The sequence below is a fragment of the Scyliorhinus torazame genome, chromosome 28 (assembly GCF_047496885.1).
Source record: "Scyliorhinus torazame isolate Kashiwa2021f chromosome 28, sScyTor2.1, whole genome shotgun sequence".
NCBI classification, from domain to species: domain Eukaryota; kingdom Metazoa; phylum Chordata; class Chondrichthyes; order Carcharhiniformes; family Scyliorhinidae; genus Scyliorhinus; species Scyliorhinus torazame.
This window is the reverse complement of record NC_092734.1, coordinates 32302722-32446900: the sequence shown is the minus strand read 5'-3', so window position 1 is coordinate 32446900 and position 144179 is coordinate 32302722. Positions and strand designations below refer to the sequence as shown.

The 144179-nt window shown below is 48.9% G+C and overlaps 2 protein-coding genes, 1 long non-coding RNA gene and 1 pseudogene across 3 annotated transcripts in view; 1 reads left to right on the top strand and 3 right to left on the bottom strand.

Moving 5' to 3' along the window:
• Positions 1-30020: 30020 nt before the first annotated feature.
• On the bottom strand, positions 30021-30121 carry LOC140403702 (U6 spliceosomal RNA; annotated as a pseudogene).
• A 7924-nt stretch (positions 30122-38045) lies between these two features.
• On the top strand, positions 38046-58214 carry sncga (synuclein, gamma a). The gene is made up of 5 exons (XM_072491828.1): positions 38046-38388; positions 42989-43030; positions 43116-43243; positions 52836-52934; positions 57729-58214. Exons 1-5 carry the CDS (start codon positions 38268-38270, stop codon positions 57738-57740), a joined length of 402 nt encoding a protein of 133 aa, XP_072347929.1. The 5' UTR covers positions 38046-38267; the 3' UTR covers positions 57741-58214.
• A 9730-nt stretch (positions 58215-67944) lies between these two features.
• LOC140403470 (uncharacterized) lies at positions 67945-78623 on the bottom strand. Its single transcript, XR_011938332.1, has 3 exons — positions 78464-78623; positions 72208-72270; positions 67945-68142 (listed from the first exon to the last, which is right to left on the bottom strand). It is a non-coding gene; the product is annotated as an uncharacterized lncRNA (long non-coding RNA).
• Positions 78624-139158: 60535 nt separating this feature from the next.
• LOC140403667 (glutamate dehydrogenase 1, mitochondrial) overlaps positions 139159-144179 on the bottom strand; it is a 75718-nt gene continuing 70697 nt past the window's right edge. The window contains exon 10 of the mRNA XM_072491827.1: positions 139159-141684. Within this exon, the coding sequence (XP_072347928.1) occupies positions 141565-141684 (120 nt within the window). The 3' untranslated portion in view covers positions 139159-141564. The remainder of the gene's footprint in view (positions 141685-144179) is intronic.

Below are 144179 nucleotides of genomic sequence, written 5' to 3'. Positions count from 1 at the left end.
TTTAATAAAGCTACTGATTGCTGAAACGGTGTCAGTATCGTGATCATAAAAGATGCCAGCTGATTGTAAAAACCCTGTTTGTTCATTAAAGTCCTTCATGAAATGCTTTGTGGGAGATTGCCTAGCCAGATAACACATGCAGTGTATAGCTCTTTACACAATCTCAGGACAATGCAAGGTGTTTTCCAGCCAATGCAGTACAATTTGAAGCATCATCACCCTTTTAACAAAGGGAAATATTCCAGGCAATTTGCACACGATAAGATTTCACATAGAGCCACGGCAAGGTAATCTTTCAGTGAACTTGGTTCAGGGTTGAATTTTGGCAATGGCGCTTCTAAAGGTGCACCATTGCCGTATCAATGTATTAAAAGTCTTGGGGTGGGGTGGAGCAGTGGTTAGCACTGCTGCCTCACGGCGCGAGGTTCCAGGTTCGATCCCGGCCCCAGGGTCACTGTCCGTGTGGAGTTTGCACATTCTCCCCGTGTCTGCGTGGGTTTCGCCCCCACAACCCAAAGATGTGCAGGGTAGGTGGATTGGCCACGCTAAATTGCCCCTTAATTGGGAAAAAAACATTGGTTACTCTAACTTTATTTTTTTTAAAGGCTTGGGGTGAATTTCTCAAGGAGACCTCCCACTTCATCACAACTTCAGTGGTAGAGCCATGGTAACCCTCAGGATGGCACAGTGGTTAGCACTGCTGCCTCACAGCATCAGGGACTAGGGTTCATCGATCATGGATCATAGAATTTACAGTGCCGAAGGAGGCCATTCAGCCCATCGAGTCTGCACCGGCCCTTGGAAAAGCACCCCACATAAGCCCACACCTCCACCCTATCTCCGTAACCCAGTAACCCTACCTATCCTTTTTGGACACTGACGGCAATTTATCGTGGCCAATCCACCAAACCTGCACATCCTTGGACTGTGGGAGGAAACCGGAGCACCCGGAGAAAACCCACGCAGACACGGGGAGAACGTGCAGACTCCGCACAGACAGTGACCCAAGCCGGAAATCGAACCTGGGACCCTGGAGCTGTGAAGCAACTGTGCTACCCACTGTGCTACCGTGCCGCCCATGGGTTCAATTCCGGCCTCGGGTGACTGTCTGTGTGGAGTTTCCACATCCTCCCCGTGTCTGCGTGGGTTTCCTCCGGGAGCTCCAGTTTCCTCCCACAGTCCAAAGAAGTGCAGGTTAGGTGGATTGGGCGTGATAAATTGTCCCTTAGTGTCCAAAAATGTGCAGGTTAGGTCGGGTTACGGGGATAGGGCGGGAGAGTGGGCCTAAGGAGGGTGCTCTTTCAGAGGGGCGGTGTAGACTTGATGGGCCGAATGACCTCCTTCTGCACTGTAGGGATTCTATGGCAAAGTGGTAGGCAAAGTAATGGAAAGGGTACTGAAGGATAGGATTTCTGAGCATCTGGAAAGACACTGCTTGATTAGGGATAGTCAGCACGGATTTGTGAGGGGTAGGTCTTGCCTTACAAATCTTATTGAATTCTTTGAGGAGGTGACCAAGCATGTGGATGAAGGTAAAGCAGTGGATGTAGTGTACATGGATTTTAGTAAGGCATTTGATAAAGTTCCCCATGGTAGGCTTCTGCACAAAGTAAGGAGGCATGGGATAGTGGGAAATTTGGCCAGTTGGATAACGAACTGGCTAACCGATAGAAGTCAGAGAGTGGTGGTGGATGGCAAATATTCAGCCTGGATCCCAGTTACCAGTGGTGTACCGCAGGGATCAGTTCTGGGTCCTCTGCTGTTTGTGATTTTCATTAATGACTTGGATGAGGGAGTTGAAGGGTGGGTCAGTAAATTTGCAGACGATACGAAGATTGGTGGAGTTGTGGATAGTAAGGAGGGCTGTTGTCGGCTGCAAAGAGACATAGATAGGATGCAGAGCTGGGCTGAGAAGTGGCAGATGGAGTTTAACCCTGAAAAGTGTGAGGTTGTCCATTTTGGAAGGACAAATATGAATGCGGAATACAGGGTTAACGGTAGAGTTCTTGGCATTGTGGAGGAGCAGAGAGACCTTGGGGTCTATGTTCATACATCTTTGAAAGTTGCCATTCAAGTGGATAGAGCTGTGAAGAAGGCCTATGGTGTGCTCGCGTTCATTAACAGAGGGATTGAATTTAAGAGCCATGAGGTAATGATGCAGCTGTACAAAACCTTGGTAAGGCCACATTTGGAGTACTGTGTACAGTTCTGGTCGCCTCATTTTAGGAAGGATGTGGAAGCTCTGGAAAAGGTGCAAAGAAGATTTACCAGGATGTTGCCTGGAATGGAGAGTAGGTCTTACGAGGAAAGGTTGAGGGTGCGAGGCCTTTTCTCATTAGAGCGGAGAAGGATGAGGGGCGACTTGATAGAGGTTTATAAGATGATCAGGGGAATAGATAGAGTAGACAGTCAGAGACTTTTTCCCCAGGTGGAACGCACCATTACAAGGGGACATAAATTTAAGGTGAAAGGTGGAAGATATAGGAGGGATATCAGAGGTAGGTTCTTTACCCAGAGAGTAGTGGGGGCATGGAATGCACTGCCTGTGGAAGTAGTTGAGTCGGAAACATTAGGGACCTTCAAGCAGCTGTTGGATAGGTACATGGATTACGGGAAAATGATATAGTGTAGATTTATTTGTTCTTAAGGGCAGCACGGTAGCATTGTGGATAGCACAATTGCTTCACAGCTCCAGGGTCCCGGGTTCGATTCCGGCTTGGGTCATTGTCTGTGCGGAGTCTGCATGTCCTCCCCGTGTCTGCGTGGGTTTCCTCCGGGTGCTCCGGTTTCCTCCCACAGTCCAAAGATGTGCGGGTTAGGTGAATTGGCCAATGATAAATTGCCCTTAATGTCCAAATTGCCCTTGGTGTTGGGTGGAGGTGTTGAGTTTGGGTAGGGTGCTCTTTCCAAGAGCTGGTGCAGACTCAAGGGGCCGAATGGCCTCCTTCTGCACTGTAAATTCAATGATAATCTATGATTAATCTAGGACAAAGGTTCGGCACAACATCGTGGGCCGAAGGGCCTGTTCTGTGCTGTATTTTCTATGTTCTATGTTCTATGTTATGGTTAAGTAGGCATAAACAGCAGATGATCCACAGAACTCCTGTCATATTTCAACCCCCCCCCCCTCTGTCTCCCTACACGGCCCATCGACAGAAGCTAAATTTCCTGGTCTCACATTTTCTCCTGCTTCTTTTTCCATTAGAAAATTCCAAGTTCACTTCAACAAAGGGACCCGGCTGCCCTTACAGGTAATAATTGCCCTTCGAAGAGGGTTAGAAAACCCCTCTGATGTACAAACAAACTTTCATTTCCAGAAACAAACACACCATAAACTTTCAGAAAACTTGTCAAAAACTAAAGATGGCACAGGGTCGAATGAAAAGTACCCAGATCCTGAGAACAGGCTTTTAAAAACTGCGCCATTACTGGAGGCAGCCAAATTGATCACTTTAGCAATGCGCTGAAAGGCTTGTCGATATCGAGAGTGTCGCTGGCCCAAACGTTGGCAGGAAAATCAAGCAATCTCCTGGTGGAAAAATGCCCAAACTGGCCGTTGCCAAGACAACCGTCTGGCGTCCAGGCAAGTGCACGACATGCTGGATACATGTCGTGATCCAAAAACTAGCATCTGATCATTGGCACATTTCTGAAATTAATAAGGCTTACATCATCAAACTGTACACCAGCTTAGCGATCAAAAGTCTCAATTTGAATGTACTATTGGGATGATTCATGAATTTTGAGTTAAGTTAAAATGTCTTTAACTGCCAAATACTGCGATACAAATTTAAGAAAGAACTTTTAAAAATAAATTTAGAGGACCCAATTCATGTTTTCCCCAATTAAGGGGCAATTCAGCGTTGACAATCTACCTACCCTGTATATCTTTGGGTCTGTGGGGGTGAGACCCATGCAGACACGGGGAGAATGTGCAAAAGCCACACGGACAGAACCCGGGTCCTCAGCATCGTAGGCAACAGTGCTAACCACCGCACCACTGCGCCGTCCAAATTTAAGAAAGAACATGTGAAGTTATAGTGAGGACCCATTTGGGCTCCAGCAAGTCTAGCTAAACAGTAGGAGAAAAAGCTGAAGCTATAAGCCCATTGGCCAGAAGAATGGTCTTAGGACAGGAGAACCTAGTGGCGTGGTGTGACCACAACAATCTCTCCCTCAACGTCAGCAAAACTAAAGAGCTGGTCATTGACGTCAGGAAGAAAAGTATCGTACACACCCCTGTCTGCATCAACGGTGCCGAGGTGGAGATGGTTGACAGCTTAGAATTTCTAGGGGTTGCACAGAACCAACAATCTGTCCTGGTCCACCCACATCAACGCTACGACCAAGGAAGCACAACAGCGCCTATACTTCCTCAGGAAGTTCAGCATGTCCACATTGACTCTTACCAATTTTTACAGTTGCACCATAGAAAGTATCCTATCGGGCTGCATCACAGCCTGGTATGGCAACTGCTCGGCCCAAGACCGTAAGAAACTACAGAGAGCGTGAACACATCCCAGTCCATCACCCGAACCCGCCTCCCATCCATTGACTCTGTCTGCACCTCCCGCAGCCTTGGGAACGCAGGCAGCATAATCAAAGACCCCTCCCACCCGGGTTACTCACTCTTCCAACCTCTCCAATCGAGCAGGAGATACAAAAGTACTAACGAACACGCACTAACAGATGCAAAAACAGCTTCTTCCCCGCTGTTAACAGACTCCTGAATAACCCTCTTATGGACTGAACTGATCTCTTCAAACATCTTCTCTACTGTGTAGTACTGCACTCTGTATGCTTCACCCAATGTCTATGTCCATGTATTTACATTGTGTATTTATGTATTCCTATGTTTTTTTCATGTATGGAACAATCTGGACTGTATGCAGAACAATACTTTTCACTGTACCTTGGTACACGTGACAATAAATTAAATCAATGAATCAATCAGCTAAAAATTAAGTTTAAGTTGTTGGGGAGAAGCAGGGAAAGCTCTTCCCAGTGGTCAGGCGTTTCAAATTAGAAGTGATTAGTTGTGTTTGATTCAGGCACACGTACTTGGACTAAATGCTGCAAAGCTACTTGCTAAAAGGGTATAAAAATAGGGGCACATCACTGAGGCCTTTGTACTTGCCAAGGGCTAGCATTTGACAGAAGACAATTTCGGGGGGGGGGGGGGGGGGGGGGGGGGGGGGGGGCATTTGTCGGAAGAGCGAGTTAGCAGAAGGGTACCATCTTCGAAGTTAACATGTATTTGGGCGTTGCCAGTCAGTGGCCGTTTGTCACAGGCTGAGAGATTGCCATAGCCACAGCATTCAACAAGGGGATACCTTTTCTACCGAGAGGTGCGAAAACAAGGCTAGATTCCGCTCATCAGAACGTAAGATACATCAGTATGACTGCAGCAACTATTACAGAATTTCACTTCTTTCAATGCCGTGAAGACGTGAGTCCTCATGAATACTTACCTGAAAATGTTCATGGCTCTGGTCCTAATGTGGCTTCAGAGGAAATTCGCAGTAATTCGCTTTTATAACTCAACAAATTCAATTTAGGATCCACAGAATCCTTACAGTGCAGAAGGAGGCCATTCAGCCCATGGAGTCTGCACTGACCCTCCAAAGGAGCACCCCACCTAGGCCCATCCCTTTGCCCTATCCCCCGTAACCCCAGCTAACCCGCACATCCTTGGACGACTCAGGTGCAATTTATCATGGCCAATCCACCTAACCAGCACATCTTTGGACTGTGGGAGGAAACCGGAGCACCCGGAGGAAACCCACGCAGACACGGGGAGAACGTGCAGACGCCGCACAGACAGTGACCCAAGGTCGGAATTAAACCGGGTCCTTGGCGCTGTGAGGCAGCAGCGCTAACCACTGCGTCCGAAGGTTAGGTGGGGTTACGGGGTTAGGATGGGGGAGTGGAGCTGGGGTAGGGTGCTCTTTCAGAGGGTCGGTGCAGACTCGATGGGTTGAATGGCCTTCTGTACTGTCGGGATTCTCTGATTCTAAGGAAGAAATAAGATGTAACCATAGAGCAAAGGGTGAACTAAGTTATAGTGATGTTACTCAGTGGGAGATGATGTGTGAATAGTGTGAACATGTTAGTGTTATATTGCCTTTCTAAATAGTCAGCGTGCAAATAAATGTTTTTTGAACAAAGATCATTGCCTCTGCGAGATCTCTTCGAGAACAAGAAGTTACTGAATTCTAAGACAAACCCATGATTACTGAATAACTATCATGGACGCATTTATTACCAGTCACACTAATTGCTGTACTTATTGTAACTGCCTTGGCTATTACCACTTATTGCGTTTCTTCAAATGAGAATGATTAAACAGTCAAGAAATGCTCAGGCAGCACTGTCTAAGTTTGAAGAATGAATGCAGCACCTGTTAAATTGGGCGTCGTCAAGCATCCATTCACTTCAACAGATCATGGGTATTTCATCAAACTGCGGTTCCTGCTCATCTTCACAATCCAATTAACAACGTCCTTCTGTAGCACAGTGGTTAGCACTGTTGCTTCACAGCGCCAGGGACCCAGGTTCGATTCCCAGCTTGTGTCACTGTCTGTGCGGAGTCTGCACGTTCTCCCCGTGTCTGCGTGGGTTTCCTCCGGGTGCTCCGGTTTCCTCCCACAAGTCCCGAAAGACGTGCTTGTGTGATAATTTGGACATTCTGAATTCTCCCTCTGTGTACCCGAACAGGCGCCGGAGTTTGGCGACCAGGGGATTTTCACAGTAACTTCATTGCAGTGTTAATGTAAGCCTACTTGTGACAATAAAGATTATTATTATCAATCTTTGATACCTCCACCGTCTTTCTTTATTCATTGACAACGTTGACCCCCATATACATCAGAAAAGATACTGATCAAAAGCTGGCCGATACTGCAAAGTGACCCCTTCTGGATAATGTATTTGTGGATGAAAGTGACAAACTGATGTGGAATTTCACACTTGAAGAGGTGTCAAGGCCCACTTCAAATAGAGGCGCGTGAAAGAAATGCATAAGAAATTAGATTTAGATTTATTGTCACGTGTACTGAGGTACAGTGAAAAGTATTGTCCTGCGTACAGTCCAGACAGATCGTTCCATACATGAAAAACACAGGACATACGATATATACACAATGTAAATAGCTTATCAGCAGATACCTGGTCAACAGACCACATTTTCAGCTGATACCTGTTCAGGTTTCAGACGCCCGATCGTAACTGCTCTTCTGATTCGAGGATAGAATCACTGTAGCAGCCCCACCACGATGACTACATTTTTGCCCGTTCTTGTCGGTAGCTCAGGCAGTGGAGAAACGGTGTGAGGCCCGCCCTGCCTGGGGGCCCCCCGTTGGTCAAACACGCTCGGGTAGGGGAGATACGGCATTGGTAGCCGTCCTACCCGGGGACTCCATCCAGATCTTACCCGTCGCGGCCCATACGCACCTCATTCGACCCTTTCCTTTCAAAACAGTTTTATTTATTTAGGCAACCTTTAGGTTGCTGTCATATGCTATTTACATCCTGGAACATTTGGATGCTAACTCAGCGCTGGTCATGATTGGGAAGTGTGCCGTGTCCTAAAATTTGGTTTGTAAAAAAAATGAGGGAGTCACACATAGTGACCAATTATAAGGGAATAATTGGCCCCGCAGGACAGACACACTAACATACCGGATATTATACCAAGGTAGTTACAGGTACTATGCTTGTTTTACAGAACTCCAAAAGCTCCAGGACCGGAGAAAACAGAGAACACAAAGAAAGAAAAAGAAAGAGGACAGCCATGAGGACTCTTTTCATCGTGCTCAACATTTACATTTTTTTGGTGGATATTTGGTTGCGCGTGAACACGAACCCCATGATTTCAAACCCCCCTGTCGTTAATGTTTCACTGCCCCGCAGTACCGAGGGCCCAGTCACCAGCCACGCTGCATTATCCTGGTGTGCCAAGTTCATAACCTGGTACTCCCTGTCCTACGTGATCGAAGCACTGTTAGCGTTGGCGATACTCTGCTGTGTAGTGCAGACTATGCGCCTCCGAAAATGGCGAAGGAGAGTCTACCGTGCTCGAACCCTGGTATATCGGATCCGATCCCCTATATTCGGTTATGACCAGACCCCAGACCCCCGCGATTGATAACTAAATAATAAAGAGCATTCACTTGCGTTATTACTGTAAATAAAGAGATGTACAAAACTTTTCATGAACAAAAAAAAAAGTATGATCCTGAGCTTGACTGCCAAGCCAGGAAAGAGTATATTAAATGTTGTGATTGTTGTTGTATGTTTTAGGAAGATAGGATAATGCAATGTTTAGTGAGTATAGTGTATTAAGGTAAAATGATAGGTTCCTAGTTTAAATTTTAATGCATGTCCCTGCCTGACATAGCGCCCTCAGAATTTTTAGGTAAAATTTTGTGCATAGCTAGGGTCAGAGCAGTGGCCATGTAGGAGGTGACCTACCCGGTCAGGGAATGGAAGAAACAAATTTATGTGATCCTTCACGCTTCGCGTTAGGATCACAAGGAGGGTATGTAGCCACGTAAAATGGCTGCTTCCTGATTATATTGGTCAAACCCCAATCCAAAATGGCGAACGGCAGAGGCTGATGGGAAAATCAGCCAACAGGACTCAAACGGACGGCTGCAGGTAAAACAGTGTATTCGCCTCTGGGGGAAGCCAGGCAGATCAAATCATGCAGCCATTAACATCACAATAATCTAGCCACCTGCATAGTAAACAGCCATCCCCGGGAACAATTGCTATACATTAACATTTGTAAAGCTACTCCAGATCTCTCGGCACCAAGAGAGGCGAACACAAAGAAAGGTGGGCAACTGAACCAGGGTCAAGGTCCACCCCGAGAGGCGGGAAGACCGTAGAGAACTCTAAGAGTAAGGGGCCAAGTTCAGATCGGCCCTTCTCTTCCTGCTCGCAACCTTCGCAAGAACCTTCGACAAAGAAACTGTAAGTTTGACTCCAGCGATCGCTACCCGATAGACACTCGACCTTCATCAGTCTTTGAATCCCGCGGGCTCAGGACCAATTCAAAAGACCATTTGTTTCCCATACCTGGTGGGCCATTCCTAAAGTTAAGTATTGGCCTGTTAGCTGTAGGTATTAGTCTAGAAGTAGCATTATTGTATAAGTATTAATTGCTGTATATAATAAATGACCGTTGATTTAATTCTTACTAAGTGGTGTGCTGCATTATTAATCATAACTTGAACTTGAACCACATGGCGGTATCAGAAAGATACCTGGCGACTCGTGAGCAAAGGTGACAGAATTAGAGCTAATAAAACTAAGGCTAATAAGAGCAACAATAGACATCTGGTGAAGCATACAGAGTGTAGTGCAAACAAAAGTAGAGACGGTGCATGGAGAGATCAGTTCAGTCCATAAGAGGATCATTCAGGAGTCTGGTAACAGCGGGGAAGAAGCTGCTTTTGTGTCTGTTAGTGCGTGTTCTCAGACTTTTGTATCTTCTGTCCGATGGAAGAGAGAATAACCCAGGTGGGAAGGGTCTTTGATGATGCTGCCCGCTTTCCCCAGGCAGCGGGAGGTGTAGATGGAGTCAATGGATGGGAGGAGGGTTCGTGTGATGGACTGGGCGGTGTTAACGACTCTCTGTAGTTTCTTTCAGTCCTGGGCCGAGCAGTTGCCATCCCAGGCTGTGATGCAGCCAGATAGGATGCTTTCTATGGTGCATCTGTAAAAATTGGTGAGTCAATGTGGACATGCCGAATTTCCTTAGTTTCCTGAGGAAGTATAGGCGCTGTTGTGCTTTCTTGGTGGTAGCGTCGACGTGGGTGGACCAGGACAGATTTTTCATGTGTACACCTAGGCATATGAAGCTATCAAACATCTTCAACTCGGCCCCATTGACGCTGACAGGGGTGTGTACAACACTTTGCTTCCTGACATCAATGGCCAGCTCTTTAGTTTTGCTGACATTGAGGGAGAGACTGTTGTCATTACACCACTCCACTAGGTTCTCTATCTCCCTCCTGTACTCTGACTCATCATTGTTTGAGATCCGACCCACTACGGTCATATCATCAGCAAACTTGTAGATGGAGTTGAATCTGAATTTTGTCAACAGTCGTGTGTGTACAGGGAGTAGAGTAGGGGACTAAATGCACAGCCTTGCGGGGCCCCGGTATTGAGGACTATTGTGGAGGAGCTGTTATTGTTTATTCTTACTGATTGTGGTCTGTGGGTCAGGAACTCGAGGTTCCAGTTGCAGAGGGAGGAGCCAGGTCTTAGGTTTTGGAGCTTTAATATGAGCTTGGCTGGGATTATGGTGTTGAAGACGGAGCTGTAGTCCATGAATAGGAGTCTGACGTAGGAGTCATTGTTGTTGAGATGCTCTAGGGATGCGTGTAGGGCCAGGGAGGACTGGTTGAGGTGGTATGTGAATTTCAGTGGATCAAGGCATTCTGGATGTATGAAGTTGATGCGTCTCATTACCAACCTCTCCAAGCACTTCATAATGATAGATGTCAAGGCCACTGGACGTTAGTCATTGAGGCACGTTGCCTGGTTCTTATTTGGCGCCGACATGATGGTGAAGATGTTGAAGATGTCTGCGGACACACCCGCTATTTCGTCCACGCATGATCTGAGTGCACGACCAGGGACTCCGACAGGACCCTTTGCTTTCCATGGGTTCACTTTCAAGAAGGCCGATCTGACTTCTGAGTCTGTGACGGTAGATATGGGTGTGTCTGAGGGTGTCAGGGCAGTTGACAACGGTTTGTTGGCTTCCTGCTCGCAACGAAATTCGTACCTAGATTTCTTGTGCAGGTCAGGGTCGCCTGTCTTGAAAGCCTCAGACCTGGCCTTCAGTAGGGAGTGGGTCTCTCGGTTAAACAATGGTTTCCGGTTGGGGAACGCACGTAATACCTTCTTTGGTCCGCACCATTCTACGCAATTACTGATGAAGTCTGTGACGGTGGTGGCATATTCGTCTCGGCTGGCCGCCGAGTTCTTGAATATGCCCTTTCTAATCAAAGAAAGAGTACGTTTATTAGTCACCCGAGAAAAAATAATAAGACACAACACACATTCACACAGATCAGATAAGAAAGATGAGTCCAAAATAACGGTTACAAAGAATATGCAAATGGGTCCTTGGTTTGTTTGTGAGGCATAGATGGTGGAATGTTGCGGCCGTCAAGTTAGGTGACTTCTGTTTGTCTGTGCAGGGGTGACTTAGCAGATTGGTGTTTCTTCTTGCACCTGGTTCATAACCCTGCAGCTTACAGCACTTAAGGTGGCGATCCAGGCACTTTTTAAAAGAGTTTAGGGTCTCTGCCTCCACCCACCAACTCGGGCAGTGAATTCCAGACTCCCACCGCCCTCTGGGTAAAAAAGTTCTTCCTCACATCTGCCTTCCACCTTCTGTCTCTTATCTTGAATCTATGTCCCCTGGTTCGAGAATTCTCCTCCAAGGGAGCAATTTTATCCTGTCCACCTCATAATCTTCCCCTCATAATTTTGGACACCTCAATTAAGTCACCCCCAGTCTTTGTCCCAAGGAAAATAACCCCGACCTCTCCAATCTCTCCTCGCAGCTACACATTTTACCAGCCCTGGCAGCATTCTTGTAAACCTCCTCTGCACTCTCTCCAGAGCAATACCGTCCTTCCTGTAATGTGGTGACAAGAACTGCGCACAGTACTCCAGTTGTGACCTCACCAGTGTTTTATACAATTCCAACATTAATCATCACTTTTATATTCTATATTCTGCCAATGGAGGAGTGCATTCCATCTGCTTTCTTTACAATCTTGTCTACTTGAACTGCTGCCTTTAGGTACCTGTGTACCTGTACGCCAAGATCTCTCACTTCATCTACCCCTCTTAGTATATTCCCAGTTATTTTGTACTCTCCATAACTGTTTGGCCTCCCTAAATGCATGACCTTACACTTCGATCATAGATCATAGAATTTACAGTGCAGAAGGAGGCCACTTCTCTGTGTTAAATTCCACCTGCCACTTTATCGCCCACACAACCAGCCCACCTATATCATTTTGGAGATGATTTCTATCCTCTAAACTGTCCACCACTCAGCCAATCTTTGTGTCGTCTGCAAATTTCCCAATTGTGCTCCTCACATTCACGTCTAAACCATTAATATGTAACACAAACAGTAAGGGTCCTAACACCGAGCCCTATGGAACACCATTTGAAACAACTTTCCAATTGCAAGGGCAGCCATCGACCATTACTTTTTGTTTCCTGTTACTAAGCCAACTTTTTATCCAGTTTGCCACATTGCCCTGTATCCCATGGACTTTTACTTCCTTGACCAATCTGCCATGGGGGACTTTGTCAAACACCTTGTTAAAATCCATGTACCCCACATCCACTGCACTACCTTCATCGTCACTTCCTCAAAGAATTCAATCAAATTTGTGCTGCGAGATCTTCCTTTAACAAATCCATGCTGACTATCCTTGACTAGTTCATGCCTTTCGATGTGACAGTTAATCCTGTCTCTCAGGATTGATTCTGTTAATTTGCCCACCACTGGCGTAAGACTAACTGGCCTATAATTGTTTGGCATTTCCCTTTTTAAACAATGGAACCACATTTACATTTCTCCAGTCTTTCGGTACCTCCCCTGTGTCTAGTGAGGATTGGAAAATCATCTTCAGAGCATCTGCTATCTCCTCCCTGACCTCCTTCAGTATCCTCAGAAACAACCAATCGGGGCCTGGCGACTTATCCACTTTCAAGGATTCCAACCCTTTGAATAGTTCCTCTCTCTTTATGATTATTCCACCCAGTATCTCACAGTGTTCCTCCTGGACGAGTATATCTGCACCTTCCATTTCCTTTGTAAACACGGAGTCAAAATATAATTTAAAACCCTTCCCACAGCCTCTCCATCTACCACAAGTTGAAATGAAATGGAAATCGCTTATTGTCACAAGTAGGCTTCAAATGAAGTTACTGTGAAAAGCCCCTAGTCGCCACATTCCGGCTGGTACGGGAATTGAACCCGTGCTGCTGGCCTGACTTGGTCTGCTTTCAAAGCCAGCTCTTTAGCCCGAAGCTAAACCAGCCCCAGTGCCCCTCTTCATCCCTGATAGGTCCCACTTTTTTCTTAACTAACCTTTCACCATTAATATATTGGTACAACAAGGCAGCACGGTGACACAGTGGGTTAGCCCTGCTGCCTCACGGCGCCGAGGTCCCAGGTTCGATCCCGGCTCTGGGTCACTGTCCGTGTGGAGTTTGCACATTCTCCCCGTGTCTCCGTGAGTTTCGCCCCCACAACCCAAAGATGTGCAGGGTAGGTGGATTGGCCACACTAAATTGCCCCTTAATTGGGTACTCTAAATTTAAAAAAATATATATATCGTAAAATAGCTTTGGATTTTCTTTAACTTTACTCACTAATCTTTTTTCATGCCCTTTCTTTGATTTCCTTATTTCCTTTTTGACTTCGTCCCTGCCCTATTCGTCTAGGTTATCTGCAGTGCTGAGTTCTTGTGCCTATTGTACGCTTTCTTTTTCTGTTTGATCTGCCCCTGAATTCCTCCAGACAACCGGGGGGGTCTAGATTTGTCAGTACCACGCTTATTCTTGGACACGGTGGTGGTGAGATGCCTTCTTGAACCGCTGCAGTCACTGAATTGTAGGTACACCCACAGTGCTGTTAGGGAGGGAGTTCCAAGATTTTGACCCAGCGACAGTGAAGGAACGGCCGATATATTTCCAAGTCAGGGTGGTGAGCGACTTGGTGGGGGATCCTGCTGCTCTTGTCCCTCTAGATGGTAGTGGGTTGTGGGTTTGGAAGGTGCTGCCTAAGGAACCTTGGTGAGTTACTGCAGTGCATCTTGTAGATGGTACATGATGCACGATCAATAACTCCAGAGGGAGATTGGAGACAATTGAAGGCTTTAATACGCTAGATGTTTCCCCCAGCAGCGCAGGTACAGAAGAAAGCTGCTGGGCGGCACGGGCTCTTATACCCTGCCTTGCAGGGCGGAGCTAACATACAGGCTTAACCAATGGGAACAAGTACATTCTCCACCAATGGAATTCCGGCATTACCAGGTACCGTAATCCTTCTAACACAGACTACCACATTCACCCCCTGTTAAAAAAGAGTCCGGCGGGGGTGGTGGCTTCGTATTACAACGTGGTAAAGTGGTAGAAGTTACAGTTATGAAGGTACCGTAATACCTCTGTACAGCGTTTTGCCTCATTACATCTTAACTATTTACAACAGTAATGTACATTTCAAAATGAAGCAATTAGTCGATCGGGGGCCCTGGTCGTCCTCTGCGATCGCCGTAGCTTTGGTGGTGATGTCGGTGGAGGTTCAGGCGCCTGTGACTCCGGGAGCGTGGTTTCGGCTTCTGTGGCAGCTTTATCACCCCTAGACGTGGCTGGCGGAATGGCCGACTGGCCTGGGAAGGGGGCAGCTGTGGGGTGCGCCGGTGAGCAGGGCCTAGACGGGGCCGGTGGAAGAACCGATCCACCTGGGAAGGGGGCGGCTGTAAGGTACACCGGTGGGAGGTAGGGTGGGACTGGTGGCGGGGGTGTGTGTGGGGATCCAGCGGGCGCCAGGTCCCGTAGGGAGACCGTATCCTGTCAGCCGTTGGGGTACGCCACGTAGGCGTACTGAGGGTTAGCATGGAGGAGATGGACCCTCTCGACCAATGGGTCCGATTTGCGCGCCCGCACGTGTTTTCGGAGCAGGATGGGTCCGGGAACTGCCAGCCAGGTCGGGAGCAAGGTCCCAGAGGAGGACTTCCTGGGGAAGACAAGGAGACGGTCGTGAGGTGTTTGGTTGGTTGTGGTACAAAGCAGTGACCGGATGGAGAGGAGGGCATCCGGGAGGACTTCCTGCCAGCGGGAGACTGAGATTCCTGGACCGCAGGGCCAGTAGGACGGTCTTCCAGACCGTTCCGTTCTCCCTCTCTACCTGTCTGTTTCCCCGGGGGTTGTAACTGGTCGTCCTGCTCGAGGCAATGCCCCTGCTGAGCAGGAATTGACGCAGTTCGTCGCTCATAAAGGAGGACTCCCTATCATTGTGTATGTAGGTGGGGGAAACCGAACAGCGTAAAGATACTATGGAGGGCTTTTATGACGGTGGTTGCGGTCATGTCGGGGCAGGGGATGGCGAATGGGAACCGGGAGTACTCGACAATCACGTTCAGGAAGTAAGTGTTGCGGTCGGTGGAGGGGGCCCTTGAAATCCATACTGAGGCGTTCAAAGGGACGGGATGCCTTTATTAGGTGCGCCTTCTCTGGCCTGTAGAAGTGCGGCTTGCACTCCGCGCAGATTTGGCTAATCCTGGTGACTGTCCTGACCTCCTCGATGGAGTAGGGCAGGTTGCGGGTCTTGATGAAATGGAAAAATCGAGTGACCCCCGGGTGGCAGAGGTCCTCGTGGAGGGCTCGGAGGTGGTCCACTTGTGCGTTGGCACATGTGCCGCGCGACAGGGCATCAGGAGGCTCGTTTAGCTTCCCGGGACGATACAAGATCTAATAGTTGTAGGTGGAGAGTTCGATCCTCCACCGTAAGATCTTGTCGTTTTTATCTTGTCCCGCTGTACACTATCGAACATGAAAGCAACCGACCGTTGGTCAGTGAGGAGAGTGAATCTCCTGTCGGCCAGGTAATGCCTCCAATGTCGTACAACTTCTACTATGGCCTGGGCCTCCTTTTCGACTGAGGAGTAGCGGATTTCGGAAGCGTGGAGGGTGCGTGAGAAGAAGGCCACGGGTCTGCCCGCTTGGTTGAGGGTGGCCGCCAGAGCTACGTCAGATGCGTCGCTCTCGACCTGGAAAGAGAGGGATTCGTCGATGGCGCGCATCGTGGCCTTTGCAATGTCTGCTTTGATGCGGCTGAAGGCCTGGCGGGCCTCTATCGACAGGGGAAAAACTGTGGATTGGATCAGTGGACGGGCCTTGTCCGCATAGTTGGGGACCCACTGGGCATAGTAGGAAAAAAAACCTAGGCAGCGTTTCAGGGCCTTGGAGCAGTGCGGGAGGGGGAACTTCATAAGGGGGCGCATGCGTTCAGGATCAGGGCCTATAACTCCATTACGCACTACGTAGCCGAGGATGGCTAGGCGGTCGGTGCTGAACACGCATTTATCCTTGTTATACGTGAGGTTTAATTTTTGCGGTCTGGAGGAATTTTCGGAGGTTGGTGTCGTGGTCCTGCTGGTCGTGGCCACAGATGGTGACATTATCGAGGTACGGGAATGTGGCCCGTAAACCGTACCGGTCAACTATTCGGTCCATCTTCGTTGGAAGACCGAGACCCCGTTAGTGACACCGAAGGGAACCCTTAAGAAGTGGTAGAGCTGCCCATCTGCTTCGAAAGCAGTGTATTTGCGGTCACTAGTGCGGAGGGGTAGCTGGTGGTAGGCGGACTTGAGATCCACCGTGGAAAGGACCTTGTAATGCGTGATCCTGTTGACCAGGTCGGATATGCGGGGGAGAGGGTACGCGTCAAGCTGCATAAACCTGTTGATGGTTTGACTGTAGTGATGACCATCCTATGCTTCTCCCCGGTCTTAACAACCACTACTTGAGCTCTCCAGGGGCTGTTGCTAGCCTCAATGACACCTTCCCTCAGTAATCACTGGACCTCTGACCTAATAAAGATCCGGTCCTGGGCACTGTACTGTCTGCTCCTGGTGGCGACGGGTTTGCAATCTGGGGTGAGGTTCGCAAACAGGGAAGGCGGGTCGACCCTGAGGGTCGCGAGGCTGCAGAAAGTGAGGGGGGGATATAGGGCCACCGAATTTGAAAGTTAGACTTTGGAGGTTGCACTGAAAATCCAACCCTAGGAGTGCGGCCGCGCAGAGGTGGGGAAGGACGTAGAGTCGGTAGTTTTTGAACTCCCTTCCCTGGACCGTGAGGTTAGCTACACAAAACCCCTTTATCGCTACTGAGTGAGATCCGGAGGCCAGGGAGATTTTTTGATTAACGGGATGGACGGGGAGAGAACAGCGTCTTACCGTGTCGTGCTCCCAGAGTCGATTAGGCAGGACGTTTCATGCCCATTGATAAGCACCATCGTCGTAGCAGTCGAGAGTGTTCGGGGCCGAGACTGGTCCAGGGTCACCTAGGCTAATCGTGGCAGCGGTTGGATGTTCTCTTCGGGCGGTTTGTGGTCTTCCGAACTGGGGTCCTGAGAGTCCATCCAAGATGGCGGTGCCCGCTGGTCGCACATGGCTGGGGGTGCACAAAATGGCGGCACCCATCCATCGCACGTGGCGTCCGCAGGACAAGATGGCGGCGCCCGGACGCCACACGTGGCCCTGGAGGAGGAAGATGGCGGCGCCCGCTTGCTGCACGGGGTCCATGGAGAGGGCTGTGGTGGCGGTCCGTATTCGCCACCGGAGACCGCAGCGACCGCCCAGGCCTGGCATACCACCACGAAGTGGCCCTTTTTGCCGTTCATCCTTGCAGGTGGATGAACGGGCCGGACAGCGCTGTTGGGGGTGCTTGGCTTGCCCGCAAAAATAACAGCGGGGCCCCCTGGGATTGCCAGGCCGTCTCGCAGCACAAGCTTGTGGGGGGGTTGGGAGATGCCTCGGTGTCGGCCGCTGGGGGGTTCCACGCTGCCCAGGGGTCTGCCGCGCGGTCAGTGACGTAAGCGCGGGTGTTTCGGGAGGCCATATCCAGGGAGCCGGCAGGGGCCTGTGCCTCCTTGAGGCCTAGTGTCTCTTTCTCCAGCAATCGCTGGCGGATTTGGGAGGACAGCGTACCTGCAACGAAAGTGTCCCGAATCAAAAGTTCTGTGTGGTCGTTTGCTGAAACTTGCGGGCAGCTGCAGTTTCTCCCCAACACCAGGAGCGCACGGTAGAATTCTTCCAGGGATTCCCCAGGGATTTGTCGCCTCATCGCTAGTAGATGTCGGGCGTAGACCTGGTTTACAGGGCGAATATAATGTCCTTTCAGCAGCTCCAGTGCAGCATCGAAATCGTCCGCGTCCTCGATGAGGGTGTAGATTTCTGGGCTCACCCTCGAGTGCAGAATTTGCAGTTTCTGTTCTCCCGTGGGTGTGTTTTCGGCCGTCCTGAGATATCCGTTGAGGTTGCCGCTGAGTTTGCCACATGGGGGCTGAGTTGCAGACACTCCCACTTGATTCGGAGCTCCATTCTTTAAAAACTAGCGTATTAAATTGATGCACGCTAAATAACTCCAGAAGCGAGATTGGAGACAACTGAAGGCTTTAATACGCTAGATGTTTCCCCCAGCAGCGCGGGTACAGAAGAAAGCTGCTGGGGTGGCACGGGCTCTTATACCCCGCCTTGCAGGACGGAGCTAACATACAGGCTTAACCAATGGGAACAAGTACATTCTCCACCAATGGTATTCCGGCATTACCAGGTACCGTAATCCTTCTAACACAGACTACCACAGTACACACGGCTGTTACTGTTCGTCAGTGGTGGAGGGTTTGAATGTTTGTGGAAGCAGATTCTTAGCCTTTGATCTGCTCTGGTAGCCATGGTATTAATATAAGTCCATGTCAGTTTCTGATCAATGGTAACCCCCAGGATGTAGATTGTGGGGGATTTAGTGATGGTAATGCTATTGAATGGCAAGGGAAATGGTTAGATCCTCCCTTGTAGGGGATGGTCATTACCTGGCACTTGTGTGTGGTGAATGTAACTTGCTACTTGTCAGCCCGAGCCTGGATATTGTCCAGGTCTTGCTGCATTTGGACATGGACTGCTTCATTATCTGAGGAGTCGTGAATGGTGCTGAACATGGTGCAGTCATCTGCAAACATCCCCACTCTTACGATGGAAGGGAGGTCATTGATCAAGCAGCTCAGATGGTTGGGCCTCGGACACTATCCTGAGTGTAATTAAATTACACTCTGCCGAGTGTAACTGACCTCCTGACCCCCCCCAAAGCCTGTCCACCAAGGCACAAGTCAGGAGAGTGATGGAATACTCTCCACTTACCTGGATGAAAGCAGCTCAGACAAAGAAGCTTGACACCATCCAGGACAAACCAGCCGCTTGATCGGCAACCCATCCAACATCTTCTTCATTCACTCCCTGCACCATCGGCATACCGTGAGTACCATCTGCAAGAAGCAGCAGAGCAACTCATCAAGCCTTGTTCGAGAGTACCTTCCAAACCCACAACCTCTACCACCCAGAAGCATAAGGGCAGTCGGTGGATGGGGAACCCACCAAGCCACACACCATCCTGACTTGGAAATATATCCTCTTCTTTCACTGTAACTGGATCAAAATCCTGAAGCTCCCTTTCGAACTTCACTGGGGTGTACCTACACCTCAGGGACTGCAGTGCTTCAAGAAGGCAGCTCACCACCACCTTCGCAAGGGCAATTAGGGATGGGCAATAAAAGCTGGCCTAGCCTGCGAAGCCCTCATCTCATTCAATAATTTTTTATTAAATTGAGTCAGTTGTGTCATTATCTTTGACTGAGACATTTTGGAACATTCTCACATATTATTTCTCCAGGAGACGATAGAAGATGAATGTTGTATTGTGAGACACCTTGCTCAAATGAAGCAAGGTTAGTGCATATAAACAGTGGTCGGGACTCTGGAACTAACTCACCATGGAGGGTGTGAGCAGATTGCGGGATTCAACCAACCTCTTCCAATCCCCGTTATGGTACAGGTTCGCTTCTTATGCGTTATTTACAGTTTGTGTGATTCTGTGTATCGATTACATTGAAAGGGCCAACATCAAATGGAGTTCCTTAACTGCACACGTTCAAATCCGGAATGCTCTCCCAGCCCTTACTCAGCAACCCAGACCATGATGCGAAACCACGTTTCCCTGAAATGTGGGGTGCACAGAGCAGAGAAGGAGGACATTCAGCCCACCGTGCTTGTGCCAGCTCCGTCAAAGAGCCATCCAATTAGAAACAAAGAAAATAGGAGCTGGAGGAGGCTATCCGGCCCTTTGAGCAGGCTCGACCTTGACAATCTCGACCTTGACCTACAAGACGATCCGAGGGGTGTTGAAGGGTTTCCTGGAATGTGGTCAGGGAAGTGGTCACCTATACCGAGCATGCCAAGCACGCAACACGGTCACTGCCGTGGATATGGTGTGCATTCCAAAACGCCAGGGCAGCACTCTCCATGGATTCACGGAAGGAATTCAACCCAATTCCAACAAAATCTGCTCCCCCCCCTCACCATCCGTCCCCTGAGATAAGTCACAACCCGTCACACAATAAACATCTTTCCTTAAGTCGTCTCTGGCCCAAGTCAGAGTCATTAATATATATTATAACGAGCAGTGTGTTTATTACTAATGCCTGGAGTCTGCCTCCTTTTTATAAATATTAACCCATAAATGGTGCGATGCATTTTCAAGGACATTGTAATTAGCACTGCCGGAGGAGTCAAATGCCCAAGGTTCTCAGGGTCGGGTGATGCTACTGAATACCTTTGAACGGGATTAAGTATGATTAAGTAAAGATGGGTCAAAATAGTTGATACTATTTACTCCCAGTCTGTTGTGAATCTGTGGAATTCTTTACCGCAGAGAGCTGTAGAGGCTGGGTCGTTAAGTATGTTCAAGGCCGAGATAGACAGATTTTTAATCAGTGAGGGAATCGAGGGTTATGGGGATAAGGTGGGAAAGTGGAATTGAGGATTATCACCTCGGATCAGTCATGATGATCTCAGGGAACACAAACATATTCCCAAGCAGAAGGCAATACGAATGAACTACAGAACCTTTTTTTAAATAAATTTAGAGTACCCGATTCATTTTTTCCAATTAAGGGGCAATTTAGCGTGATCAATCCACCTAGCCTGCACATCTTTGGGTTGTGGGGGCGAAACCCACGCAAACACGGGGAGAATGTGCAAACTCCACACGGACAGTGACCCGGGGTGGGGATCGAACCTGGGTCCTCGGCGCTTTGAGGGGAAGATTGGAGCTTTAACAAAATCTTCGAAATGAAGAGTCCCTTGAGGGAAATTGAACCCAAAAAACCCACCTTCTTCCAGGGGAGCTGTACGAATGTGACATCTGACTGGAAGGGGGTGGAGTGGAGAACTCATTGGCGCTCTGAGAGATTAGGTTGGCAGGATCCCAGAGGCAGCAGCTGCGAAGAGCTGAGAAGACAAGGAGCTGACATTTCCTATCAGTGGAGTCTCACCAAGGATGAATTTACAGAAGGTGGGAAGCTGGATCATCAACAAAAGATATAATCATTGACATTCTGGCTCGGAGTAGTTACTGGAAACGCAAAGCAGGGAGCAGCTCAACATGGCAGTCATCATCAATACAAAGTACTTCAACCGGTGTTAATTCAGCTTCATTGGACACGGAATCTATGTTAAAACGTAAAGAACAAAGAACAAAGAAATGTACAGCACAGGAACAGGCCCTTCGGCCCTCCAAGCCCGTGCCGACCATGCTGCCCGACTAAACGACAATCTTCTACACTTCGTGGGTCCGTATCCCTCTATTCCCATCCTATTCATGTATTTGTCAAGATGCCCCTTAAATGTCACTATCGTCCCTGCTTCCACCACCTCCTCCGGTAGCGAGTTCCAGGCACCCACTACCCTCTGTGTAAAAAACTTGCCTCGTACATCTGCTCTAAACCTTGCCCCTCGCACCTTAAACCTATGCCCCCGAGTAATTGACCCCTCTACCCTGGGGAAAAGCCTCTGACTATCCACTCTGTCTATGCCCCTCATAATTTTGTAGCCCTCTATCAGGTCATCCCTCAACCTCCGTCGTTCCAGTGAGAACAAACCGAGTTTATTCAACCGCTCCTCATAGCTAATGCCCTCCATACCAGGCAACATTCTGGTAAATCTCTTCTGCACCCTCTCTAAAACATCCACATCCTTCTGGTAGTGTGGCGACTGTGGTGTTGGGTGCTCTGGTGCACAGATGAGCCAACACAGTTGTATGTGGTACAACTCTATTTTATTATAACTCTTATAATACAGTTCGTTCTGGACACTCTGCACGTGCTGTCTCCCTGAGTGTGTTTGGTAACAGATGTGTCCTGGTTCTCCTCTGCAGCTAATACTGACCACCGGGGGTCGTGTCTGTGCTTTTATATCTTTCTGTCATTGGTTGTGGTGTTGTGTGTTCTGATTTGTCTGTTGGTGTGTCTATCATGATGTGTGTGTTTGAATATCATGACATCCCCCCTTTTTACAAAGATATGTGCCTACGTGGTTATAAATATAATTGTGTCGTGAGTGCATCGAAGAGTGTGTGTGTGTGTGTTATGTACAGCGTGTGTATATGACGTAACTATTTACATGGGGCGATGTCGGGTGCGTCACACTAACAAGGTTGTACCATAACAAAACTTGGATGCGAGAGAAAAAAAAAAAAAAACTTGAACATTGGTCTGGTCAGACGATATCTGGAACAATAAACAACAACAGGTTATAATACAGAAGTGTTTGACTTTTTGAACGTATGAACAGCGTTTTAAGTCCAGTCTAATGGGTGACCGCCTCAAGAATGGGCTGGTCCTCAAGCCGGTTCAGCTGTGGAGATTTGGGGTCACACTGGTTCACCTTGGACTGTTGGAGGTGATGCTGTTGCCGAAGTCTCTACTTTACCATTTGTTGTACTTCGTGCAGTGCTTGGTTTTTTCATTCGTGTAAATATAACATTCAACATCTTTGTTAGTGGTGCCTTGGCTGTGGTTTGGTTCTGGTGGCGATGGAAGGGGCATGATCCGTGGCATCTCCACGAAGTCATCCTTGGGAACCAGTGGCGGATCCGGCGTGTGCGTACGGTTCAGTTGCGAGCGTGGAAGGCGGCGCAAAGCTCGCTGATTGCGCCTACGCACCAATCCATCCGCCCTGCATGCCAGGAACAAGGTGGAGTCTTTTTCTTTTTATGTTTGTGGTGGACGGCATCTTGTAGCCGATGGGTCGTTGCCATCGAAGTAGCACCATCACTAATATCATGCAAGGCGATGACTGTGCCAGATGTGGAAGTTGGCCGAGACCGTGTACGCTGGTTCCGGCCACCTGCTGTGCCGGAAGGGCGACTCCGCAGAGAAACGTCGAAGCATGTCGCCTTGGAGAGAGAATTGTTGCTCGCATCAACGTCTGGCGATGGCGCGAATTGGTGTGTCCATCTTGGACCGCCGGTGCTGGTTGCCACTGCCGACCCAGTGGGACTGCCACGCGATCCATTCCCTGTCGCCGTGGCATCCGCCGTCACCCTGAGCGTGCCATCACCGAGGCCGCGACACCGCCCGTCCGGAGCAAGGTCTGGCGTGCGCGAATCAGAGTCGGCGCTTGGCTGCTCCCCATCTGGAGTCCGGTCTGCCTTCCGTCGATGCCCCCCGTCCGGAGTCCCAACAGGTTCACTGGAGGCAGCCGAGATTCCCTGAAGCTGCACTTCTGGAGTCGGAACATGCAGGAATGCACCAACCAGTGGAGAGGGTCGAGCCATCGAGGGTGGAAGCGGTGCGCCGCCACCGCAGTCGTCAGTGGTCCCACCGTGATCGTCGAGTGCCTCGGTACGCACTAGGCGAGGTCTGTCACCTTGCACCTTTTGCATGGGAAGTGGGATGCTGTCGTCACTCGTCTCACATCCCGTGGATAGATCCTCATTAGCAGCTTGCTGTTCACTAGGGTTGGGTAAATTGTCAGAGTTTTCATCTGGTGGTGCACACCATGTCGGTGGACTGTCATTGTCTTGCCGTTGTCCTTCATTTGGGCTTTTCTTCTTTGGAATTTTAAATCTTCCCCCAGACATTGCAGAACCTTGTTTATTACCCCCAAATTCTCCCATAGGTATGGTCTCGAATATAGGATCCAATGTTTCTATCGACATTGTACTATTTTCCAAAGAACATTCCGTTTCACTTTTCTTCTCAGGTGCCTCATATGTATCTTTGTCTAATGTACATGCCTTCATGGTCTCTGGGTCTGATTTTGCTGGGACTGGCATGGTCACAGTCTCTCTTTTACTGTTCTCAATTGCCCACATTATACTCCCCATACATAACTGCTTAATCACTGGGGTTAGTGTGGTACAATGGATAATCGGGTCGACCTTATCTGCATCTTCACCATTAGTGGAAAGCACACTTGGTTCACTTGAAACTGCTGTGGGTTTTAAATTCGTTATCTGGCTACTCAATGTCGGTGTACTCAGGATTCTTGCTCCAATGTTCTGCTCAATAATCAGTGGAGCATGTATAGGTTCAATGCAATTAATGTTCCCCTCAAGGTTTGAAGAGTCATTACTGACTAACTGCTGGTCTCCGAAGTTGGGATTTTGCGGTGTTGTGTTGAAGGGAGACATTTGTCCCTGCTGTAGATATGATTCAGGTTGTGTTATTTCCATTACCTGAGGATCAATGTCTTGTCCATTTTTTCGATCCGTACTAAAACACTGGCAATTCTCAGTCTGCTCCTTGCAAGTTAAACATTCAATTAATTTCGTTAGCAAATCCTCAGCATCCTTCTGTGGCCGTGCAGCATTATTAATCTCTGTTCGGCTATAATGATCCTGAAGGTCAGCGCATAAACCTTTTTTCTTCGGGCTTGGACGAGGCGATTCCTTTGGCTTGTCTTCAGTTGGGCTTGAACAGTCTTCAGCGCTGTGCCCTTCATTGTAGCATGAGAGACCGTCATGTTCATGCTGCTGTGTAGTGGAGCATGGTAGGCTGTTATAGCCTTCTTGCTGTTCATGTGAGCATGGCAGACTTGCATCGTCTGCCGCTGGTTGGTCAGGAGAGGTTGCTAGACCCTCATGGTCTTGTTCCTGCAAGGACTGCGCTCTGGAGTCTTGCGTTCCTTCCATCGTGGAGTCCGTCCACGAGCTCTCTGTGGAGGCTTGTGACACTGGAGTCACTTCTTGTTCGTGCAAGGACTGCGCTCTGGAGTCTTGCGTTGCTTCTATCGTGGAGGCTGTCCACGAGCTCTCTGTGGAGGCTTGTGACACTGGAGTCACTTCTTGTTCGTGCAAGGACTGCGCTCTGGAGTCTTGCGTTGCTTCTATCGTGGAGGCTGTCCACGAGCTCTCTGTGGAGGCTTGTGACACTGGAGTCACTTCTTGTTCGTGCAAGGACTGCGCTCTGGAGTCTTGCGTTGCCTCTATCATGGAGGCTGTCCACGAGCTCTCTGTGGAGGCTTGTGACACTGGAGTCACTTCTTGTCCGTGCAAGGACTGCGCTCTGGAGTCTTGCATTTCTGCAATTGTGGAGTCTGTCCACGAGCTTGCTGTGGAAGCTTGTGACACTGGAGTCACTTCTGGTTCATGCGAGGACTGCACTCTGGAGTCTTGCATGTCTTCTTTCATAGAGTCGGGAACGTTGAGCGGGACGTGGACCACGCTCTGTGTGGCAGCAGGGCACTCTCCGTGTGCTTGCACCGCTCCCTGTCTGTTAATGTCAGGCTGCAGCATCATCCGGTACTGATAAGTTGGAACGTCATATCTGCTGGATTGAAGATCCTCAAATCCGAAAAATGAATCCGCATCTGCGTCGGATTCAATGTGGGGGCCGCCAATGTGCAACACGAAAGGTTCGTCCGAGTCATAGTCATATAGGACCACGGAGCTATCATTGGGCTCGCGAGGTCCGGAAACACTGTAAAGATCGTCATCGAAGTATTCAAGGTCGGAATCATCGGCTTGTGCGTAGGTAACTGCTTGTCGGAGGGTTCTTCGGAGGTCAAATTCATCTCCTGGGTCAATTTGCGGCACTGTGCTGTCATTCCAGGTTAGGGAAGGTTGTTTTACAGCTTTAACAGATTTTTGTTTTTTTGATTTGGGACGTTTCCCTTTTAAATTGGATTTGGGACGTTTCCCCTTTAAATTGGTGCAGTCTGGGGCCTCTGACATCCTGACGCTCGGTATGTAGCACGTAGGAAGCGACTGCGCATGCTCAGATCGCTGTTCCTTTACCGATGGCCGTTTTCTTGACTGCGCATGCGCAGCATCTCGCGCATGCGCAGCATCTCGCGCATGCGCAAACGAAACTTCCGGTTCTGCGCACTGCTCGCGCAACTGTGCTAGCGTTATACCTTTAGCAAGATGGCCGCCGACCTCGACCCAGCCTTCTCTCAGGCCCGGGATTTTGGCTTCTGGGAATTCGGGCTCCGGGATCCCAGCCACGAGGTGAGTACTGCAGCTTTTCTTACCTTTATTTGCCGATTGGATTGCGTTTTCTTCACAGTACTTGGAGAATTTGTCCAGGACTGCCTGGTAATCGTACCTTTGCTGCCTCCTGAAGAACCTGAACCTTGTGAATATTTCTCTTGCCCTTGCACCAGCGATGGTGAGGAGAAATTCAATTTTTTCGCTATCATCCAGGTCTTGGAGTTCAGCTGCCACCAGGAACAATTCGAACATTTGCCGGAATTGCCGCCAGTTTTCGCGGAGATCGCCGTAGCACTGGAGCGGCTGCGGAACCGGGAGCTCTATCATTTTGCCTGGGCACTGCTGGTTGTCTGTGTACACTGAGGTATGCCGGCAGGTATCGATCCACTCCTGTACCATGTGGTGTTGGGTGCTCTGGTGCACAGATGAGCCAACACAGTTGTATGTGGTACAACTCTATTTTATTATAACTCTTATAATACCGTTCGTTCTGGACACTCTGCACGTGCTGTCTCCCTGAGTGTGTTTGGTAACAGATGTGTCCTGGTTCTCCTCTGCAGCTAATACTGACCACCGGGGGTCGTGTCTGTGCTTTTATATCTTTCTGTCATTGGTTGTGGTGTTGTGTGTTCTGATTTGTCTGTTGGTGTGTCTATCATGATGTGTGTGTTTGAATATCATGACAGCGACCAGAATTGAACACTATACTCCAAGTGTGGCCTAACTAAGGTTCTATACAGCTGCAACATGACTTGCCAATTCTTATACTCAATGCCCCGGCCAATGAAGGCAAGCATGCCGTATGTCTTCTTGACTACCTTCTCCACCTGTGTTGCCCCTTTCAGTGACCTGTGGACCTGTATACCTAGATCTCTCTGACTTTCAATACTCTTGAGGGTTCTACCATTCACTGTATATTCCCTACCTGCATTAGACCTTCCAAAATGCATTACCTCACATTTGTCCGGATTAAACTCCATCTGCCATCTCTCCGCCCAAGTCTCCAAACAATCTAAATCCTGCTGTATCCTCTGACAGTCCTCATCGCTATCTGCAATTCCACTGACCTTTGTGTCGTCTGCAAACTTACTAATCAGACCAGTTACATTTTCCTCCAAATCATTTATATATACTACAAACAGCAAAGGTCCCAGCACTGATCCCTGCGGAACACCACTGGTCACAGCCCTCCAAATAGAAAAGCATCCTTCCATTGCTACTCTCTGCCTTCTATGACCTAGCCAGTTCTGTATCCACCTTGCCAGCTCACCCCTGATCCCGTGTGACTTCACCTTTTGTACTAGTCTACAATGAGGGACCTTGTCAAAGGCCTCATTGAAGTCCATATAGACAACATCCACTGCCCTACCTGCATCAATCATCTTTATGACCTCCTCGAAAAACTCTATCAAGTTAGTGAGACACAACCTCCCCTTCACAAAACCATGCTGCCTCTCACTAATACGTCCATTTGCTTCCAAATGGGAGTAGATCCTGTCTCGAAGAATTCTCTCCAGTAATTTCCCTACCACTGAAGTAAGGCTCACCGGCCTGTAGTTCCCTGGATTATCCTTGCTACCCTTCTTAAACAGAGGAACAACATTGGCTATTCTCCAGTCCTCCGGGACATCACCTGAAGACAGTGAGGATCCAAAGATTTCTGTCAAGGCCTCAGCAATTTCCTCTCCAGCCTCCTTCAGTATTTTGGGGTAGATCCCATCAGGCCCTGGGGACTTATCTACCGTAATATTTTTTAGGACGCCCAACACCTCATCTTTTTGGATCTCAATGTGACCCAGGCTATTTACACACCCTTCTCCAGACTCAACATCGACCAATTCCTTCTCTTTGGTGAATACTGATGCAAAGTATTCATTTAGTACCTCGCCCATTTCCTCTGGCTCCACACATAGATTCCCTTGCCTCTCCTTCAGTGGGCCAACCCTTTCCCTGGCTACCCTCTTGCTTTTTATGTACGTGTAAAAAGCCTTGGGATTTTCCTTAACCCTATTTGCCAATGACTTTTCGGGACCCCTTCTAGCCTCCTGACTCCTTGCTTAAGTTCCTCCCTACTTTCCTTATATTCCACACAGGCTTCGTCTGTTCCCAGCCTTCTAGCCCTGACAAATGCCTCCTTTTTCTTTTTGACGAGGCCTACAATATCTCTCGTTATCCAAGGTTCCCGAAAATTGCCGTATTTATCCTCCTTCCTCACAGGAACATGCCAGTCCTGAATTCCTTTCAACTGACACTTGAAAGCCTCCCACAAGTCAGATGTTGATTTGCCCTCAAACATCTGCCCCCAATCTAGGTTCTTCAGTTCCCGCCTAATATTGTTATAATTAGCCTTCCCCCAATTTAGCACATTCACCCTAGGACCACTCTTATCCTTGTCCACCAGCACTTTAAAATTTACTGAATTGTGGTCACTGTTCCCGAAATGCTCCCCTACTGAAACTTCTACCACCTGGCCGGGCTCATTCCCCAATACCAGGTCCAGTACCGCCCCTTCCCTAGTTGGACTGTCTACATATTATTTTAAGAAGCCCTCCTGGATGCTCCTTACAAACTCTGCCCCGTCTAAGCCCCTGGCACTGGGAATGAGTCCCAGTCAATATTGGGGAAGTTGAAGTCTCCCATCATCACAACCCTGTTGTTTTTACTCTTTTCCAAAATCTGTGTACCTATCTGCTCCTCTATCTCCCGCTGGCTGTTGGGAGGCCTGTAGTAAACCCCCAATATTGTGACTGCACCCTTCTTATTCCTGATCTCTACCCATATAGCCTGACTGCCCTCTGAGGTGTCCTCCCGTAGTACAGCTGTGATATCCTCCCTAACCAGTAGCGCAATTACGCCACCCCTTTTACATCCCCATCTATCCCGCCTGAAACATCTAAATCCTGGCACGCTTAGCTGCCAATCCTGCCCTTCCCTCAACCAGGTCTCTGTAATGGCAACAACATCATAGTTCCAAGTACTAATCCAAGCTCTAAGTTCATCTGCCTTACCCGTAATACTTCTTGCATTAAAACATATGCACTTCAGGCCACCAGACCCGCTGTGCTCAGCAACTTCTCCCTGTCTGCTCTGCCTCAGAGCCACACTGTCCCTATTCCCTAGTTCTCCCTCAATGCTCTCACCTTCTGACCTATTGCTCCCGTGCCCACCCCCTGCCATACTAGTTTAAACCCTCCCGTGTGACACTAGCAAACCTTGCGGCCAGGATATTTATGCCTCTCCAGTTTAGATGCAACCCGTCCTTCTTATATAGGTCACACCTGCCCCGGAAGAGCTCCCAGTGGTCCAGATAACGGAAACCCTCCCTCCTACACCAGCTGTTTAGCCACGTGTTTAGCTGCTCTATCTTCCTATTTCTAGCCTCACTGGCACGTGGCACAGGGAGTAATCCCGAGATTACAACCCTCGAGGTCCTGTCTTTTAACTTTCTGCCTAGCTCCCTGAACTCCTGCTTGGTATTGGTATTTTTGTACATTACTGAAAGAAAATATACTTAAAAAAACATCAGAGAATGTTAAAATCAACGCTCATTTTCAATCAGTGTTCAGGTGAGGCAAAAGGCAGACTCCTCGTTGAGATTCAGTGCACAGTGGAGTAACATCTTAATCTTCATCCAACTGCAAATCCTCAAAATTCTCCACAGTGCCAGGGACCCGGGTTCACTTCCGACCTCGGGTGACTGTGTGGAGTTTGCACGTTCTCCCCATGTCTGCGTGGATTTCCTCCGGGTGCTCCGGTTTCCTCCCATAGGCCAAAGATGTGCAGGTCAGGTGGATTGGCCGTGATAAATTGCCCCTTAGGTTTTTTTTTATTTTAACGGCATGCATTTACCAAATCAACCCAGGCACCGTTGAGATTTGAACTTGGGACAGGCTCTTTAACCAACTAAGCCACGGCCCCAACAAAATATGGAACGCTTTACGAATTTGCGTGCCATCCTTGCACGGGGGCCATACTAATTTTCTTTGTATCGATCCAATTTTAGTATAGATACTGTCGGCACGAGCGAGATCTGTTAGCCCAGCACAGAGCAGAGATCTTTATCTGAGTTCTACTCGGGGAGGGTGGGGCCTGGAGGATGTGAGGTGTTAGAGAAGAAGCAGGGCGTCTCGCCAAGTGCCTGCTGTAAGCGCGATGCGCATTCTCGGTGACCTTTCTTTCAACCCCAGATAATATATTTCTCTCATTTGAAAGTAATGTCATTGATTTGTCACCGTGTTCAATTCTGCTCAGTAGATGCCTCAGTATGACCTTGCAAACGTTGCAATCCGATCTTAGGAGGAGCAGGGAGGTGGGGGGGGGGGGGGAGGATTTTTATTGGACATCAGTCACACGCATCAGCAGGTAGAACACTGACATGACGTCAAAACACTGCCACCTCTTCATCAGTGCAAGATTCATGAGTACCCCACACAGTTATAAGGAGCAATGCTTCCCCACTGTGCCCGCTCTGTGCTAAAGCCTAATGATACAGTAAAAGATCAATTGTAATAAGCAGATACCTTCAATTATTTAAGGAGACTTGTGATTATTTGAAAAACACCCTGCAATTTATTCACATTAACACAATCGAATCATTCCAGCCTTAGATGCGGTTGAAGAGCAAATGCATCCTGACATCTGACACTAACTATGAAGGGAGCAGATGGCAATTAATAAACATACGGTAACTGCTTTTGCACAAGACACTGACAGAATGCTAACCAATGGAGCTCTCCCTCAATATGTTGAACAAGTTTCCACTCAATGTTGATGCTGCTGGACAATTCTGTTCGTGTCTCTTTTTTGCAAAAATATCCCTAAAATATCTGAACGAACTGTACAAACATTTCAAAGTGGCCATCAGCAATAGTGCAATAATATTCACGTTCTCTACATATATCACACTGCACTCTGAGACGCTTGCATACAGTTGTGGTGCATATATTCAGCATACACATTCAACAGCCCGAGAGAGTCCTATACAAAATGCCACGCCCCTCAGCACGATGGCTGTTAGGTGTTAAGCAGCGACCACTGTGCCAAATTACAATGGGCATGATCTAACCACCGCGTTGTGCCAGGCATGGATCTGGACGTGACGGGTAAATAGCGGGAAAAATCAAAACCGAGATTCGCACCAGGCACAAACCAATCTGCAATTTACCCGAGTGATCTAGTGCTACGTCTAGATGTGTCCCCAGGATGCACATACGAGGTGAAGGCAACCTGCTTCTTTCCGCACCTCTGGCCTTCGATGCCCTTGGCGGACAAGCTCTGAAGGGCCTCGAGCTGGAGGGCCCCGGCCGGCTTTTCGGTGTCACTGGCATTGCCGTGCCACCCCTGCCCGCTGCCCTTGAGATGCACCAGTGTCGGGAGGGGGGGGGAATTTGTCTCCTTGGTGGCAGGCCCAGCCTTGGCCTCCAGTGTTTCCTCCACCCGGATGGTGCCTGTAGGGCCCTGGGTGTCTCCATGGGATGGAGGGGCAGCTGGAGTGAGCCCCAGAAACCTCAGTGCCTCTGCCACTGCCATGCCTGGCGGCTCCCCATTGCCTGCACCATGGTGTTGATGCCCTCAGTGATGGTCCTCAGTGACTGGGGCATGCTCTGCAGTGCCTCGACAATGGCCATCTGCCTCTGGAACATGTCCCTCAGTGACTGGGACATGATGCCGAGGCCCTCAGCCATGGTCATCACAGACTGAGACCTGCCTTGGGCACCACCACTCAAGACGCTATTTACCCATCATGTCCAGATCCATGCCTGGACGTTGTGCCCAAGTAGTGTTGCCCTCGGTGCCACGCATTGTCGGCAGGTCTTCTGCGCCCATAGCCTTTGGGACTCCTTTAATAGGCTATGCCCTCGCTGGAATGTGGCTGACTTCATCTCCTGAATGTAACTGCTGTGTCCTATCATCTGCATCGGCTCTGGGACAACCTTGTCCAGAGGCTCAGCATCTGACTGGGACCCGGCTGTGTCCTGGAATCCAGTAGACCTCTGACGGCTGTCTCCGCTGGATGTTCCTGACGCACCTCAGCAACTGTGTGGTGCTCACCAGATTGTGCCCCAGAGGCCTGTCCGCTAATGCTGCCCACTGAGGTGTGTGTCCCTGCACTGGTGGAAGGTGTGAGTGAAAGCTGCGACACCTGCCCCATGGTCTCTTCGGAGCTCTCTTCCGGGGTGGGGGGGGGCTACAACTCCGGATAGCCTGGCTTCATCAGATGGTGATCCTGCGAGACAATGGACATGTGAGCGATTGTGCTGGTGGGTTCTGAGGAACACGCATGTGGATCAGATGTGGGGAAGGTGTGAGGTGCCAGCCAGTGAATTGTGGAGTGGGGGGGTGGGGGGGGGGGAGTCTGGGAATTTGAGGGGTGGCAGGCGGAACTGATGCCTGAAGAGAGGTGGTAACTCACCCTTGCAGCTTGTTGGAGGTGGTTGGGCTTCCGACATTGGACGGCGATCCTCCTGGTCACGCTGCCCACACTTACAGCCACTGCCGCTGGCCCCCAGCTGACCCCGCTGTTGGTCCTCCCACCTCCTCTGTGGAACAGGATGTCCCGTCTCACATCAATGGCATCGAGAAGCCTGACCAGGTCGACACCCGCAAAGTGAGGACGGGCCTGCGCGCTGCCGTGCTTGTGTGGCGACTGGGAGGGAGTGGTGAGGGCGCGCTTCAAAACAGCTCCCTCGTGTTAGCGGCGAGGTACCGAGGTGCATGTCAGCCGAATCAGAAGGCAAGGCAGCCAGAAATAGCGAGAAGCTCCTGGGGGCTCATTTCCGGCGCTAAGTGCCATTGAATGCAAGCCGCGATCTTGCCAAGCAGCCGTCGAGGAACACCCCACCAATCGCACCCAAAATGACACTTCGAAATATTTCTGTTAAAGTGCACCCAGTGCGTTAAACACAAGGTAATACACAGTCCTACACAAAGTGTGTACATGCAGAATACCCCAGACAGGTACACAGGCTCTCGAGCCCATTCCACCATTCCGGTTTCAGCCAACGTGTACACCAATTCCACTCAACTGCCTTGGTTCCGGGTTTTCCAATTGTGATTAAAAGTGTTCCTGGAGGTTTTATCACATGACTTCCACCCCACCCCTCCCCCCACGCTACAGTTATTAGTCGGCCTCCAGACCCATCCTTGTGACGCACGGCTGACCTGCACCAATTGGAAAGCAATTGTCACTAACCAATTGGACGATACCTAAATGTCCCGATGATTTTTCTCCAGGGTGGTATTGTCCCGGAGATTGAGCTTCAATTGCTGGATACGCTACTCCAGTGCCTGGAGGGTTGACACTCCTACTTTGCTGCCTCTACCTTGGCTAGTAAAGAAAACCTGTTGATTTCAGATTTGAATTGATTAATTGAGCTACTATCTGATGTTTTATTTGGTAGAAAGTTCCACATCTCTGTACCCCTGTGAAGTAATGTTTCCTAACTTCTTTTCTGAATGACCTGGCTCTGATTTTAAGGTTAAAATATTTCCCCTTGCCCGAGTCTCCCCCAACAGTGCAAATAATGCTGTTCAAAATCCTAAACGATCAATCAAATTATCCCTTAGCCATTTATATTTCATGGAAAATGTGTCTATTTTCTATACTCTTTCCTCACAATCTAACCCTTGAAGAATTGGGTGGCATTTAATCCTTTGCGATGGGGGTCTTGCCTAACAACTGAGGAACCAATGAGACACTCATGTTGCCTACCTTTGGGAAGGCCCACTGTATTATGGGCCAATCAGGCACTTAACTGGGCAGGGGTGGTCCTTTCCCCAGGACCCTGGGCCAGAAATCTTGGCCTCCTGAGAGCTGCCAGACCATCAGAGGCTGGCAACTGTGCCAGCGGAGAGATGGTGGCTTCCCCAACAAAGCACTCTCCCTCACTCTAGGATTCTGAGGGACCCAGGCCACAGTTGACTGATGATGGGAGAGAGGCAGCAGGTGAGAGTTGCAAGGGAGCAGGGTGGGTGGGGGTGGGGGGTTGTCTCACAGAGGGCTGTCCATTCCCGATGCCGGGTCTTTCAATCAGGTACAGGGCGCCTCTGGTTGAGAGACGCCCCCCCCCCCCCTCCCACTTCCCTTGGAAGCCTGCAAGCATCCCTGACAGAGCTTTGGGTTTCCGTCATGGTGAGACTATGCCCACCTCTGGGTGAATACCAGCGACGCCCTCGTAAGGGACTCAGTTGGTAGCCGGATGGGAGAGCTGCCCCTTGAGCCTTCCCGCCCGAACATAAATTGGGGCGGAACCGTGTTATTTCTACCCTGGATAGATTATCCCTGATGTGAATTCCCATTAACCAGAGGTCTGTCCTGGAAACAGGAATGGGTGTAATAATAAACATTATCATTCCGAATACGAGAAAAAAAAGAGGTGGCATTTCTTTTTAACCATCAAAACTTTGGTCGCTGACATTGATTGTGACTCTCCAAACTGCACTTCCCCCACTTTGGTGCTTGGAAATATGCTTCGAAAAACACAGATGGAAAGTATTTTGGTTAATAATAATCCGCCAAAGAGATAATTAAACTCTGAGCCTCGAGGGTATATGTGTTAGTTGAGATGCACAGAGGAGAGCAGGTTGATCTTTGCACAGAATTTCTAGAGCAGGATAATATCCCTCTTAAACATTCTTATCTCAAATGAAGTTAAGCTCATATCCAAATCCTTTACCTTTTCTATCTTTGCTAATTAGGCTTTGCTTCCTCATCCATAAAGGCTACAGTTCCTTTTTGTCAATGCTTTACTTGACATTGATTCATTGAATCCATCTTTCATTCTTATTTGATTTGTTAGTCTGTTTAGTAACTTGAGGAAGTCAATGATAGTAGAACAAGGATCTGATGAACCATATATAATACTCAGCCCAGGGCAGTAACCCTCCACAATTCAGCCACCTTCACAGGCCCTACAGGATACTTTCCATCACTCGCTGGAAAATCGCCGGGACAAGTGAAACCCCAAATGGGAGGCGGGTGTATTCAAATAACAATCCATGGGTGTTAATGGTTCCAAATTTTCTGTACGCTGGATTGAGTTCTACCTGTAAATAGGTGAGGCTCATGTCAAGTTTCAAAAAGAACACCCTCCAGCCAGTTTTGTGTACAATTCTTCCACTCCAGGCTTTGGGTACCAGTCCAGGTTTGAAGCTTTGTTTGCCGTGAGCTTGTAATCCCCGCAGAGTCAGACAGATTTGTCGGGCTTCATTACCGGCACCACGGGTGTGGCCCACTCTTCAAATTGTATAGGGCGTATAATCCCCAGATCCTTCAGGCACTGTGACTCCGCGACAATCTTGGCAAGCAATGCATAGGGGGCAGGCCTCACCCTAAAGTACTGGGGATGACTATCAGGATCCACGTAGATACAAGCCTTGGCCCCTTTTATCCTGTCCAGACCACCCTGGAACATTTCGGGGTATTTGCCTAGCGCGTTGTACAGATTCCCGGTGCCCATCCGAAAAACCTGTTGCTAGTTGAAGTGGAGGATTCGCAACCAGTCGCACCCCAGCAAATTGGGCCCCAATCCCATGCTACAACCAAGGGAAGTCGGACCGACTATTGCCCATATGTTACCGGAGTTACGGTGGACCCATAATGCCCAATGCCTCACCGGTATAGGTCGCTAACTTCATCCTCAGGGGAGCTATCCCTCAGGTCCCCTACTATACTCCCTATACACACACAACTGCGTGGCAACATTCGGCTCCAACTCCATCAGGTTTGCTGATGACATGACCCATAGTGGGTCAGATCTCAAACAATAATGAGTCAGAGTACAGGAGAGAGATAGAGAACCTGGTGGAGTGGTGTAACAACAACAATCTCTCCCTCAATGTCAGCAAAACTAAGGAGCTGGTCATTGACTTCAGGAAGTGAAATATCGTATACACCCCTGTCTGCATCAATGAGGCCGAGGTGGAGATGGTTGACAGCTTCAAATTGCTATGTGTGCAAATCACCAACAATCTGTCCTGGTCCACCCATGTTGACGTTATGACCAAGAAAGGACAACAGCCTACAGCTCCTCAGGAAACTAAGGAAATTCGGCATGTCCACATTGACTCGTACCAATCTTTACAGATGCACCATAGAAAGCATCCAATCTGGTTGCATCACAGCCTGGTATGGCAACTGCTTGGCCCAAGACCGCAAGAAACTACAGAGAGTCGTGTACACAGCCCAGTCCATCACACGAACCTGCCTCCCATCCATTGACTCTGTCTACACCTCCCGCTGCCTGGGGAAAGTGGACAGCCTCCCATCCGGGTTATTCTCTCTTCCAAATTCTTCCATCAGGCAGGAGATACAAAAGTCTGAGAACACGCACGAACAGACTCAAAAACATCTTCTTCCCCGCTGTTTCCAGACTCCTGAATGATCCTCTTATGGACTGAACAGATCTCTCCACACATCTTCTCCACTGTGTAGTAAAACACTCCGTATGTTTCACCCGATGTCTGTGTGCATGTATTTACATTGTGTATTTAATGTATGTCCTATGTTTTTTATGTATGGAACAATCTATCTGGACTGTAAACAGAACAATATTTTTCACTGTACCTCAGTACACGTGATGATAAATCTAAATGTGTGCCATAATGTATTGTGAACGCCAGTTTGATTGGCCATAACAAAAAATAGAATGTTTTAACCACCTTAGAGGTAATAATTTTCAAATCTATTTATTTGTTTATTCATTTTTAAATTTAGAGTACCCAATTATTTTTTCTACTTATTAAGGGGCAATTTAGCGCGGCCAATCCACCAAACCTGCACATCTTTGGGTTGTGGGGGTGAAACCCACGCAGACACGGGGAGAATGTGCAAACTCCACACGGACAGTGACCCAGGGCCGGGATTCGAACCCGGGTCCTCAGCGCCGCAGTCCCAGTGCTAACCACTGCGCCATGTGCCACCCTCAAATTTTTTTTTTTAAAGTTTTCGCGGGACGGTTTGTGTTAGCTTGCAAACAAATTCAATTAAAAACATTGTTTAAAATCATTCCGGGCGATTGAGATTCCGGTTTGAGTTGGTCAAGTCAAACAGGCATTCAGAAAAACCCATCTGCTGGCGAGTGATCATGTACATTTGACAGATGTGAGGCATAGCCTGTCACATCTGTCCATGTGCCACATGTTGCCCAAATAGGCAAAGTCTGCTACCATTCCCCATGTCTTTTGGGGGAGGGGGGGAGAGATAGGGGCGGGGGAGGGGGGGGGAGTCTACCTGATACCTTGTGGTGGGTACCTGCCGGTTATTAAATAAGTTAGCTTCAGCTCCTCTCCAGGGAGAGCAACAGGGAATGGTCAGGAGGATCAATCTTTCCCAGTGGGCTGTAGACACACTCCCAACGCCTGGAAGTAACGTCAAGGAGACAGGTGCAGTCCTTGGCCACTCCGGAACGAACTGGGGGCTGAGGGAACAAATTCATTTGCTCAGAATCGAATTAACTGCGACGGGAAATCTAAAAGTGCATATTGTCCCCCTAAACTTTTAAGATATTGCCTGCAGCAGATTGCAGCATGAATTATACTTCTTAAACACCTAGAAGAAAAAACAGCCAGCCCACCTCTGGAGCTGAGTCACGGTCTCCATGTTGTTTTAGCTCAGAATTCAGAATGTAATGTTGTGGTTAACCTGCCATATGCCTGCATTCTAGCAACCGGGTAACATCAGGAAATTTATGTGTGCCTTGTGTTATACCCAGGCAGCTTTTAAAGAAAGAAAATGCATAGAGAGCGGGTCTATCAAAGAATGTGGCTCTCTGCAGTATTTAAGAATGATGGCTACAGGAACCTTTGCAGCCCTGGGCTGCAGTGATTCTTAGCCAATGCTCTTGACTCTCTGGAAGGCACCCAGAAAAGATATTCAGTCCACCAACCCCCCCCTCCCCCCGATCAATGTCATTAATATAGCAGCAGTCGGGTATTCAGCGTACACAGTAGGAAGGCGCATCATAAATAGGGCTGGCAAGGCAGAGAGCTTCATCAGTCATTACAGCCACAGGCAGGGAGAGGGACTGGTCGTAGGAACAACTGCTTTCCTTGCTTTTTTGCAAAATCTATTGAAGCAGGTGCTGAGGAGTTGCAGCTGCTTAGAGTGAGCTTAAAAGGCAGTTCTCAGTTGAAAGGGCTCGTCCAGCAAACAGTTCCATCTTTGCACTATGGATGCCCTGAAGAAAGGCTTTTCATTTGCCAAGGAGGGAGTGGTGGCAGCTGCGGAGAAAACCAAACAGGGCGTGCAAGATGCTGCAGAGAAGACGAAAGAAGGGGTAATGTATGTAGGTAAGCGAATCACTCCTGCCACTTGGGGAGAAGGGTGGAAACGAAACCAAGAAACCATCCCCCGCCTATTTCTGTTTTATTCTCTGCCGTCGATTTTTATTTTTTGCTCCTGTTGTCCCGGAGAAGCTCAGAGAGGGATTTTTTGACATTCGCAGGTCTGTGGGCGTGAGGGGGGATTTTTTTCTTTTTTAAATCACTTGGAGCAGACTGTCCCTGCACCCGGTGAGTTTCGACTTCACGAGGCTGCTGTGTCTTGTCTTCATTGAGAAAATTACAGACACCCTTGGGACAATCCGGACGAGGTGGCGAAGTGAATGATGCCAAATGTTTTCTGCTATTAATTTCTGCTCCTTAAGTCAGAATGGTGCAGTGGGTGGGACGTGGAGAGGGGTGGGGGGATATTGGGGAGGCGTGGGGGGGCGGGGGGGGTGTGGGGGGGGGGTGTTGGGGGGTGGGGGGGTGGGGGGGGTGTGCCGCAGAAGGGAATATAGTAACCATAAAGACAGCAACCCTGTTAAAAATCCACCTTCAGGACCAGGAGGAGTGAGATTTCGGGCTGATTAAATCTTTTACACTTTTCCCCCAATTTCCCTCTGTTGCTAAATCAGGTTAAGCTGGAATGTGGAGGGGGGGGGGGGGCTGCAGGTCTGCAAGCTTTACTTGCTGTTTGAGGGAGGAATTCAGCTAAGGATTGGAATTAACGGGGAGAATGGGATTTGGGTTTTAATGTCCCATTGCAGAGAATCAAAGAGCTTTGCTGCTTATTGCAGAGAGGAACACTGACACAGCTGAAAAAACCGGGGCGGCTGCCTTGAATATTCAGTATCGAGAAGGGCTTTACGCATTTTTAAAACGGAATGGGACAGAAAATCTGAATCGACAGGGTCCTGGCGCCTTTTAGAACAGGAAGAAGCTGAGGGTTATTGAACATTTCTCAGTGAGATATTCACAAACCTACAGTAAGAATGATCATTGGTGAGTGAGTTATGGTTCAAGAAGGTGCTGTCACTTTGGTGAGCTAAGCGATGCAACACATCGCATTAGGACATACCTTTATCAAAAAGCTTGCACTTTGGAGGCAACATTCTGGCAGTCTTCATCTCAGCCACGCTACTTAAAAGGATTTTACAGGTGGATGCGGAGCTACAGATACTTCCTGACCGAGAGATAGTTTCCTTAAACCTCTTCATTGTATCTTCGAAGGGGAGGCTGAGGCGTAGTGGTATTGTGATTGTCATTGGGCTAGTAATGCTGAGAGCCAGGATAATGCTCTCTGGGTTGCAGGTTCAAATCCCCGCAGGGCAAGTGGTGAAAATGTAATTGAATAAAAATCTGGATTTTAGAAGTCCAAATGGTGAGCACAAGGAATGAAGGCTAGGATGCAAAAATAAAGGTTAATTAACACGAGCATTAAATAACCCCTCTCCCCGAAGGGTTCATCCCCCTCGACTTTCACCCAGGTGGGGATTTTTATACTGCATAGGCTCCCCTTGTTAAAGGGGAAACCCCGCCCCTGTTAGCGGGGACGTTCGTACTCGGCAGAGGTCACGGGGATGGCCCGTGCTCTGAAACCGCCGTAGGGGTTGTAATAGCGATCATGAAACCCGTTGTCAATTGTGGTAAAAACCCATCTGTTTCACTAATGTCCTTTAGGGGAGGAAATCTGCCGTCCTTACCCTGGTCTGATCTAGAAGGTCGACTGACGCCAGATCCTATAGCAATGCGGTTGACCCAATAAATTGCCCCCTTCAAGGGCAATTAGGGATGTTCAATAAATGCTGGCCCTGACAGCGATGCACACATTCCGTGAAAGATATTCTTTAAACTGCCAGCTCAGGGGTGAATGCCTTTACCATTGATGGGGAAGTGGGTCCTGAACTCACCTTGTGTGGAGAATGAAGAAAGGTGGGGGTGGTTTGTGTGTGTGTGTGTGTGTGTGTGTGGGTGGGGGAGGGGGGCGGGGGGGGTGTGTGTGTGGAAGAGATGGGGGATGGTGTTAGCACATTGCGAATAACAAAGGCTACAGTTACTGGCTCAACCAAGTGAGGCCATCCAACATTAATTTACAAACTCCTTTGCAGCAATGGGAGTCACTGCGGACTGTCATCCACCGCCAAGCCCTGCAGCAGTCAGAGTCGCTCCGAACCCGCAGCCAATCACTAATGCAGATCAAAGGAAAGCTGATCCATTAGACATCAGGGTTAGAGGTGAGAGAGGAGGAGAGAATTCTCAGAGACGTATATAGGCTGGAGGTGGCTGTAGCGAGAGAGAGAGAGAGAGAGAGGAGCGAGGCCATGGAGGGGGTTTGAACATAAAAGGATTAGAATTTTCGGTGGACCAGGAGCAAATGAAGATGAATGAGCAAGCACAGGGGGGAAACGAAATGCTCTGTGTTTTGTGCAGATCAGGAAACTCGCTGGTTTAGTCTGTGGCTTGTGATACCCAGAGTGTCCAAGTGGCCTTCCCAGCAATGGAGCCCCCTTCAGCACGAGCTAATAAGCTGGGAGCCGAGGGTGGGGGGGAGGGAGGGGGTGTTAAGTAGAAGCCTGCCACCTCCACCCCCCCCCCAGACGGATCGATAGTAATCGCACAAATCAGCAAGCTCTCGAATCCAACTTCATTCCAGACCAGCCACTAAATGCAAGGGGCTGGTTTAGCACAGTGGGCTAAACAGCTGGCTTGTAATGCAGAACAAGGCCAGCAGCGCGGGCTCAATTCCCATACCAGCCTCCCCGAACAGGCGCCGGAATGTGGCGACGAGGGGCTTTTCACAGTAACCTCATTGAAGCCTACTTGTGACAATAAGTGATTATTATTCAATCTAGCTCCACCTCGTCCCAATTAAAATTGAAACCCATGGGTTCACCCTGAGATTCCTCAGATCTTTACAGACCTCCGAACAAGCGTGCTGACAGCTCATAGGGCTAACACCACAGGGGTAAAGAAAATCAAATGTCTAAAGTAGATTTAATACTTCGCAACAGGACCGGCAACTTTAAAAACAAATAGTTGGAAACCTTTGGATCTGCCCCGAGAAAATGTCATCTAATTTCTCTTAATTGCGTCAGATTAAAATATTAAAAAGTCTTTTACTTTCTCCCCCACCTCCACCCCTTCTAGCTTCCAGCATCCATTTTTGAGATGGGAGGAAGGGAAAAGGTTTCATTGGCGAAGGATTGGTTCCTCATGGCACAAGAGGAAAGGTTGACATGTTTAAGTTATGCCACATCAAGGAGATAAAGCATTGAGATGGTGCCCCTCCGAGGGGGTGAACCTTCCGCTGCCCAGGATTAAATGGGCCAGTCAAGCTTTGGGCATGATTCAGAAAAGAAAATGATTATTAGCATTTTGAGGCCTTTCATAACTGTGCCACCCGAGATAAATCAAAGAATATCGGGCAGTAGAAGCCAGAGCGACGGATGGTATTATTGAACCATCACGCCATATCAAACACACCCGAGCATCAATGCATTTAATGCAGTGTGACTCCAACTAGATCCCCATCTGGTGGTGGAAAATAACACAGCACCTTCGCTCCTCTGTATAAAAGCACCAACCAGCCTGGTGCTGAGGTCCACAACATTTTAGCTTTGATTGTAGATACTGTGCTGTCAGAAGAGGGCGACAGATTGGGGCAAAGGGAAAAATAAGCCATTTTCATTGTTAAAGAGAGACACTCCTATTTGAAAATGCAATTTTGGATGCCAAGTGAATGCAAGATGTTTCTCTCTATCTCTCTCTGTCTCGGTCTCTCTCTCTCGCTCTGTATCGCTCTCTCTCTTTCGTGTCTCTCTCTCTGTCTATCTCTCTCTGTCTCTTTCTCTCTAACTCTGTCTCTTGCTCTGTGTCTCTCTTTTTCTGTCTCTCCCTCTCTCTCTCTCTGTTGCTCGCTTGCTCTGTCTCTCGCTCTGTCTCTCTCTCTCTGTCTATCTCTCTCTGTCTCTTTCTCTCTGACTCTCTGTCTCTCTTGCTCTGTCTCTCTTTTTCTATCTCTCCCTCTCTCTCTCTGTTGCTCGCTTGCTCTGTCTCTCGCTCTGTCTCTCTCTCTCTGTCTCTCTCTCTTTCTGCCTCTCTCTGTCTGTCCCTCTCTCTCTCTCTCTGTCCATCTGTCTCTCTCTCATTCTGTGTCTCTTTTTCTCTCTCTGTCTCTCTTGCTCTGTCTCTCGCTCTGTCTCTATGTCTCTCTTGCTCTGTCTCTCTTCCTCTGTCTCTCACTCTGTCTCCGTGTCTCTCTTGCTCTGTGTCTCTTTCTGTCTCTCCCTCTCTGTCTCTCTTGCTCTTTCTCTCTCGCTCTGTCACTCTCACTCTGTCTCTCTCTCTCACTGTCTGTCTGTCTCTCTTGCTCTGTCTCTGTCTCTCTCTCTGTGTGAAGCCTTTCAAAGTTCTGTCTCCATATGAAATCCTGGCCTTTGTATGCAGTGTGTGAGCATCACAACCAGGACTAGAGTTGCAGCCAGTTAGACAGCAACAGCTTCACCAGAGCACGGGGAGCAAACCGAAATAATTCAAGAATTTTTCAAGACCCCCACGGTGGCCCCTCATCCAACAGTTTCTCAAATTGCTCCACCGTAACCTCTACTATTTTCTTTCCTCCAAACAGGCACCAAAACAAAGGAAGGAGTGGTACAAAGTGTGAACACAGGTAAACAGGTAACTCCTTACTGAACAGCTGTTCTCTCACGACCTTCTGCTGTGTCACTAAGATGGATTTCGTGTCTCATTGGCAGTGGCTGAGAAAACCAAGGAGCAGGCGAACATGGTGGGAGGAGCAGTGGTCGCCGGAGTCAACACAGTGGCCAACAAGACGGTGGAAGGTGTAGAGAGCGTAGCGACAGCCAGTGGGGTTGTTAAATTGGTGAGAATGAACATTGGAAACATTCTGGAAGTCTCTATGCCCCCTAGTCTCAGTCCTTCCTGTTTGACCCTGCTGCTTTATATATCCTTAAATAAATTGCAACCTGTGAGTGGGTATCACTGGCAAGGCTGGCATTTGTTGACAATCTCCACTTACCCTGTGACTGCGGTGGCCGAGCCTTCTTTCCAAATTGCCGGGTTGGAGTTGGCCAATTTAGTAGCTTGCTAGGCCGGTTAAGAATCAATCACTGCTGCCTCACTGTGCCATGGACCCGGGTTCAATTCCGGCCTCGGGTGTCTGTGTGGAGTCTGCACGTTCTCCCCGTGTCTGCGTGGGTTTCCTCCGGGTGTCTCCGGTTTCCTCCCACCAGTCCAAAGATGTCCAGGTTAGGTGGATTGGCCGTGCTAAAATTGCCCCTTAGCGTCCAAAGGTGTGTAGGATGGCTGGGGTTACGGGGCTTGGGTGGGGGAGTGGGCCTGGGTAGGGTGCTCTTTCGGAGGGTCGGGGCCGACTTGATGGGCCGAATGGACTCCTTCTGCACTGCAGGGATTCCGTGAGTCCTATGTTGGCACCGGAATCCAGACCAGGTAAGGGCAGCAAGATCCCGTTCCCCAAATGAACCTGTTTGGTTTTTCTGACATTCCGATAGCTCGGTGGCATTGAGAATCTTTTTTAGTTCCAGACATTTTTCAAATTCTCACAGACTTGGTAGGATTTGAAATCTCATTCTTATGGATTTATGGATCATGAACCTCAGTAATGTACACCCGCCCCCCCCCCCCCCCCCCCCCCCCCCCCCCCGGCACTTGGCAGGGTTTCCCAGGCGATCAGGGGCCCTGGGTGGTCGGGCTCTGGGCAGAGTGGTACTGGGGCACCCTTGATGCCACCCAGGCACTGTGGCACTGCCAGCCAGGCACCCTGGCAGTGTTACTTGGTTGCCACCCTGGCAATGCCAGGTTACCCAGGTGCCACTGCCCAGCTGGCATGGGCACTGCCAGGGTGACATCTTGCCTGTGCCGGGGCTCGGGCTTGGGGGTGCCCTGCCCTTATGAGATGGGATGCCGGGATTCGAGGGCTCCCAATTGGTAAGTTGGGGCATTGGGAGGGTCCGGAGGCCACTGTGGGGGGCCCAGAGATCGTGGGGCTATTTAGAAATGGTGCTCCGATCTCTTCCTGGAGCTCATTAGTGCAGGATGTGGCCCAGAAATGAAGCAGAGTCCCGTTTAATAGCGGGGTCGTTCCCGTTGCTGCGCTGGGAAACATCCGGCTTAACACGTCCCATATAGATCTCTGTTGCATTTCTGTTAAATCGCGCCCTCGGTCATCTTTCTGGGCCTTGGGGAGTTTCTCCCCGGTCTTGCCCACACTTAGAAATCTTTTCAACAGTTGTGAGCTGAATTTGCCGGTGACACCGGCCTCTCCGAGATCAGGCCGCCATTTTGAAAGTGTGCCCCAATCTCTAAGTGCGCTCGAGGGTCCCCCACATCCCCGCCCATGGGCAATGTCACCCCTCCACCTTACCACCCCCTACCCCCAAGTGAGGGCACCCAACTATAAGGTCGCTGAGGCACCCCCTCTTTCAGGCCCCCCCCCCCCCCCCGCCACCCCCTCTCCCTTTCACGACCCCCTCTTCATCCCACCAACCTTTGAGGCCCCTTCATACCCACCTCACACAACCCCCCCCCCTGGGCATGGTCCCCCTCAGGCACAACCCTTGGCAGTGCCAGCCTGGCACCCAGGCATCTTAGCACTACCAGCCTGGTACCCGGACACCTTAGCAGTTCCAGCCTGGCACCATGGCAGTGCCCCTGCCAGCCTGGCAATGCCAAGGTGCCCAGGTGCCAGGCTGAGCACCAGGGTGCCACCCGGCCCAATGCCCAACCACCTGGGGGTTTCCGATGGTCTGGGAGACCCCCGTTCGTGAGGACCAGCACTAAGCGGCACTCTGGTGAGGTCTCCCAGGGCATCCGGGGAACCCTGGGGGCCGGGTGAATCCGACGAATGCATATTTAATTGAGCCATGACGCACATCTGGATCTCGTTCACTGAGAGCGAGATCCAGACCGATAGCCAGGGGGTTGGTGAATCTGTGGAACTCATTGCCGCAGAAGGCTATGGAGGCCAAGTGTCTTGAAGACAGAGATAGATAAGTCCTTGATTAATAAGGGGATCGGGGTTACAGGGAGAACACAGGAGAATGGGATGAGAGAAATATCAGCCATGATTGAATGAAGCAGACTCGATGGGCCGAGTGGCCTAATGCTGCTCTAGTGACTTTTGGCTAGCGAGCTAGCGAAACCCCTGCTTCGCTTCTTTCAGAAGGCCCAGCGCACCTTGTGCCAATCAGGCGGGTAGCAGGCCAGTGATGGGCTTTCCCCCAGGTTCAAGGACCCCGGGTTGTGGTAGGCGCGCCCACTAAGAGCTGCTGGCCCATTGGAGGCGAGTGACGAGGCAGTGGCTGCTCCTGGTACTACATCCCGTACGGAGGAGGGACCCAGGCACAGGTGGGTGATGGCAGGAAGGGATCTTGGGGGTGGGCATCACAGGTGAGGTGGCAAGTTTGGCAGCGAAGGTAAGATGGCGTTTCTCAGCAGGCTCTCCCGTTCCCGATGCCAGCTTCCAGCTTCTTCGATTGAATGAGGGCCAGTTAAGAAGCTAGATTAGGTAAGGATGGCATATTTCCTTCCCTAAAGTGGTTCGTGAAACAAATGGGTCGTTGAAAACAATGTCCGGTAGTTTCCCCATTGCTTAGTTTTACATCCTGAAATTTAAATTCCACCAGCTCCCATGGTGGGACTTGAACCCAAGTCCTCCAGAATGCTAGCCTGGGCCTCTGGATTATGCGTCCAGTGGCATTACCACGCTACCACCGTCACCCTCGAGAATGTGAGGGAATGATCTGGCCAGGTGCTGACCTCTGCTACCCGCTGACACACTGGTAAATGCCAGGCCAGGAGAAGATTGGGTTTGGTTTTGAAGGGGGCCTAGCCTGCTAAAGGTCCTGACACGAAGGTTGACTTGAGGGAGGCTTCAGGAAGGGGAGCGATGGGAAAATGTCCATCTGAAAAAGAATAACGAATCAGCCCTTTTCCTGGGTTTGTTTCGATTGTATTTGACTGGCAAGGGAGCTACTTAATCCAGAGGGCATGAAGAATATAACTCAGTGGTAAAGGTGGCCGTGCTAATTGCCACGTTGAAAAGAGGCTAATTAATCCAGCTATAACTCCCATCCATTTACACTCAAACTGATTATTAAGGCACCACCCCTGTATGTAACATCCTGCTTGATAGCATCAGGAATACCCTTCACCCCAAGACACCCCGCAGCCCTACCCTACCCTTGGTCCAACCCCATCCACGACATTGACGGTAATTACCGCTGCCGTTTAACAGTTTACTGACAGAATAAGTGCTATTTTAGTATCGGGAATGTGTAAAAGTAATGACTATTTTAAAAGTACAGAATTTCCTGCTTTGTACCTGTGTGTGTGTGTGCGTGCATGCGTGTGTGTGTGTGCGTGTGTGTGTGTGTGTGTGTGCGTGCGTGTGTGTGTGCGTGCGCGTGTGTGTGTGTGCGTGCGCGTTAGGGTTGTGCATGGGTGAGGGTGTGAGAGGAGGGGGGGGCATGGTTGCAGTTAAGGACGGACCGTTGCTGTTTAAATCACCCAAGCGTTTTGCCACCTCCATCCTTTGGGGGGCACGGTAGCACAGCGGTTAGCACAGTTGCATCACAGGTCCAGGGTCCCAGGTTCGATTCCCGGCTTGGTTCACTGTCTGTGCGGAGTCTGCACGTTCTCCCCGTGTCCGCGTGGGTTTCCTCCGGGTGCTCCGGTTTCCTCCCACAGTCCAAAGATGTGCAGGTTAGGTGGATTGGCCGTGCTAAATTACCCTTAGTGTCCAAAAAGGTTGGTTGGGGTTACTGGGTTACGGGGATAGGGTGGAGCTGTGGGCTTAGGTCGGGTAATCTTTCTAAGGGCCGGTGCAGACTCGATGGGCCGAATGGCCTCCTTCTGCACAGTAAATTCATGATTCATCCTCACTCAGTGCCGGGAACGTTTCCCACGCCCGTTCCAGACTGGCTGCTTCTCCTTGAGATGCCCTTGACAATGGCTCGCATGGTCTGCATTATTTACCGTGCTCCCCGTTCTGCGGGTGTTGACATTTTTTGGAAACGTTTACTGCAATGCAGATACGGAAGTCACGCGAGACAAGTGCATTGGTCTGTCTTCCCCCCCCCCCCACGCACCCCCATCCTGTTAACCGCGACTGCATACCTTTGCTGAAATAAGACCAGATATTTAAAGGGGGTTTTTTGTTTTTGTTCGGGGACTGGCTGGGGAAGTGAAATATGCTGCGTGACGGCGGCTGTCTCAACGGGTTAATCTGTGCACAGGAATAACTGACGCACTGAGTTCTTAAAATCGCCCAGATCGAGCATGCTCACTTCAGGCTGGGATGCAGGACTAGAGCAGCTGCTCTCGGTTGGGTCCTGACATCTCTATTGTCTCTCTTTCATAAAATGTCACAGTTCTAAGGCCAGATTATGTGATAGCGGGACAACCAAAGCAAAGTGATTAAATGCCATCCCAAGCCGGAATCGAATCTGGGGCTGTGAAGCAATTGTGCTATCCACAATGCTACCGTGCTGCCCAAATTTGATGCAGACTGTCAGCCCAACACCCCTTTCTTTCCAATTTTTAATATTTTTGTATCCGGTAAAGGGAAATGTTCAAATTGCAAAAGAGAGGGTTTGTTTAATAGAACCATAGAGTCTCTACAGTTCAGAAGGAGGCCATTCGGCCCATCGGGTCTGCGCCGACCCTCTGAAAGAGCACCCGATCTAGGCCCATTCCCCCCGCCCTATCCCCGCATCCCCACCTAACCTGCACACCCCTGGATACTAAGGGGCAATTTATCACGGCCAATCCAGCTAACCTGCACATCTTTAGACTGTGAGAGGAAACCCACGCAGACACACGGGGAGAAAGTGCAAACTCCACACATAGAGTCACCTAGGGTCGGAATTGAAATCGGGGGCCCTGGAGCTGTGAGGCAGCAGTGCGTCACCGTGCCGCCCCGGTGAGGCTTCTCCAGGGTAGCACACGGCAGCACCCTGGACAGCGATCTTCAGGGCTTGGAGACTCCAGGCCAATCCTGGAGGGTTGGCAACCCCAGGCTCAGTCAGTAGCTCGCTTAAGGCCGGAAGTCTGATTTTAACTTCGGTTCCTGGATCTGAGGTGTTACTGCCTGAAGCAGTAGACCAGTGGATGGCGGGAGTGGGTGGGTATCGCCTCGACTACAACAACAATTTACATTAATATAGCATCTGTAAAATTGCAAAACACCTCACAATGTTTCACAGCAGCCCATCTGGAATGTGCACGTTTATTCAAATGGAACATGCTGTCGAAGCTTTTTGCCTTGGACTCATCAGGACAGATTCACAAGATAAAGCTATAATAAAGCGAACAAGAATTTATACTGCTTGGGGAGAGAGAGTGCTGATTGGTTAGCAAGTGGGCTCTGATTGGTGACTTGTCGACCAATCAGCACTCTCTTCCCATGCAGCATAAGTTGTTGTTTAATCTCGCCATTCTGTCCTCCTGGCCATTAACCTTCGGTGGGACCAGAAAACGCCAGTCAATGAGTGCAAGAATAAAAGTTTCAATTGCATGTCTCTTCTTCAGCAATACAAAAGTTCTGTGCCACCAAAAGACTATTCATCCAAACATTACCTGGTTGATGAAAGTCTGGGGAACTGGGGAAAAAGTGTTCTCTCCTTTGAGCTGGGGCTCCAAGTCGATTTTCCTTGTGTTTTGCACCTTTGGCCCAGGATTTACTCACACAAAGCCTCTTGCAGTGAGCACCTGCAGTTAGATTTTTCTCTCTTACCCTTCAGCCCCAATTGTTTTTGCCCAGAAAATTGCTGGAAGCGTGAAGCGATAATGACACAGCAAAAACAATGGGGGCATCTGGGACTTTTGGATGAAGGAACGAGAAAGGAAGGGGGAAGAAATATTGGACGGAGAAAAGAGAGAGAGAAAGGTAAACTGAGCGAAAATTTTAAAAAAGTTACAAACCTCCAGGAACAGTCTACTAGCTGAAGAAAAGAGACTCCACAGCTCCCGGGCCTCTTCTTTTTGCAGTAAGATAACCTTTGTATTTGTCCTTACGCCATTACTCACCAGCCTTAACTTGCTGTAGTGAGTACACAGAATTTACAGTGCAGAAGGAGGCCATTCGGCCCATCGGTCCGCAGTGGCCCCTGGAAAGGCACCCTCATTAAGCCCACATCTCCACCCTACCCCTACAAGCCATTAACCCCACCCACCCTTTTTTGGACACTAAGGGCAATTTAACATGGCCAAACCACGCAGACACGGGGAGAATTTGCAGACTCCGCATAGACAGTGACCCAAACCGTGAATCGAACTTGGGACCCTGGAGCTGTGATGCAACTGTGCTAATCACTATGCTACCGTACAATTCATATTTATGGTGCAAATTTTGCAATTTCTTGAAATTCACAGGGAAGTTACTCGCAATCCTTTATTTGGGAGCATAACAATCGAACAACGTGGACCATTCACCATTCAGGTTGTGTCTTTCCATTACTACAGTTTGATAGACATTTTTCACACCACTAATGATGCACACATTAAATCTTCCAGCGATTTTCTGGCCCGATTGTGTGAACCTGCATTCGGCCACAGAGTGGCTAACAGGTGTCATTGAAATGGTACAAGAGCAAAGAGGTAATGATAATGTTTCACAATGGTTAGGCCACAGTGCGCTGTGTGCTCTTTTGGGGCCTCCATTATAGAAAAAGCGCATTAGTGCCAAAGGCCGGCGCAGGAATGATGCCAGAATTTTGAAGCTATAGTTACAAGAGATGTGAGAGATGGAAAAGCCTGATCTTGGTTTCTATACCCCTGCAAATCTTATGATTTTTGGCTGATGGGGTGTACAACTGTGGGTCATAATTTGAGGGTGGGTTGTGGGCCATCTTGGGCTGAGCGCCGGAGAATTTTCATGGTTCGTATACCGGACCAGACCCCAACATTTTTTTAAATTTGTAAAGCTGTGAGGAAAGGATACTTCACTTCAGGAGTGATAACTCTGACCAATAGGCATCTTTTCTGTTAAAACAAACTTTAATTTAAACACAGAATTAACCACATTAACATCAAAGAAAATAGCTTTACAATTATCAGTTTCACAGTTCTTAAGCACAATGAAAAACTTAAACTTGCTATCTATACCTGCTACTAACTCCAGTTAAGCAGCCCACTACAGTTCAAATGTCACTTATAAATAAAGTTAGCAAACGGATGGAGAGTGGGCTCTCACAAAGAGTCATCCAGACTTGAAATGTTAGCCCCCATCTCTCTCCACAGATGTCAGACATGCTGAGATGGTCCAGTATTTTCTGTTTTTGTTTCAGATTCCAGCATCCGCAGTAATTTTCGTTTATTTTTGCAAACAGATTACTTGCTTAGTTGTGTAGAGAATTTTGGGGAGAGAGACCCTTTCAAGACCAGATCCAGTACATTTCTGCTCAACCTAGCAGCATTTGTCAGACTCAAATCCTACAGCAAACTGCAAAACTGCAGACAGACCTGGCTCCTCCCATTAATTACAGCATCCACATCCCACTAAGACGCCGCATGACCTCCTGAGTTGGGACCAAATACATCTCTCATAAATTATCTACTCTCCAGAAGATCTCCAGCAATCATTACAATATCCTATTGGCCCTTTATCTGTAACCAAGTAAGTGGTTTGAATCAATCATGACCTCACCTTTTACGACTTCTTGATTACTGCTTTAGCAGACACAGTCTGGATACCTTAAGCTAGGTTCTTTAATAGGATTACTGCAACAAATATATACCTTAGCCCAGGCTTTTAAATCCCTTACTGCAACCGGTATAAAATATAATATATGCATCAATTTCCTCATTCATCACATCATCACTGAGAAAGTTGTAATCTTTGGAATTCTGTTGTAGTGTTGTAGAGCAGGCAGGAAGGAAGAAAGGGGGGGCGGAACTGTCCCCCACTACACAAAGGTCCCCTTCCCCGAAGATGATATTTCGACTCCCTTCCTGCCTTTTGATTTTTTTTTAATAATAGCGAACTGCGATCACCTGCTCGAATGTCCACACAAATATTATGGTATGGGCAGCACATTATCAGCGTCAACTAGCTTTTTAACAAGCTGAGTTGACCCCTAATTATTTATTTAAATATAGTGGGTGGGAAGCCAATTTTGGTGACCCTGCCCCCCCCCCCCCTCATGTATTATCGGGGTGAGCTCAGGGGTGTGTGGGAAAGTGGTGGGGTGGGGTTGGACACCCACCCTACTTTATGTCCACCCCCACCCTACCAAAAATGTATTTGATCGGGGCACGTAAAATGCTGCCCTAAATCTCTGGTGGGGAGCCACCATTATCGATGTTATTTTCTCAACAAGAGCGTGGAAGAAGGTTAAAAGAAATGCACTGACGCAGGTCCCTGTTGGAGCTTTATCATATGAAGCAGTGGAACACACATGGCGATGGGGAGAGCGGAAAAACTGGGACTCATTTGTTAAGTTCTAGCACAGAGCCGGCAGAGACATAATGGATCAAACCGGTCCCACTATAGAATTCTCTGACAACCCAAAGAGAATTTCCAAGGGGGTTATTGTTTCCTAATGTCATTCTATTTACGGACTTATTTTGTGCAAATCAGACTGAGAACATTCAATTTTTGGGAATAGAATATCTTCCCCCTCTACTCCAGCCAGAACAAGCATCAAATATTCCCAAATCAACTACAGCATGGTTCGATCAGAGGGCAGCTCTCCCTCTGTTCTGCATTAACAATGTTGCTTAGCCCCAATCAGAGGTCTCCGTTACGGCCAAATGCTTATCTCTCCATGGTCTCTTTGAGCGAGATTGTTCATTGTGGCCTCAAGCCTGTGGGGAATGCATTAAGAAAGTAGAACCTCATTTCTTGTGAAGAATCAGGAAATTGCAGTGATATACATCTCTTAGCATGGTCCAAAGAGAAATCACATTCGTTATTTTGAAGGACACTTGCCATTGCTTGTCACAAATGTGACAGTCCCAGTTTACGTAGCACAGTCCCACAAACATGAATGAGATGGGTGACCAGTTCATTTACTTTTGGTGGGTTTGATTAAGGGAAGAACATTGATAGGATTCATTACACCTAGCAAAGCGAAGGTGCCTTCAAACTGATTCAAATCTACTGCCGGAGAATAATATCAATAAACAAATCTGCAGTACCTCCCAATCCCTCTCCAGTTATACACTGATACCAATTCATGCTGGTCTCATGAGCTCTCCTCTATTATAAATCGAATGAGGCAGTGCGGTCCAATTTCCTGTTAAAAGTGATTCATGTGTTGCTCCTACAGGATGACATTAACATTTTTGAACGTGTTAACCTTTCAGTGGCTTTTATAGTATGCGTAGCTTTCAGGATCCAATCATATTGGGAAGTCCCCAGGTGAGTGCATGCTAAGCTGCGTTCTTGCCCAGCAATGGGGCTGACAATAACTCGTATGGATGTGTTTTGCTAGGATGAATTTGGCAGAGAGATTCCTGCTGAACAGGTGGCTGGGGGAGAACAACAGACATTGGAGGAGCCACTGGTGGAAGCAACAGAGGCCACTGAAGAGGTAGAGTGTGGTCTACGAAGAAGACTTTGAATCATCCTTTTCTTTCCCCCTTTTTTTCCTTCAGTTTCCAAACATTCCATTTTCCTTTGAGCAGCTCCAGAATCCAATCCTTCATCCTTTGCAGCCCCGCCCTTATTCATTGACTTTTGAACCCTTCCATTTCTTAGCTTGGTTGATAGATTCGGACAGTGTGGTGCTGTAGAAACAGTTGGTTTTGCATGTCGCGGTGACCAGGCCGAGGAAGGTGTTCACATGGTGATAGCCGAATGCAATCTTCAGGCAATGGATTATCCCATGAAAACAAAACCAAAAGTGTCTCAATATTATCAACCCCCAAAAGACACTAGATTTCTCAGGCTAATTGTCATTGAGAAAGAAAGACTCTATGAGAAGGATTCACCAGCTGTGGTTGGCTAAGGAAGTTAAGGATGGTATCAAATTGGAAGAAAGATTTACAGGTAAGGAAAAGATTAATAGGAGATTGGGAAGCTTTTAGAAACCAGCAATAAATAAAAAAAAATAGGGAGAATTTGGAGTAAGAGGGCAAACTAATAAGAAATATAAAAACAATAAACGCTTCTTTTTTTTTTTAATAAACAATTTTATTGCGGCATTTTGGCATAGAACACAGCAACAGTACAGAACAGTGTGCAAAGAACAATAAACATAATGAAAAAAACGGCTCCCACCCAACAATAAACGCTTCCACAAGTATATTAAAATTGAACATTGGTCCCTTAGCGAGTGAGGTTGGGGAATTAATAATAGGAAATAAGGAAATGACAAAGACTTTGAACTGATGTCTTCAGAGCGAAAGCCACAAAATGCATCCCAGGAATTAAGGAAAAGCTGGCGGCAAAAGGGCTTGAGGAACCTAAAACAATCGCAATCGCTAAAGATACTTTGAAAGTGAATGGAACTATAGGAAAAAGGTTGACAAGTCCCTTGGATTGGTTGTCCTGCATCCTAGGATCTTAAAGAAAGTGACTGCAGAGATAGTGGATGCACTGGTTATGATCTTGGTCCCAGAGAGCTGGAAAAATACAGATGTAACACCGCCATTCAAGGAAGGAGGGAGACAGAAAACAATAAGCCAGTTAGCCGTTGCTGGGGGAATGCTAGAATCCATTATTAAGGAAGTGTAGCGGGTCTTGTGACACAGCCAGTAGCATCCCTATCTCTGGGCCAGAAACTCTAAGTTCAAGTCCTACTTCGGGGACTAAATGGCCATGGAACATGTGTTCAGAATTTGGCCAAACAGGTTGATTATCAGCCTGTAAATCCTTCCAATACGCCTGATGACAGGCGGGTACGAGTGGGAGGGTTTCCCGGTCAGCCGTACTGCAGAGGGCAACGGCAAACCACTGCAGCACTTTGCCAAGCATAATCATGCACCAATCCAATGGACGTCCATGGTCACCCATGCCATCTAAGGCATGGTGCCTGAAGGAAGAGGAATAGCAGAAAATCGTAATATAATCAGGCTGAGTTAACCTGGTTTTGTGAAAAGGTCATTGTGTTTTGAGAAATTCACTAGAGTTCTTTGGAGATGTAACGAGCAGGGTAGATAAAGGGGACCCAGTAGATGTAGTGTATTTGGATTTCCAAAAGGCATTCAATAAAGTGACACATAAAAGGTGTCTACACAATATCCTCATGATATTGCAGGTGATATATTAGCATAGCTAGGGGATTGGCTAACTAGCAGGAAACATAGCCAGTACAAGGCCAGGTTGGCAAACTGCAACTAGTGGAGTGCCACAAGGGTCAGTGCTGGAGCCAGAACTGTTTACCATCTATATTAATGACTTTGATGATGGGACAAAATGTAATGTTGCCAAATTTGCTGCTGATATGAAGATAGGTCCCGAAAGACGTGCTTGTTAAGTGAATTGGACATTCTGAATTCTCCCTCCGTGTACCCTTGAGATTACCCACCTGGTTTGGTTTCCCATTGACAGCTAGCACGCCCTATTTAAATACTTCCCCACAACATTGTGTTCAGCTGATGGTAGAGGATTGGAAAGTAGCAAACGTGACACCACTGTTTAAAAAAGGAGGTCAGCAGAAAGCGGGTAATTATAGGCCGGTAAGCTTAACTTCGGTTGTAGGGAAAATGCTGGAATCTATCATTAAGGAGGAAATAGCGGGGCACCTGGAGGGAAATTGTCCCATTGGGCAGACGCAGCATGGGTTCACAAACGGTAGGTCGTGTCTGACTAATTTGGTAGAGTTTTTAGAGGACGTTACCAGTGCAGTAGATAACGGGGAGCCAATGGATGTGGTATATCTGGATTTCCAGAGAGCTTTTGACAAGGTGCCACACAAAAGGTTGCTGCATAAACTAAAGATGCATGGCATTGAGGGTAAAGTGGTAGCATGGGTAGAGGATTGGTTAACTAACAGAAAGCAGAGAGTGGGGATAAATGGGTGTTTCTCTGGTTGGCAACCTGTAACTAGTGGGGTCCCTCAAGGATCCCTTGGGCCCGCAGTTGTTCACAATTTACATAGACGATTTGGAGTTGGGGACCAAGTGCAATGTGTCAAAGTTTGCAGACGACACTAAGATGATGGTAAAGCAAAACGTGCAGAGGATGCCGGAAATCTGCAGAAGGATTTGGATAGGTTAGGTGAATGGGCTAGGGTCTGGAAGATGGAATTCAATGTTGCCAAGTGTGAGGTTATCCATTTTGGGAGGAATAACAGCAGAATGGATTATTATTTAAACGGGAAGATGTTAAAACATGCTGCTGTGCAGAGGGACCTGGGTGTGCTGGTGCACGAGTCGCAAAAAGTTGGTGTGCAGGTGCAACAGGTGATTAAGAAGGCTAATCGAGTTTTGTCTTTCATTGCTAGAGGGATGGAGTTCAAGACTAGTGAGGTTATGCTGCAATTGTGTAGGGTGTTGGTGAGGCCACATCTGGAGTATTGTGTTCAGTTTTGGTCTCCTTACCTGAGAAAGGACATATTGGCACTGGAGGGAGTGCAGAGGAGATTCACTAGGTTGATCCCAGAGTTGAGGGGATTAGATTATGACGAGAGGTTGAGTAGACTGGGACTGTTCTCATTGGAGTTTAGAAGGATGCGGGGGGATCTTATAGAAACATATAAAATTATGAAGGGAATAGATAGGATAGATGCAGGCGGGTTGTTTCCACTGGTCGGGGAAAGCAGAACTAGGGGGCATAGCCTCAAAATAAGGGGAGGTAGATTTAGGACGGAGTGTAGGAGGAACTTCTTCACCCAAAGGGTTGTGAATCTCTGGAATTCCTTGCCCAGTGAAGCAGTTGAGGCTCCTTCTTTAAACGTTTTTAAGAAAAAGATAGATGCCTTTCTAAAGAATAAAGGGATTCGGGGATATGGTGTACGGGCTGGAGAGTGGAGCTGAGTCCACAAAGATCAGCCATGATCTCATTAAATGGCGGAGCAGGATCGAGGGGCCAGATGGCCTACTCCTGTTCCTAGTTCTTATGTTCTTGTGTGCCTCACGAGTGAGGGAAAAAACAGCCATGTCTATTCCTGTCCCTTGCAGAGATTAGAGCTATCAAATTATGGTTGAACATCAATAGGTTCTATTTGTCTCTTCGCTGGGTTCAAACGTTATTCCCACCTGGATCAAAGAAGCAGCAGAATAACTTTCAAGTGAAAGAGATAAAATTAAGGTAGAATTTGAGGAAGAGTAGAAAATGTAACTTAAGAGTACATTAGCTACAGGCCTTCTGATTGTTACCTTTAAGAATTCTTCATCCGCTTATGAAGAGAGATCAGTATTGAAGAGCACATCTGGAAAACCATTTCATCTTTTGGTCTTGTAATCCTATCTTTAACTTCCTGTTCCTTCTTCCAATGATAACCTCTTTGTTTTTCCACCATCTGTTAATTGTATCTTTGACCAAATCGTGAACTCTTAACTTTCATGTTTTAGTTGTTAAATCTCATTGCTGTTAAACTTTCATTGTTTGACTCACCTTTCCTTTCCCCCATGGTTCCTTCACCGTGGCATATTCCCTTATCGGTTTTAACTCTCTGCCCCACGGGTTTATTCAAACACTCTGTTGTAATATTAGTGTGTATAAATACGAGCGCAGGGACAGCGCATGGCAACATGAATTGTGGCAACATCGTACTTTGTATGGTGGTGTCGGTAATGAAAATCACTTATTGTCACAAGTAGGCTTCAAATGAAGTTACTGTGAAAAGCCACTAGTCGCCACATTCCGGCGCCTGTTCGGGGAGGCTGGTACGGGAATTGAACCGTGCTGCTGGCCTGCCTTGGTCGTCTTTCAAAGCCAGCGATTTAGCCCTGTGCTAAACCAGCCCCTCTTGGGATGCTCTTGGCCTATTCCTGTTGTGGCAAGTGTTGCCTTCATGGCTCAATGATGTGGTGATGCCGGCGTTGGACTAGGGTGGGCACAGTAAGAAATCTTACAACAGCAGGTTAAAGTCCAACAGGTTTGTTTGGAATCCATGAAGGAGCTGCGCTCCGCAAGCTAGTGATTCCAAACAAACCTGTTGGACTTTAACCTGGTGTTGTAAGACTTCTTCATGGCTCAACATTGAGGAATGCGATTTTAAACTTCATGCGCCGCTCACCAGCAATGATTATTGACTTGTAGTCCCACGTCATGGCCAAACCCATTCAGTAAAACCGTTAACTCTATGCGCCGAGCTGCTGAAGATTGAAGATCAATGAAAAGTCACCCTGAGTGTTCTGCGGGTACGCACTCCAACATTAAGGGTGTCCATCCACAGATGGTCAATTCTAACAAAGCTCTTTTTATCCCTCTTCTACAGACTGGAAAATGAGGAGCCATCAATTTATCAGGAGGTACCGGGAGCACTTTCCCCCCTCTCCCCAAAACGTTCACACCAGTGTTGCCACAAAGAATCGAGGACCACAGGTGTCAAGCCCCGAATAGCTAACTATAAAGAAGGGGGATTGTCCAAAGCCCTTTCATTTCCAGTCACCCCCCCCCCCCCACCTACTCTCATTCTGTGTGTTCCCTCCGCACCCCCCCTCCAGTTACCAATTTCACCGAGTCCCTTATCTAACCAACTTTGAGCTGCTACTTGTCTCATCACTTCCACCCTGTAGTCAGTCACCTGTCTATCATCACTCACCTTTGTAACATCACTTCTGTGTCTCTAACGTCTGCTTTCAATCGCCCAATTACATTGACGATTGCAACTTGTGACACTGCTGTGCATGCTGCCCAAATAGCTTTTTGTGTGTTGGCATTTAAATGTTCTTTTCTAATAAATATCCAAATTAAAATAAAATTTAACTGAGTACTGCATCAACTCTTCATATTTTTTCAACTTTATCGTCAATGGCAACCCTGTGAGGTTTGAGGCTGACAATTTATCGACCAGTCAATCTCACTCAAATCATTTTTATTTTGTCAGCTTTTGAACTCTTCAGAATACTGGTGATGAATGGGAGGTTTTTTCTTCCTCTTCAGGACGTAAGACCCTAACGTTGCAGATCCAAGCGCGGGATGAGATAGAACAGAATCCATACAGTGCAGAAGGAGACCATTTGGCCCATCGAGTCTGCACCTGCCCTTGGAAAGAGGACCCTACTTAAACCCGAGCCTCCACCCTATCCCTGTAATCCAGTGACCCCACCTAACCTTTTAGACCTAAGGGGCAATGTAGCACAGCCAATCCACCTAACATGGACATCTTTGGACCATGGGAGAAAAGCGGAGCACCTGGAGGAAACCCACGCAGACACGGGGAGAAGGTGCAAACTCCACACAGACAGTCACCCGAGGCCAGAATCGAACCCCGGTCCCTGGAGCAGTGAGGCATCAGTGCTAACCACTGTGCCACCGTGCTGGCTGCCCAGAATAGAATTCTATCCACCCTTGTGCTAGGAGTGTTGGATCTACAATGTAGGTCGGGTCTTATGTTCTGTTCTATACCTTACCTGCATGTCTAGTAAACTGAAGCATACAAAAGTGATGAAGGTTAAGGGATGGTAATTAATGCAGGCGTTAGTGGCCTCACCTGTTGGCTAGAGAGCTGAAGAGAGCCCAGCATCGCTTCCTTTGCAGAAGGTCCGCTGGAATTAAGTGTCCACCAGGCACTAAAATAGTCAAAAGTGGGCCATCGCTGGAATCAGGGATCGTGGGGCTGAAGGGTGGCGGGAGTGGGATCACGGAAGAGAGGCAGAAGGAGACGGGTGTCAGCTCAGAGATAGAAGGCAGAGTCTGAGGTCACAGCGTGATACAGAAAGGAGTAGTGTCTTAAGGTGGATAGAAAGCTGGTTAGCAGCCAGGAAGCAAAGAGTTGGAATAAAAGGGCTTTATTCGATTGGCAGGCAGTGACCAGTGGGGTACCGCAGGGATCTGTGCTAGGACCCCAACTGTTCACATTATATATTAATGATTTGGACGAGGGAACTAAATGTACTATCTCCAAATTTGCAGATGATACAAAGTTGGGTGGGTGGGTGAGCTGTGAGGAGGATGCAGAGATGCTTCAGCGGGATTTGGACAGGCTGAGTGAGTGGGCACATGCATGGCAGATGCAGTATAATGTGGATAAATGTGAGGTTATCTGCTTCAGTAGCAAAAATAGGAAGGTAGATTATTATTTGAATGGGTGTAAGTTGAGAGAACCCTATACATCAGCGAGACCTTGGTGTCCTCGTGCATCAGTTGGTGAAAGTAAGCGCGAAGGTACAGCAGGCAGTAAAGAAGGCAAATGGTACGTTGGCCTTCATACCGAGAGGATTTGTGTATAGGAATAGGGATGTTTTACTGCAATTGTACAGGGCATTGGTGAGGCCACACCTGGAGTATTGTGGGCAGTTTTGGTGTCCTTATCTGAGGAAGGATGTTCTTGCGATGGAGGGAGTGCAGCGAAGGTTTACCAGACAGATTCCTGGGATGGTGGGACTGTCATTTGAGGAGAGACTAAATCGGTTAGGATTATATTCATTGGAGTTTATAAGATTGAGAGGGGATCTCATAGAAACTTATAACATTTTAACAGGATTAAACAGGGTAGATTCAGAAAGAATGTTCCCGATAGAACATAGAACATAGAAAAATACAGCACAGAACAGGCCCTTCGGCCCACGATGTTGTGCCGAACCTTTGTCCCAGATTAATCATAGATTATCATTGAATTTACAGTGCAGAAGGAGGCCATTCGGCCCATTGAGTCTGCACCGGCTCTTGGAAAGAGCACCCTACCCAAGGTCAACACCTCCACCCAACACTAAGGGCAATTTTAGACACTAAGGGCAATTTATCATGGCCAATCCACCTAACCTGCACGTCTTTGGACTGTGGGAGGAAACCGGAGCACCCGGAGGAAACCCACGCACACACGGGGAGGATGTGCAGACTCCACACAGACAGTGACCCAAGCCGGAATCGAACCTGGGACCCTGGAGCTGTGAAGCAATTGTGCTATCCACAATGCTACCGTGCTGCCCTTAAGAACAAATAAATCTACACTATATCATTTTACCGTAATCCATGTACCTATCCAATAGCTGCTTGAAGGTCCCTAATGTTTCCGACTCAACTACTTCCACAGGCAGTGCATTCCATGCCCCCACTACTCTCTGGGTAAAGAACCTGCCTCTGACATCCCCCCTATATCTTCCACCATTCACCTTAAATTTATGTCCCCTTGTAATGGTTTGTTCCACCTGGGGAAAAAGTCTCTGACTGTATACTCTATCTATTCCCCTGATCATCTTATAAACTTCTATCAAGTCGCCCCTCATCCTTCTCCGTTCTAATGAGAAAAACTCCGATGGTGGGGGAGCCTAGAACATGTTCAGAATGGAGTACAGTCACAAGTGGAGTACCACAAGGATCTGTTCTGGGGCCGTTGCTGTTTGTCATTTTTATCAATGACCTAGAGGAGGGGGCAGAAGGGTGGGTGAGTAAATTTGCAGACGATACTAAAGTCGGTGGTGTTGTCGACAGTGCGGAAGGATGTAGCAGGTTACAGAGGGACATAGATAAGCTGCAGAGCTGGGCTGAGAGTTGGCAAATGGAGTTTAATGTAGAGAAGTGTGAGGTGATTCACTTTGGAAGGAATAACAGGAATGCGGAATATTTGGCTAATGGTAAAGTTCTTGGAAGTGTGGATGAGCAGAGGGATCTAGGTGTCCATGTACATAGATCCCTGAAAGTTGCCACCCAGGTTGATAGGGTTGTGAAGAAGGCCTATGGAGTGTTGGCCTTTATTGGTAGAGGGATTGAGTTCCGGAGTCATGAGGTCATGTTGCAGCTGTACAAAACTCTGGTACGGCCGCATTTGGAGTATTGCGTACAGTTCTGGTCACCGCATTATAGGAAGGACGTGGAAGCTTTGGAGCGGGTGCAGAGGAGATTTACCAGGATGTTGCCTGGTATGGAGGGAAAATCTTATGAGGAAAGGCTGATGGACTTGAGGTTGTTTTCGTTAGAGAGAAGAAGGTTAAGAGGAGACTTAATAGAGGCATACAAAATGATCAGAGGGTTAGATAGGGTGGACAGTGAGAGCCTTCTCCCGCGGATGGAAATGGCTAGCACGAGGGGACATAGCCTTAAACTGAGGGGTAATAGGTATAGGACAGAGGTCAGAGGTAGGTTCTTTACGCAAAGAGTGGTGAGGCCGTGGAATGCCCTACCTGCAACAGTAGTGAACTCGCCAACATTGAGGGCATTTAAAAGTTTATTGGATAAGCATATGGATGATAATGGCATAGTGTAGGTTAGATGGCTTTTGTTTTTTGACTTCCCATGTCGGTGCAACATCGTGGGCCGAAGGGCCTGTACTGCACTGTATCGTTCTATGTTCTATGTTCTAAGGGGTCATAGTTTGAGGATAAGGGGTAAATCTTTTAGGACTGAGGTGAGGAGAAATTTCTTCACCCAGAGAGTGGTGAATCTGAGGAATTCGCTCCCACAGAAAGTAGTTGAGGCCAAATATGTGTGTAATTTCAAGAAAGAATTAGCTCTTGGGGCTAAATGGATCAGGGGATTGAACTTGATGATCAGCCATGATCATAGCGAATGGCGGGGCAGGCTCGAAGGGCCGAATGGCCTCCTCCTGCTTCTATTTTCTATGTATGTTTCTATGTAAACTGGAGAAATGTGCCGTGTGAGAAAATCCACGTAAGGATTAAGGTAGGTAAATTAAGTTCCAGATACAAGATAGAATAAGCTAAAAAGGGTGTGTATGGTCTATTCCTGTTTCTCATTTCAGATGAATGTCAAAACACAAGTGGCATTTACAGATTTCAAAACCAGAGAGGACAACACCTTCCGAGAACTGTCTTTGGGAATAAAAACCTTTATATTAATAAAAAGTCTTCTATATCACTTGTGCACCATTCAAGTATTTTCACATGGATCTGACCTGAATTCAGTAGAGATTGATTGAAATATATCAGATTTCTTTAAAAATGTTGCACAGAAAATACACATATATAATAATAATCATAACCTTTATTAGTATCACAGGTAGGCTTACATTAACCTGCAATGTATTTACTGTGAAAATCCCAATCAATCCCATATCAATCCAGCATCGTTGCATTTGGGCTTTGAGAAAGCGCTTGATGAAGTTCCACATGATAGACTTCTGCTCAATGTAAAATGCACAGGAACACAAGGTGGAATATCGAACTGGTTAAGAAGCAAGTAGTCATTAGGTACAAAGTCAACCTGACAAATGGTACGGTAAATGGAGAGTAGGTCTTACGAGGAAAGGTTGAGGGTGCTCGGCCTTTTCTCATTAGAGCGGAGAAGGATGAGGGGTGACTTGATAGAGGTTTATAAGATGATCAGGGGAATAGATAGAGTAGACAGTCAGAGACTTTTTCCCCGGGTGGAACAAACCATTACAAGGGGACATAAATTTAAGGTGAAAGGTGGAAGATATAGGAGGGATATCAGAGGTAGGTTCTTTACCCAGAGAGTAGTGGGGGCATGGAATGCACTGCCTGTGGAAGTAGTTGAGTCGGAAACATTAGGGACCTTCAAGCAGCTATTGGATAGGTACATGGATTACGGTTAAATGATATAGTGTAGATTTATTTGTTCTCAAGGGCAGCACGGTAGCATTGTGGATAGCACAATTGCTTCACAGCTCCAGGGTCCCAGGTTCGATTCCGGCTTGGGTCACTGTCTGTGCGGAGTCTGCACGTCCTCCCCGTGTCTGCGTGGGTTTCCTCCGGGTGCTCCGGTTTCCTCCCACAATCCAAAGATGTGCGGGTTAGGTGAATTGGCCAATGATAAATTGCCCTTAATGTCCAAATTGCCCTTGATGTTGGGTGGAGGTGTTGAGTTTGGGTGGGGTGCTCTTTCCGGGGGCCGGTGCAGACTCAGGGGGGCCGAATGGCCTCCTTCTGCACTGTAAATTCAATGATAATCTATGATTAATCTAGGACAAAGGTTCGGCACAACATCGTGGGCCGAAGGGCCTGTTCTGTGCTGTATTTTCTATGTTCTGTGTTCTATGTTCTATGTAAATGGGAGACCGACACCCTTCAGTTAGTCATTTGCTTTTAGTTTAAAAAAAAAATTTTGAGTACCCAATTCATTTTTTGAACTAAGGGGCAATTTAGCGTGGCCAATCCACCTACCCTGCACATCTTTGGGTTGTGGGGGTGAAACCCACGCAAATACAGGGAGAATGTGCAAACTCCACACGGACAGTGACTCAGAGTCGGGATCGAACCTGGGACCTCGGCGCCGTGAGGCAGCAGGGCTAACCCACTGCGCCCCCGTGCTGCCCACGGTTAGTCATTTGTTGCGCAAAGTGCAATTCTGTACTTGCAACCTGCTTTGACCGGCTTGACAAAGAAATTTAGGGGCTTCGCAACAGAAACTTCCCGACAGAGCATTAAAGATGAAACTGCTGCCTCTGCTTTTGTTGCTTTTTGTACTTCTGAGACTGTTAATGAGCTTTACTGCATGCAAGTCTGAACAGGACATACCTTAGGCAATGTTACTCTTTGTTGGATAGATGTTTCACCTGGGACAGCTGGGCTAGGAGAGCACAAATCTTCATATTACTGCCAGGAGCCTGCTCCTCCAGTTAGTTACTTAATTCTCCACCACTGTTCTTAATTGGACACAGCGGGAATGCAGAGCTTTGATCTGATCTGTTTGTTACGGGATTTCTTATTTCTGCCTATTGCCTGCTGCTCCCGCTGTGTGGCACGCATGTGAGTCCTATGTTGTCGCTTCACCAGGTTGCCACTTCAGTTTTAGGTGTGCGTGGTGCCACTCCTGCACTCCTCATTGAACCAGGGTGGATCGCCTGATTTGGTGATAATGGTAGAGTGAGGGATATAATGGATCGTGAGGTTACACATTGCGATTGTGTACAGTTCTGCCGCTGATGGTCCGCACCAAAGTTCCAGAGATGTAGAGGAAAGGATTGCAAAGATGATTCTGGATAGGAGCGAAAGCAACAGGGTAGTTGTTATGGGGGACTTTAACTTTCCAAATATTGACTGGAAACGCTATAGCTCGAGTACTTTAGATGGGTCAGTTTTTGTCCAATGTGTGCAGGAGGGTTTCCTGACACAGTATGTAGATAGGCCAACAAGAGGCGAGGCCACATTGGATTTGGTACTGGGTAATGAACCAGGCCAGGTGTTAGATTTGGAGGTAGGTGAGCACTTTGGTGATAGTGACCACAATTTGGTTACGTTTACTTTAGCGATGGAAAGGGATAGGTATATACCGCAGGGCAAGAGTTATATCTGGGGGAAAGGCAATTATGATTCGATTAGGCAAGACTTAGGATGCATAGGATGGGGAAGGAAACTGCAGGGGATGGGCACAATTGAAATGTGGAGCTTGTTCAAGGAACTGTGTGTCCTTGATAAGTATGTACCTGTCAGGCAGGGAGGAAGTGGTCGAGCGAGGGAACCGTGGTTTACTAAAGTAGTTGAATCACTTGTCAAGAAGAAGAAGGAGGCTTATGTAAAGATGAGACGTGAAGTTTCAGTTAGGGCGCTTGAGAGTTACAAGTTAGCCAGGAAGGACCTAAAGAGAGAGCTAAGAGCCAAGAGGGGACATGAGAAGTCCTTGGCAGGTAAGATCAAGGAAAACCCTAAAGCTTTCTATAGGTATGTCAGGAATAAAAGAATGACTAGGGTAAGAGTAGGGCCAGTCAAGGACAGTAGTGGGAAGTTGTGCGTGGAGTCCGAGGAGATAGGAGAGGTGCTAAATGAATATTTTTTGTCAGTATTCACACAGGAAAAAGACAATGTTGTCGAGGAGAATACTGAGATTCAGGCTACTAGACTAGAAGGGCTTGGGGTTCATAAGGAGGAGGTGTTAGCAATTCTGGAAAGTGTGAAAATAGATACGTCCCCTGGGCCAGATGGGATTTATCCCAGGATTCCCTGGGAAGCTAGGGAGGAGATTGCAGAGTCTTTGGCTTTGTTCTTTATGTCATCATTGTCTACAGGAATAGTGCCAGAAGACTGGAGGAGCGCAAATGTTGTCCCCTTGTTCAAGAAGGGGAATAGGGACAACCCCAGTAACTATAGACCAGTGAGCCTTACTTCTGTTGTGGGCAAAGTCTTGGAAAGGATTATAAGAGATAGGATTTATAATCATTTAGAAAGGAATAATTTGATTAGGGATAGTCAACACGGTTTTGTGAAGGGTAGGTTGTGCCTCACAAACCTTATTGAGTTCTTTGAGAAGGTGACGAAACAGGTGGGCGAGGGTAAAGCAGTTGATGTGGTGTTTATGGATTTCAGTAAAGTGTTTGATATGGTTCCCCACGGTAGGCTACTGCAGAAAATACGGAGGCATGGGATTCGGGGTGATTTAGCAGTTTGGATCAGAAATTGACTAGCTGGAAGAAGAGAAAGGGTGGTGGTTGATGGGAAATGTTCAGCCTGGAGTTCAGTTACTAGTGGTGTACCACAAGGATCTGTTTTGGGGCCACTGCTGTTTGGTATTTTTATAAATGACCGGGAGGAGGGCATAGAAGGATGGGTGAGTAAATTTGCAGATGACACTAAAGTCGGTGGAGTTGTGGACAGTGCGGAAGGATGTTGCAGGTTACAGAGGGACCTAGATAAGCTGCAGAGCTGGGCTGAGAAGTGGCAAATGGAGTTTAATGCAGAAAAGTGTGAGGTGATTCATTTTGGAAGGAGTAACAGGAATACAGAGTACTGGGCTAATAGTAAGATTCTTGGTAGTGTGGATAAGCAGAGAGATCTTGGTGTCCATGTACATAGATCCCTGAAAGTTGCCACCCAGGTTGATAGGGTTGTTAAGAAGGCATACGGTGTGTTAGCTTATATTGGTAGAGGGATTGAGTTTCGGAGCCATGAGGTCATGTTGCGACCGCATTTGGAGTATTGCGTGCAATTCTGTTCGCCGCATTATAGGAAGGATGTGGAAGCATTGGAAAGGGTGCAGAGGAGATTTACCAGAATGTTGCCTGGTATGGAGGGAAGATCTTATGAGGAAAGGCTGAGGGACTTGAGGCTGTTTACATTAGAGAGAAGAAGGTTAAGAGGTGACTTAATAGAGACATACAAGATGATCAGAGGATTAGATAGGGTGGACAGTGAGAGCCTTTTTCCTCGGATGGTGATGTCTAGCACGAGATGAGGTAGCTTTAAATTGAGGGGAGATAGATATAAGACAGATGTCAGAGGTGGACTCTTTACTCAGAGAGTAGTAAGGGCGTGGGATGCCCTGCCTGCAACAGTAGTGGACTCGCCAATGTCATGATATTCAAACACACACATCATGATGGACACACCAACAGGCAAATCAGAGCACACAACACCACAACCAATCACACACAAGAACACCAACCACATAAAAAGCACGAGCACGACACCTGGTGGTCAGTAGGTCTGGGGACAAAGACACGGAGAAGAGCTGTTACAAAATCACAAACAGGGAATCCCCACGTGCAGAGTATCAAGACAAAACTGTACATAGTAAGTTTAAATAAAATAGCGTTGTACCATATACAACCGTGTTGGCTCATCTGTGTGTCAGAACACCCAACACCACAGCCAACATTAAGAGCATTCAAATGGTCATTGGATAAACATATGGATGATAATGGAATAGTGTAGAAAGGCTTTAGAGTGGTTTCACAGGTTGGCGCAACATCGAGGGCCGAAGGGCCTGTACTGCACTGTAATGTTCTAGAACAGAGAAACACCAAGGGGCAAAAAACCTGAGCGGGATTTGTATATAGACCCCCAAACTCTAGTGGCGATATTGTGAATGGCATTAAACAGGGAATTAGAGATGCATGCGATAAAGGAACATCTGTAATTGTGAGTGACTTTAATCTGCATATAGATTGCGCTAATCAAATTAGTAACAATACTAATCGAGTCCCCAGGGTGACCCTCTACCCTCCACCCCCCAACATGCTATGGGAGGGTCTGCAGGCCCCCCCCTTCAATACCCGCGCAGGCATTCCCAGCCCCATCGCCACTGTGTAAAAATGCCAGCTTGGCAGTCCCCCGCCAGCTGGCAATGGCACCTGGGAACCTTGGCAGTGCCAGGCTGGCACCCACTGTGCCCAAAGGTCCTGCAACTGGGGGCCTCCGATCTCCTGGGAGACCCCCACAAAGCCACGTAACGACACATATATGCACACACACATACCCCTAAATGTGTAAACATATACATACATATATGCAAACACACATATAGACACACACGTATACACCAATACATGTGCAGACAAACATATGTGCAAACATACATACACACCTGCCAACATATACAGATTACTGGAGACATACACACACGTACATACATACACAGGCCATGTGCCGACCTACACACACACACATATGTGGTGGTGTCCACATATGTATGCGGAATCCACACACATATAAACCTACACACACACACACACACACACAATGGTGCGGTGTTGAAGGGAGGAATCACAAAGACGAGCAACGTCATTGAGAAAAATTGCTTTGAAATGCCGAGGGGGAAATTAAACATTTTCTAAACCCGAACAAAATGCAGACTGCCAATTATTTTATTGAAAGATTTTATTCAGTAAAATGGACACATGCCTTTCCAAATGTGAGAGATTGGTTCAACTGTGATAATTGACAACTGCACCGTGTTGATGATGACAGATCATTGGCCGAAACCAGGCAGTTTCTTGGAGGCTTGCTCAGCCACTTCGATCCCTTTCTTCTTCAGAAGGTCAGCACCAGTATCAACAGCTGGAGGAACAAAACCAGACTGATAAACGTGAAGCCTGCGATATGAACAAGCCTTCGTCACTTATCATTTTAGGGTGGGATTTTCCAGCCAGTCCTGTCTGCGGGATTTTCCAGTCGTGCCGAAGGTGACCGATCCCCCCCTTCCTTTCCCGTGGCGGGTTCCCAGTGGCGGGATGAGAGATCCATGCAAAACACCGGAGACTTTAAGCTGGATTCTCCGTCCCGCCGCGGCAGATTTCCGTTTCACTCCGCCGGTGGGATGTTCCCATTGTGGCCAACCCCCCCCCCCCCCCCCCACGCCGTCGGGAAATCCGCTGGTGTGAGTGCGCTGCCGGCAAAACAGAGGATTGCGCCGATGGAGAATCCAGCCAGGTAGTTTAGGAGGTGTGTGAAATATTACATTGAAAAGACAGGGGCCCTTCTGGTGTCAGGCATTGTCAATTGGCTTTTGGCCGTCTCCAAATGTCCCCTGCCACTCGTGACGGTGCCTACCTCTAGCGGGCCGGAAAATCCCACCGATACTGAGAGAGGAAATATTTGGGATTTTCACATCTTTGAAAGTCAATAAATTGCCCAGCCATCCAATAAACTCCAGGGGGCCAAGAGAAGCAAGGGAGCGAATATTGGAGGACTCCAAATATCACTTTCAACCCTCTCTGACTACAGGTCTGGTGCCAGAGGATTGGAGGAGAGTTAAAATTGTTTCTAAACTAAGGAAATGATAGGCCGAGTCATTACAGGCCTGTCAGCCTAACCTCAGTGGTAGGAAAATTATTGGAAAAATTCTGAGGGACAGTATGGATTGTATGGGGGCAGCACGGGAGCACAAGTGGCTAGCACTGTGGCTTCACAGCGCCAGGGTCCCAGGTTCGATTCCCCGCTGGGTCACTGTCTGTGTGGAGTCTGCACGTTCTCCCCGTGTCTGCGTGGGTTTCCTCCGGGTGCTCCGGTTTCCTCCCACAGTCTAAAGACGTGCAGGTTACGTGGATTGGTCATGATAAAATTGCCCTTAGTGTCCAAAAAGGTTGGGTGGCGTTACTGGATTACGGGGAAATGGTGGAGGTGTGGGCTTGGGTACGATTCTCTTTCCAAGGTCCAGTGCAGACTCGATGGGCCGAATGGCCTCCTTCTACACTGTAAATTCTATGATTCTGTGAAATCTTTTTTGTTCTTTGTCCAAATCGCTTCCTCGTGGTCACTTGCCTGAATCTTATAATATAAGAGCAGGGAGGTTATGCTCAGAGTGAATGAACGCTAGTTAGGTCATATCTAGAGTACTGCTCACTACATTACAGGGAGGTGTGATTGACCTAGAGAGAGGATCCAAAGCAAATTTACAAGGAATTTTGCAAGAATAAAAAAGTTTAGCTATGAGGGAAAAATAAATGGGTTGGAGTTGATTTTTTGGGGGGCAAAGAGGGAAGGCTGAAGGACATGTAATTGAGGTGTATAAAATTATGAAGGGTCTGGACAGAGTAAATATAAAGGATATATTTATTTATGGGGACTGAGGTCTTGATTTGAATTGGTAGGGGGAAGATGAGGATATATGTTACCCAGAGGGGGAAGGTGGTCGAGGAAGAAACTCTCGAGGCTGTTAGAAAAATATTCGCAATTGTGCTGAAACTGCCATAACATAGAACATACAACATAGAAAAATACAGCACAGAACAGGTCCTTCGGCCCACGATGTTGTGCCGAACCTTTGTCCTAGATTAATCATAGATTATCATAGAATTTACAGTGCAGAAGGAGGCCATTCGGCCCATTGAGTCTGCACCTGCTCTTGGAAAGAGCATCCTACCCAAGGTCAACACCTCCACCCAACACTAAGGGCAATTTTGGACACTAAGGGCAATTTATCATGGTCAATCCACCTAACCTGCACATCTTTGGACTGTGGGAGGAAACCGGAGCACCCGGAGGAAACCCACGCACACACGGGGAGGATGTGCAGACTCCGCACAGACAGTGACCCAAGCCGGAATCGAACCTGGGACCCTGGAGCTGTGAAGCAATTGTGCTATCCACAATGCTACTGTGCTGTCCTTAAGAACAAATTAATCTACACTATATCGTTCTACCGTAATCCATGTACCTATCCAATAGCTGCTTGAAGGTCCCTAATGTTTCCGACTCAACTACTTCCACAGGCAGTGCATTCCATGCCCCCACTACTCTCTGGGTAAAGAACCTACCTCTGATATCCCTCCTATATCTTCCACCATTCACCTTAAATTTATGTCCCCTTGCAATGGTTTGTTCCACCCGGGGAAAAAGTCTCTGACTGTCTACTCTATCTATTCCCCTGATCATCTTATAAACCTCTATCAAGTCGCCCCTCATCCTTCTCTGTTCCAATGAGAAAAGGCCTAGCACCCTCAACCTTTCCTCGTAAGACCTACTCTCCATTCCAGGTAACATCCTGGTAAATCTCCTTTGCACCTTTTCCAAAGCATCCACATCCTTCCTAAAATGAGGTGACCAGAACTGTACACAGTACTCCAAATGTGGCCTTACCAAAGTTTTGTACAGCTGCATCATCACCTCACAGCTCTTAAATTCAATCCCTCTGATAATGAACGCTAGCACACCATAGGCCTTCTTCACAGCTCTATCCACTTGAGTGGCAACCTTCAAAGATGTATGAACATAGACCCCAGGATCTCTCTGCTCCTCCACATCGCCAAGAACTCTACCGTTAACCCTGTATTCCACATTCATATTTGTCCTTCCAAAATGGACAACCTCACACTTTTCAGGGTTAAACTCCATCTGCCACTTCTCAGCCCAGCTCTGCATCCTATCTATGTCTCTTTGCAGCCGACAACAGTATCCACACTATCCACAACTCCACCAATCTTCGTATCGTCTGCAAATTTATTGACCCACCCTTCAACTCCCTCATCCAAGTCATTAAAGAAAATCACAAACAGCAGAGGACCCAGAACTGATCCCTGCGGTATGCCACTGGTAACTGGGATCCAGGCTGAATATTTGCCATCCACCACCACTCTCTGACTTCTATCGGTTAGCCAGTTCGTTATCCAACTGGCCAAATTTCCCACTATCCCATGCCTCCTTACTTTCTGCATAAGCCTACCTTATCAAATGCCTTACTAAAATCCATGTACACTACATCCACTGCTTTACCTTCATCCACATGCTTGATCACCTCCTCAAAGAATTCAATAAGACTTGTAAGGCAAGACCTACCCCTTACAAATCCGTGCTGACTATCCCTAATCCAGCAGTGTCTTTCCAGATGCTCAGAAATCCTATCCTTCAGTACCCTTTCCATTACTTTGCCTACCACCGAAGTAAGACTAACTGGCCTGTAATTCCCAGGGTTATCCCTAGTTCCTTTTCTGAACAGGGGCACGACATTCGCCACTCTCCAATCCCCTGGTACCACCCCTGTTGACAGTGAGGACGAAAAGATCATTGCCAACGGCTCTGCAATTTCATCTCTTGCTTCCCATAGAATCCTTGGATATTTCCCGTCAGGCCCGGGGGACTTGTCTATCCTCAAGTTTTTCAAAATGCTCAACACATCTTCCTTCCTAACAAGTATTTCCTCGAGCTTACCAATCTGTTTCACACTGTCCTCTCCAACAATATCGCCCCTCTCATTTGTAAATACAGAAGAAAAGTACTCGTTCAAGACCTCTCCTATCTCTTCAGACTCAATACACAATCTCCCGCTACTGTCCTTGATCGGACCTACCCTCGCTCTAGTCATTCTCATATTTCTCACATATGTGTAAAAGGCCGTGGAGTTTTCCTTGATCCTACCCGCCAAAGATTGTTCATGCCCTCTCTTAGCTCTCCTAATCCCTTTCTTACAAGGTTCGGATTAAGAGTTAGAACTTGATATCAGGCTGGATTGGTCCTTTACAGAAAGAACAGACGATGAATATGCTGTATGTCTTTTCCATGTTTCCATGTTTGGAAGATTTCTGGTCTAACAAAATTGAGAGTCGTGGAGGAGACCGGGTAAGAATAGAGGGATTTTTCCTTCATTTCTATTAATCCAAGTATCAAAGAGACACTGTTAATCTGTACCTTTCTCCACAGCCTTCTGTATTTGACCTGCACCCTGCTGCGTCGCGGATTGCGTGTCCTTTGCTGCGGACAGAATGATGGCGTCAGTAACTCAGGAAAAGGAGAGAAATTCTGACACAATATACACCACACCGAATTACTCCGATATACCCCACACCCTCCATTGAAATACTCCGATATACCCCACACCCTCCACTCTAACACTCCAATATACCCCACACACCACACCGAAATACTCCGATATACCCCACACCCTCCATTGAAATACTCCGATATACTCCACACCCTCCACTCTAACACTCCAATATACCCCACACACCACACCGAATTAATCCGATATACCCCACACCCTCCATTGAAATACTCCGATATACCCCACACCCTCCACTCTAACACTCCAATATACCCCACACACCACACCGAAATACTCCGATATACCCCACACCCTACATTGAAATACTCCGATATACTCCACACACCACACCGAAATACTCCGATATACCCCACACCCTCCACTCTAACACTCCGATATACCCCACACACCACACCGAAATACTCCGATATACCCCACACCCTCCATTGAAATACTCCGATATACTCCACACACCACACCGAAATACTCCGATATACCCCACACCCACCACTCGAACACTCCGATATACCCCACACCCTCCACACAAACACTCCAATATACCCCACACCATACCGAAATACTCCAATATACCCACACCCTCCACTCTAACACACCAATATACCCACACCCTCCACTCTAACACTCCAATATACCCACGCCGTCCACTCTAACACTCCGATATACCCCACACCCTCCACTCTAATACTCCGATATACCCACACCCTCCATTGAAATACTCCAATATACACCACACACCACACCGAAATACTCCGATATACCCCACACCCTCCATTGAATTACTCCAATATACTCCACACACCACACCGAAATACTCCGATATACCCCACACCCTCCATTGAAATACTCCAATATACTCCACACCCTCCACACTAACACTCCGATATACCCCACACCCTCCATTGAAATACTCCGATATATTCCACACACCACACCGAAATACTCCGATATACCCCACACCCTCCACTCTAACACTCCGATATACCCCACACCCTCCACTGAAATACTCCAATATACCCCACACCCTCCATTGAAATACTCCGATATACTCCACACACCACACCGAAATACTCCGATATACCCCACACCCTCCACTCTAACACTCCGAAATACCCCACACACTCCATTGAAATACTCCAATATACCCCACACCCTCCATTGAAATACTCCGATATACTCCACACACCACACAGAAATACTCCGATATACCCCACACCCTCCACTCTAACACCCGGTATACCCCACACACCACTTCAAAATACTCCGATATACCCCACACCCACCACTCTAACACTCCGATATACCCCACACCCTCCACACTAACACTCCAATATACCCCACACCACACCGAAATACTCCAATATACCCACACCCTCCACTCTAACACTCCAATATACCCACACCCTCCACTCTAACACTCCAATATACCCACACCCTCCACTCTAACACTCCGATATACCCCACACCCTCCACTCTAACACTCCAATATACCCACACCCTCCACTCTAACACTCTGATATACCCCACACCCTCCACTCTAACACTCCAATATACCCACACCCTCCATTCTAACACTCCAATATACCCCACACCCTCCATTCTAACACTCCAATATACCCACACCCTCCACTCTAACACTCCGATATACCCCACACCCTCCACTCGAACACTCCAATATACCCCACACCCTCCACTCTAACACTCCAATATACCCACACCCTCCACTCTAACACTCCAATATACCCACACCCTCCACTCTAACACTCCGATATACCCCACACCCTCCACTCTAACACTCCGATATACCCCACACACCACACCGAAATGCTCCGATATACCCCACACCCTCCACTCTAACACTCCGATATACCCCACACACCACACCGAAATACTCCGATATACCCCACACCCTCCACTCTAACACTCCGATATACCCCACACACCACACCGAAATACTCTGATAGACCCCACACCCACCACTCTAACACTCCGATATACCCCACACCCTCCACACTAACACTCCAATATACCCCACACCACACATGAAATACTCCAATATACCCACACCCTCCACTCTAACACTCCAATATACCCACACCCTCCACTCTAACGCTCCAATATACCCACACCCTCCACTCTAACACTCCAATATACCCCACACCCTCCACTCTAACACTCCAATATACCCACACCCTCCACTCGAACACTCCAATATACCCCACACCCTCCACTCTAACACTCCAATATAACCACCCCCTCCACTCTAACACTCCGACATACCCCACACCATCCACTCTAACACTCCGATATACCCCACACCCTCCACTCTAACACTCCGATATACCCCACACCCTCCACTCCAACACTCCAATATACCCACACCCTCCACTCTAACACTCCAATATACCCACACCCTCCACTCTAACACTCCAATACACCTCACACCCTCCACTCTAACACTCCGATATACCCCACACCCTCCACTCTAACACTCCAATATACCCCACATCCTCCACTCTAACACTCCAATATAACCACCCCCTCCACTCTAACACTCCAATATACCCCACACCCTCCACTCTAACACTCCAATATACCCCACACCCTCCACTCTAACACTCCAATATACCCCACACCCTCCATTCTAACACTCCAATATACCCCACACCCTCCACTCTAACACTCCGATATAACCACCCCCTCCACTCTAACGCTCCAATATACCCCACACCCTCCACTCTAACACTCCAATATACCCCACACTCTCCACTCTAACACTCCAGTATACCCCACACCCTCCACTCTAACACTCGAATATACCCCACACCCTCCACTCTAACACTCCAATATACCCGACACCGTCCACTTTAACACTGCAATATACCCCACACCCTACACCGAAACACTCCAATATACCCCACAACCTCCACTCTAACACTCCAATATACCCACACCCTTCACTCCAACACTCCAATATACCCCACACCCTCCACTCTAACACTCCAATATACCCCACACCCTCCACTCTAACACTCCAATATACCCACACCCTTCACTCCAACACTCCAATATACCCCACACCCTCCACTCTAACACTCCAATATACCCCACACCTTACACCGAAACACTCCAATATACCCCACACTCTCCACTCTAACACTCCAATATACCCCACACCCTCCACTCTAACACTCCAATATACCCACACCCTCCACTCTAACACTCCAATATACCCCACACCCTCCATCTAACACTCCAATCTCCCCACACCCTCCACTCCAACACTTCAATATACCCCACACCCTCCACTCTAACACTCCAATATACCCCACACCCGCCATCTAACACTCCAATATACCCACACCCTCCACTCTAACACTCCAATATACCCCACACCCTCCACTCTAACACTCCAATATACCCCACACCGTCCACTCTAACACTCCAATATACCCCACACCTTCCATTCTAATACTGCAATATACCCACACCCTCCACTCTAACACTCCAACATACCCACACCCTTCACTCTAATGCTCCAATATACCCACACCCTCCACTCTAATGCTGCAATATACCCCACACCGTCCACTCTAACACTCCAACATACCCACACCCTTCACTCTAATGCTCCAATATACCCCACACCGTCCACTCTAACACTCCAATATACCCCACTCCCTCCACTCTAACACTCCAATATACCAACACCCTCCACTCGAACACTCCAATACACCCCATACCCTCCACTCTGACACTCCAGTGTACCCCACACCCTCCACTCCAACACTCCGATATACCCCACACCCTACACTCTAACACTCCAATATACCCACACCCTCCACTCCAACACTCCAATATACCCACAGCCTCCACTCTAACACTCCAATATACCCACACCCTCTACTCTATCATTCCAGTATCCCCCACACCCTCCACTCTAACACTCCAATATACCCCACACACTCCACTCTAACACTCCAATATACCCCACACTCTCCACTCTAACACTCCAATATACCCCACACTCTCCACTCTAACACTCCAATATACCCACACCCTCCACTCTAACACTCCAATATACCCACACCCTCCACTCTAACACTCCAATATACCCCACACCCTCCACTCTAACACTCCAATATACCCCACACTCTCTACTCTAACACTCCAATATACCCACACCCTCCACTCTAACACTCAAATATACCCACACCCTCCACTCTAACACTCCAATATACCCACACCCTCCACTCTAACACTCCAATATACCCCACACCCTTCACTCTAACACTCCAATATACCCCACACCCATAACTCTAACACTCCAATATACCCCACACCCTCCACTCTGACACTCCAATATAACCCACGCCCTCCACTCTAACACTCCAATATACCCACACCCTCCACTCTAACACTCCAATTTACCCACACCCTCCACTCTAACACTCCAATATACCTACACCCTTCACTCCAACACTCCAATATACCCCACACCCTCCACTCCAACACTCCAATATACCCACACCCTCCACTCTAACGCTCCAATATATCCCACACCCTCCACTCTAACACTCCAATATACCCCACACTCTCCACTCCAACACTTCAATATACCCCACACCCTCCATTCTAACAGTCCAATATACCCACACCCTCCACTCTAACACTCCAATATACCCACACCCTCCACTCTAACATACCCCCACCCTCCACTCTAACACTCCAATATACCCCACACCCTTCACTCTAACACTCCAATATACCCCACACCCTCCACTCTAACACTCCAATATACCCACACCCTCCACTCTAACGCTCCAATATATCCCACACCCTCCACTCTAACACTCCAATATACCCACACCCACCACTCTAACACTCCAATATACCCCACACCCTCCATTCTAACAGTCCAATATACCCACACCCTCCACTCTAACACTCCAATATACCCACACCCTCCACTCTAACATACCCCCACCCTCCACTCTAACACTCCAATATACCCCACATCCTCCACTCTGACACTCCGATATACCCCACACCCTCCACTCTAACACTCCAATATACCCACACCCTCCACTCTAACACTCCAATTTACCCACACCCTCCACTCTAACACCCCAATATACCCACACCCTTCACTCCAACACTCCAATATACCCCTCACCCTCCACTCCAACACTCCAATATACCCACACCCTCCACTCTAACACTCCAACATACCCCACACCCTCCATTCTAACACTCCAATATACCCACACCCTCCACTCCAACACTCCAATGTACCCCACACCCTCCACCCTAACACTCCAATATACCCCATATCCTCCACTCCAACACTCCAATATACCCCACACCCTCCACTCCAACACTCCAATGTACCCCACACCCTCCACTCTAACACTCCAATGTACCCCACACTCTCCACTATAACACTCCAATGTACCCCACACCATCCACTCCAACACTCCAATATACCCCACCTTTTCATGAAACACTCCAACATGCCCCTCCCCAAAACACTACAGTATACCCCATATCCCCCACCGAAACATTCTAAACTCTCCACCAAAATACTCAAATATCCCCCACACACCCCATCAAACTTTTACTTCGAAACAGCCTGAAGTGTGGCACGGTGGCGCAGTGGTTTGCACTGCTGCCTCACGGCACCGAGGACCTGGGTTCAATCCCAGCCCCGGGTCACTGTCCGTGTGGAGTTTGTTTTTCAAAAAAAATAATTTAGAGTACCCAGTCCATTTTTTTCAATTAAGGGGCAATTTAGCACGGCCAATCCACCTAGCCCGCACATCTTTGGGATGAAGGGGCGAAACCCACGCAAACACGGGGAGAGCGTGCAAACTCCACACGGACAGTGACCCAGAGCCCGGATCGAAACTGGGACCTCGGCGCCACGAGGCAGCAGTGCTAACCACTTCGGCACCGTGCTGCTCTGTCCGCGGACTTTTGCACATTTTCCCCGTGTCTGCGTGGGTCTCACCCCCACAACCCAAAGATGTGCAGGGTAGGTGGGTTGGCCGCGCTAAATTGCCCCTTAGTTAGAAATTCTTTTAGAAAAATAAACAGCCTGAATACCTTTGTTTGACGCCTCCTTCCCTGCATCGGCCACCACCGAGTTCAACTGACCGGCAAACCCAGACATTTCTGTAGCTCACAAACTGAGATGCTAGTAGTAAGAGTGGAGGCCGCTGAGAGCAGGTTTGATTGTGAAAGGGTTGCGAGCTGAACATTTATGAGCAAGGGGAGGCTCCGCCCTTTCAGGGAGCTCTTTGCTGCAGGAGCTGCCAACTCTGATTGGACATGCCTCTGCTCATCGCCTCGGAGCAAAATATTCAGCGGCAAAAACTGTCTGCACCAGAAGGTGTGCAGAAAATGAGAGAATTTACCTGCGTCAAGCCCCAGAGGCGAGGGAGGGGCAAAAACAGAGGGTGCTAATTTTAGTTTGGAAGGGAATAGAGATGGGAAACGACTCTTGGGAAAATGTTCGAGGAAAGAAGCAGGGCATCTTTTAAAAATATATATTTTTATTAAGGCATTTATATTATAACTTTAACAACAAGGCGGGGGCAGCACGGTAGCACAGTGGTTAGCACTATGGCTTCACAGCGCCAGGGTCACAGGTTCGATTCCCGGCTTGGGTCACTGTCTGTGCGGAGTCTGCACCTTCTCCCCGTGTGTGCGTGGGTTTCCCCCGGGTGCTCCGGTTTCCTCCCACAGTCCAAAGATGTGCAGGTTAGGTGGATTGGCCATGATAAATTGCCCTTAGGTTGGATGGGGTTGCTGGGTTATGGGGATAGGGTGGAGGTGTGGGCTTGGGTAGGGTGGTCTTTCCAAGAGCCGGTGCAGACTCGATAGGCCGAATGGCCTCCTTCTGCATTGTAAATTCTATGAGTCTATGATTCTATGAAAATAACAAAGTAACAAAATTAACACACAATAACACACAGGCAGCCAATAACGAAGCCCAGCCAACATGGTATACATCAACGACTCCCCGATCGCAGTTTCCCACTAACCTTCCCCCACGTTGCCCTTATGCCCCCCTTTTTATCCGCCCCCCCCCTCCCCCAACCCCGCAACTGCCTCCCCCGGAACCCCCCATCCAACCCCCCACACCGACGTCCCCTCCAACCCCATGTGCTGCCGCCACTGTCCCCACGCCCTCCGGGCAGCCGCTACCACCGGGCTTGTGGAGTACCTGGCCGGCGTGAACGGCAGAGGTGCCGTTAATCATGCCCCGAAACTCATGTCCCACATTCACTTTAACACTGCAGTGAAGTTACTGTGAAAATCCCCTCGTCGCCACATTCCGGCGCCTGTTCGGGTACGCTGAGGGAGAATTCAGAATGTCCAATCCACCTAACAGCACGTCTTTCGGGACTTGAGGGAGGGCCCGGAGGAAACCCACGCAGACACGGGGAGAAGGTGCAGACTCCGCACAGACAGTGACCCAAGCCGGGAATCAAACCTGGGACCCTGGAGCTGTGAAGCAACAGTGCTAACCGTGAATTTCTCAGTAACTTCATTGCAATGTTAACGTAAGCCTTACTTGTGACAATAAAGATTATTATTATTATTATTACTTTGCTTTGGTGCAAATGTGGCAGAAAGAGGCCACTCGGCCCATCGAGTCTGCGTTGCCATTCAGTGAGATCATGACTGATTTGATGTAAAAATCCTCAATTCCACTTTCCCGCCTTATCCCCATAACCCGCGATCCCCTCACTGATTAAAACTCTGTCTCTCTCGGCCTTGAACATACTTAACGACCCAGCCTCTGCAGCTCGCTGCGGTAAAGAATTCCACAGATTCACTCCCTTCTGAGAAGAAATTCCTCCTCATCTCTGTCTTAAATGGGCGACCCCCTTACTCTGAGATGCTGCCCTCTGGTCCTAGACTCTCCCACAAGGGGAAACAACCTCTCAGCATCGACCCTGTCAAACCCCCTGAGAATCCGATATGTCTCAATAAGGTCGCCTCTCATTCTTCTAAACTCCAGTGAGCACAGGCCCAACCTACTCAACCTCTCCTCAGATAAAATCCCTCCACAGCCGGGATCAACCGAGTGAACCTTCTCTGGACTGCCTCCAATGCCAGTATGTCTATCCTTAGATAAATGGACCAAAACTATTGTTCATAGTGCTCCTTTAAGCGTGGTATTCCATGAGGTCACGGGCACATCTCTGTCTGGGTGTTAAAACGCTATATGTCCAATCTGACTTGACATTCATTGTCATGTGACTATGCCATGAGGCAAGCTCACTGTAGGCTGCCATCTTAGATCAGTTCAATAAAGCCTCTCTCTGATGAAGCGCTGCCGTCCTTAAACATGAAACAATCTCCTCTGTGAGTCAGAAAGCTGGGAACCAATACGAGCTGGACATCTCCCAGCCCTACCGGCTGATGTGACACCAGGGCACAAACGTTGGATCACGCTGCTCCTAGCAACAAACTTGCCAATCCCTCAGCCAACAATAAGAGCAAAGCTGCATGCTGGGCCCTGGGTTGGTGCTCCTTAAAGGGCCAGGCGCCTGACCTGCTGACCACGTTATTTTTTTAAGGTCCCCAGCTGTGACAGCGTGTCTGAAAATGCGTGTTTGGAGATGTTGTGGTGAGTTACTGGATTGGCCAGAGTGACACAGCCTCCTCACACAGAGGCCAGAGGATTTGGTGACCCATCCATGCAAAGGGGGTGAAAGGGTAATGGAGGGGATGGGGGGGGAGGAATAGTGGCTGTGCCTCTGGGTCTGCAGCAGGACAGAGAGATGGAGCAGAGGCTACGGAGAGGGAAGGCCCTGTCCAGTACCTTCTGCCACTTAGAAGCTGGACTCCTCCATTCTCTGTGATGGGATGTTGTCTGGCAGGACGGCCAAAGCATTTAAGATATTGCTACTGCTATTCTCATCTAATGGGAAAAACATATAATGGGATGTCAAGTTTTAGGGGCAGCAAGGTGGCACAGTGGTTAGCACTGCTGCATCACGGCGCCGAGGTCCCAGGTTCGATCCCGACTCTGGGTCACTGTCCGTGTGGAGTTTGCACATTCTTCCCGTGTCTGCGTGGGTTTCACCCCCACAACCCAAAGATGTGCAGGCTAGGTGGATTGGCCGCGCTAAATTGGAAAAAATGAATTGGGTTCTCTAATTTTTTATTAAAAATGGGATGTCAAGTTTAACTATCCATTATCCTGAGAAGTGGAGAAGTAAGGTTCCTCCTGCAACATATTTTAGTGAACACATGATGTGTTCCATTGTATAGGACTTATGGCCACAACGACACTTCAGGTTGACCCCATCTTCCACCATGGAATGGATCCATATTCATCCGTGGATTTGGTCTCCATCCACTCTCTCCTAGAGAGGTTGAGGCTAGGATCCTCTGAGGTTTGACCAGTGATATTTGTCGAGGCTGCATGTGTCCATCTGGGTTGATGGCAGATTGTCTAGTGGCACTACCGTCCACGTTCTCTTCTGTGGCATCCCACCTGAGGCCCCCATAGATCTGGCAAATGAACCATCCTTTCCCCTGGCCAGGCTGAAGCCCACTCCGGACAGATCACACGCCAATCCCGACTCTCTTTTCGACTCCATGGCACTTTCAGTGACTACAACCGAGCTGGTGGCTGAGGGGGTCAGATCAAATAACGGGACCTCTTCATCAAAGTTGCGTTGCTTCTCTCTCATCCTTGGGAGGACGTGGCTGGTCAGGCATCAGTTCTTGAGTGCCAAAGAGATGGAAATCAGAAGGGGAAGGTTGGGGTGAAGGAAGTGGGGTTGGGGTAAGAAGCCAACAGCAAATTGCAGAGGATTGGATAGGGTGGACAATGAGAGCCTTCTTCCTCGGATGGTGATGTCTAGCACGAGGGGACATAGCTTTAAGTTGAGGGGAGATAGATATAAGACAGATGTCAGAGGTAGGTTCTTTACTCTGGGAGTAGTAGGGGCGTGGAATGCCCTGCCTGCAACAGTAGTGAAATCGCCAACATTAAGAGCATTTAAATGGTCATTGGATAGACATATGGACGATAAGGGAATAGTGTAGATGGGCTTTAGAGTGGTTTCACAGGTCGGCGCAACATTGAGGGCCGAAGGGCCTGTACTGCGCTGTAATGTTCTATGTTCTATGTTCTACGTTCTAACAGCAGTGTGCACATGAATCCAGACAGAAGGCTGAGGGTGAGCAGAAAGTTGAGAAGGGGCATAAGGCAGGAATATACTTCATGTTCTCAGTAATGCCAGATTCTATGGGCTCCCTAAATTTCAGGAGAGGGAGGTGTCCTGGTCCCCCTGATCTGCTCCTTTCTATAGAGGTCCACCTTGTTCTGCAAGGGCGAGGGCAGAATGTGAGGGATTGTGTCCACAGTATGATTCAGTGCAGCTTCCCTTTAAAAGGGACAGAATGCCTTTAGAAACATATGATCAGCCTCTAGCTCAGCACAGGATGATGCCAGCAATGCAAGAACCTGCTCAGCCGCAAGGTACAATCAAGTAAATGAGGTGAGGGAGCACAGAGTTTTCATGTTGCTAACCTCCAAGGCATCTGCATCGTCTACCGCCCTCCCTCCTCACTCCCATGTCTCTAAATTGGGGCAACTAAACTTTCAGCCCACAGACTCTCACAGCTATTCGAACTCATTCCTCGTTCCCTTTGACTTTCAATCCTTGTCCCTTCAAGAAAATCCCCCTTTGAAAATCAGAATTAAATCTGCTACCGCCAACCTGTCAGGTAGTGTAAATCAAACCCTCTCATCCACCTTGGTTCTTTTGAAGCACACGCTGAACACTTGCACAAACTATAATAATAATCTTTATTAATTAGGGCAGCACGGTAGCACAGTGGTTAGCACTGTTGCCCCACGGCACCAGGGTCCTAGGTTCGATTCCCGGCTTGGGTCACTGTCTGTGCGGAGTCTGCACGTTCTCCCCGTGTCTGCATGGGTTTCCTCCGGGTGCTCCGGTTTCCTCCCACAAGTCCCGAAAGACGTGCTTGTTAGGCGAATTGGACATTCTGAATTCTCCCTCAGTGTACCCGAACAGGCGCCGGAGTGTGGCGACGAGGGGCTTTTCACAGTAACGTCATTGCAGTGTTAATGTAAACCTACTAGTGACAATAAAGATTATTATCCACACAGTGACCCAAGCCAGGAATCGAACCCGGGTCCCTGGCGCTGTGAAGCAACAGTGCTAACCATTGTGCCACCCTGCCACCCATAAGTGTACCTCTCAACGAGTTAAAGTCACTGAACAGCAGAGGTGAGAAATGAAGATTAAGATTCAAACCAGGAATATGAACCAGCCAATTTCAGTTTGTTTAGAGATTCCAGTGAATCTGCACGTCTACACAGGACATTTTATCAACGGGCGCCCATCATGCAGTGCCGTCTGAGAGTATACGTTTGCGAGGGGGGTGGGGCATGTCATTTAGTTCATAAGCCCATTGGTAGATCCCTAAATGAGGGAGACGTCCTTGGTGTCGCTTCTTTACTTCTGAATGCTTCCAGATTGTAAAAGAACGGAGACCTCTTGGGCAGTCATTCAGACTTTAACTGGAAGACTGCAACTTGCAGGCTGAAGGAGCAGAAACGGAAATTAAAATCAACCGCTCATCTATCGCGGTTAGAAAGAAAGCAATGCGGACTTCCGGGTGCGGCGATGACCAGCTGAGTCGCATGTTTCGGCAGCTCCCGGTGGAACGGACTTTTGGGCTCTTAATAAGAGCCCCAACGGCAATTTTAACGGCTAAAAGCACTGTGCGGTAAACCAGAAGGGAATCCCCCCTGGATACGGATGGAAAAAGGAGGAGAAAGTGGCCGGATTGCGGTGGATCCTTTAGAGCAGCGGCAAGGAAGGCAAGCAAAAACCAAGATGGCGTCGGAAGGTGGCAGTTTAACATGGGGCCCTGAACAACACGAGTTTTTGAAACGCTGCGTGGAAGAACTCAAAAAGGAAATGAAGAAGGAGCTGTTGGCCCCGATATTACAGGCGATCGAAGGGCTAAAGGAGGAGCAAAAGACCCAGGAGCGGGAGCTTCGGGTCGTGAAGGCAAAGGCAGCCGAGAATGAGGACGACATACAGGGCCTGGTGGTGAAGACGGAGATGCACGAGGCACACCATAAACGATGTGTGGAAAGGCTGGAGGCGCTGGAGAACAACGCGAGGAGGAACAACCTAAGGATTCTTGGTCTTCCTGAAGGTGCGGAGGGAGCGGACGTCGGGGCATATGTGAGCACGATGCTGCACTCGTTAATGGGAGCGGAGGCCCCGGCGGGTCCGCTGGAGGTGGAGGGAGCATACCGAGTGATGGCGCGAGGACCGAGAGCAGGAGAAATTCCGAGAGCCATAGTGGTGAGATTCCTCCGTTTTAAGGATAGAGAGATGGTCCTTAGATGGGCAAAGAAAACTCGGAGCAGTAAGTGGGAGAACGCGGTGATCCGCGTATACCAAGACTGGAGTGCGGAGGTGGCGAGAAGGAGGGCGAGCTTTAATCGGGCCAAGGCGGTGCTTCACAAAAAGAAGATAAAATTCGGAATGCTGCAACCGGCAAGACTGTGGGTCAGATATCAAGGGAGGCACCACTACTTTGAGACGGCGGATGAGGCGTGGACTTTTATCGTGGAAGAAAAATTGGAATGAGCAGGTTATTAAAAAAAAGAACGTTTGAAACAAAGTGGTGGGGCGAGTATGGGGGGGGCGAAGAGGGGGGTAAAAAGGGGGGAAAGAGGAGTTTTATGTTATTAATCCTGCGATGTGGTAACTTTTCTCTCTTCCACAGGAGGTGGTGGGCGGAGGAAAGGAGGTGGAAGAGATGGGGCGTTGGCCATTGGGTGCGGGGAAGCGCGGGCTCGGTTCCCACGCTATGATAATCATGGCGGGAATAGGGAAGCAGGAAGGAGGGGGCGTCGCACGGTGCGAGCCGAGGTCACGGGGGGAAGCCGAGGTCGGCCAGAGTTTGCTGACTTCTGGGAGCAACATGGGGGGTGTAACTACGCTAGTGGGGGATCTAGCGGGGGGGTGGGAGGGGGGAATTATTGGGCTGCTGCTGCTGGGGAGAGGGGGGAGCTGGCATGGGGTGGGATGGGCGGGGGGGGCACCGCCTGGCGGGGACACAGCTGCGTGGGAACCGGGTGAGGAGCTGGAAAAAGGGGATGGCTAATCGACAAGGGGGGGGGTTAAAAAGCCCCCCAACCCGGCTGATCACGTGGAACGTGAGCGGGCTGAACGGGCCGATAAAGAGGGCACGGGTACTCGCACACCTTAAGAAACTTAAGGCAGATGTGGTTATGTTACAGGAAACGCACTTGAAACTGATAGACCAGGTGAGACTACGCAAAGGTTGGGTGGGGCAGGTGTTCCATTCGGGGCTAGATGCGAAAAACAGGGGGGTGGCTATATTAGTGGGGAAGCGGGTAATGTTTGAGGCAAAGACTATAGTGGCGGATAGCGGGGGCAGATACGTGATGGTGAGTGGCAAACTACAGGGGGAGACGGTGGTTTTGGTAAACGTATATGCCCCGAACTGGGATGATGCCAATTTTATGAGGCGTAGGCTAGGACGCATCCCGGACCTAGAGGTGGGAAAGTTGGTAATGGGGGGAGATTTCAATACGGTGTTGGAACCAGGGCTGGACAGGTCGCGGTCCAGGACTGGAAGGAGGCCGGCTGCAGCCAAGGTGCTTAAAGATTTTATGGAGCAGATGGGAGGAGTAGACCTGTGGAGATTTAGCAGACCTAGGAGTAAGGAGTTTTCGTTTTTCTCCTATGTCCACAAAGTCTATTTGTGAATAGACTTTTTTGTTTTGGGAAGGGCGTTGATCCCAAAGGTGAGGGGAACGGAGTATACGGCTATAGCCATTTCGGATCACGCTCCACATTGGGTGGACTTGTAGATAGGGGAGGAAACAGAAGGGCGCCCACCCTGGAGAATGGACATGGGACTAATGGCAGATGAGGGGGTGTGTCTAAGGGTGAGGGGGTGCATTGAAAAGTACTTGGAACTCAATGATAATGGGGAGGTCCAGGTGGGAGTGGTCTGGGAGGCGCTGAAGGCAGTGGTTAGAGGGGAGCTGATATCAATAAGGGCACATAAAGGAAAGCAGGAGAGTAGGGAACGGGAGCGGTTGCTGCAAGAACTTCTGAGGGTGGACAGGTAATATGCGGAGGCACCGGAGGAGGGACTGTACAGGGAAAGGCAAAAGCTACACGTAGAATTTGACTTGCTGACAACGGGTACTGCAGAGGCACAGTGGAGGAAGGCACAGTGTGTACAGTACGAATATGGGGAGAAGGCGAGCAGGTTGCTGGCCCACCAATTGAGGAAAAGGGGAGCAGCGAGGGAAATAGGGGGAGTGAGGGATGAGGAAGAAGAGATGGAGCGGGGAGCGGAGAGAGTGAAAGGAGTGTTCAAGGCATTTTATAAAAAATTATACGAAGCTCAACCCCCGGATGGGAGGGAGAGAATGATGGGCTTTCTGGACCGGCTGGAATTTCCCAAGGTGGAGGAGCAGGAAAGGGTGGGACTGGGAGCACAGATTGAAATAGAGGAAGTAGTGAAAGGAATTAGGAGCATGCAGGCGGGGAAGGCTCCGGACCGGATGGATTCCCAGTTGAATTTTACAGGAAATATGTGGACTTGCTCGCCCCGCTACTGATGAGGACCTTTAATGAGGCAAAGGAAAGGGGACAGCTGCCCCCGACTATGTCTGAGGCAACGATATCGCTTCTCCTAAAGAAGGAAAAGGACCCGCTGCAATGCGAGTCCTATAGACCTATTTCCCTCCTAAATGTAGACGCTAAGATTCTGGCCAAGGTCATGGCAATGAGGATAGAGGATTGTGTCCCGAGGGTGGTCCATGAGGACCAAACTGGGTTTGTGAAGGGGAGACAGCTGAATACGAATATACGGAGGCTGCTAGGGGTAATGATGATGCCCCCACCAGAGGGGGAAGCGGAGATAGTGGTGGCGATGGATGCCGAGAAAGCATTTGATAGAGTGGAGTGGGATTATTTGTGGGAGGTGCTGAGGAGATTTGGTTTTGGAGATGAGTATGTTGGATGGGTGCAGCTGTTGTACAGGGCCCCAGTGGCGAGTGTGGTCACGAATGGACGGGGATCTGCATACTTTCAGCTCCATAGAGGGATAAGGCAGGGATGCCCTCTGTCCCCATTATTGTTTGCACTGGCGATTGAGCCCCTGGCAATAGCATTGAGGGGTTCCAAGAAGTGGAGGGGAGTACTTAGAGGAGGAGAAGAACACCGGGTATCTCTGTATGCGGATGATTTGTTGTTATATGTAGCGGACCCGGCGGAGGGGATGCCAGAGATAATGCGGACACTTCGGGAGTTTGGAGAATTCTCAGGATATAAACTGAACATGGGGAAAAGTGAGTTGTTTGTGGTGCATCCAGGGGAGCAGAGCAGAGAAATAGAGGACTTTCCGCTGAGGAAGGTAACAAGGGACTTTCGTTACTTGGGGATCCAGATAGCCAAGAATTGGGGTACATTGCATAGGTTAAATTTAACGCGATTGGTGGAACAAATGGAGGAGGACTTCAAGAGATGGGACATGGTATGCAGGCGGTTAAAATGGTAGTCCTCCCGAGATTCCTCTTTGTGTTTCAGTGCCTCCCGGTGGTGATCACGAAGGCTTTTTTCAAAAGAATCGAAAAGAGTATCATGAGTTTTGTGTGGGCCGGGAAGACCCCGAGAGTGAGGAAGGGATTCTTACAGCGTAGTAGGGATAGGGGGGGACTGGCACTACCGAGCCTAAGTGAGTACTACTGGGCCGCCAATATCTCAATGGTGAGTAAGTGGATGGGAGAAGAGGAGGGAGCGGCGTGGAAGAGATTGGAGAGGGCGTCCTGTAGGGGGACTAGCCTACAAGCTATGTTGACGGCCCCATCGCCGTTCTCACCGAAGAAATACACCACAAGCCCGGTGGTGGTGGCGACTTTGAAAATTTGGGGACAGTGGAGACGGCATAGGGGAAAGACGGGAGCCTTGGTGGGGTCCCCGATAAGAAATAACCATAGGTTTGCCCCTGGGAGAATGGATGGGGGATTTGGAATATGGCAAAGAGCAGGAGTAACGCAACTGAAAGATCTGTTTGTGGATGGGAAGTTCGCAAGTCTGGGAGCGCTGACCGAGAAATATGGGTTGCCCCAAGGGAATGCATTCCGGTATATGCAACTGAGGGCTTTTGCGAGGCAACAGGTGAGGGAATTCCTGCAGCTCCCGACGCATGAGGTGCAGGACAGAGTGATCTCAAAGACATGGGTGGGGGACGGTAAGGTGTCAGATATATATAGGGAAATGAGGGACGAGGGGGAGATTATGGTAGATGAGCTGAAAGGGAAATGGGAAGAAGAGCTGGGGGAGGAGATTGAGGAGGGGCTGTGGGCGGATGCCCTAAGTAGGGTAAACTCATTGTCCTCGTGTGCCAGGCTAAGCCTGATTCAATTTAAGGTGTTACACAGGGCGCATATGACTGGAGCACGGCTCAGTAAATTTTTTTGGGTAGAGGATAGGTGTGCGAGATGCTTGAGAAGCCCAGCGAATCACACCCACATGTTCTGGTCATGTCCGGCACTACAGGGGTTCTGGGTGGGGGTGACAAAGGTGCTTTCGAAAGTAGTGGGGGTCCAGGTCAAACCAAGCTGGGGGTTGGCTATATTTGGGGTTGCACAAGAGCCGGGAGTGCAGGAGGCGAGAGAGGCCGATGTTTTGGCCTTTGTGTCCCTAGTAGCCCGGCGCAGGATACTGTTGATGTGGAAGGAAGCCAAGCCCCCGGGGGTGGAGACCTGGATAAATGACATGGCAGGGTTTATAAAGCTGGAACGGATTAAGTTCGTCCTAAGGGGATCGGCTCAAGGGTTCACCAGGCGGTGGCAACCGTTGGTCGAATACCTCACAGAAAGATAGAGGGAATGGAAAAGAAGAAGGCAGCAGCAGCAGCCCGGGGGGGTGGGGGGGTTGGTGGGGGGGGGGGGGGGGGGGGGGAGGAACCAGAAGGACTCTCAGGGTTGTTAATATATATGTATAATATGTATAGGTCGTTGCTATAAATAATTGTATATTGGATTGTTAAATCATATTTTTGGAGAGTGTTTATCTGAGACAAGGCAGTTGCCATTTAGTTTAAGTTTTCATTTTTGTTATATATTATTCATTCTTTGTTTATAAAACAGGTCATTGTTATTTATACTGTTATATTATTGTGTAAAGGATACACAATGTACTGTGATGGTTGACCAAAAATTTTCAATAAAATATTTTTTTTAAAAAGAAAGAAAGCAATGCCAAAGACGAGCAAGTCAGTCATCCTGCAACAAGAAATGGGGGCAGGAGCTGTGATATTTTATCTTAGCTTGCAAAGAGAGAAGGAAGACAGGGCGAAAGAGAACTTGCAAAGGAAGAATATGCAGGGCTGCAGGGAAAATGAGGGAGAGTAGAACTAGGTGAGTTGCTCATTCAGAGAGCTAGTACAGACAAATTGGGCCAAATGGCCTTCTTCTGCACCATGACAACTCTATCATAGAATTTACAGTGCAGAAGAAGGCGATCCGGCCCATTTGCACCGGCCCTTGGAAAGCACCCTACTCAAGTCCACACCTCCACCCTATCTCCGTTACCCAGTAACCCCACCGAGCCTTTTTCGAGACTATGGGCAATTTATCACGGCCAATCCACCTAACCTGCACATCTTTGGACTGTGGGAGGAAACCGGAGCACCCGGAGGAAACCCACGCACACACGGGGAGAGCGTGCAGACGCCGCATAGACAGTGACCCAAGCCGGGAAGCGAACCTGGGACCCTGGAGCTGTGAAGCAACTGTGCTAACCACTGTGCTACTGTGCTGCCCTAAGAACTGGCATTTGATGTGATTGCTTCCGCATCAAAAAGTGATTTTTACTCATTTCTACTTTTATTATCTTTTCAAATTGTGTGTGTGGGGGGAGGGGGGGGGGGTGGGAAACTGAAGTGACATCACAGAAAAGCTGTGACCTGAGTGGCTGGTTGGGAATCTACACTAAATTTAAAAAAATAAGCATTGGTAACTAATTAAACATAATTACTTAATTATAATTTAAAGGGGTATCTAAGCCAGAGATCGGAGAGTACTGTATTTAGCTTTCACATTTATAGTAGAAATCTTGTGCTAGGAAACAGATAGTTAACGGAACTTTAAAAAAATTTTTTTAACTTTTAACTTTAATTTACTAATTAATTGACGCAATTTCAGTTAGAGGGGTGCAGTGCTCTGAATGTGAGATGTGGCAGGTCCGGGAGGCTTCCAGCGTCCCGGATAGCTTCATCTGCAGAAAGTGCACCCAACTGGAGCTCCTCACAGACCGCATGGTTCGGTTGGAGCAGCAGTTGGATGCACTTAGGAGCATGCAGGTGGCGGAAAGCGTCATAGATAGCAGTTATATAAATGTGGTCACACCCAAGGTGCAGGCAGAGAAATGGGTGACCATCAGAAAGGGCAGGCAGTCAGTGCAGGGATCCCCTGTGGTTGTCCCCCTCTCGAACAGGTATACCCCTTTGGATACTGTCAGGGGGGATAGCCTATCAGGGGAAAACAGCAGCAGCCAGAGCAGTGGCACCACGGCTGGCTCTGATGTTCAGAAGGGAGGGTCAAAGCGCAGAAGAGTAATAGTAATAGGGGACTCTATAGTCAGGGGCGCAGATAGGCGCTTCTGTGGACGTGAAAGAGACTCCAGGATGGTATGTTGCCTCCCTGGTGCCAGAGTCCAGGATGTCTCCGAATGGGTAGAGGGCATCCTGAAGGGGGAGGGCAAACAGGCAGAGGTCGTTGTACATATTGGTACTAACGACATAGGCAGGAAGGGGCATGAGGTCCTGCAGCAGGAGTTCAGGAAGCTAGGCAGAAAGTTAAAAGACAGGACCTCTAGGGTTGTAATCTCGGGATTACTCCCTGTGCCACGTGCCAGTGAGGCTAGAAATAGGAAGATAGAGCAGCTAAACACGTGGCTAAACAGCTGGTGTAGGAGGGAGGGTTTCCGTTATCTGGACCACTGGGAGCTTTCCGGGGCACGTGTGACCTATATAAGAAGGACGGATTGCACCTAAACTGGAGAGGCATAAATATCCTGGACGCGAGGTTTGCTAGTGTCACACGGGAGGGTTTAAACTAGTATGGCAGGGGGGTGGGCACGGGAGCAATAGGTCAGAAGGTGAGAGCATTGAGGGAGAACTAGGGAATAGGGACAGTGTGGCTCTGAGGCAGAGCAGACAGGGAGAAGTTGCTGAACTTAGAGCTTGGATTAGTACTTGGAACTATGATGTTGTTGCCATTACAGAGACCTGGTTGAGGGAAGGGCAGGATTGGCAGCTAAATGTTCCATGATTTAGATGTTTCATGCGGGATAGAGGGGGATGTAAAAGGGGTGGTGGAGTTGCGCTACTGGTTAGGGAGGATATCACAGCTGTACTACGGGAGGAAACCTCAGAGTGCAGTGAGGCTATACGGGTAGAGATCAGGAATAAGAAGGGTGCAGTCACAATGTTGGGGGTTTACTACAGGCCTCCCAACAGCCAGTGGGAGATAGAGGAGCAGATAGGTAGACAGATTTTGGAAAAGAGTAAAAACAACAGGGTTGTGGTGATGGGAGACTTCAACTTCCCCAATATTGACTGGGACTCACTTAGTGCCAGGGGCTTAGACAGGGCAGAGTTTGTAAGGAGCATCCAGGAGGGCTTCTTAAAACAATCTGTAGACAGTCCAACTAGGGAAGGGGCGGTACTGGACCTGGTATTGGGGAATGAGCCCGGCCAGGTGGTAGAAGTTTCAGTCGGGGAGCATTTTGGGAACAGTGACCACAATTCAGTAAGTTTTAAAGTGCTGGTGGACAAGGATAAGAGTGGTCCTAGGGTGAATGTGCTAAATTGGGGGAAGGCTAATTATAACAATATTAGGCGGGAACTGAAGAACCTAGATTGGGGGCGGATGTTTGAGGGCAAATCAACATCTGACATGTGGGAGGCTTTCAAGTGTCAGTTGAAAGGAATTCAGGACCGGCATGTTCCTGTGAGGAAGAAAGATAAATACGGCAATTTTCGGGAACCTTGGATAACGAGAGATATTGTAGGCCTCGTCAAAAAGAAAAAGGAGGCATTTGTCAGGGCTAAAAGGCTGGGAACAGACGAAGCCTGTGTGGAATATAAGGAAAGTAGGAAGGAACTTAAGCAAGGAGTCAGGAGGGCTAGAAGGGGTCACGAAAAGTCACTGGCAAATAGGGTTAAGGAAAATCCCAAGGCTTTTTACACGTACATAAAAAGCAAGAACGTAACCAGGGAAAGGGTTGGCCCACTGAAGGATAGGCAAGGGAATCTATGTGTGGAGCCAGAGGAAATGGGCGAGGTGCTAAATGAATACTTTGCATCAGTATTCACCAAAAAGAAGGAATTGGTAGATGTTGAGTCTGGAGAAGGGTGTGTAGATAGCCTGGGTCACATTGAGATCCAAAAAGACGAGGTGTTGGGCGTCTTGAAAAATATTAAGGTAGATAAGTCCCCAGGGCCTGATGGGATCTACCCCAGAATACTGAAGGAGGCTACAGAGGAAATTGCTGAAGCCTTGACAGAAATCTTTGGATCCTCACTGTCTTTGTGTGATGTCCTGGAGGACTGGAGAATAGCCAATGTTGTTCCTCTGTTTAAGAAGGGTAGCAAGGATAATCCAGGGAACTACAGGCTGGTGAGCCTTACGTCAGTGGTAGGGAAATTACTGGAGAGAATTCTTCGAGACAGGATCTACTCCCATTTGGAAGCAAATGGACATATTAGTGAGAGGCAGCATGGTTTTGTGAAGGGGAGGTCGTGTCTCACTAATTTGATAGAGTTTTTCGAGGAGGTCACAAAGATGATTGATGCAGGTAGGGCAGTGGATGTTGTCTATATGGACTTCAGTAAGGCCTTTGACAAGGTCCCTCATGGTAGACTAGTACAAAAGGTGAAGTCACATGGGATCAGGGGTGAGCTGGCAAGGTGGATAGAAGGCAGAGAGTAGCAATGGAAGGATGCTTTTCCAATTGGAGGGCTGTGACCAGTGGCGTTCCGCAGGGATCAGTGCTGGGACCTTTGCTGTTTGTCGTATATATAAATGATTTGGAGGAAAATGTAACTGGTCTGATTAGTAAGTTTGCAGACGACACAAAGGTTAGTGGAATTGCGGATAGCGATGAGGACTGTCAGAGGATACAGCAGGATTTAGATTGTTTGGAGACTTGGGCGGAGAGATGGCAGATGGAGTTTAATCCGGAGAAATGTGAGGAAATGCAATTTGGAAGGTCTAATGCAGGTAGGGAATATACAGTGAATGGTAGAACCATCATCAAGAGTATTGAAAGTCAGAGAGATCTAGGAGTACAGGTCCACAGGTCACTGAAAGGGGCAACACAGGTGGAGAAGGTAGTCAAGAAGGCATACGGCATGCTTGCCTTCATTGGCCGGGGCATTGAGTATAAGAATTGGCAAGTCATGTTGCAGCTGTATTGAACCTTAGTTAGGTCACACTTGGAGTATAGTGTTCAATTCTGGTCGCCACACTACCAGAAGGATGTGGAGGCTTTAGAGAGGGTGCAGAAGAGATTTACCAGAATTTTGCCTGGTATGGAGGGCATTAGCTATGAGGAGCGGTTGAATGAACTCGGTTTGTTCTCACTGGAACGACCGAGGTTGAGGGGCGACCTGATAGAGGTCTACAAAATTATGAGGGGCATAGACAGAGTGGATAGTCAGAGGCTTTTCCCCAGGGTAGAGGGGTCAATTACTAGGGGGCATAGGTTTAAGGTGAGAGGGGCAAGGTTTAGAGCAGATGTATGAGGCAAGTTTTTTACACAGAGGGTAGTGGGTGCCTGGAACTCGCTACCGGAGGAGGTGGTGGAAGCAGGGACGATAGTGATATTTAAGGGGCATCTTGACAAATACATGAATAGGATGGGAATAGAGGGATACGGACCCAGGAAGTGTAGAAGATTGTAGTTTAGTCGGGCAGCATGGTCGGCACGGTCTTGGAGGGCCGAAAGGCCTGTTCCTGTGCTGTACATTTCTTTGTTCTTTGTATATGTCTACTTGCCACCTTTTAACCATCACATTAGTCCTTGTTTCACCAAGTGTTCCTCAGTGAAAGCCCAGATAAACATAGAATCATAGAATCCCTACAGTGCAGAAGGAGGCCATTCGGCCCATGGAGTCTGCACCGGCCCTCTTGATAGAGCACTCTACCCAAGCCTACTACCCCATCCTATCCCCGTAACCCCACCTAACCTGCGCATCCTTGGACACTAAGGTGCAATTTGTCATGGCCAATCCACCTAAGCGACACATCTTTGGACATGATTGATTCAGGATCTCATAGTTAGGGATCCTCTCTGAAGGAGCGATCACACTATGGTGGAATTTAAAATACAGATGGAGGTGAGAAGATAAAATCAAGCACTAGTGTTTTGTGCTTAAACAAAGGAGATTACAATGGGATGAGAGAAGAACTAGCTAAGGTACACTGGGAGCAAAGACTCTATGGTGAAACAGTTGAGGAACAGTGGAAAACCTTCCAAGTAATTTTTCTCAGTGCTCAGCAAAGGTTTCATAGAATTTTTTTTTCATAGAATTTTACAGTGCAGAAGGAGGCCATTCAGCCCATCGAGTCTGCACCGGCTCTTGGAAAGAGCACCCTACCCAAGGTCAACACCGCCACCCTATCCCCATAACCCAGTAACCCTACCCAACACTAAGGGCAATTTTGGACACTAAGGGCAATTTATCATGGCCAATCCACCTAACCTGCACATCTTTGGACTGTGGGAGGAAACCGGAGCACCCGGAGGAAACCCACGCACACACGGGGAGGATGTGCTGACTCCGCACAGACAGTGACCCAAGCCAGAATCGAACCTGGGACCCTGGAGCTGTGAAGCAATTGTGCTATCCACAAGGCTACCGTGCTGCCCTACAAATACCAACAAAAAGGAAGGACGGTAAAAAGGAGGGAAAATCGACCGTGGATATCTAAGGAAATAAGGGAGAGTATCAAATTGAAGGAAAAAACATACAAAGTAGCAAAGATCAGTGGGAGACTAGAGGACTGGGAAATCTTTAGGGGGCAACAGAAAGCTACTAAAAAAGCTATAAAGAAGATTAAGATAGATTATGAGAGTAAACTTGCTCAGAATATAAAAACAGATAGTAAAAGTTTCTACAAATACATAAAACAAAAAAGAGTGGCTAAGGTAAATATTGGTCCTTTAGAGGATGAGAAGGGATATTTAATAATGGGAGATGAGGAAATGGCTGAGGAACTAAACAGGTTTTTTGGGTCGGTCTTCACAGTGGAAGACACAAATAACATGCCAGTGACTGATGGAAATGAGGCTATGACAGGTGAGGACCTTGAGAGGATTGTTATCACCAAGGAGGTAGTAATGGGCAAGCTAATGGGGCTAAAGGTAGACAAGTCTCCTGGACCTGATGGAATACATCCCAGAGTGCTAAAAGAGATGGCTAGGGAAATTGCAAATGCACTAGTGATAATTTACCAAAATTCACTAGACTCTGGGGTGGTCCCGGCGGATTGGAAATGAACAAACGTGACACCACTGTTTAAAAAAGGAGGTAGGCAGAAAGCGGGTAATTATAGGCCAGTGAGCTTAACTTCGGTAGTAGGGAAGATGCTGGAATCTATCATCAAGGAAGAAATAGCAAGGCATCTGGATGGAAAGTGTCCCATTGGGCAGACGCAGCATGGGTTCATAAAGGGCAGGTCGTGCCTAACTAATTTAGTGGAATTTTTTGAGGACATTAACAGTGCGGTAGATAATGGGGAGCCAATGCATGTGGTATATCTGGATTTCCAGAAAGCCTTTGACAAGGTGCCACACAAAAGGTTTCTGCATAAGATAAAGATGCATGGCGTTAAGGGGAAAGTAGTAGCATGAATAGAGGATTGGTTAATTAATAGAAAGCAAAGGGTGGGGATTAATGGGTGTTTCTCTGGTTGGCAATCAGTAGCTAGTGGTGTCCCTCAGGGATCAGTGTTGGGCCCACAACTGTTCACAATTTACACAGATGATTTGGAGTTGGGGACCAAGGGCAATGTGTCCAAGTTTGCAGACAACACTAAGATAAGTGGTAAAGCAAAAAAGTGCAGAGGATACTGGAAGTCTGCAGAGAGATTTGGATAGGCTAAGTGAATGGGCTAGGGTCTGGCAGATGGAATATAATGTTGACAAATGTGAGGTTATCCATTTTGGTAGGAATAACAGCAGAAGGGATTATTATTTAAATGATAAAATATTAAAACATGCTGCTGTGCAGAGAGACCTGGGTGTGCTAGTGCATGAGTCGCAAAAAGTTGGTTTACAGGTGCAACAGGTGATTAAGACGGCAAATGGAATTTTGTCCTTCATTGCTAGAGGGATAGAGTTTAAGACTAGGGAGGTTCTCCTGCAATTGTATAAGGTGTTAGTGAGGCCACACCTGGAGTATTGTGTTCAGTTTTGGTCTCCTTACTTGAGAAAGGACGTACTGGCACTGGAGGGTGTGCAGAGGAGATTCACTAGGTTAATCCCAGAGCTGAAGGGGTTGGATTACGAGGAAAGGTTGAGTAGACTGGGACTGTACTCGTTGGAATTTAGAAGGATGAGGGGAGATCTTATAGAAACATATAAAATTATGAAGGGAATAGATCGGATAGATGCGGGCAGGTTGTTTTCACTGGCGGGTGAAAGCAGAACTAGGGGGCATAGCCTCAAAATAAGGGGAAATACATTTAGGACTGAGTTTAGGAGGAATTTCTTCACCCAAAGGGTTGTGAATCTATGGAATTCCTTGCCCAGTGAAGCAGTAGAGGCTCCTTCTTTAAACGTTTTTAAGATAAAGATAGATCGGTTTTTGAAGAATAAAGGGATTAAGGGTTATGGTGTTCGGGCTGGAAAGTGGAGTTGAGTCCACAAAAGATCAGCCATGATCTCATTGAATGGTGGAGCAGGCCCGAGGGGCCAGATGGCCTACTCCTGCTCCTAGTTCTTATGTTCTTATGTATATGTGGGAGGAAACCGGAGCACCCAGAGGATACCCACGCAGACACGGGAAGAAAGTGCAAACTCCACACAGAAAGTCGCCAAGGCCGGAATTGAACCCGGGTCCCTGGCACTGTGAGGCAGCAGTGCTAACCACTGTGCCACCGTCCCGTAAATGGAGACTAAAGTACAATCAAAGATACAACATCCAGTTTGGACAAAGGTGGCCCGGTTCTGTTGTTAAGTTCCCAGATTACACCACTGTATAATTGAATATTGGGAGGCTCAGGATGTCTGCTGGGTACAAGAATCTCAGCCCTTGACAACCACCAAGCCAACCATAACTGAATCAGTCACCCTTCTGCCTCTGGCCCACCACTGGTTCACAACCAGTGAGTTCTTTCCCTCTTCGAAGCATCCTTGCTGTCTGATTACATATTCTCTCATTTTACCTGTTGTGAACTACTTGTTGGGGATTGTTTGCTGTGATGTTTTTTATTTTTTAATATTTTTATTAAGGTATTTGAAATTTTTAATAAAAATAACATAGACAATGACATCAACATGGTTTACTAAACATTTCCCCCCATCTCAATCTTCACACACCCCAACCGTGCAACAACAATCCGGCCCTCCTCCCCCCCCCCCCCCCCTTTGGAATACTGCATCTGCTGACATTTTAATTTTCCCCGAGAAAGTCGACGAATGCTGTCACCTCCGGGTGAACCCGACCATTGACCCTCTTGAGGCGAAGTTTATCTTCTCGAGACTGAGAAACCCAGCCATGTCACTGACCCAGGTCTCCACACTCTGGGGCTTCGAGTCCCTCCACATTAACAAGATCCGTCTCCAGGCTACCAGGGAGGCAAAGGCCAGGACGTCGGCCTCTTTCGCCCCCTGAACTCCCGGCTCTTCCGACACTCCAAAGATCGCTACCTCCGGACTCGGCACCACCCGTGTTTTTAGCATCGTGGACATTGCCTTAGCAAAACCCTGCCAAAACTCTCTAAGCTTCGGGCATGTCCAAAACATGTGGACCTGATTTGCTGGGCTTCCCGCGCACCTCGCACACCTATCCTCTACCCCGGAAAACTTGTTCATCCTAGCCGCTGTCATGTGTGCCCGGTAAATTGTATCAGGCTGAGCTTGGCACATGATGAGGAGGTATTAACCCTGCTTAGGGCATCTGCCCATAGACCCGCCTCTATCTCTCCTAGCTTGTCTTCCCACTTGCCCTTAAGCTCCTCCACCGGAGTTTCCTCCGCCTCCGAAGCTCCTGGTAAATATCCGATACCTTCCCCTCTCCCACTCAGGTACTGGAGACTACTCTATCCTGTATCCCCCGTGGCAGCAGCGGAAAGGCCGGCACCTGTTTTCTCAGGAAGTTGTTTGCCGTGATTAACCAATAACCCCAATGTCTCTGTAACGTGCAACTACCAGGGTGGTAGAAGACAAATTGGTGGCAATGAGTTTACCCAACTTTACTTTCCTTGCACAAACACTCTGACCAATACAGAGATCTGCCAAATATACAAAGACAATGGTAATTTCCTCTTTTGTCAAAGCGATTTTTAGCTCTCCCAGTCCAGCACCCTCCACTTTCTCGTGTAAATCAGCAATTGTTTTGTAATCAAGATCAAAAGCAAGTTTATCCGTTGTGTCCTCCTCTGCTCCCAGCCTATCGCCTGCCCCCACCAATTCTCACCCTGAAACATTGGGCACAATTCGGGCACTGTGTTGTGCCCGGCGCAAAGCCCAAATCTGCTCCTGCCATCTCCAAATATTGCCCGTCTCCTCTCCTGCATCAGTTCATCTGCTGTCATATCCTTTCCTTTGTTCGCAGTCTCACCCCTCTTTTCAAACCCCTCTCTGGCCTCATCTATCTCTAACACCACCTCCATCCTACAACCCTTCAAAACCCCTGCGCTCCTTCAATCCCGGCCTCTCGCGCATCCCTGATTTTCATTGTTTCGCCATTGACCAGCTGTGCCTTTCGCTGCCTAGATCCTAAGCTCAGGAATCCCCTCCATAAACCTCATTAACACATTGCTCCTCAAAGATTTTCCTTAAAACCCACCTCCTCGACCTGTCCTAAGGCCACTTATATTAAGTTTTGTTCGATAATGTTTCTGTGAAGCAATGTGGCACTGAGGCGCAGTGGGTTAGCAATGCTACCTCACAGCGCCGAGGACCTGGGTTCGATCCTGGCCCCGAGTCACTGTCCGTGTGGTGTTTGCACATTCTCCCCGTGTCTGAGTGGCTCTCACCCCCACAGCCCAAAGAGATGTGCAGGGTAGGTGGATTGGCCATGCTAAATTGCCCCTTAAATGGAAAAAGATAATTGGGTACTCTAAATTTATTTTTAAAAATGTTTCTGTGAAGCATCTTGGGATGATTTAGTATTTAAAAATGCGATATAAATTTAATTTGTGTCTGTTTTTTTAATTCACTAATGGCACGTGGGCTGGGCCAGCATCTGTTGACCATCCCTGAACTGAATGGCTTGCTCGGGCATTTAAGAGTCAGCCACATTGATGTGGGTCTGGAGTCACATGTAGGCCAGACCGAGGTAAGGACGGCAGATTTCCTTCCCTAAAGGACATTAGTGAACCCAATGGGTTTTTACGACACTCGACAATGGTTATCATTAAACTTTTAATTGAATTTCACTATCTGCCATGGGGGGATTTGAACCCATGAGGATCGGTGCAGACTCAATGGGCCGAATGGCCTCCTTCTGCACTGTAGGGATTCTCTGATTCTATGTTCAGAAGGATGAGGGGGGATCTTATTGAAAATTACAGGATACTGAGAGGCCCGGATAGAGTGGACGTGGAGAGGATGTTTCCACTGATAGGAGAGACTAGAACCCTAGGGCACAGCCTCAGACTAAAAGGACGGTCCTTTAAAACAGAGATGGGGGGGGGGGAGTTTCTTCAACTGAGGGTGGTGAATCTGTGGAACTCATTGCCGCAGAAGGCTGTGGAGGCCAAGTCACTGAGTGTCTTTCAGACAGAGATAGATAGATAGGTTCTTGATTAATAAGGGGATCACAGATAATAGGGAGAAGGCAGGGGAACGGGGATGAGAAACATATCAGCCATGATCGAATGGTGGAGCAGACTCGATGGGCCGAATGGCCTAATTCTGCTCCTGTGTCTTACGTGTCACCAATCCTTCACCATTGCCAGCTCAGAATTCGGAAGCTCCCTACCCCAACGGCCTGTCCTTCACCACCAGCTCTGCAGAAGTTCAGAAATAAGGATAATTCTTAAGGATAATTAGGGATGAGCAATAGATGCCATACATGGGAGGGGCGCTCAGGAATGTAAAGAAGAATTCTGAGAGAAAATAGTTGCTTCTTGTATCACTCATTAACGCTCTAATTAAATGCTGTTCCACCCCATAGCTTGGTTCCCAGTTTGAAGCAACAGAGAACAACCTGTTGGGTTGTACATGGCCCTCGAGCTAACAAGTAGCGACAAGACGTTCATTCCGGTAACAAAGCGCTTCCCAAAGCACAGACAGGTGAAGCAGCTTTGCAATGTAGTCAGCATGTCAAACCGGTTCCATTAACGCTTTTTTCTACCTAGAGCCTGAAAACAAGGCCAGGGAAACAGTCTTTGACTCGGGAGTACTGGGGTGAGAATGGGAGGGTTGTGGGGGGGGGGATAGCACTTTGACCTGAAACATGACACCAGGGGTGTTTACAGAGTGGAGAGAGAAAGCTTGGGAAATAGCTATAGTCAAAGGATCTGGTACCTAAGGGATCAACACAGGACTGAGTACAGTACTGCCCACAAGTGATGTAAGAAAGCACATGACCTAGAGCGAAGGCTAGAGATAGGTAAGGACCCAGCATGGGAGCCTCTCCATACATTTATCCTCTCCCGTAAATATGTACATAGGCCAGTAATATTAATAAAGACTTCTCTGTAACTTCAACAAGACTGCTTCCTGGTGTCCAAGCATCATGGGTAACGACAACAGAACAAATCAATCGCAGCGAAGGAACCATGGTGGAAAAACCCAAGAGTGGCCAAGAAAAGTTTGGGTTGTTTGGAGTTTGAGATGGCCTTTGAAGGTGGAGAGGGGTGAAAATGTGGAAGGGTTTTGGGGAGGGAGTACCACGGACTGGGGTTGTGATGGCTGGAAGGGTTGACTGCCAATGGTGGGACAAAAGAAGAGCTCCAAAGAAGACCAGAAGAACTCGCAAAGAGAGGGTGGGCTAATGCGATGGAAGGGCTGAAGATTAGGACAAGGCTTTGATATTCAGTGGGGTAGAGGCTGGTCATGGGCAGCAGCATCATTTAACTCAGAATCCTTACAGTGCTGAAAGAGGCCATTCCGTCCATTGAACCTGCACCGACCTTTCGAATGAGCACTCTCCCTATGCCCACAACGCCCTTCCCCATAACCTAAACAGCACATCCCTGGACACTGAGGGGCAATTTAGCATGGCCAATCTACCTACCCTGCACATCTTTTGGGTTGTGGGGATGAAAACCACACGGACATGGGGAGAATGTGCAAACTCCGCACGGGATTCGAACCCGGGTCCTCAGCGCTTTAGGCAGCAGTGCTAACCACTGAGCCACCGTGCCACCCATCAATCCACCTAACCTGCACATCTTTGGACTGTGGGAGGAAACCGGAGCACCCGGAGGAAACCCACGCACACACGGGGAGAACCTGCCTTGGTTGACTGTCTGTGTGGAGTTTGAACATTCTCCCTGTGCCTGCATGATTTTCCTCCGGGTGTTCCGGTTTCCCCCCACAGTCCAAAGATATACAGGGGAGGTGGATTGGCCACGCTAAATAGTCAGTGTCCAAAAGGTTCGGTGGGGTTACGGGGATAGGGTGGGGGTGTGGGCCTAGATCGGGTGTTCTTTCAGAGGGTCAGTGCAGAGTCAATGGGCCGAATGGCCTCCTTCTGCACTGTAGGGATTCTATGATTCTATGAGCGTGCAAACTCCACACAGACAATGACACAAGGCTGGAATCAAACCCGGGTCCCTGGCGCAGTGAGGCAGCGGTGCTAACCATCATGCCGCCTGTTAGCCACCTGTTCTTTACCTTGTCACAAGAAGGGCAAGAAGACCAATGGAACCGAATATCAGGGTGGATATACAACAGGCAGCCAATATACCATTGCCCAAGAATAGGGGATGGGATTTTCGGGCCCTGAGCTGTCCTCTGCCAGAATACCGATAGGCCTGGGTAGAGTAGACGTGGAGAAGATGTTTCCGCTGGTGGGAGAGACTAGAACCCGAGGGCCCAGCCTCCGATTGAAGGGACGATCCTGTAAAACTGAGATGAGGAGGGATTTCTTCAGCCAGAGGGTGGTGAATCTGTGGAACTCTTTACCGTGGAAGGCTGTGGAGGCCAAATCACTGAGTGTCTTTAAGACAGAGATAGATAGATTCTTGATTAATAAGGGGATCAGGGGTTATGGGGAGAAGGCAGGAGAAGGGGGATGAGAAACCGATCAGCCATGATTGAATGGCGGAGCAGACTCGATGGGCCGAGTGGCCTAATTCTGCTCATGGATCTTATGGTTTTATGGTGTCGTCTGGGCCCACCGAAAGCCCTGGACGTTTGGATAGGTCACGGAAATGCTCCGTGCCTGGTCCTGCCATGGAAGCGACAGAAGATCATGCCTGAGATTGCCAGCTGTCCAGGAAAGGCCTGGATTTCCCAGAAATTTGCGATCAATCATCAGAACGTTGCTGTGTGCAATCGTGGAAAAAAAATCATCGGGATTCTAAAAAAGATTGTTTCTATTAGCAATGTCTTTGACCATTTCTCTTCACCAGATATAAAAATATTGTAAACAAGGGGGTGGGGGAAGACTGTTTGGATGACAGCCGAGCATCATCTAATTGGTTAATGATCCGTTTTGCTTTCCAATTGGCGTAGGAAGTCTGCGCGTCACAAAGATGGATTTGCCCCTCATTGGCATTTGCGCTGCATTCTGCATCGACGGAAGTAACGTATGGATAATCCTTTGTGGATATTAATTGCCACTTGTATGAGCAGTCGCAAGTGTGAATCCCGGGGCAGGGCAGCAACGGGCAGGATCTGTCGTAACTTGTCACAACTTGCACTTTGCAATGATCACCACCCTGTAAGACCGACTTAACCTCACCTGCCTCCATTCTCTGGGCCGTAATGGTGCTTTGCAGAGGGACGATTGCACTAATAAAGATATGGGGTGGGATTCTCTGACCCCCCCCACCGGGTCGGAGAATCGCTGGGGGTGGGGGCGGCGTGAATCCCGCTCCTGCCGGCCGCCGAATTCTCCGGCACCGAAAATTTGGTGGGGGCGGGAATCGCGCCGCGCCGGTCGGCGCCCCCCCCCCCCCCGGCAATTCTCAGGCCCGCGATGGACCGAAGTCCCGCTGCTGTCATGCCAGTCCTGCCAACGTGAATCAAACCACCTCCCTTATCGGCGGGACTGGCGGCGCGGGCGGGCTCTGCGGTCCTGGGGGAGGGGGGGGGCTGGGCGATCTGGCCCCGGGGATGCCCCCGCGGTGGCCTGGCCCGCGATCGGGGCCCACCGATCCGCGGGCAGGCCTGTGCCATGGGGGCACTCTTTTCCCTCCGCCTCGGCCACAGCCTCCGCGATGGCTGACACGCAAGAGACAGTCCCCCCTGCGCATGCGCGGGGATGACGTCAGCCGCAGCTGACGCACCCGCGCATGCGCGGACTTCCGCCGCCCGGCGAAGTCCTTTCGGTCCTGGCTGGCGTGGCGCCAAAGGCCTTCCCCGCCAGCCGGCGCGGCGCCAACCACTCCGGTGCGGGCCTAGCCCCTCACGGAGAGTGCTTGGCCTCTAAAGGTGCGGAGAAATCCGCACCTTTGGGGCGGCCCGACGCCGGAGTGGTACACGCCACTCCATCCCGCCGGGACCCCCCACCCCGACGGGTAGGGGAGAATCCCGGCCTAGATTAGATTAGGACTCGATAGCCATGGAAGGCTTGTGAGTAATGTGGCCAAATCGGTTGATGATCAGCCTATAAATCCTCCCAATACATCTGATGACAGGCGATAAAGAGTTTCCTGGTCAGCCAGAACCTGCAGAAAATAACAGCAATCCACTGCAGTGATGTACCAAGTATAATCACAGGCCAATCCAATGGAAGCAAGCATGGTACCTGAAGGAGGAGCAGGCAATGTTTTGGGAAGTGCCAGTGTAGGTCTGCTCTGGTTGATTATGTAGCACCTTGTCCAGCAAAGAAAGTAAGAGTTGTCTGATATTGGAAGCATGTCGGGAGAGGGCAGCTCCATTGAGCACATTGCATGCACATTCTGTCGATGAACCCCCTTTAAAAGTCACCATTCTGCATATTAGTTGAGATAAGCATAGTAATTCCAAACTGAGTGAACATTCTAAGTGATCCTGTTTATACAAAGAGGTTCTTGGGTTGCCTTTGTTTGTCATGGAGCCATAGAGTTTTACAGCACAGAAAGCGGCCCTTCGGCCAATCGTGTCTGTGCTGGCCATCGAACACCTATCTATGCTAATCCCATTTTCCCGCACTTGATCCATAGTGCTTTTTTAAAAGTATTTTTGTTCAAATGTTAGCATTTTAACATTTTACAAAATGAAACAAGACAAAAACATTACACCTCCAAACACAATAAACCCTGCACCACCCACCCCAACAGTTGACGATGACTCGCTCTCCAAAATGCAAAATAAACAAACCCTATCTCTTGTGGAACCCCTCATTTGCCCCCCTTCGGGCAAATTTCACCTTCTCAAGGTGTAAGAACTCCATTAGATCCCCCAGCCACGACAAGGCACAGGGGTGGGGAAGCTGACCTCCACCCCAACAGAACCCGCCTGCGAGCGATCAACGAGGCGAAGGCCAAAACATCTGACCCCGCTCCCGCCTGTAACTCCGGCAGGTCCGACACGCCGAATGTGACCCCCCCAGGCGACCCGGCTCCAAATCCACGTGCAGATTCGCTGACATGGGGCTGAAAAACGACCCCCAAAAGGGGCCCTGTGCACCATCTTCAAACCCAGCCTCGCGGAAGAGGTTGAGACATTCACCGTCTAAAGTCCCTTGTGCAACAGCCCCTCCTCCAGCACCATCCGTAGCATTGTATGCTGTAGCATTTATTTTATTTTTAAAGTCTATTTATTAGGATTTGTAATGTCTTCCAACAAACAAACAAAAGCAGGAAGATAGCTATAAGGTGTCAACGTACCTTGGCACAAAACAAAAGCCATGACATATTTGGGACCACATTATCAGAGACAAGGCCTACAACCAGATAAAGGATTTTCAGACAGGCCTCACTCACAAGAGCTCTGGCAGCAGTTAGAACAGTCAAAGAGGGAGGCCCACATCACGAGAAACGACCAGACCCATCCCCCTCAAAAGGGGAGTCCAGCAAACCCCAGTCCTCAACAGGCCTTGGCCTGAAGAAGAAAAGGCATAGCTCAAAATTTAAAATGTGTAACCCTGACTATGGGGGACCTTCCTCGACTGTAGCGAGGTCTAATCTAACTGTACCATCCATACCCTCCACCCCTCTCCGTCTCTGCTCACACTTTCGACATGGAGATATTCGGCTAAAAGACTGTGCACAAATGCCAAACTCAATTTTCAGCCGGACATGATAAAACCTGATTAAATCAGGATAACCAAATATTTACTTCCCGGCAAACAAATGGATTTACAACATTAACAGACAACAATGTGATTATCGGGGAGTAAAGACCAGGAGAACAACTGGGAAATGAGGCAGTCATCAGGCAAAGACCATTCCACTGGCGCATGAAGGAAGTAGACATCCAGGATAAGGCAGGATTTGAAACAGAGAGCACTCTTCAGGATCTTCGAAGAATTTCAACCAAGGGTAGCACACTGGTTAGCACAGTTGCTTCACAGCTCCAGGAACCCAGGCTTCCAGGCTTGGGTCACTGTCTGTGCGGATCCGGTCTGCACGTTCTCCCCGTGTCTGCGTGGGTTTCCTCTGGGTGCTCCGGTTTCCTCCCACAGTCCAAAGATAGAGGAAACCCACGCAGACACGGGGAGGACGTGCAGACTCCGCACAGACAGTGACCCAAGCCGGGAATTGAACCTGGGACCCTGGCGCTCTGGTTGTTTCTCGTGATGTGGGCCTCCCTCTTTGACTGTTCGAACTGCTGCCAGAGCTCTTGTGAGTGAGGCCTGTCTGAAAATCCTTTATCTGGTTGTAGGCCTCTGGGTGTCCTGATTACCCATTGGCTGTGTCCTGTTCTGATGACCCATTGGTTGCGTGTCTGCGTATCATCACAACCCCAGCCTAACCAGCCTCTCTTCACAGCTGAAACGCTCCAGCCCAGGTAACATCCTGGTGAATCTCCGCTGCATCCTCTCCAATGCAATCATATCCTTCCTATAGTGTGGTGAACAGAACTACACACAGTGCTCCAGCTGGGGCCTGACGAGCGTTTTATACAGCTCCATCATAACCTCTCTGCTCTTATATTCTATGCCTCAAATAATAAAGGCAAGTATCCCGTAGGCCTTTGTAACCACCTTATCTACCGGCCCTGCTGCCTTCAGGGATCTTTGGACGTGCACCCGAGGTCCCTCTGCTCCTTTGTATGCCCTACCATTCTACCGTTCAATGTGTATTCTCTTGCATGGTTAATCTTGCAAAAACGCATCGCATTGCATTTTTCAGGATTATATTCCATTTTCCACTGTTCTGCCCATTTGACCAGTCCGTCTATATCGTCCTGTAATCTAGGCTTTCCTCTGCACCATCTATCACACCACCAATTTACATGTCACCATCGAACTTGATGATCATACGTCCCATGTTCAACTCTAGATAGGTGGTGCTACAGAACGCGCCTTACTAAGATATGCATGAGCGGGTTCTTCCCGGAGGTGAAGTATGTGTGAGTGTCAGGGGGGCCCGGCCAACCACACCCACATGTTCTGGTCCTGCCCCAGACTCAGGCAGTTCTGGATGGGCTTTTTCGAGGCCTTGTCTAGGTGGGGGAGGTGGGGGGGGGGGGGGGGGGGTGTTCGAGATGGAGCCGTGCCCGTCTGTGGCGGTGGTGGATGCCCTGGCCTTCTGCTAGGCTGGAAGCCGGCAGCGCCACCCAGGGCCTCGGAGTGGATCTCAGGCCCGGCTGAGTTCCTGAAACTGGAAGAAAGGTAATTCTCGATAAGGGAGTCCGAGGAGAGATTCCGCGACACGGGGAAGGAGTTCATAAACCTCTTTGTAGACCTGTTCGCAACCAGCAACCAGCTGGGGGGGGGGGGGGGGGGGGGGGGGGGAGCAGATAGGAAGGGAGGGCAGGAGGAGAGGGATAGGAAGGCGGGGCTAGGGGGGGCAGGGAGAACTGCCTGGATGAAAGGGAGCTTGTGTATAACAGAGAAGAAACGGGGAGGAAGGCCAGGCAGGAGTGAACACATCCCTCCTACATATGTCAAACCAGGGAGGTGGACCAGTCTAACCTCCCTCGTGTACTAGTATTCTGTATTGTTCTGCAAAGTTTTGATAGTGAATGCAAAATTCGAATGAAAATATTTTCAAAAATGAAATGCTCACGTCGAGATCATTAACTACAAGCAGCAAAGGGCCCCGTACCAATCCCTGCGGAACACCATCGGACACAGGTTTCTAATCAGTAAAACAACCTTTGACCAAAACCTCTGCCTCCTGCCATTAAGCCAATTTTGGATCCAAATTGCCCTGGATCTCACGGGCTCTTACCTTGTTGACCAGTCTCCCAAAAGGGGCCTTGTCAAAAGCTTTACTGAAGTCCACGTTAATTACATCAACTTTACCGAAGTCCCGCTGCTGTCATGCCAGTCCTGCCGACATGAATCAAACCACCTCCCTTATCGGCGGGACTGGCGGCGCGGGCGGGCTCTGCGGTCCTGGGGGAGGGGGGGGGCTGGGCGATCTGGCCCCGGGGATGCCCCCGCGGTGGCCTGGCCCGCGATCGGGGCCCACCGATCCGCGGGCAGGCCTGTGCCATGGGGGCACTCTTTTCCCTCCGCCTCGGCCACAGCCTCCGCGATGGCTGACACGCAAGAGACAGTCCCCCCTGCGCATGCGCGGGGATGACGTCAGCCGCAGCTGACGCACCCACGCATGCGCGGACTTCCGCCGCCCGGCGAAGTCCTTTCGGTCCTGGCTGGCGTGGCGCCAAAGGCCTTCCCCGCCAGCCGGCGCGGCGCCAACCACTCCGGTGCGGGCCTAGCCCCTCACGGTGAGTGCTTGGCCTCTAAAGGTGCGGAGAAATCCGCACCTTTGGGGCGGCCCGACGCCGGAGTGGTACACGCCACTCCATCCCGCCGGGACCCCCCACCCCGACGGGTAGGGGAGAATCCCGGCCTAGATTAGATTAGGACTCGATAGCCATGGAAGGCTTGTGAGTAATGTGGCCAAATCGGTTGATGATCAGCCTATAAATCCTCCCAATACATCTGATGACAGGCGATAAAGAGTTTCCTGGTCAGCCAGAACCTGCAGAAAATAACAGCAATCCACTGCAGTGATGTACCAAGTATAATCACAGGCCAATCCAATGGAAGCAAGCATGGTACCTGAAGGAGGAGCAGGCAATGTTTTGGGAAGTGCCAGTGTAGGTCTGCTCTGGTTGATTATGTAGCACCTTGTCCAGCAAAGAAAGTAAGAGTTGTCTGATATTGGAAGCATGTCGGGAGAGGGCAGCTCCATTGAGCACATTGCATGCACATTCTGTCGATGAACCCCCTTTAAAAGTCACCATTCTGCATATTAGTTGAGATAAGCATAGTAATTCCAAACTGAGTGAACATTCTAAGTGATCCTGTTTATACAAAGAGGTTCTTGGGTTGCCTTTGTTTGTCATGGAGCCATAGAGTTTTACAGCACAGAAAGCGGCCCTTCGGCCAATCGTGTCTGTGCTGGCCATCGAACACCTATCTATGCTAATCCCATTTTCCCGCACTTGATCCATAGTGCTTTTTTAAAAGTATTTTTGTTCAAATGTTAGCATTTTAACATTTTACAAAATGAAACAAGACAAAAACATTACACCTCCAAACACAATAAACCCTGCACCACCCACCCCAACAGTTGACGATGACTCGCTCTCCAAAATGCAAAATAAACAAACCCTATCTCTTGTGGAACCCCTCATTTGCCCCCCTTCGGGCAAATTTCACCTTCTCAAGGTGTAAGAACTCCATTAGATCCCCCAGCCACGACAAGGCACAGGGGTGGGGAAGCTGACCTCCACCCCAACAGAACCCGCCTGCGAGCGATCAACGAGGCGAAGGCCAAAACATCTGACCCCGCTCCCGCCTGTAACTCCGGCAGGTCCGACACGCCGAATGTGACCCCCCCAGGCGACCCGGCTCCAAATCCACGTGCAGGATCGCTGACATGGGGCTGAAAAACGACCCCCAAAAGGGGCCCTGTGCACCATCTTCAAACCCAGCCTCGCGGAAGAGGTTGAGACATTCACCGTCTAAAGTCCCTTGTGCAACAGCCCCTCCTCCAGCACCATCCGTAGCATTGTATGCTGTAGCATTTATTTTATTTTTAAAGTCTATTTATTAGGATTTGTAATGTCTTCCAACAAACAAACAAAAGCAGGAAGATAGCTATAAGGTGTCAACGTACCTTAGCACAAAACAAAAGCCATGACATATTTGGGACCACATTATCAGAGACAAGGCCTACAACCAGATAAAGGATTTTCAGACAGGCCTCACTCACAAGAGCTCTGGCAGCAGTTAGAACAGTCAAAGAGGGAGGCCCACATCACGAGAAACGACCAGACCCATCCCCCTCAAAAGGGGAGTCCAGCAAACCCCAGTCCTCAACAGGCCTTGGCCTGAAGAAGAAAAGGCATAGCTCAAAATTTAAAATGTGTAACCCTGACTATGGGGGACCTTCCTCGACTGTAGCGAGGTCTAATCTAACTGTACCATCCATACCCTCCACCCCTCTCCGTCTCTGCTCACACTTTCGACATGGAGATATTCGGCTAAAAGACTGTGCACAAATGCCAAACTCAATTTTCAGCCGGACATGATAAAACCTGATTAAATCAGGATAACCAAATATTTACTTCCCTGCAAACAAATGGATTTACAACATTAACAGACAACAATGTGATTATCGGGGAGTAAAGACCAGGAGAACAACTGGGAAATGAGGCAGTCATCAGGCAAAGACCATTCCACTGGCGCATGAAGGAAGTAGACATCCAGGATAAGGCAGGATTTGAAACAGAGAGCACTCTTCAGGATCTTCGAAGAATTTCAACCAAGGGTAGCACACTGGTTAGCACAGTTGCTTCACAGCTCCAGGAACCCAGGCTTCCAGGCTTGGGTCACTGTCTGTGCGGATCCGGTCTGCACGTTCTCCCCGTGTCTGCGTGGGTTTCCTCTGGGTGCTCCGGTTTCCTCCCACAGTCCAAAGATAGAGGAAACCCACGCAGACACGGGGAGAACGTGCAGACTCCGCACAGACAGTGACCCAAGCCGGGAATTGAACCTGGGACCCTGGCGCTCTGGTTGTTTCTCGTGATGTGGGCCTCCCTCTTTGACTGTTCGAACTGCTGCCAGAGCTCTTGTGAGTGAGGCCTGTCTGAAAATCCTTTATCTGGTTGTAGGCCTCTGGGTGTCCTGATTACCCATTGGCTGTGTCCTGTTCTGATGACCCATTGGTTGCGTGTCTGCGTATCATCACAACCCCAGCCTAACCAGCCTCTCTTCACAGCTGAAACGCTCCAGCCCAGGTAACATCCTGGTGAATCTCCGCTGCATCCTCTCCAATGCAATCACATCCTTCCTATAGTGTGGTGAACAGAACTACACACAGTGCTCCAGCTGGGGCCTGACAAGCGTTTTATACAGCTCCATCATAACCTCTCTGCTCTTATATTCTATGCCTCAAATAATAAAGGCAAGTATCCCGTAGGCCTTTGTAACCACCTTATCTACCTGCCCTGCTGCCTTCAGGGATCTTTGGACGTGCACCCGAGGTCCCTCTGCTCCTTTGTATGCCCTACCATTCTACCGTTCAATGTGTATTCTCTTGCATGGTTAATCTTGCAAAAACGCATCGCATTGCATTTTTCAGGATTATATTCCATTTTCCACTGTTCTGCCCATTTGACCAGTCCGTCTATATCGTCCTGTAATCTAGGCTTTCCTCTGCACCATCTATCACACCACCAATTTACATGTCACCATCGAACTTGATGATCATACGTCCCATGTTCAACTCTAGATAAGTGGTGCTACAGAACGCGCCTTACTAAGATATGCATGAGCGGGTTCTTCCCGGAGGTGAAGTATGTGTGAGTGTCAGGGGGGCCCGGCCAACCACACCCACATGTTCTGGTCCTGCCCCAGACTCAGGCAGTTCTGGATGGGCTTTTTCGAGGCCTTGTCTAGGTGGGGGAGGTGGGGGGTGGGGGGGGTGTTTGAGATGGAGCCGTGCCCGTCTGTGGCGGTGGTGGATGCCCTGGCCTTCTGCTAGGCTGGAAGCCGGCAGCGCCACCCAGGGCCTCGGAGTGGATCTCAGGCCCGGCTGAGTTCCTGAAACTGGAAGAAAGGTAATTCTCGATAAGGGAGTCCGAGGAGAGATTCCGCGACACGGGGAAGGAGTTCACAAATCTCATTGTAGACCTGTTCGCAACCAGCAACCAACTGGGGGGGCGGGGGGGAGCAGATAGGAAGGGAGGGCAGGAGGAGAGGGATAGGAAGGCGGGGCTAGGGGGGGCAGGGAGAACTGCCTGGATGAAAGGGAGCTTGTGTATAACAGAGAAGAAACGGGGAGGAAGGCCAGGCAGGAGCGAACACATCCCTCCTACATATGTCAAACCAGGGAGGTGGACCAGTCTAACCTCCCTCGTGTACTAGTATTCTGTATTGTTCTGCAAAGTTTTGATAGTGAATGCAAAATTCGAATGAAAATATTTTCAAAAATGAAATGCTCACGTCGAGATCATTAACTACAAGCAGCAAAGGGCCCCGTACCAATCCCTGCGGAACACCATCGGACACAGGTTTCTAATCAGTAAAACAACCTTTGACCAAAACCTCTGCCTCCTGCCATTAAGCCAATTTTGGATCCAAATTGCCCTGGATCTCACGGGCTCTTACCTTGTTGACCAGTCTCCCAAAAGGGGCCTTGTCAAAAGCTTTACTGAAGTCCACGTTAATTACATCAACTGCACTGCTCTCATCTACACACCTAAGCACCTCCTTGAAAAAAACCAATCAAATTGTTTAGCCATGATCTCCTCCCAACAAAGCCATGCTGACTATCTTTGATTAATCCTTGCCACGCCACCGGGAAGACCACCGCGGGATTCGGGGATACCAACCTGGGCAGACGCGGTCGTGGCCAGACGGGATGCCCTGTTCCCCCGAGGGCCTCGGAGGGTCAGAAGCTAGGATGCGGCCTAGCGATTCGGCAGGGGGATGTCAACGGCACTCCAGCAGGTCCAATGGGAGATTAATTTTGTCCCTCAGAATGTTTTCCAGTAATTGCCCTACCACTGATGCTAGACTCACTGGCCTGTAATTGGGCAATCACGGTAGCATAGTGGTTAGCACAATTGCTTCACAGCTCCAGGGTCCCAGGTTCGATTCCGGCTTGGGTCACTGTCTGTGCGAAGTCTGCACGTCCTCCCCGTGTCTGCGTGGGTTTCCTGCGGGTGCTCCGGTTTCCTCCCACAGTCCAAAGATGTGCAGGTTAGGTGGATTGGCCGTGATAAATTGCCCTTAGTGTCCAAAATTGCCCTTAGTGTTGGGTGGGGTTACTGGGTTATGGGGATAGGGTGGAGGTGTCGACCTTGGGTAGGGTGCTCTTTCCAAGAGCCGGTGCAGACTCGATGGGCCGAATGGCCACCTTCTGCACTGTAAATTCTATGATATGATTACCCGTTTGTTCCTCACTTCCCTTCTCGAATAATGGCACCACATTAGCTGTCCTCCAGTCCTCTGGCATCTCTCGTGTGGCCACTGAGGATTTGAAAATTAGTGTTCGAACCCCTGCAATCTCCTCCCTCGTCTCACATTTAACAACTTACCACTACCCACCAATCAGCTCTCTCCCTTGTAGCCTCTACTCCTGCTGCAGGGCAAGACCACTTTCTGAAGATGTTTAGAGGGGTTTAGAGGAAAGGACTTTATTCCATAACTACTTGTGGCAGGTACACAATAGTATTTAATGGTTTAACTTCATTGACATTTACCTTTTTGGTCTTATAACCTTCCATCTTCGGGGATGGTAGGCACCACCATTGGTCTTTCTCAAGATTTGTTGCTATGGCTCCTGTACTTCAGTAAGGAAATCTGCCCCTCCTCCCTCTTATTGCTTCAAGCAAAACTTTCAAAACCTCAGGCGCGATTTAGCCAAAACTTTTCTACGTGTGGGAGTGAGCGGGAACTGCCGCAAGATTCCCAATGCTCGGCCTGGCGAGGCCGTCGCCGCTATAAAGCGTCAATTGGCCCACCTAACGAGGCCCCACGGGCTTCCCGCTGGCTGATTCGCTGGGACTGCATCCCCCTGCTAACAAGGGAGAGCAGCAAACCGATCCGGCACAGCTCACAACCGCGCCACCGGGAAGACCACCGCGGGATTCGGGGATACCAACCTGGGCAGACGCGGTCGTGGCCAGACGGGATGCCCTGTTCCCCCGAGGGCCTCGGAGGGTCAGAAGCTAGGATGCGGCCTAGAGATTCGGCAGGGGGATGTCAACGGCACTCCAGCAGGTCGATTGTCGATTGGAGGAGTCCCAGAGGCCAGGGGCCCAGGAGATGGTGCCAGCAATGCGTGGCACCGAGGCCAACACTGACAGGGTGGCGACCACAGTGGAGAGCCTGGTGCATGACATCGGCAGCATGAGTGGAGGTGCCCAAGGCTTAGCTCAGCTGGGCGCCTCGATAGCATGTCCAGTCGCCAGGGAACGTGATCCAGTACCAGGTGGACCTTGATGAGGTACTGCGGAGCTTGTCCCAGTCGCAGGTGGGCATTGCTGGGTATGCCCCATATACTGAGAAGCAACGCCGAGGTTGTTGACACAGTGCTGCGGACATTTTAGAGCCTCCAGAGCTGGCAGAGCCAGATGACGTAGGTCAGCCAGGACCCGATGGGCACTGACTGGGGTCAGGGGCTGCTGTGTGCCAACCCAGAGCCACACTACAGAGTGGCGACGGCACCCCCCAGATATTCTGAGACCCACCCTCCTGACAGCGGCGGGTCTTTTAGCCGGAACAGGGTGGCGCGGCGAGGCACGTGCCGCCGGCAAGTGGCGCCAGGGACCCCAGAGGATGCCCGCCAGGTACATGGTAGACAGTAGGCTGCCTCCACAACTGATGTGCACCCTGGGGACGCACCAAGGTGCAGTGGTAGAGCACGGAAGGCTAAGCAGGGTGAGGGTCACTGAGAGGACACTGGGGGCAGGAGGGGGTAGAGGGTGCGTTGGGGGGAAGGGGTGGGGGGAGGGGTTAGAAACATAGAAACGTAGAAGATACAGTGCAGAAGGAGGCCATTCGGCCCATCGAGTTTGCACCGACTCACTTAAGCCCTCACTTCCACCCTATCCCCATAACCCAATAACCCCTCCTAACCTTTTCGGTCACTAAGGGGCAATTTATCATGACCAATCCACCTAACCTGCACGTCTTTGGACTGTGGGAGGAAACCGGAGCACCCGGAGGAAACCCACGCACACACGGGGAGAACGCGCAGACTCCGCACAGACAGTGACTCAGCGGGGAATCGAACCTGGGACCCTGGCGCTGTGAAGCCACAGTGCTATCCACTTGTGCTACCGTTGTGTGAGCACCAGTGCACTGCTCCCAGCGTGTTATCATCACCTCACTGCCCTCGACAGTGACCTGATGACAGTGTTGACACAGTCCCACCACCCTGGAGCGCAGTTACAAAGACCCTGTGAGTGTGGGACAGGGTGGAGACGGTGGGGAGGGTGAGGGGAGGGGGAAGTGGGGGGTGGGGAATGGGGAGGGGGAAAGCTGAGGGATGGGGGAGAGGGTGGGAAGGGGGGGGGAGGGGTGGAACGACAGACAAGGTCAAGTCCGAAGTGTAGTGGGCAAGGATGAGGGTCTCCCTGGCCCTCCGGGCTTGCTGGGCCCTCGCCGCTGCCATCTGTCCTCCGTCCACCGGCTGTTCCCACGGGTCCTCCTCGGGTTCGTCTTCCAGCCCCTCCTGGTCCGGGGTTGCTCGTCCTCGTTCTCCTCCTCCTCGGTGGCCACTTTCTTCCTCCTCCACCTCCATCACGTCGCCCCGCTGCTGTGTCAGGTCGTGGAGGACACAGCAGACCATCACAAAGCGGGCGATCCTCTGGGGGGTGTACTGCAGGGCACCAGCAGAGTGGTCGAAACATCAGAACAGCATTTTGAGCAGCCCGATGCACTGCTCAATGGCAGCCCGGATGGTCGCATGGGGCTTGTTGTGTCGGGTCTTCCCATTGGTCACCGGCCGCTGTACTCGCTTGTTAGCCAGGTCCTCAGCGTGTATCCTGCCATAATATACACGCAGGTATATGATGGTGCACAGACAGGCAGTGATTGACACACAGGATGACCAGTGAACACACAGAACACAGCAGCCAATCACCAGACAGGACACGACCACTATAAAGCCAGTGGGCACTAGTTTTCCCGCTCTCTTGGGATCCAGCCTCTGAGACAGTCAGAGCCCGTGAGCAGCAACTAGAACATACACCATGTGGGAGTAAGATAGTCTGGTCAGGTTAGCCTCCGGTCTCCAGTCAAGTCAGCACAGTGTCAACCCACAGTTAAAGTATGTATGATAGTTAAGAGTTCAATAAAATCGAGTTGCATTTCTTCAAGTGTTGGAAGCCTGTCTCTCTCACTGCTGCAGTAAACGCAGTCCCCGCAGACTCGGCATACCCAACACATCATATCCCTTGTCCCCCAAGAGCAAACCAGCCATCGTGGGGTGGTCCTCAAACAGGCCGGGGATGTCCGACTGCCCCAGGATGTATCTGTCATGATATTCAAACACACACATCACGATAGATAGACCAACAGACAAATTAGCACACATAACATGACAGCCAATCACAGACAAGGACAGAGACAGTATAAGAAAAGAAACATGACACCTGGTGGCCAGTCCATCTAGAGACCATGACAAGGACAGGACCTGATTAACAACACACTCAGGGAGTCACCACGTGCAGAGTATCAAGACAAATCTGTAAATAGCAAGTTGGAATAAAACAGCGTTGTACCAATTGCAACCGTGTTGGTTCGTCTGTACCTCAGAGCACCCAACACCACATGGTACCAAGTGAGTGGATCGATACCTGCCGGCAAATCTGCCATCCTGAGCCATGGACACCCACAACAAACCGCAGCCGTTGCAAGTCGCTGGGAACCTGGGCACCAACTGGAAGCTCTTCAAGCAGCGATTTGAACTGTACATGCGAGACAACGAAAAACAGGGCGCCTCGGACGAAACAAAGATTGCCATGCTCCTCACTACCGCAGGTCAGCACGCCATCGATGTATACAACTCCTTGGTGTTCGCGGAAGGCGAGAACCAATCCAAATATGACACGGTCCTCCTCAAGCTCGACCAGACTTTAACGTTGAGGTAAATGAAAGCTTTGAGAGGTATATCTTTCAGCAACGCCTGCAAGGTAAGGATGAGCTCTTTCAACCCTTTCTGACGCACCTCCGCATACTCGCGCAGTCCTGCGGTTACGGCACCACCTCAGAGTCCATGATCCGGGACCAGATCGTTTTTGGCGTTGCCTCCAGTGGCCTACGCCAGCAGCTTCTTAAAATTAAAGGCCTGACCTTAACATCTGCGGTGGAAGCCTGTGTCCTCCATGAAAATGCGACCAGCTGTTTTGCCCAATTTCAGGCGACCGAATCGGCACGGAGGGGGTCCCTAGCGATCGAATCGGCAAGCCAGGCCGCCCACGAGGCCGAACGCATCCAGGCAATCGAGTTCCTCCCGGCCCACGGCCCGGACGAGGGCGGCCGTTTAGCGTGCTTTTCGAGGTCTCCCGCGCTTGTGCGCGCCAAAACCAACGGCAACATCGAGGGACGCATTGCGCAGGCGCGCCCGATGCAAGACCGAACTGCGCATGCGCAGTGGCGTAACGAACGCCGTGACGTCATGATGTGCGGCAACTGTGGAGCTGCACATTTAAAAGGGCAATGTCCTGCAAAAAACCGACAATGCCTACGCTGTGGCAAGATGGGCCACTACGCTGCCTACTGTCGAGCGGTTCAACCGATGGATCCTACACATCTCCGACAACCTCGCAGACACGTCAGGACTGTCCAGCCCACACATCAGGACATCCAACCCAACGACACGGATGACCAAGATGCCTTCCGGGTTGCGGTCATTGATGTGAACACCATCAATCCGGGTGATGAATGGAGTGCCACCCTGACGGTCAACCCGAATTCGTCGCCCACCTACTAGACTGGACTTATGAGACTGTTCACACGTCAAAGTTTAGCAACTATTGTATTGTTTTTTGTTTTTTTTTTAAACAATATTTTATTGAAAATTTTTGGTCAACCAACACAGTACATTGTGCATCCTTTACACAACATTGTAACAATACAGATAATAATGACCTTTTTTAAATTTAAACAAAAACAACAACAAATAAATAAATATTAAATAACAAAAAAAAAACTAGCCCTAATTGGCAACTGCCTTGTCTCAGGCCACACCCCCCCCCCCCCCCATCCCCCCCCCCCCCCCAAGTCCTGGGCCGCTGCTGCTGCCTTCTTTGTTCTCCCCTATCTATCTTTCCGCAAGATATTCGACGAACGGTTGCCACCGCCTAGTAAACCCTTGAGCCGACCCCCTTAGGACGAACTTAATCCGCTCTAACTTTATGAACCCCGCCATATCATTTATCCAGGTCTCCACCCCCGGGGGCTTGGCTTCTTTCCACATTAGCAATATTCTGCGCCGGGCTACTAGGGACGCAAAGGCCAAAACATCGGCCTCTTTCGCCTCCTGCACTCCCGGCTCTTGTGCAACCCCAAATATAGCCAACCCCCAGCTTGGTTCGACCCGGACTCCTACTACTTTTGAAAGCACCTTTGTCACCCCCATCCAAAACCCCTGTAGTGCCGGGCATGACCAAAACACATGGGTATGATTCGCTGGGCTTCTCGAGCACCTGGCACACCTATCCTCCACCCCAAAAAATTTACTGAGCCGTGTTCCAGTCATATGTGCCCTGTGTAATACCTTAAACTGAATCAGGCTTAGCCTGGTGCACGAGGACGACGAGTTTACCCTGTTTAGGGCATCTGCCCACATCCCCTCCTCAATCTCCTCCCCTAGCTCTTCTTCCCATTTCCCTTTTAGTTCGTCCATCATAGTCTCCCCTTCGTCTCTCATTTCCCTATATATATCCGACACCTTACCGTCCCCCACCCATTTCTTTGAGATGACTCTGTCCTGCACCTCTTGTGTCGGGAGCTGCGGGAATTCCCTCACCTGCTGCCTCGCAAAAGCCCTCAATTGCATGTACCTGAATGCATTCCCTTGGGGCAACCCATATTTCTCGGTCAGCGCTCCCAGACTCGCAAACTTCCCATCCACAAATAGATCTTTCAATTGCGTTATACCTGCTCTTTGCCACATTCCATATCCCCCATCCATTCCCCCCGGGGCAAACCTATGGTTGTTTCTTATCGGGGACCCCCCCAGTGCTCCGGTCTTTCCCCTATGTCGTCTCCACTGTCCCCAAATCTTCAGTGTAGCTACCACCACCGGACTCGTGGTATAGTTCCTTGGTGAGAACGGCAATGGGGCTGTCACCATAGCCTGCAGGCTGGTCCCCCTACAGGACGCCCTCTCTAATCTCTTCCACGCCGCTCCTTCCTCCTCTCCCATCCACTTACTCACCATTGAAATATTAGCGGCCCAATAATACTCACTTAGGCTCGGTAGTGCCAGCCCCCCCCTATCCCTACTACGCTGTAAGAATCCCTTCCTCACTCTCGGAGTCTTCCCGGCCCAAACAAAACCCATAATACTCTTTTCTATCCTTTTGAAAAAAGCCTTCGTGATCACCACCGGGAGACACTGAAACACAAAAAGGAATCTCGGGAGGACCACCATCTTAACTGCCTGCACCCTCCCTGCCATTGACAATGCTACCATGTCCCATCTCTTGAAATCTTCCTCCATCTGTTCCACCAACCGCGTCAAATTTAGCCTGTGCAATGTGCCCCAATTCTTAGCTATCTGGATCCCCAGGTAACGAAAGTCTCTTGTTACCTTCCTCAACGGTAGGTCTTCAATTTCTCTACTCTGCTCCCCTGGATGCACCACAAACAGCTCACTCTTTCCCATATTCAATTTATACCCTGAAAAATCCCCAAACTCCCCAAGTATCCGCATTATTTCTGGCATCCCCTCCGCTGGATCCGCCACATATAGTAGCAGATCATCCGCATATAAAGATACCCGGTGTTCTTCTCCTCCCCTAAGTATTCCCCTCCATCCCTTGGAACCTCTCAGCGCTATCGCCAGGGGCTCAATCGCCAGTGCAAACAGTAATGGGGACAGAGGACATCCCTGCCTTGTCCCTCTATGGAGCCGACAATATGCCGATCCCCGTCCATTCGTGACCACACTCGCCACTGGGGCCCTATACAACAGCTGCACCCATCTAACATACCCCTCTCCGAACCCAAATCTCCTCAACACCTCCCACAGATAATCCCACTCCACTCTATCAAATGCTTTCTCGGCATCCATCGCCACTACTATCTCCGTTTCACCCTCTGGTGGGGCCATCATCATTACCCCTAACAACCTCCGTATGTTCGTGTTCAGCTGTCTCCCCTTCACAAACCCAGTTTGGTCCTCATGAACCACCCCCGGGACACATTCCTCTATTCTCATTGCCATTACCTTGGCCAAGACCTTGGCATCTACATTGAGGAGGGAGATTGGTCTGTAGGACCCGCATTGTAGCGGATCCTTTTCCTTCTTTAAAAGAAGCGATATCGTTGCTTCTGACATAGTCGGGGGCAGTTGTCCCCTTTCCTTTGCCTCGTTGAAGGTCCTCGTCAGTAGCGGGGCGAGCAAGTCCAAATATTTTCTGTAAAATTCAACTGGGAATCCGTCCGGTCCCGGGGCCTTTCCCGTCTGCATGTTCCTAATTCCTTTCACCACTTCTTCTACCATGATCTGTGCTCCCAATCCCATCCTTTCCTGCTCTTCCACCTTGGGAATTTCCAGCCGATCCAAAAACTCCATCATTCTCTCCCTCCCATCCGGGGGTTGAGCTTCATACAATTTTTTATAAAATGTCTTAAACACTTCATTCACTCTCTCCGCTCCCCGCTCCGTCTCTCCATCTTCGTCTCTCACCCCCCCTATTTCCCTCGCTGCTCCCCTTTTCCTCAATTGGTGTGCCAGCAATCTGCTCGCCTTCTCTCCATATTCATACTGTACACCCTGCGCCTACCTCCATTGTGCCTCTGCAGTGCCTGTGGTCAGCAAGTCAAATTCCACATGCAGCCTTTGCCTTTCCCTATACAGTCCCTCCTCCGGTGCTTCCGCATACTGTCTGTCCACCCTCAAAAGTTCTTGCAACAACCGCTCCCGTTCCTTACTCTCCTGCTTCCCTTTATGTGTCCTTATTGATATCAGCTCCCCCCTAACCACCGCCTTCAACGCCTCCCAGACCACTCCCACCTGAACCTCCCCATTGTCATTGAGTTCCAAGTACTTTTCAATGCATCCCCTCACCCTTAAGCACACCCCCTCATCCGCCATTAGTCCCATATCCATTCTCCAGGGTGGACGCCCTCTTGTTTCCTCCCCTATCTCCAAGTCTACCCAGTGTGGGGCATGATCCGAAATGGCTATAGCCGTATATTCCGTTCCCCTCACCCTCGGGATCAATGCCCTACCCAACACAAAAAAGTCTATGCGTGAATAGACTTTATGGACATAGGAGAAAAACGAGAACTCCTTACTCCTAGGTCTACTGAATCTCCACGGGTCCACCCCTCCCATCTGCTCCATAAAATCCTTAAGCACCTTGGCTGCTGCCGGCCTCCTACCAGTCCTGGACTTCGACCTATCCAGCCTTGGTTCCAACACCGTGTTAAAGTCTCCCCCCATTATCAGCTTTCCGGTCTCTAGGTCTGGGATGCGTCCTAGCATTCGCCTCATAAAATTGGCATCGTCCCAATTCGGGGCATACACGTTTACCAACACCACCATCTCTCCCTGTAATTTGCCACTCACCATCACGTATCTGCCCCCGTTATCCGCCACTATAGTCTTTGCCTCGAACATTACCCGCTTCCCCACTAATATATCAACTATTGTATTGTAACATGTTACTGTTTTATCATTCCAGATCTCGTTTGACCAGACCACACTTCAAAGTTTTTTTCTTGTTTTGTTATGGTACAACCTCGTTAGCATGACACACCCGACATCGCCCCATGTATATAGTTACGACACATGTACAAGCTGTAAATATCACGCACACACACTTTTAGCTGCACTCAGGACACATTCATATTTATATCCATTTGGGAGGTGCGAAGTGCTCACTTAACTACGATTGCCAATTCCCAATTAGCAACAGCCTTCAGCTGTGAGGCTTGAGGCCTCCGCGGTAAGTGGGAGTTATGGGTGGTCGGTGGGGCAGGCGGGCTGGGGTTACCCCCAGAACAGGGGCACACGATCCAGGAGGTGGCATGGTGGACCCATTGGCATTGAGACACCCATCTCCTTCCCCCCCTCTTAGCCCCAAGGCCATTCGTGGCAACCCTCACTGCTCGCAACCACCCCCCTCCGATGGCGGCCCACCCTGATAGAGGCTGGCACCCGGCGGCTCCCCCACCCCCTCTCCAAGCACCGGGGCAGCAATCCCATTGGCCCCCGGGCTCTTTGCTTGTGAGCGAAGATGGTCAATCACCTGCTCGGGTCCCCACAGCAGCCCTTCCGCTAGCTTCCCGTTTTTAAAACGGAGTACTGATCGGCGCCCGCGTGACCACTTGCTGGGGAGGCCGTTAGATCACGGGGCAATGTTAGATAGGGGTTTACTCTCGTTAATTGTATGGAGGTTGGCTTAAGTGGTGATTATTGGTTACTCGCCAAGCTACAGCGGGATCCTGATTTCCCAACGGGAGCGGCCGGTTAGATCGGAAATCTATTGGCGCCCCCCGCAGTCTCGATTTTGGCTTCTCCTGCGATCTAACGGCCTTGTTGCGCTTTCGCTTAAGCGCAACGTGGCCATTAAATCGCGCCCCTAAACTCTGGATTTTTCTTTGCCTGAATAGTCGTGCTATTTGACAGGACCATTACAGCAATGCATGGTCTAGGCCCAGCTGTCTTTTTCAGCTGTACAATAGCTGCCTTTCTGTTTATGCGGACCATTGACCTGTGGTGAAGATCCCTGACGGATCTCACAGACACTATAGCATAGTGGTTAGCACGGTCGCTTCACGGCGCCACAAACCCGGGTTCGAATCCCGGCTTGGGTGACCATCTGTGGGGAGTCAGCACGTCCTCCCCGTGCCTGCGTGGGTGTCCTCCGGGTGCTCCAGTTTCCTCCCACAGTCCAAAGGTTTGCAGGTTAGGTGGATTGGCCATGCTAAATTGCCCCGTAGTGTCCAAATGGTAGGTGGGGTTGCTGAGTTACGGGGATAGGGTGGAAGTGTTGGCTTAAGTAGGGTGCTCTTTCAGGGGCCGGCGTAGCCCTGATGGGCCGAATGGCCTCCTTCTGCACTGTAAATCCTATGATCTCCGAAACTCTAAATATCCAGCTGAAACAATGCCTCAGGCTGACACATCTGTGGGCAGATATTGGCTGGGTTGAGGAGGTCTGGTGGTGTAATAGGTACCGTCCCAGAAGGACTGGGTTCAACTCCCGCCTTGGGACTTGAGGATCAAGGAAGGTGTGTGTTCATAACATGACCAAACAGGTTGAGTTTCAATCCGTCCAATGTATGCCAAAGGCAGGTGACAATTCTTGGTTAGCCACAAGATAGAAAAACAATTGATGCCTGCCATCCAAAGCTGCGCGATTACAACATGCATCTAAAAGCCAGTTAGCTTAACATCTGTGGTAAGAAATCTGCTGGAATCTATTATTAAGAACGTTAAGAAGGGGCACTTGGAAAACGTCGGTGCAACCAGGCACTCAAGACGGTTTTGCAAACTAGGGAAATTCATGGTTGACTAATTTATTGGTGTTTGTTGAGGAAGTAACAAGCACCTTGGATAAAGGAGAACCTGTGGATGTGCTGTACTGACTGTTGTCACATAATCTCCTTGGCTTCTCTTCCTCTATAGTCTCACCTCATAGAATCATAGAATCATAGAATTTACAGTGCCGAAGGAGGTCATTCTATCCCATCACCTACAAGACCAATTCATTGTTATGTGTCTATCCCTTTCAGGAAGTCATCCCGACTGGAAATTATCCAGCCTCAGTTTTCAATCTCTGACCTCTCTGAAAGAATAAACCATTGGACTTTGATTCATATGAAACAATAATTTTTTACCCTGTGATCTTCACCTTCTATGAATTTGCAGGGGGCTACCTATTGATACCCTCTCTGCATTTTTGAGTGTGTACAATTAAATTAACCATCCATCTGAGTTCACCCTATCTTAGGTTTGCTGTGGGGTATTGATAGAAATTGGATCGCGCTAAAGAGCTAGATATGGATCTAGCGGGGGGAGGGAGAAGGGGGGAGGGGGGTGGGGGAGAGTGGGGGGGAAATAAGGTTGCTGCTGCATTGGCCGAGGGGGAACTGAAAACAGAAGAGGTGGTCGGGGCGGGGGTCCCCCATCTGGGGGACTGGAGGGTGCGGGAGGCGCGGGCACGGGACTGGCCTAAAACAGGAGATGGCTAGTCTGCAGGGGTGGGTGGGAAGCCCTCCAATCCGGCTGATAACGTGGAATGTGAGAGGCCTGAATGGGCCGGTGAAGAGGGCCCGAGTGTTCGCGCACTTAAAGGGACTGAAGGAAGACGTGGTCATGCTTCAGGAGACACGTTTGAAGGTGGCAGACCAGGTCAGGTTAAGAAAGGGATGGGTAGCACAGGTATTCCATTCGGGGCTGGAACAGAGGGGTTGCAATACTGGTGGGGACGTGGGGGTCGTTTGAGGCCAAGAACATAGTAGTGGACAATGGAGGTCGATACGTGATGGTGAGCGGTAGGCTGCAGGGGGCGTGGGTGGTATTGGTAAACGTATACGCCCCGAACTGGGACGATGCTGGATTTATGAAGCGTATGTTGGGGCGCATTCCGGACCTGGAGGTAGGAAGCTTGATAATGGGGGGGATTTTAACACAGTGTTGGACCCAGCATTAGATCGTTCCAGATCTAGGACGGGGAAGAGGCCGGCTGCGGCCAAGGTGCTTAGGGGGTTTATGGACCAGATGGGGGGAGTGGATCCGTGGAGATTTGCCAGGCCCCTGTCCAGGGAATTTTCTTTTTTCTCCCATGTACACAAAGCCTACTCCCGGATAGATTTTTTTGTTCTGAGCAGGGCGCTGATCCCGAAAGTGGAGGGAACGGAGTATTCGGCCACAGCCATCTCAGACCACGCCCCACACTGGGTGGAGCTGGAGTTAGGAGAGGAGAGGGACCAACGCCCGCTGTGGCGTTTGGATGTGGGATGAATGGCGGATGAGGAGGTGTGCGGGAGGATACGGGGGTGCATTGAAAGGTATTTGGAGGCCAACGACAACGGGGAGGTGCAGGTGGGGGTAGTATGGGAGGCGCTGAAGGCGGTGGTCAGGGGAGAGTTAATCTCCATCAGGGCTCACAGGGAGAAGAGAGAGGGCAGGGAGAGGGAGAGGTTAGTGGGGGAGATTTTACGGGTGGACAGGAGATATGCAGAGGCCCCTGAAGAGGGACTACTCAGGGAGAGGCGAAGTCTCCAGACGGAATTCGACCTGTTGACCACAGGGAAGGCAGAGGCACAGAGGAGGAAAGCACAGGGGGCGATGTTTGAGTATGGGGAGAAGGCGAGCCGGATGCTGGCACAACAGCTCCGTAGGAGGATGGCAGCGAGGGAGATAGGTGGAATCAAGGATGGCAGGGGAACTACGGTGCGGAGTGCGGTGAAAGTAAATGAGGCATTTAAGGCCTTTCACGAGGAGCTGTACAGATCTCAGCCCCCAATGGGGGAAGAGGGGATGCCACGATTTCCGGACCAACTAAGGTTCCCGAGGGTGGAGGAGCAGGAGGTGGCTGGTTTGGGGGCACAAAATGGGTTGGAGGAGCTGATTAAAGGACTGGGGAGCATGCAGGCGGGGAAGGCCCCGGGACCAGATGGGTTCCCGGTTGAGTTTTACAGGAAGTATGCGGACCTGTTAGCCCCGTTGCTGGTGAGGACTTTCAATGAGGCAAGGGAGGGGGGGACCCTGCCCCCGACAATGTCCGGGGCGATGATCTCTTTGATCCTGAAGCGGGATCAGGACCCACTGCAATGTGGGTCGTATAGGCCGATTTCGCTCCTTAATGTGGATGCTAAGTTGCTGGCAAAAGTGCTGGCTACGAGGATTGAGGACTGTGTCCCGGGGGTGATTCACGAGGACCAGACGGGATTTGTAAAGGGCAGGCAGCTAAATACCAATGTGCGGAGGCTCCTAAACGTGATTATGATGCCATCGGTGGAGGGAGAGGCGGAGATAGTGGCAGCTATGGACGCGGAGAAGGCCTTTGACCGAGTAGAGTGGGAGTACCTCTGGGAAGTGTTGCGGAGGTTTGGGTTTGGGGAGGGGTTTATCAGTTGGGTTAAGCTCCTATATAGAGTGTAGAACCATCGATCACACACGAGGCGAGACGTAGAGAATTTCAATCGAGGCTTTATTGAGCAGACTTGTTCAGACTTGTTCCCCAGCAGCTCAGTCACAGAATGCAGCTGCGGGGATTAAACCCAGGTTCTTATACCCCGCCTATCTGGGTGGAGCCCAGTAGGCGGCAGATCCAATCGGGACCCAGCATCTGTCATAGACTATCATCATAGAATTTACAGTGCAGAAGGAGGCCACCGGCTCTTGGAAAGAGCACCCTACCCAAGGTCAACACCTCCACCCTATCCCCATAACCCAGTAACCCCCCAACACTAAGGGCAATTTTGGTCACTGAGGGCAATTTATCATGGCCAATCCACCTAACTTGCACATCTTTGGACTATGGGAGGAAACCGGAGCACCCGGAGGAAACCCACGCACACACGGGGAGGATGTGCAGACTCCGCACAGACAGTGACCCAAGCCGGAATCGAACCTGGGACCCTGGAACTGTGAAGCAATTGTACTATCCACAATGCTACCGTGCTGCTCGTGCTGTCCTCCAATAGCTCCTCGGCATTCATGGTGTACCGTATTACCCCTAATACATACCACCACATAGAACCCCGGTGGCGAGTATGGTTACGAATCGGCGGAGGTCGGAGTATTTTCGGCTGTATCGAGGGAAGAGGCAGGGGTGCCCCCTGTCCCCCCTGTTGTTTGCATTAGCAATTGAACCTTTGGCCATGGCATTAAGGGAGTCCAGGAAATGGAGGGGGGTGGTCCGAGGGGGAGAGGAGCATCAAGTGTCGCTGTATGCAGACGACCTGTTGCTGTATGTGGCGGATCCAGTGGAGGGGATGGTGGAGGTCATGCAGATCCTCAGGGAGTTTGGGGACTTCTCGGGCTATAAGCTCAATGTAGGGAAAAGTGAGCTCTTCGTGGTGCATCCAGGGGACCAGGAAAAGAGGGATAGACGACCTACCGTTGAGGAGGGCGGAAAGGAGCTTTCGGTACTTGGGGATCCAAGTAGCTAGGAGTTGGGGGGGCCCTGCATAAACTTAATTTGACGCGGCTGGTGGAGCAGATGGAGGAGGACTTCAAACGATGGGACATGTTGCCACTCTCGCTAGCGGGCAGAGTACAGTCAATTAAAATGATGGTCCTCCCGAGGTTTGTTTTTGTGTTCCAGTGCATTCCTATTATGATTACCAAGGCCTTTTTTAAGAGGGTAGGCAGGAGATCATGGGCTTTGTGTGGGCAAGCAAGACCCCGAGGGTAAGGAGGGGGTTTCTGGAGCGAATCTGGGTGGCTACTATTGGGCAGCCAACGTGGCGGTGGTCTGTAAGTGGGTGATGGAGGGAGAGGGGGCGGCATGGAAGAGGTTGGAGATGACGTCCTGCAAAAGAATAAGCCTGGGGTCGCTGGTGACGGCACCGCTGCCGCTCTCGCCGACAAGGTACACCACGAGTCCGGTGGTGGCGGCAACGCTAAAGATCTGGGGGCAGTGGAGACGACACAGAGGTGCGATGGGAGCCTCGGTGTAGTCCCCGATCAGAGATAACCATCGATTTGTCCCAGGAAGGATGGACGGGGGTTTTCAGAGCTGGCATCGGGCAGGGATTAGACGAATGGGGGACCTGTTCATCGATGGGACGTTTGCGAGCCTAGGGGCGCTGGAGGAGAAGTTTGGGCTACCCCCGGGAAACGCTTTCAGGTACATGCAAGTGAGGGCGTTTGTGAGGCGACAGGTGAGGGAATTCCCGTTGCTCCCGGCACAGGGGATTCAGGACAGGGTGATTTCAGGTGTATGGGTCGGAGAAGGCAAGGTTTCGGCGATATATCAGGAGATGAAAGAAGAGGAGGAGGCGTTGGTAGAGGAGCTGAAGGGCAAGTGGGAGGAGGAGTTGGGGGAGGAGATTGAAGAGGGTCTGTGGGCTGATGCCCTGAGTAGGGTTAATTCCTCTTCCTCGTGTGCCAGGCTCAGCCTGATACAGTTTAAGGTCATTCACAGAGCGCATTTGACAGGGGTGAGGCTGAGTAGGTTCTTTGGGGTGGAGGACAGATGTGGGAGGTGCTCAGGAAGCCCGGCGAATCACGCCCATATGTTCTGGTCGTGCCCGGCACTGGGTGGGTTCTGGAGGGGAGTTGCGAGGACTATGTCTAGGGTGGTGAAAGTCCAGGTCAAACCAAGTTGGGGGCTAGCACTATTTGGAGTGACGGACGAGCCGGGAGTGCAGGAGGCGAAAGAGGCTGGTATCCTGGCCTTTGCGTCCCTGGTAGCCCGGCGGAGGATCTTGCAATTGTGGAAAGACGCGAAGCCCCCCAGTGTGGAAGCCTGGATAAATGACATGGCAGGATTCATCAAGCTGGAGAGGATAAAGTTTGCCTTGAGAGGGTCTGCGCAGGGGTTCTTCAGGCGGTGGCAACCGTTCCTAGACTATCTCGCGGAGCGTTAGATGGAGGTCAGTCAGCAGCAGCAGCAACCCAGGGAGGGAGGGGGGGAGGGGAGGGGGGGTGTCTCTTTCAGGGGGGTGGTATATGGGTGGGCGGGGAAGGGGGTTTTCCTAGGGGCACTTGAAAAAGGAAAAACATAAACATATGGGAGAGTCAATATGGGCGGGAGGAACCCATTGTACAAGTTCTGTATTATGTTGGATTGATATGTTTATGTCTTGTTCTGTTACTTTTCTTTTCTTTTTTGTTGCGGGGGGGCGGGGGGGGGGGGGGGGGGTTTGAATTGTTGAAAATATTGTTGAAAAATTCTGAATAAACATATTTAAAAAAAAAAGAAATTGGATCGCACCTATACTTCGCCTGCTGTGATGTTCCAATGAAACCCGAGTAGACGCTTAAAGCACCTATGGGCAACACGGTGGCACAGTGGTTAGCACTGTTGCTTCACAGCGCCAGGGTCTTGGGTTCGATTCCCAGCTTGGGTCAGTCTGTGCGGAGTCTGCACGTTCTCCCCGTGTCTGCATGTGTTTCCTCCGGGTGCTCCGGTTTCCTCCCAAAAGATGTGCTTGTTAGGTGAATTGGACATTCTGAATTCTCCCTCAGTGTACCCGAACAGGCGCCAGAGTGTAGCGACTAGGGGATTTATTGTAACTTCATTGCAGTGTTAATGTAAGCCTACTTGTGACACCCACCTACCCTGAAGGCTCCTCATACCCTCCATGCAAAGCCATGGGGCTTCCACTCCCATTCTCATTCACCCACTATATGCATCGAGTTAATGAACGCTATAAAGCCAATCATTGACAACTTCTTTGTGGTTTAAAAATATTATTTTACGACAGACCAATAAAATTGTCAATCATCCACTTTTTAAACATCAATAGCAGAAACCGCAAGCACTGGAAACCTCCATTTTATGCAAACATTGTGAAATTGACAGCATAGATCAGTGAGCCAAAGCTGTCAATCAAGCAAAGATTTGTTTGAAGCTCAGATGACAAATGAATTTCTGGCCTCTCAGCCAAGCTTCCCAATGTATTCCTGTGTGAGAGTCCAGAAATCCATTAGAGTACTAAAACATCTGAGCTCCAGAGCAAACATTTCTGATTGACAGCTCTGGCTCTCTGATCTACATCATCAATTGCAAAATGCTTATTTACATTTGATAAAAAGGTTTCAAGTGTTTGCTGTTTCTGCTACCTTCACTTTGAATGGTCTGGATCGCTGACAATTTTATTGGCCTGTAGTAGAAAGGTGGCTTTTTAAAAGAAAGTGGGATGTTATAAATTATTGACATAAAAATTTTTTTTTTCACACATCCTACTGTCACTATAGTGTTCATTGGTTCTGTATAGTTTGTGAACGGACAAGGAAGCACCACTGCTTGGCATGGGAATCATTATGAGTTGCTTGGGAGCATTTGGAGATGAGGGACCATAAGGGTTGGTTGGGGGGAGCAATAGCTTGATATCAGGGTTCATAGGAATTGGGTGGGAGCTAAAGATGGCATTGATGGGGTATGGGGAATGTGTGTGGGGGGTGAGGGACTGTGAGTGGTGAGGGCTGGAGGGTCTTTGTTTTTATTATAACTGGGAAAAGATGCCACAGCATGGAGGGGGCATTTTAAACAGTGCACCTCCACACCTGGTAGTCCCTATGACTGCCTCCAAATTTTCTCCTGGACCCCTGGAATGACGACCCTGGGCCGGGATTCTCCGAGACTCCATGCCGCAATCACGATCGGCGCGGGGCCAGAGAATGGGCGCAATCGGGTCCAACGCCGCTCCCGCGATTCTCCCGGGACCGGAGAATCACCGGCAATCGCACACGCGCGGTCAACGCGGCGCCGGTCGGAGGCCATTAAAAGAGGCCCCGGCGGCGATTCTCCGCCGGCAACTGGCTGAACTCCCGCCTGCGTAGTTCACTCATGGTTCCACCTGGTGGGCAGTCGGAGTGGCGGCTGCGGACTTAGTCCGCGGCCGCCCTGGTTGGGGGGGGGGGGGATCCGTCACCGGTGGGGGGCCCTCCAGGATGGCCAGGCTCGTGATTGGGGGCCACCGATTGGCGGGTGCGCATGATCTGGGGGAAGGGGGCCTATATTGTCGGTGCCGGTCCGCGGTGTGGGTCGGCCATGTTGCGCGGGGTCACCACTGCAGGCCGGTGCCGCGCGCATGCACGGACCCCCGGCCGGAAGTGCAGGGCCCCGTATTGGAGCTGAGAGGAACACTCCAGGGCCCTGCTAGCCTCCCTCAGGTAGGGGAATCACTCTGGACTTTCTCCAGGAATGTCCAGGGTGATTTGCACCCGTTTCCTTGTGGGCGTGGGGACATAGCCCCATTATCAGAGAATCCCGCCCCAAATCATTTACCCTGAAGTGGGCAGGCCAAGGCATGAATTTCCCCCAATGCCCGCTACCCTCCTCAAGGATGGAAATCCAACCTTTAACACCTCCTGGCCTCTAACGTATCCCTGGCCATCTCTTTTGTTCTGCCTTGCGCTCCCCCCTTTTACAACAGCAAAAGGCCCATCACATTTCCACCTCACTTGAAAAGTCATATGCATAGGAACAAGGAGCAGAAGTAGGCCATTCAGCCCCTCGAGCCTGCTGCACCATTTAATAAGATCATGGCTGATCTGATAGTAACTTCAAATCTGCATCCCGCCCCCACCCCCAATGAAATGAATGAAATGAAAATGGAAATGAAATGAAATGAAAATCGCTTATTGTCACAAGTAGGCTTCAATGAAGTTACTGTGAAAAGCCCCTAGTCCCCAATGACCTATCACCCCCTTGCTCACCAAGAATCTATCCAGCTATGTTTACATTTCTATCTGTAGCGTTTAATGTTATAAAACCATAAATGCCTTAATAAAGTGGTTTAAAAAAAAAGAATCTATGCAGCTCTGCCTTAAAAATAATCAAAGTCTCTGCTTCCAGTATCTTTTCAGTTCTAGAGACTCACAACTCTTTCAGAGAAACTCTTGTGCCTCATCTCTGTCTTAAATGAGTGACCCCTTATTTTTAAAGTGACCTCTAGTTTTAGATTCTCCCACTCGAGGAAACATCCTTTCCATATCCGCCTTGTCATGATCCCCCGGGATCTTGTATGTTTCAATCAAGTGGCTTCTTACTCTGCTAAACTCCAGCGGATACAAGCCTAGCCAGTCTAACCTTTCCTCTTAAGACAATTCCAGGTATTAGTCTGGTAAACCTTCTCTGAACTGCATCCAACACATTTACACCTTTCCTTAAATAAGGGGACCAATATCCCAGATGTGGTCTCACCAGTGCCTTGTACAACTGAAGCCTAACTTCCCTACTTTTGTAATCAATTCCTCTCGCAATAACCAATAACAATCTATTAGTTTTCCTAATTACTTGCTGTATCTGCATACTATCTTTTTGTGATTCATGCACTTGCACCTCGGCACTCCAGAGCTCTGCAATCTCTCACCATTTAGATAGTATGCTTCTTTTTTTAATTCTTCCTGCCAAAATGGCCAACTTCACATTTTCCCACATTATATTCCATTTGCCAATTTTTTACCCACTCACTGAATCTATCTATATCTTTTTGGAGCCCCTTCTGTCCTTTTCACAACTTAACTTTCCTACCTACGCTTGTGTCATCAGCAGGTTTGATACCATCCCTTCAATCCATGCCATAATGTAATCACTTATAATATGAGCTTCTATTTTCCGTAATAATCTTCAATGTGGCTTATTCAAATGCTTTCTGGAAATGTAAGCATAGTTCTGGTTCCCCTTTACCTACAACACAAGTTACTTCCTCTAAGAATTCCAGTAAATTGCTGAAACATGATTTTTAAAAGATCATAAATGGGATATGTCAGCATTTTTGCCCATCCCTAGTTGCCCTTGGTAAGGTGGTGGTGAGCAGTCTTCTTGAACTGCTGCAAACCCTGAAGTGTAGGTACACCCACAGTGCTGTTAGGGAGGGTGTTCCAGGATTTTGAGCCAGTGACAAGTGAAGGAATGGCGTGTATTTCCAAGTCAGGATGTTGACTGACTGGGAGGGGAACTTCCAGGTGGTGATGTTCCTAGGTATCTGCTGACCTTGTCCCTTCTAGGTGATAGCGGTCATGGGTTTGGAAGGTGCTGCCTAAGGAATCTTAGTGAGTTTCTGCAGTGCATCTTGTGGATGGTACACATGGCTGCCACTGTTCTTCGGTAGTGGAGGAAGTGAGTAGGAGCGTTGGTCCAGTATTGTGGAAGTGAGTGTTTGTGGTAGGGATAAAAATCAAGCGGGCTGCTGTGCCCTGGATGGTGTCGAGCTTCTCGAGTGTTTTGGAGCTGAACTCATCCAGACAAGTGGAGAATATTCCATCACACTCCTGACTTGTGTCGTTTAGATGGTGAACAGGCTTTGGGGACTCAGGAGGTGAATTATTCACCGCAGGATTCCTCACATCTGATCTGCTCTTTCAGCTACAGTATTTGTATGGCAGGACCAGTTCAGTTTTTGGTCAATGGTAACCCCCCAGGATGTTGATAGTGGGGGATTCAGTGACGGTAATGCCATTGAATGTCAAGGGGCGATGGTTAGATTCTCTCTTGGAGATGGTCATTTCCTGACGCTCGTGTGGTGCAAATGTTACGTGCTACTTGTTAGCCCAAACCTGGATATTGTCCGGGTCTGCATTTGAGCATGGACTGCTTTAGTGTCTGAGGAGTTACAAATGGTGCTGAACATTGTGCAGTCATCTGTGAACATCCCCATTTCAGACTTTATGATGGAAGGAAAGTCACTGACAAAGCAACTGAAGATGGTTGGCTCTAGGACACTACCCTTAGTATCCTCTGCAGTGATGCCCTGGAACTGAGATAATTAACCTCCAACCCAACCTGAGCATCAGTGATCCGGTTATTGCTGAGCAAGTGTCAGCTGATAGAATAAAATCCTATCACAAAACCATGTTGACTCTGCCCGATTACCTTGAACAAGTCGGCCCATCTATAACCTCTGTAATAATAGCGTCTAACATTTTCCCTAGGACAGATGTTACACTAACTGGCCTGTAGTTTCCCACTTTCTTGGAATAATTGAGTGACATTTGCTATCCTCCAAGATAATGAGACCTTCCCAAATCTTGGGGGTTTTGGAAAATTAAAACTAATGCATCAACTATCTCACTAGACCCTTTCAAGACCCTAGGATGAATCCATCAGAATCCGAGCTCTTATCAGCTCGCTTCTCTGGTGACTATAACATGCCTGCGTTCCACCCTCCCATTTCCTGGTTTATAGCTGCTTCTGGGATGTTCTACATAGAAAAATAATGCAAAATACCTGTTCAATTCATCTGCCATCCCTTTGTTTTCTGTGATCAATTCTCTTTTTTTAGAAAATATTTTATTAAGTTATTTAAATGTTTTTATAATAACAATGACATAAACATGGTATAATAAACATTCACCCCCACCCCAATCTTAACACACCCCAACCATAAAACAGAAGAGACTGGGAGAGCTGCCACTTAGAATGGTAGGGAAGAGCTTTTTGTATCTGGGAATCCAGGTGGCCTGGGAATGGGAGGCACTGCACAAGTTAAACCTATCCCGGCTTCAAATGAAAGGGGACTTTAAGAGATGGGACATGCTCCCGCTATCACTTAAGTTTATTAAGGGTACAGACCGTGAAAATGACGGTCCCCCCCAGATTTCGGTTTGTCTTTCAGTGCCTCCCCATCTTCATCTCAAGGGCCATTTTCAAGCGGGTAAATAAGGTGATTTCGGGCTTTGTGTGGGCGGGTAAAACCCTGCGAGTGAAGAAAGTGTTGCTGGAGCGCAGTCGGGGGGAGGGTGGGTTGGCGCTGCCGAACTTCTGCAACTACTACTGGGCGGCTAATATAGCCATGATTAGGAAGTGGGTAGTGGGGGAGGGATCGGTGTGGGAGCGGATGGAGGCGGCGTCATGTAAAGACACAAGTTTGGGAGTACTGATAACAGCTTTGTTAACTGTTTTATTTTCTTACTGCTCATCTTCCATGGAGTTGTCACACTTAACACATATAAAACCTTGAATCGTCCTGGTTTGCGCTCAGAACGTACTGGATTAGAGCTGCATTTTGATATTGAAAAAATGTATTCCAAACCACTGAATTTATTTATACAAGAATATAACATTTGGAGATTTTAATGTTTGAGGTGAGCTTGGCCTTTGCTTAACAAAACCGTTGTTCATCGTGAGCAGCAAACGTACAACTTTCAATTTGGTAAACTTAAGTAAATCGCTGCTTCAGCTGCAAAGTGTGTTTGGGGCCTTGAACAGAGAAGGGAGGAGGGTTAAGAGAAGATATTGCATCTCTTGCGTTTGCCATGTGGAGGGTAAGTGCTTTGGGTGATTCAAATGTGAAGCAGGGTCTCACGATGGGAATGATCTCTGCTGAATGTGACAAGGGGAGAGGGGCAGAAGTTTGCCGGTGGCAAAAATGGTAGAGTATTTTTTCAATTCATTTACAGGATGTGGGCATCATTGGCTAGGCCAGCATTTATTGCCCATCTCTAGTTGCCTTCAAAAGGTGGTGGTGAGCTGCCTTCTTGAACCACTGCAGTCCTCAAGATGTAGGTACACCCACAGTACGTTTGGAGGGAGTTCTAGGATTTCGCCTGTGGCACTGAAGGAACGGTGATATACTTCCAGGTCAGGGTGGTGAGTGTCTTGGAGGGGAACCTCCAGGTGGTGGGGTTCCCAGGTATCTGCATGCTCGTGTCCTTCTAGATGGTAGCAGTCATGGGTTTGGAAGGTGTTGTCCAAGGAAACTTGGCAAGTTACTGCAGTGCATCTTGTAGATGGTACACATGTCTGCCACTGTTCATCAGCGATGGAGGGAGTAAATGTTTGTGGAAAGCGTAGCAATCTAGCGGGCGCTTTGTCCTGGATGGGGGCGAGCTTCCTTTTTAAATAAATTTAGAGTACCCGATTCATTTTTTCCAATTAAGGTGCAATTTAGCGTGGCCAATCCACCTAGCCTGCACATCTTTGGGTTGTGGGGGCAAAACCCACACAAACACGAGGAGAATGTGCAAACTCCATATTCATATCCATATTCTATGTTCTAACACAGGCACATGGACAGCAGTAAATTGAAGGTGTAGGTTAGGTTGATCTTAGATTAGGATAAATGGTCGGCAAAACATCGTGGGCTGAAGGGCCTGTACTGTGCGGTACTGTTCTATGTTCCACGGGGAGAATGTGCAAACTCCACACGGACAGTGATCCAGAGCCGGGATCGAACCTGGGATCTCGGCGCCGTGAGGCAGCAGGGCTAACCCACTGCGCCACCGTGCTGCCTTGAGGCATCAGTGCTAACCAAGGGGGCCGAACTTCTTGAGTGTTATTGGAACTGCACTCATCCAGGCCACGTGGAGAGTATATTGTGCTGAATGTGGAAGTTGATGAGGTGTCAGTTCTGGGGTGAGGGTGAAGAGCTGAAAGCAGTGTAGGAAATGGGGGTAATCATTGATTGGTGGGATGGAGCTCTATACTTCTCCTGTAACAATACTTAAATTATACTGTATAAAATACTAGTTAAAATGCTTTAAAATATTACTGCCTCCTGTCTAATCAGTTAGGTCAGTCGGCCAATCCAGTGAGCTCAGGTGTTTAGCTTTCTACACGTGTACGGGAGCAGCAGTTGCAAGACTTTTTGTCTTTGTGATGTGATGAGGCCTGTACGAAGCCCATTGAGCCTGTACTGCCATTCATTAAGTTAGTGGCTGAACACTTTACCAGGCAGCCCCCATCTATCCTAGAGAGAAGAGGTGGGGTCTGGGATCCTTGGTGATCCTCCTCCACTTCTCTTTTTTTAATCTTCATCCCACTAATATTTTTTCCCTCTACTTTTTTCTTCTCACTCAATATCTTATTCCTCTCCTCCATTTCTCAACTTTTTCCGACACTCCTCTCTCTAGCTTAACTTCTTCAGATTTTCCCCATTGACACTTCACCGGTGAGCCTGTAGCGATGACTCGGATGAATTTGGATTGCAATGCGGGAATATAGAAAGTGTTCATATTTCTAACACTTCAGGTAGCCATACCACGGAATACCTCTCTTTAGCTTCTAGCATTTTCTGTTGAGCAGATTTTCAAATGATTTTGGAAAAACAATCCAAATTTCAAAAGCTTTATTGAGGTAAAATTTATATTGAGCTATTAAAAAAAATGAAAAACAACGCTCCGGTTACACACATACCGTCAAAGTTAATTTTGTGTTCTATAAACGTAAGTATATTACGTGGAGAGAAAGACAAACTGGGGTTGGAGACTTCATGTTAATATTAAACTTTCAAAATGAAAAACACCAGTTTAATTTTGAAGCAACCCAATTATCCACCTGCTTTTATTGCCATTTAGACAAGGTCATTGCAAAACTTGGCAAGGATTTTGGTGCAACTGCAACTGTATTCATACAATCAAATTACTGGCATTAATTTAGGCCATGTTTTTTCTTTCCTCTTTATATTATCTCTGTAAATGTTGGTCTCCAATTTCCTGGCAACGCAGAGACTGAGAGAATGGGAAGGGAGTGAGTGTATCTAAGCACATCAGCGGCACAAGGAGCATGTCGACAACACCCCAGAACTGCGAGATTGGACTAGAGCAGGTCCAGCACTGCGAGATTGGATTAGTAGAGTGGGAGAACGTAAATTAGGCTGACGGATTATCAAACAAATGTGACACGCATTGGCTGGGGGCTGCAGTGAATGATTGGCACGGTCTAAAGTACACTGCCCCATCATGGCATCAGTATAACTGAACTGATGGAGTGTGGCAGCGGCTGGTTTAGCACAGTGGGCTAAACAGCTGGCTTGTAATGCAGAACAAGGCCAGCAGCGTGGGTTCGATTCCCGTACCAGCCTCCCCGAACAGGCGCCGGAATGTGGCGACTAGAGGCTTTTCACAGTAACTTCATTGAACCCTACTTGTGACAATAAGTGATTATTGTTCAGGGGAATCCATTGTATGCAGATTTGTTTCATTGCCTTCCTCTCAATGATTAACACTGTAGCTCACTTCCAATCCAGACCTCCTCTGCATTCATCAACTCACTCCTGGTGATTATTGCACTTTAGTCTCTCTTAGCATCATGTTCATGTTCTGGTTTTGAGCCCTTTTGGTTGGTTTAGGATGTGTCCTAAACATCTAACCAAACAATTCCAAAACCACCTAGTGAATACTTCCAGCCAGTAACCCTTTAATATATTAAACATTTCTTTTTCCTTTAAATCCAATTTACATGCTTAAGAGATTTTGATTCTCTTGTCAATTTGGTGGAATCATTTATTGTTCCATTTGCAATGGTGCACATTTCCATTTTTCCCCACCTCTAAACAAAAACATTGATGGCTGTGGAAGTCTCCTTTCTCGAGGATTTCCTTGTCTTGCTCCCGAGAGGAACCATAGAATTCCTACAGCGCAGAAAGAGGAAGGCCGTTCGTTCTCATCGAGTCTGCACTGACCCTCTTAAACAGCATCCGATCTAGACCCACTCATCCCACCCCCCCGCCCCCCAATATCCCCAAAGACTTGCACATTTTTGGACACGAAGGGGCAATTGAAAATGAAATGAAAATCGCTTGTCACGAGTAGGCTTTAAATGAAGTTACTGTGAAAAGCCCCTAGTCGCCACATTCCAGTGCCTGTTCGGGGAGGCTGCCTTGGTCTGCTATCAAAGCCAGCGATTTAGTCCTGTGCTAAACAGCCCCATTAGCAAATTCAGCATGGCCAATCCATGACTGTGGGAGGAAACCCACGCAGGCACAGGGAGAAAGCGCGACTCCACACGCAGCCAACCAAGGTCGGAATTGAACCCTGGCTCTGTGAAGCAGCAGTGCTAACCACTGTGCCGGCCCCAATTCTTGGAGTTGGAGTTTCACTGATTTTTCATATTGTCTTAGGAGTCGATCTCAGGTTTGTCTCATATTTAGCCCTCACACACAGAATAGCATCATAGAATTCCGAGGGTGCAGGAGGCAATTGGGCCCATCGAGTCTGCACCGACCCTCTGAAAAAGGCCTATCTAGGCCTAATCCCCCACCCTATCCCCATAACCCCACCGAGGGCCAATTTAGCACAGCTAATCCACCTAACCTGTACATCTTTGGCCTGTGAGAGAATGAATGCCCTTAGAAAGTATTCCATTTGTTTTCAGCTAAATTTGCTTTTTAAAAAAATAAAAATAAAAAGCCACTAAGGCCCTCTGCCAATTATTTGTGTGCTTTCCCCATTACTTGAATTAATCAGTTTTAAAATTATATACCCGAGTATTTGGTTGAACCTGGCTCAAATAATGTTTGAATGGTGAAGACTAACTCAGAAATGCTCGACGACCAATGACTTGTGACCATAGTGGGCCACAGATGGAAGAAAGTGGGTAGCATGACTAACTTCACACAACATCACCAAAGCAAAAGGGAGGGTTACTGAAGGAGAACTTAGTGATAATGCATCGACGCTTCGGAAATGTCAAAAGTTTAATAATCTGTCAATTCGCCTTCACGCAATTACAAAGAATGTAGAAAAGAACACAAGGCTGCGGTTTAAAAAAAAAGGGTCATCTGGCTTGGCATTGCACCCAGAAGGGCCAAAGCGAAAGGCTGACAAACCTGACATGCTTAATCCTACAGAAATATGAAACACGTTCTTCCGGTGTCTCTTTGTCATATGCAATTCCATTCTGAACATTTACCAAGGCCTCATGAGATCGAGATAGAGGGGGGAATGGAAGGGGAAGAAACTTGCTGCAAAACGTCCGCAGGAGATGGGCGACATAACCAGTATCCTGCAGTCTTGAGCCACCGATCTTCCAAATAGATCTGAGCAGCTTAAAGCAACTTGGTTACTACTGTGAAAAGTGCATTGACGCAAATCTAACCGGCAAGTTTACAAGATCAGATATACTGGTGGTTTGCCTTTGTAATCTGCAAAAACATCATTGCAATACGCCATGTAATTCAAGTCAGTCACAAGGTGCCAATGTCCCTTTGACTTTACTTGCTTGTACTCAAGCTGAAGACTTGAAGCCACTCTAACAGGGTTTACCATACAAGACATCTGCTAAGAAGGGATTGGACTTTATTTTCAAAAACATCAACAACGTTTACACACCTATTCAAAGTGTTTGAGGCAGGATTGAAGTGAACTTTGAGGAAAGACAGCAGAAGGCTGCTAATAAGGCTTACAGAATTCAATGTCCTCACTGTCCTAATTGCCGCATGAAGTGAGGGAGTCATGTTTGACCTCCAAAGCACATAGGAAACATACAAATAAGAGTTTTAGGAATAAATGTAAATTGAAAAAGTCACGTCCTCTGACTTTGTAGTTTTAAATGAAAATTCTACCCGAGAGAGAAAAGTGTTTTTTTTTAAAATGTGGAGATCAATGATGGTTTTACGAGTAAAATTGCTTCTAAAATTGTCTTGGGTGTTCTGCCCTATGCACAATGGAGGGTGGATTAACATTAATATGAAAAAATGCAGCTGCACAAGTTATTTAAAAGTCATGATTGCCAGTTTTTATTTCTGTTCAAGGCACCCACCCTCCCCTTCTAATGTCAGGCCGATACACATACAGGTTCCTGGTATAAAACTGTACTCAGGGCCTCCACTGATGCGGCAGATTACTCAGAAACATAACTGCACTGCACCACTGTTCCTCTGAAACCAGAAGAGTGAGGTTACTGTGCTACAATGTAAAAGTGGTATGAACCACAGTGCCATATTTGTTAAACAAATGGATTGACAAAGGAAATGCAAAACATGGCAGATGGCAGATAGGAAAAAGTTAGTTTTACTCTAGAAATTAATTTCCTGTGCGTGTCCGCACTCTCATCCTGTTGTCCATGAATATTTTTGCTGGCCTGATTTTCTTTTCTGACAAGGTTGCCCTGTTTGCATATGGCTTGGTGGCAAGTTGCATGCACTTTAAGTAAACAGGACACCAACCATGATCAGCTGTTATTACAGTCTCGCTGTGCTGCCTCAAGCATATCTACCCCCTCCTGAGCTTAGTGACTCCTGGCGACAGCCCACACGCTTGCCCAAGCTGTCACTCTTCATGTGCAAGTTTCCACAGAAAGCGCCGTCCAGCTTTCCACGGGTGAACTTGGTAGCAGGGCCAATGAACCGCAGTTTGGAAGGTGAATCTATCTGATGTTAAAGCTCTGACGCTCAGGAGCACTTGGGCCAATTGCAGAATCCCCACTTTCAACATGTTAAAGAAAATAACTCCCATCAAATATGAATTATAGTATACCAATTGAAAAAACACGGTGCAATTTATTAAGATTTGACTGCCCCTAAGCAATACTGTTCTTTTTTGCTATGTGCACGTCAGCACCCTAAATTATACAATTTTGACAGGTGTGGTACAGAGAACTTGCAGACAAATTGGAACAGTCAGACTCAGTAAAGACAAATTGCAATCCCTTGATGAAACCCTTTCTGTTTGAGGATTGTGACCAAATACACTGCTGAAATTTCCTACCACCAGACAGCAAGCGGGCTTCCAGAACCTCCCTCAGTGAGAACATGTGTCAATTTAATTAAACTAAGGATTTGCAAGTCGGGGACCACAAATTGGATGCAACACAGTGAAAGGATCCTCCCTTCATGAAACATGGTTCCCACCTGCCAGCAGTGCGAGATCATAAAGATTTTCTGTAAGCCTTAATTCTTGACTTGTGGGTTACGTTAATTAATTATTCAACCTATTGACCAACTCTGGCAGCTTCTATTGGAGAATTAGTGTTCCAATGGTTTAAAAAGTAAAAAGGAAAAGAATATTCCGCTATTATATGTAAACGTTTGATATGTCAGGCTGGGGGAAGGGCGAGAGGGGGTTTGGAAAGGACGGGACGGTGCCCACTCTATGTGAAGGTCAGGCCAGCCTCATTATACACCTTGAAGACTTTCTCGATAGCGTTGACATAGGCAGCTGTTCTCAAATCCAGGCCCAGGTCATACTTCATCCCGGTGCGCATGATTTGCTGTAACAGAGAGAAAAATAAAATTACAAAGGAATGAATGCATCCTTAAATTTTGACTCTTTTTGCCCCTCACAGTTCTACAGCTGTGACATCACCCTACAAGCCTTTCTAAACATCCATTCAAAATGGTGAGCACTGGCAGGTTACTGAACGCTGAAAGTCACAAAGGCTGACCTCAACCTTACCTGCACCCTGATGTCCAAATACTTGCATAGTCCAGACTGCCTGGCAAGGCCCCAGCCCACTGTCCAGTGACCTGCGCGCAAGTGCATGTGCAAGGATATTGATCGAGGACAGAATAAAACTCAGGGGGGAGAAAAGAGCAAGGCCATTTTTCTCCAAGTGCAACACAGCTTTAAAAATGTTTGGCTGCACTGTGATTCCCACAGTCAAATACCAATTCATAGCACAAAACAGAGACTTCAGAAAAAGGAAAGATGTTGCAAGACAGAGGTGCACTTGTTTTACCAGCACACAGCTCACAATCCAGGGCAGAGGAGTCCTTCTGCAAAGCAGAACTTTCCACTTAAAATTTGAATAGCTCAGCGTTTGATGATCAACAGGCATGAGTGATTTGGAAGAAGAGCCACATGATCGTTCAGCAAGTCAGGCATGGTGAAGCATTCTTTGTTCTCGCGGCAAGGCTGGGTGGACACGAGGGCACGCCAAGTTTACAGTTTGCTGGCTGTTTTCAATAGCCTGTCAAGTAACTTCACCATTAAGCAAATTTCGTGCAAGGAGGCCATCAAAATGGCCAGTACCGTCAAGACGTGTTATTTATGTTTGCATAGTCTTGGCTAATGGTGTGGCAGATTCTGGACGAGCAGTCTCCGCTGGTAGTCTAGTGAGTTGCTGTGGAAGCCCCAGCCACTAGTGTTGGGAATGTAACTCTCTTTCTTATGTCTTTATAAGACATGGATGCTCAACAGGTCACATATAATGAAACATAAAACAATTTTAAGAATGCACACCAGAGTGCTTCATCAATCCCCTGATTTCAAAGGAAGTCAGATTCAAAAGGGTGTAATTAAAAGGCATTTTATCTTGAGCACGATTACAAATTAACTGTTGAAGTGGAGCCTCTCTTGATTTTTTATTTTGTGAGGGAGCAGCATTAAGAACAGACCCAGGAAAGACGAATAGATATAATTTTTGAAATTAATCAGAAACCGAACAGACTACAGGAGGAGAGTCACGGGAGATTTACAGGGTATGGATAGCCTGCAGGCATCAAGGTGACACTTATGGCTTAAGAAATGAAATGAAAATCGCTTATTGTCACAAGTAGGCTTCAATGAAGTTACTGTGAAAAGCCCCTAGTCGCCACATTCCAGAGCCTGTTCGGGGAGGCTGGTACGGGAAGATATCGTACTGACACAGCTTCACCCCAAAATCCAATAGGAGGCAGGATGTGGGCGGCATGGTAGCACAGTGGTTAGCACCGTTGCTTCACAGCACCAGGATCCCAGGTTCAATCTCGGCTTGGGTCACTGTCTGTGCAGAGTCTGCACTTTCCCCCCGTGTCTGCTTGGGTTTCCTCCGGGTGCTCCGGTTTTCCCCTCAGTCCCAAAAGAAGTGCTGTTAGGTGAATTGGGCATTCTGAATTCTCCCTCAGTGTACCTAAACAGGTGCCGGAGTGTGGCGACGAGGGGATCTTCACAGTAACGTTGCAATGTTAATTAAAGCCTACTTGTGACAATAATAAAGATTAGTATTATTTGATATGCTGACATGATTCCTAGATTGGCTGCACTCACGGAAATCGAATTTCAGGGTAATAACAGGGTTAGTACATTCTTAAACAAGGCAGGGTGCTCGCAAATGGAGGATCATAGAACATAGAACAATACAGCGCAGTACAGGCCCTTCGGCCCACGATGTTGCACCGAAACAAAAGCCATCTAACCTACACTATGCCATTATCATCCATATGTTTATCCAATAAACTTTTAAATGCCCTCAATGTTGGCGAGTTCACTACTGTAGCAGGTAGGGCATTCCACGGCCTCACTACTCTTTGCGTAAAGAACCTACCTCTGACCTCTGTCCTATATCTATTACCCCTCAGTTTAAAGTTATGTCCCCTCGTGCCAGCCATATCCATCCGCGGGAGAAGGCTCTCACTGTCCACCCTATCTAACCCCCTGATCATTTTGTATGCCTCTATTAAGTCTCCTCTTAACCTTCTTCTCTCCAACGAAAACAACCTCAAGTCCGTCAGCCTTTCCTCATAAGATTTTCCCTCCATACCAGGCAACATCCTGGTAAATCTCCTCTGCACCCGCTCCAAAGCCTCCACGTCCTTCCTATAATGCGGTGACCAGAACTGTACACAATATCATGCCTCCACTTGCGGCATTTGGTTTGGTGAAAATTAATTAGAGGGTGCGTATCTAATGACTCCAGTATCACCCCCCCACTCCTCCACTCCTTGCAGTGGTTTCAGTAGCAGCGCTGGACAGTTATTGCGAATGACGTTACTCCCATTCTCAAAC

Excerpts from the sequence above, each read along its gene's own strand:
- sncga (XM_072491828.1), top strand. The coding sequence starts at position 38,268 with ATGGATGCCCTGAAGAAAGGCTTTTCATTTGCCAAGGAGGGAGTGGTG. Across the intron at positions 43,031-43,115 it reads GGTACAAAGTGTGAACACAG|TGGCTGAGAAAACCAAGGAG; the intron begins GTAAACAGGTAA and ends TCTCATTGGCAG. Across the intron at positions 43,244-52,835 it reads CCAGTGGGGTTGTTAAATTG|GATGAATTTGGCAGAGAGAT; the intron begins GTGAGAATGAAC and ends GTGTTTTGCTAG.